Source organism: Microcebus murinus, chromosome 10, assembly GCF_040939455.1.
Source record: "Microcebus murinus isolate Inina chromosome 10, M.murinus_Inina_mat1.0, whole genome shotgun sequence".
NCBI lineage: Eukaryota > Metazoa > Chordata > Mammalia > Primates > Cheirogaleidae > Microcebus > Microcebus murinus.
Genome location: NC_134113.1, coordinates 77,954,521 through 78,056,568, shown reverse-complemented (window position 1 = coordinate 78,056,568; position 102,048 = coordinate 77,954,521). Strand labels below are relative to the sequence as shown.

Here is a 102,048-nt window from a genome sequence, read left to right as displayed (position 1 = left end):
GTAAAAACTAACTTAAGAAGCTATTAATAATAGTCCTTCCTTTTATTTCAAAAGTGAAAGAAAAAATTATTCTTAATGAATCTCTGTATTCCCAGATCTCCTTAAAATGTTAGGTGAGAAAAGGAGAACTAACATTTCAGTACCTACTGCATGCCAGGTGCAATAAAGGATACTTGTTGGGCTGGGCCCGGTGGCTCACCCTTGTAATCCTAGCACTCTGGGAGACTGAAACAGGAGGATTGCTGGAGGTCAGGAGTTCGAAACCAGCCTGAGTAAGAGCGAGACTCCGTCTCTACTATAAATAGAAAGAAATTAATTGGCCAACTGAAAATGTAGAGAAAAAATTAGCCAAGCATGGTGGTGCACACCTGTAGTCCCAGCTACTCGGGAGGCTGAGGCAGGAGGATTGCTTGAGCCCAGGAGTTTGAGGTTGCTGTGAGCTAGGCTGACGCCACGGCACTCTAGCCCGGGCAACAGAGCAAGATTCTGTCTCAAAACAAAAAATAAAAAGGATACTTGTTACACTGTAACAGTCACAACCATCCGGAGAACTCCCCAGTCACGCCGCTAGGAGGTAGCTGACACGGAATTTGAATTTAGATCTTTCAGACCCCAAAGTACTTTCCTGTAGCCTGTGGTACAGCTGCATAAGCTTTACAATGCTCAGTTTTTGCATTTTAATCACTTTTTAAAGTGGCAGTATATAAATTGTCATTTTTATAGGAGTATTTTTATAATATTAGAATATATAGAAGAATTATAATAGAAGTTAGATCTTGATGGAGAAATTAGACATATGAATAATAGTGTTATAAAAGCAAAGATAAAATAAGAAACTTAAAAATAATTCAAAATACCAGTTATTCTATGTCCTAATGTGGGGGAGGTTTAGAATTTTCATTATTCGTGCTGTCCTCCTCTGAAATCATATGTTTTGTTAATGGCAAAGCAAGAAATAGGAACTCCGGGACTTTTCACCTGCTGCCCACTTCACATTTGTGCCATGTCTCTTAGGAGGCCACAGGAGTCCTATAAAATGGGCATAACTATGCTGGACACATTCGTGCTTCCTGTAGACATTTTGTGACTCCCTGTGGTTGGCCCAGCGCTAGACCGAAATTAGCATTTGTTCTCTTCTCCACCTCAAGGAGATTACAGTCCAGTGAGAAAGATCACCATCTCAATACAACAAGTTAAGCGCCATTAAAGGGACAGGTGTCGAGAGCCATGCAAACACATCAGGAGGAAACACATTAGCCCGGCCCCAGCCCAGGGTGTCCGAAGCCCCTGGAGAATGTGGTAGAGACCAGGAAGGGCTATCTGGCACCGGCTGAAGATGGGGACATGAAGAGCGTGTGGAGCTATAGCCAGATAGTGGAGGGCCAGGGGTGGCCAAGAGAGGAGGGAGGGAGGCATCAGATCACCAAGGGCCTTGGTTGCAGTGGAAAGGAATTTGGACTTCATCCTGAGAGCCACATGGGAGTGTGGAACATGGAAATGAAATGATTAGCCTGTTAGGAAGTCCCTTCTTGCTGACACTGTGGAGAACTGACTGGAGATGAGTAAAGACCAGAGGCCAGAGAGACAGCTTAAGATGCTAGTACGAGTCCAGCCAGAGGAGAAAGTAACCTGAACTAAGAAAGCAGCTGTTGGGTTTATGCATATAACACATTTTTATTGAGCACCTGCTTTGAGCCAGGAAATTGAGAGGGCCAAGCAGGTTGTAGACACCTTAAGCAGACAGTAGCAAAAGGACAGTGTTTAAAGTGGAGGTGCAGGATAAAAGATCGAACTCCAAATGCTTACCAGCTATCCACAGCCTTAAATGGCTGGGGGAAATGGTGCAGTGGGTCTCTCGATGGTGAGTATTCACAGGTATTCTGGTTTTTTGTGCTGGTGGGGAGGGATTGGCACAGGAGGAAGGGAGGAGGAAGAATAAAAACATGAAGCATCAAGTATGTATTCACGAGTTGGGCCTTCAAATGAGTTTCCTTCCCCCTCGGAGAGTGCCACTGGGATGCTCTGTGGGAATTGCATGGATTTGGGGAAATGCTCTTCTTCATACTAGATTTAACCATCCAGAGCTCTTCCTCCACTGTGTTGGAATACTGTTTTCCCAGCGTCACACTTGGCAGTGTGTCCTACATCCACCACTTTCACTCCTCTGCCACGTGTAGGTATCCAAGAGAAGGATCTGACATGGTCCAGATGACAAGGAGTGAAGAAGAAGGACAATACAAACTCTGTCTATGCAAAGTCAGTATTTACAGGTTTCCTGCAACCGCTGGTAGTGTGAAAGTCAAATAAAAGGAATTGGAATACTTAGCAACAAAAGATTTTTTTAAGCATGAAGAAAGTCATAGATACTTTAAGCAAAGGATACAATGAGCAACAAAACACCACGCAGAGAGAGGCTGAGGAGGGTGTCACTCAGCCAATGGGGAGGGCTCACCAGACAGGCCACGGTGACAGTCACCGGGCACAGCCATGAGCCACTCCTGCATCACCCCAGCAACACCAACCTACATTGGAGCCCTCCAGGACTACACCTTGCTGGCCCACCCCTGCAAGCTAAAAAGTTCTCCCCTTTGTTTCTTGTAATTTCAACTTTCTTTAAGGCCACGTGGAAGAAACAATTCCTCACCGATTTCACAGCACTTCAGGTATCTGAAAACATCTACGATGCCCCCTCGCCTTCTCTTTCCCAGGATAAGTATTGCAAATGCTTTCAAAGAGTACAGTTTCTAGTCTCTTCTCTCCTGAACATGCTCTAGATTAGTCCTGAATGTGGCAGCCGGGACAGATCACAACACCCCATTTGTGATTTGATCAGGTCAGCGTGGAGCAACCTGATTCACTGTTAACAAATCGGGCTAAAACTAAACTGGCATGGTGGTGGTTGGGTGGTTGGTTTTTTGGGAACCTCTTCTTATTGAATCATTGAGCTGACAGTTCTTTAAAACCCTGTATTTTTCACGTTTTCTGCTGTCAGTGAAATGTTCCCTAACTTGCATGTATATAACTGAGTCTCAGAATGCATGTGCAGAAGCATACCTTATCAAAACACCTCTATCTAAAAACTTTGAAAGTAATAAAGATGGACAATGTGGGCTTTAATGTGAGGTCAGAAGTAAGGTTAATTTTGTTCTGCAGAAGCCCATAATATGTAACTGAGCCAATCCATTGAGGAGGAGGATTAGGCTTTGAAGAGTAAATAGGCTTTCACTCAGTCAAATTTATTGAATGCCTACTATGTGGTCAACACTGGATTCACTATTGCATGGTCACGGAAAATATCCAAGTGCCCGTCAATTCATGAGTGGATAACTAAAATGTGGTATATGCTCACAATGGAATATTACTCAATCCTAAAACATGACAGTGAGCTAGCACCCTTTATGCTATCCTGGATTAAGCTTAAGCCCATAAATACAAAGCGAGACAACACAAGATCTGGAAAAGGGGCTACACATCTACTCACCATCAAATTAGTACTGATTGACTAAAACTACGGTGCTCAAAAAATGGTAGTGTTCACCAGGGAATTGGGGGGAGAGACCCACATCTTAAGGAAGTGGCGAGCATTGTGGGGCGGGGGGAAGGGATTACCTCTATCCCTTTTTAGGGAGAGATAAAGATACACATTGTAGCCAAAATGTCTGAAAAAAAAAAATCTGTAATCGGGAAGTGAGCAGGGGGAAGGGGGGAGGAGGGGAAGGGTGGTGAGGTGTGCACCACCTGGAGGCTGGACACGCTAGAAGCTCTGGCATAGCAGGGGGAGGGGGAGGGGGGCAGGGGCAAGATATGTAACCCTAACAATATCTGTACCCCCATAATATGAAGTAATAAAAAAATTAAAAAAATAAAAAAACAACGAACCAAAAAACCAAAATCCCTGCCCTCCTTTTCCAAGTCGCCAGCCGTGGGTCTCTGCTACAACTGAGCTGTTGGACTGGCGCTGAGATGCTTCAAAACATCATTAAAAAGGTGTGGGTCCCCTTGAAATTTTACCATACCCAAGTTTACCAGGAGACCTGGGGTCAGAGTGGGCTTGACGAGCCTCATTGTTTACAAAATCAGGAGTGCTGGTGAAGAAAGGAAAGCTTCGAAAGGCCCTGCACCTGCTCGTGGTCAGCACTAAGCAGCCTCACCTGGAGTGTGCAAGGGATGGGGCTTCAGTGTGCCTGTGGGTCTAAGCAAGCCGTGTTAGGTGGGAACATGGGACATCCCTGGACACTTGCGTAAGTGCCGTTTCTCCTTCGTGGCATGAATAAACATGTCTGTGACATGCGCCACACGCGGGACTGCTTTCAGTGCATCCCCTCTCAGCCCCCTGCCGTGTGCCGGGCGCACTCTGCGAGGATCATTGGTAATGCAGCAGATGAAACCAGAATCTCACTGAGCCGTTCTTCGTTAGAACCCTGAGAAACTGAGGGTAAATATCTCGATTGCCACCAGAGTTGGAGATCAGGATTTAGACACTTAGATTCTGATGTTCAGTAAATGTTAAGCATGGAAAAAAAAAAAAAAATCCCTGCCTCCGTGGAGCTTACATTCTAGGGAGGAAGACAGATGATGAACAAAGAAGCAAAATGTATAATATCTTCGATTGTGATAAGAACTAAGGAGAAAAAAAGCAGCAACGAGGGATGGCAGGTGCCGAAGTTGGGGGAAAGATTTTGCAATTTTACGTAGATGGGTTGAGAAGGCCTCTCTCAAAAGATGACATCGGAGTTAGGACTTAAAGGAAGTGTGGGAAGGCTGTGCAGAAATGAAGGAGCTATCTGGGCTACGGAACCCACCTCAGGCTTCAGTAAGAGGTTCGAGATGCCCAGGAAGCCTGTGAAGCCCAGCTTTCTGTTTCTAAGCAACTGACACACAGAATATATGGGCCTTTTCCTGGCTGTGAGCCAGCAACCCCTTCTACCAATTGCTCATTTGATCAGTCTTCCCAAATCTAATAGTGAGCAGGAAGAAGGCATTTTAAATATACTAAACAAATGTTTAAAATCTAAATTGAATTATCCTTAATCTTTCCCAAATTAAAATTAAGTTCATAGGTAAAATGTCCTTCTATGAATAGACACAAACTTAGTCTAGTCTGTTTCCCAAAATAGTAGCTAAAGGATAACCTTTAGATCTAAAGATGCTTTATTTTGCTAGATAGCCACCCAAATTTAATGCAGCTTTATAACCTATAGATGTGTATTTTTAAATTCAAGATCTTAAACTGAAACAAGTCATTCAAGTATTGTTTTGTAAAGTTAAATGAATATTTCATGGAGGCCCTAAAAAGTGGTTCCAACCAAAAAGGACAAAGGCCCAGACTATAGAGGTCATGATCATTCATATGTAGAAAAACCAATTTACCAACCTCTTAACTCTTTCTGTTGTTGTTGTATGTTTCCTCTATTTTATCTAGGGATAATCACTCTTTCTGATAAGCAGGAGCATAAAAATTGGAGACCACACCAAAAGCTCAGGCAGCAAAAGCAAAAATAAACAAATAAGACTGCCTCAAACCAAAAAGTTTCTGCACAACCAAGGGAACAATCATCAAAATGAAAAGGCAGACTATGGATTGGGACAAAATGTTTGCCAACTATATATCCAACAAGGGGTTAAATATCCAAAATGCATAAGAAACTCACAGAACTTAACAGAAGAAAACAAATGACCCAATTATAATAAAAAATGGACAAAAGACCGGAATAGATATTTTTTCCAAAGAATACATGAAAATGGCCAACAGGTATATGAAAAAGGGCTTAACATCACTAATCATCAGGAAAGTGCACATCAAAACCACGATGAGATTCCACCTCACACCTGTTAGGTTACATCTGCTATTATCAAAAAGATAAGTGTTGATGAGGGTGTAGAAAAAAGGAAACCCTTATATAAATGTTGGTGGGAATTTAAATTGGTACAGCTCTGTGGAAAACAGGATAGAGAGTCCTCAAAAAATCAAAAATAAAGCTATCATATGATCTAGCAATCCTTCTGCTGGAAGGAAGGAAATAAAATCAGCACCTCAACAAGATATCTGCACTCCCATGTTCATTCACAATAGCCAAGATATGGGATTAATCTAAGTGTCCATCAGTAGGGTGGATGGTAAAGAAATCATGTGTGGGGGGGTGTGTAGTATTATTCAGCCTTAAAAAAGGCAATACTATCATTTGTGAGAACATAGATGAACCTGGGGAACATCATGCTAAGTGAAAAAAGCCAGACACAGAAAGGAAAATACTGCATGATCTAACTTACATGTAGGATCTAAAAAAAATAGTCAAATACATAGAAACAGAGAGTAAATCAGAGGTTACTGGGGCCAGAATGGATATAGGGTTTGGGGGAATGGGGAGATATAGGTCAAAGGGTACAAACTTGTAGTTATGTAGAATGAATAAATCTAGAGATCTAATGTACTGCAGGAGGACTATAGTTAATAATATTTATTGCATATTGAAAAGTTGCTGAGAGTAGACTTTAAGTGATCTTACCCCACACCCAAAAAGATAACTATGGAAGGCGATGGGTATGTTAACTGCTTACCTGTAAGTAATAATTTTACTATGTTTATGTTTATCAAAATGTCATGTAGTTCACCTTAAATATATACAATAAAACATTTTTTTATAAAAGAAGAAACTGTCAAGGCAACCATAAGCCAGTTATGGTGTATTATAATAATTAAATATGAATGAACTGGTTCCTATAAAACAGATTTTCAAGAACTTGCCCAGACTTCCACCTCAAGCTCCATTTACCACACGGCAGAGGCAAGCCCTCCGTGAGTATTTGCTTAGAGAGCACCCTGTGAAGAGTTGATCCACCACCAACAGTTTTCTCTAAATCTTATGAGTGTATTTGGCATCAGAAGTCCTGGCAAGAGGGAAGTGGTCAAATAGCAGTAGCAACATAGCAACCCTAGTGGTTTGCTTGAGACTCGTAGTGGAGAATCTGGTGGTACTCAGTAGAATAAAGGCTGTATTATTTGGCTGCTATTATGTGAATTCTAATCTAAATATTATGCATCTTATATATGTGTGTGTACACACACACACACACACACACACCTGTGATGGTTAATTTTATGTGTCAACTTGACTGGTCCACAGAGTGCCCATAAATTTAGTCAAACATTATACCAGGTGTTTTAGAATGAGATTATCTCTTTTTTCTTTCCCCAGAAAGAATATCTAATTTAATCTTTTGGAAGAAATTATGCCTCTTACATCTTATTCTCAGCCCCTATCCAGAAATTAATCTTTTGGCATTCTTCTGTTATGTACTTTTAATGCTGCTCCACTGTGTATTTTTAAATACAGATTTCCCACACAACCATTTAAGATTCTCCAAAGTATGACATTAAACACCATTTCCACTTTTTATATCAATTTTTATTGTATATATTTAAGGTGTACAACACAATTTGATATATTGATCTTGATATACATAGTGAAGTGATTACTCCAGTCAAGCAGATTAACATACCCTTTATTGCATATGGTTATCTTTCATTTACTTTTTCTTTTCTTTTTTTTTTTTATTTCTGGTAAGAATACCTAAAATCTACTGTCTTGGCAAATTCCTAGCAGACAATACAATATTGTTGACTATAGTCCTCATGTTGTACATTAGACTTCTTAAACTTAATTATCCTATATACTGCAATTTTATACACTTTGACCTATATCTATCTTCCCATCCCCTACCCTGTAATCACCATTTTACTGTTTTCTATGTGTTGGACTTTTTTTTTTTTAAAGATTCCACATACAAATGAGATCATGCAATATACCAATATACCATATACCCAGAAAACAATTAAGAGGTAGTTAGAATGAAGAAATACATCTCACTAGGATGGGGATCCAGGCTCCCCACTGGGCGTGGCTGGGCAGACCTCCTCCCTCCAGCTCGTGCTCCTGCTTGGAGAGACCAGGTGCCTCCAATCCTTACACCTGCCCCACTGCTTTTAGCTAAAAACAACTTTACCCGCCATCCACCCTTCCTTCCCCCCTTCACAGGATAACATCCTTTGCTTTCTATCGCATAGTTATCATAATTATACAGTGATTCGTCTGATCATTTAATATCTATCTTCGCTATGCTGTAAGCACCACAAGGGTAGGATCCATGTCTGTTCTGTTCACCCCTCAATTCCCAGTATCTATCACAGGCCCTGGTACATAATATGCCTTTGATCAATAGAAGTGGAATGAAAAGATGAATGAATGAATCTCATCTTGCATATCAGAAGACGAAGACTCCTTGCCCAAGTCAAACCACTAACAAGGGATATAACGGAAATGTGAATCTGCTCTCACTGGCTCCATAGCCAATCCTCCACTCCAGGCGGCCTCCTCTTCTCTCTCCTAGACTTCAGCCTCCTGGCAGTAGCACTGGTGCTAGAGCAGGCAGTAAGGGAGAAGCAGGCACAGGGACAATGACATAGTGCTATGACCTGGTCCCTTCTAACTTGGCCTCCTCTGCTTGTTTGCCAATGCTCAGTACATACTGCATGGATATGCACTGGCACTACTTGGAAGAACTCCACCTGTTTGCAGAGGGTCTTAACATGTGGCCTGTGGCCTTAGCCTCATAAGTTGGAGAACCAGATACTGAAGCATTTAAAACTGTGACCCCTCACCTCTCCTCCTTCATGGACTCCTCCACCTCTCCACCTTCATGGATGTCATGGACTGTCAGGTTGGAGACATACAGTATTTGTATTTCTCCAGTGGACTCAGTTCATTCGGAATCACCTCCCATTCCCAATGTAGCCACTCCATCTCTGTCCCAGATACCTGGGTTATATAACCCCAGGTCAGCCTCTGATGTGCCCACGCCAAGCTCCGGGTCCATTTCCAAAGCCCAGGTGTCCCTTGCCTCCATTTCCTTTCTCCCACCTGGAGCTGCATCCCTCAGCGTGCTCACTCCATCTGCTGTGTCTGCCCACCTCCCTCTCCTCCCATGCCCACGGCTTCCTCTTATTTAATTACTGCTTCTGAAATCCATTAGGTTTAATATCTCTAATTTAAGCAGAATAAACACATTTTTGCCCAAATGGAAAAGAGTTTAGCTTTCTTCACCTTGCAATGTCATCAAAGTGAATTCTTAAAAGATAGAATGGCTGAAAGTCCTTTTTAATGACTCTTTGACTTATTTGTTCTATTGTCATCACTCAGAGAAAATGCATTCCCAATAGGATTTCAACCTCAACCTCTAATGACCATTTATTTGATTTAGCAAAGGCATAACATTCTTCAGACGGGTCTGCAGCACAGACAATGTGTGTGTCGAAAGAGCTGGAAAGTTTGCGTGGAGAACATCTTTCCTGCTTCTCAAAGGGCTGCGGCATCGTCCGGTTCTGTAATAGAGCAGGATTTAAAAAAGGGTCTCCCCTTCCCGGGCTACACGCTGCACCACGGCGGCACTCTCTCCCTGCTGGTCATCCTATGCCCTCTGCAGGAGGACTGTGTTTTGGCTCTGTTGTCTCGAAATCTCCCTGAGTTAAGCTCCTTCGGTCTATAAAACCAGAGCTTGCTCTTGTGACATTGTGAATATTACCTGCAATCAGCCCACAAATTGCCATCTGTTTAAAGTTTAGGATTTGTTTTCATGCTACTGAATTCCACTAAAAAATGCCTATCAGTACTGAGAAACTCGGGTTGCTTGGAAGACTTTCAAATTTTGGGGGGAAAGGTCTGAGATGGATATTAATATCCTGTTTTTAATTTACCTTCAAGAAAAACCCAGGGTATATACAACCAGTTACCTTCTTGCTGTGCCTTTGTTCTGGATCTTTACCCCAAGTCTGTATTTTTATTTGGCGTCCCACATGGAAGAGAAAACATCTGAAGCAGGCTAAAGGGTAGACAGAGCTGTGATGGAGATAGACCAGCTTGTAGGCCTAGTTTTCTGCTACTTGCCATGGGGCCTTGAAAAGCCATTTCACTCCTCTGGGCTGCAGCATGATTGCCTGTAAAATAAAGGACTGGCCAGGATGGTATTGAAAATTTCTCCCAGCTTTGAAAAGTAGCACCTTATGCTTACTCTGAGGTCACTGTTCTCTGTTAATATTGAATGCTTTTGTTTTCTTATTTAATTTTTATTTCATTTTTTTATTTTAAATTTTAAAATATTTCTTTTTTTTTTCTTTAATCCTCACAGTGTTTTGTCATGGGGGATGCTTTTGTTTTTTTAAAGTCTTATGCATTAGTTTTACTTCCCATCTTGTCTTTTGTGCTTTTTGGTGGTCATAGTTGTGGCTCTGTTGTATTTGCTGTCTTCTCTTAAACAGAGATCGACGTTTTTACATATAGATCTTTTGTGAAAGACAATGACATGGTCATTAAGGTCACGTTTTTAAATTTAAAAAAAAAATTATTTTCTTTCATTGTCACCTTCCAACTTTATTTATAATTTAGATGTTTTTTTTCACTTTGTAGATTTTTTGCATTAATCTCTTAACCAGGAATAATAGCCTATGATATTTATCACCTAACAATAAAAAGCATTTGTCAAGCACTTACTATGTGTCGGGCATTCTGCCAGTTGCTATGAATGCAAAGACAGACAAACCCTGGACCTTGTAAGCCCAGGCTAAGGGGAAACATTCCTGTATGTTCAGAAGGTGATGTGCTGCTAGCTCCTCTTTATTCCTGCTCTATCCCAAACTTACTGAATCTACACTCCCTGCCATGGACAAATAACCTAAGGCAAAGGGACATAATCTTTGCACACAAAATATGGCATCTGTTAGGTACATGCAGCAAATGAGCACAATTCTTCCACGACTGCCTCAGCTTCCTCATCTGTATAATAAGAAAGCTGTATGTGCAGAGGCAGAGCGGGGCTAGGGCTGCACGACTCTAGTATTCTTTCTAACTCTTACAGGTCTGTGCTTTGGCCTTGCAGTTCAGTTACATGGCGCTTTCAATAACTGTCGAGAGGCAGGACTTTATTTCTTCATAACGACCATTAGGCATGAAGCACAATCCACTGAAGATTCCATGGTAGGAAAACCAAGTACATGTCCACCTGCGTCTACTTTGCATCCATGGTGGCAGACTGACCAACTGATTGGTCAAAGGCCACGAGCTCGGTGGAACAAAATCCCACTTCGTCAAAAATGAATCTCACATCTGGCTGGTGGTGCAGATCATCATTACCTTTTGAAAACCTTGGTGAAATAAACAAAGTTGAAAGCATTCATCATCAGAGACCTGAACTATAAGAAATGTTAAAGAAACTTCTGCAGGCAGAAAGAAAATGATACCACTTGGAAATATGGATCTACACAAAGGAATAAAAAGCTCTGGAAGTGGTAACTACACAGACAGAAATTTCATTCACAGATGTTATTAACAGAGCTGAGGCGACAGATGAAGAAATGGAGAGTGGAGGTCTGGGAGGAAGATACTCTGAGTATTCTGAGAAGGACCTGCACCCAGAGAAGAGAACAGGAAAGAGAAAATTTATTGGAGGATGTATTAGTGAAGGTCCTCCTGAGGAATATAATAGAATCAATAGGATGGATGGATGGATGGATGGATGGATGGATGGATGGATGGATTGGATGGATGGATGGATGGATGGATGGATGGATGGATGGATGGATGGATGGATAGAAAGACAGACATAGATAAATATATGTATCTATATCTGTATCTCCAGAGAGAGATCTATTACAATGAATTGGCTCACATGACTATGAATACTGTGAAGTCTCACAATCTGCCGTCTGCAAGCTGGAGCCCCTGGAAAGCTGGGTGCATATTCCCATCTGAGTCCAAAGGTGTGACAACCAGGAGCACTGATGGCGTTAAGTCCCAGGCTGAGCACAGGAGAGGCTCAATGTCTCAGCTCAGGCAGTCAGGCAGAGATCACAAATCCTCTCTTCTTCGCCTTTTTGTTCCATCCAGGCTGTTGACAGCGTGGCTGATGTCCACCACCCACACTGGGGGGCATGTTCTGCTTTGCTCAGCCTACCAAACGCTAATGAGTCTTCGGATGCTAATCTCATCCAGAAACTCCCTGACAGACACACCCAGAAAGTCAAGCTGGCACATAAAACGAACCCCCACACGGGAGGAGGACAAAGGGGAGGAGAAAAGAAGTAATTTTAAAATTCTAACAGGCTAACGCCAATTAGTGTTGGTCACCAAGAAAAGCTCAAACAAGGTTAAGGATTCCCTTTGAGAAGACACGGGAAACTGAGATGTGGCTTTAAACATTTTTGTCTAGCTTTTCAGCCTCTGCAAAGCCTGGGAGGTCCTGGCCTGGCCGAAGACATTGGATCTCATCATCCTACACCCTTCTTTGTTCCTGTCCCCAATTCCTCTCAATAAAGTGGTTTAACTCCCTCCCAATTCTTTTTGTCTACATTGAATAAAACAGAAATTTATTATTAAACCAGTAAAAGAAAATGAAATTGGATCTTCTACTGTTTTCTTATTATTTCATGGATATTGTCCTGATCATCCAAACCAGGTGGGTCCCGGAGGCAGGAACTTCGCCTTCTACCTTTAGACTCCCTCCTCCCCTGTTCACTGAGCGCTCACAGAGCAAATGCATCTTGACTGAATCTTTGGTAAATTAATTTTCAACAAGAAATCAGTCCTCCTAGCAGCCATAGACACCTTTTTCGGAAAGTTAAGCTGAAGGACCCCTAGTACTTGTCTACTCTTAAGTACCAAGTTTTAGAAGTGAACTTAACTTTGCCTCTTGCCATATGTTTCTGCTAAGGAGTCGGAAAACCTTTCTGGTTTCTTCTCAGCAAACATCCTTCAGTTTTCCAGTCGTTTAAAACGTACACACCCCATTTGATGTAATAAACACTTTCACATGATTTCTACATTAACAACCTCTATCCCCACCTCGAAACGATGGCTCTGCTCTCAAACCAGAGTGCGAGTCAGGGTGCTCTTGGAGGCCAAGACACGAGCACAGGGCTCTCCCAACAGAATCCCACCTGAGCCGCCCCTGCCTCTGAGTAACTGCTGACCAGTGGCTGCACACTAAGAAAAGTGCTGCATATTTTTCCAAAGAGCCTGAATTAAATTTCTATTTGGAATTGATGGAAGCCTAAACAAGCAAAACCAGATTTTAGTTGTATTTTTGTGGAATTACATGTACCCTGTGCAGTTATACAGGGCCCTGAACTCAGAAGGGCCGTGGTGCTTGATTGAATACTCTGCTGTCAGCATCATGAAATCCTTAATAATTTCATTTTTGAATTTGTGTTTTATAAGTGAAGTCTGCTAGGACAATGGATCGCCTGTGTGAGTAGAAGAGATGCATATATGTGACATGCATGTCTGCATGCCTTACCTCCCATCTGCATATATTACAGCATTCATGGCATGTCACGAGCACAGAATTCCAGGAGCCCATAGTGCAATGGAGTCCAGTGAGACTCAAAGCACACATGAAGCGAGCAAGTTACATCTACAACTGAGCAAGAGGGAGCATCGAGAACCCAAGAGGCCACTCTTTCCTTTTGAACCAAAACTTGCTTCTAACACAGAAGACAATGCTGTTCTAAGAAATCTATTACCTCCTTTCTTACTCAGGCAACCACTTGTGCTGAACATTTTGACATAGAAAGAAAGGGAAAGATAGGGCACCCCATGGTCCCTTTTCCTTACAGTGCTGCCTTACTCATCAGCAAGCCGAGGGTTGGGAGTGTTGATCGAATGCACACAAATCAAGAAGTGAGATGCCACTGTCCTCATGCCCAGGCAAGAAAAGTGAGAGCCTGTCTCAAAAAAAAAAAAAAAAGAAAAGTGAAATAAAAACAGGTGAAGTAGTTTTGTGCAGCATTTCCACTGTTCTGGTAAGAATGAAATATATATACATATGTGAGCGATAAAATACAATTTATGCAAATTTTGGTAATTCCAAAGCACGAGTTATGTTTGTACCTAATGCAAGTTATAGTTGCTCTTACTGGCATTACACAATATAAAGATGCATGGTAAAATTTATACTAATAATTAAAATTCAACGTTTTTCTTTAGGTTGACATTAAATAGCAAAGTAAAAAAACACCATAACAAGAGAGAAAGACTACAAAAGGAAAGGAAAAGTATTTTAGTACCTTTAATGGCATTTTCCCCGTTTGTTGAACAAAGGGTATCACATTTTCATTTACGGCTGGGTCCTGCAAATTATGTAGCCAGCCCCTCAAGTGGGAAAAGTAGAAAATGATAATGAGAAAGTTAAACTTCAAGTAATGACAGAAAAACAATAAATGACTATTTCTGAAGGAAATTACAAAAGAAGTATTCTAGCTATTCATTCCGAAATAATAATATACTATAACTTTCTCAATTATCTGCATCATTTAAACAAAGCACTTTAATTTGTTTCCCATTCCTTCAGCAGTGCAAGGGGAGGAGGGCCGGTTGTTTCAACCCTATGTCTGCAGTAACAAGGCATCTTACACTAGGGGGCAGCAGCTACCGTCCATCAACCTTCCGGGGCTCCAAAGCCTCAGTGTTAGGGCGAATTACTCCAAGAGACCCTGAGAAAATGAAGAGATACACATTATCTAAGAAGTTTGCTTTATAACTTAAATTAATTTACTTTTCTGCAATGTTTTTGAAAGAGGATGAGCCACTTACTCCAAAGACTTAAGTAAGTTGTTTCTTTGCCAAGAAAGAAACAGCAGTGAACATGTTTTATCTGCTCACACTCCACGGCTCATTTCAGAAGTGACAAAGTAACATAGTCTGAAAGATCTTGTTAAATATAGTTTCTCTGTGCAGTCTAGTAGTACTTAGTCATTTTTATCTACTATAAATTTGATTAAAAGAAAGAACTCATTTCACTGAGGCCACTAAATAGCTGTCAAGTGATAATAATTTTGTAATTCATGAAGAGTGCAGATTTTATTTATTTATCTATTTATTTAAAGGCTGCTCAAGTGAAGCAGTGGGAGTGGAGAAGGAAGAGTGAAGATTTTATGTATTTATTTAAAGGCTGGTCAAGTGAAGTAGTGGGAGTGGAGAAGGAAGAGTGCAGATTTTAGAGGGGAACTGTCAAATCCAGGGATTAATAAACCATCACAGAATCCAAACGTGGTCACTCAAGTCGGCTTGAGTTATTGAAGAATCAGAATGTCCTAAATAGGAACAAGAATCTAGAAGCCTAGACTTCACAAATAGTAATTTGTGAAGATGGCTATTTTTGCAAAGGTATGGAAATTTATTCAGTTAGTGCAAAGATAAATAGCATTGCCCTACAGATGTGTTGGCTCACACATAGCTTGCAATATTATACTCATTTTTTAACACAATTTTCCAAATAAAAATTTTATAACTGGAAGTTCCATGAAAAAATATGCTAAGACACCACTGTTGTAAATGCCAGACTCTCTGGCAAGACTTAATGAAGAAGTTTCTCTTATCTCATCTTACCACAAACCTTCAGGATGGTGATTCTCAACTGAGTCATTTCCATCCACTAGGGGGCATTTGAACATTTGCTGAGGTGTTTTGGGTGGTCTCCGTGATTAGAGGCACTACTTCCATTTAATTTGATGGAGAAACAACTTAACGGCAAGAAAACAAAAACCCCATTAAAAATGGGCAAAGGACCTAAATAGACATTTCTCAATTGCTCTAGCTGAAAAAATTGAAGAGCAGCATAGATTTTACTAGATACAGGCACTGGTGTTTGTTACCTAGCAACAGATTGAAGTTCCCAAAGAAATTTTGAATTATCTCATTAGCAAAGCAACTTCCTGATACATAGCTATTGACTCTGACCACAGCGAACCCAAGACTCATGATCCTCTGACCCAGAAAAAAAAATACAGATAAGAACTGATTAGGTGGCAAGATACCAAGAAAACTAGTTTTACAACCTATCAGGTAAGTGAGTGAGTGATGGCCAAAGGTTGGTGCCATTGTCTGGGGAGAGCAGGAAGATTGGGGCCACTGTATCTCACAGAGATACAGCATAGCCTGGGAACACAGACCTGCAGCCTGAGACCGAACCTGGTGCCACTAGGGCATGCTGACCCATGATGCCAAAGGGATTCTACACCTGTCCTTCTTCCTTCTAGTCTATCCACAGTATTGCATGACCACTGAACTCACCCCAAAAGACATGAAAGAGGTTTTAGACGATGTCATATAATTCTTGTCTCTATGCTACGAGGATACTACGCTCATTAAAATCATCCTCTTTACAGACAAGAAACCACAAATTTAGAGAAGTAACTTGGTTAAGGTCACAAAGCTGATGAGTGAGGCTCAAACCAGGCTGTCCCATTTCAAATTCCATGGTCTGGACCTCTTTGCTAGATTGCCTCCTAGAAACCAGTTACAACAGATTGTTTGTTTAGGGCTTTAACACTCACAAGGCTCTGAACCCCACACACTTTAAGGTGGACCTTATTTCATCACCATCCCCATTATTTAGATAAGGAAACAGATAAAAAGATGTATAAGTGATTTTCCCAAGTTTATGCAATTGGGTGGTGGAGCCAGGATTTGAACTTCAGGTCTTTTGACTCTAAGTAGAATTTACAATAGGAATACTCAAACAGGATGGAGTGATCTGTGCTGAGCTCAAAGCTTAATGGGGCAGAGTCCTGTGGTCAGGACCTTAGCCTATTTTGCCTGTGCTTTGTCTTCCCTGACAATGCTTTTACATGAATACAATTATTTGATGATAATTTGCACCATAATTACTGCATTTGCACAGTCTGGATACATTACCTTTAGAATCTAGACCACATGTAGGATTTGCATAATCTGGGTATGTCTTCTCTGTTGAAGATGAACATTGGAGAGAGTTCATTTGGATGTAAGCAATGTCCTTAAAGTAATATGTCAAGAATACTCAGCTCTACATGGAGATCCCCCCCAGGTTTAATAAGCAAATACCATCTGTCCAAGATGCCAAGGTCCAGAAGATCAAAAGATAAGGATCTTCTATCCTCCCTGTTATGGGCTGAATATTTGTGTCTCCCTAAAATTCATACATTGAAGTACAATGTGATGGTATTTAGACATGAGGCCTTTGGGAGATAATTAGGACATGAGGGTGAGGTGCTCAGGAATGGAATTAGTGCCCTTATAAGAAGAAGCCCCAGAGAGCTGGTTCACCCTCCTTCTGCCATGTGAAGATACAATGAGAAGTCGGCAGTCTACAACCAGAAGAGATCCCTCATGAAGAACCCAACCCTGCTGGGCCCCTAGTTTTGGACCTCCAACCTCCAGAACTGTGAGAAATAAATGTTTGTTGTTTAAGCCACTCAGTTTATGGTATTTTGTTATAGCACCCTGAGCTGACTAAGACACTCCTAGAGGACAAACATCTCTGCTTCTGGGGGGAAATGTCATTTTCAGGCTTATTCCACTAGTTTTATCTAATAACCTGTTGCTTATTATGGATTTTGGAAGGTCTGATGACAGGAGGGCAGCAGAATCTCTAAAGGAAACTGTGCAGTGTAAGAAAGGGAATAACCTGTGTAGATGCCTGTCAGAGTTTGTTTCCCGGAGTTGGTCCTGAGACACTGTGCTGCCCGGTCTCATAAGACTGGCAGATTTCACGGGGAAGTATTAAGAGCTCAGCTGATGTCTGCAATCATACAGAGTACTGAATGTATCCATCTAGAAGACTGGTTTTTGTTTTGTCTTTTTTTTCAGTTATAAAACATGATAAAATGTCTCATCAGTTTCTCCCTTCAGGCTCACTTTTAAAACTTATTTAAGTTTCTGTAGTTAATTTACTATCAGTTTTTAATGAATGGAGAATATATTATTCTCATGAGATAAAACTCCCTCCAAAATATTTTCAACCCATGAAGTGAAAGGTGCAATATTGCTCTCAAGTACATCATAAATGGTGAGCTCCACCAAATTTTACCTGTTTCCTATTTAGAGACATAAAAATTGGCGAAGGGCCATATCACTTTATGAGTGGATGGTTGAGCGAATGAGTTTTAAAAATACTTACTGAATGCCAGACACGGTGCTAGGTACTGGGGATACTCGAAGTAATAATTAACCAGGGCCCTATGACCCACCCTCAACATCGACTTCAAGAACAGGAACAATAAATAACAAGCACATCAGAAGTACTGCAAGTGAGAACTTTTGGGGACATTTCGAAAATGCAAATTAAGCGGCGTTCTTTTTGTCCTATTCTAGTTCGATGACTTTGTTCTCCATGCAAACTGGAGAGCACACACTCCCTCCCATGAGGGAAAAAGCAGAGGGCTCATTCACTCCAAACCAAGCGCATGTGCCTTGGGCAGAAACTGTCAATGTTAAGACAAATCACATCCACTTTATCGTAGACCCAGATAGAACTGTAGGAAAACATTTCCCGAAACGTGGTCTCTGCTGCGTGGTAGCAGTGCTTTGGAGCTTGACAGATGCAGACATGGCCAGCCACCGTTAGATCTGACAAAATATATATTCCCCAACAGCTGGAAAAATAAAATGGCTAAAACCATGCATGTGGCAAGTCGAGTATTGAAAAATCCAGATGTCTTCCAGGCTGACGCTGAATCCTACTAGAAAACCCAGCACATCGGGGCTCTTGCTGGAACCAGCCTTCCAGGAAAGGAATCCTAATTGCCGAAGGGCAGTTCTCCAAAAAGCAGGTATCTGACAGATTACTGGTTACGAAGGATATAGCCATGCATGCTGACCTTCAAAGGGGCCAGAGCCAAGGCAAGCCACCTCATCTGGTCTGATAAGCGGCTCCTGGAAGCTGGGCAGCCTTGGGGATGGCCAGGCAGAGCCCACACATAGGACGGTGGCCTCCCTGGTAAAGCAGCCAAACAACGAGCGTGCTCCCAAACCACCATCCAGGTGAATGGAGTTAGGCACTGGTGGACTGTGGGCTGAGCACCTCATTTCTCAATCAGAAAAAGATCAAGGTGGCTATCTTCCTCCAAGCTTGGGTAGGGAAGTTCAGTCAGTCTGATTTTACTACAGGGAAGGCAAATCTTCTTGTTCTGGTATGGCTGCCTTCAAATCTATCCCTTGCTCACTCTGTATCAGACATACTGGCTCCTCACTGTTCTTCAGCCATGCTCACATGCTCCCAGCACAAGACCTCTGCACTTCCATTCTCTATGCCTGGAATGCTCTTCCCTGATCTCCTCCAGGCTCCCTCTCTCACCTCCTTCAAGTCTTTGCTGCAGCCTGCTGTATTACTTTTCTATTGCAGCCATTGCAAATAATCGCAAACTTAATGGCTTAGTATATATAGGAGGAACTCCCATATCCACTCCATGTGGCATAAAACAATATGGACTCATTACCTTACAATTCTACAGGCCAGAGAGTCAGCGTGGCTCACACCAAACTAGAATCCAGGTGACAGCAGTCTGCATTACTTTCCAAAGGCTCTAAGGGAGGCTTTTTTGTAGGCCTGAGGTCCCTGCTTCCTTGTTGTCAGCTGGAAGCTGCTCCCAGCTTCTAGAAGATTCCTACCTTCATCGGCACTGGCCCCATTCCTCCATCTTCAAAGCCAGGCAGGTTGAATCCCTCTCACACTTCAAGGTTTTCCTCTTCCTTCTTCCTTCCTCAAATGTTATGAACGGCATTCAGTAAGTAACACTGGAGTTTGCATATCAAAACAGGACTACACATAAAAAGAAAAATCACTGTATTAGAAAAATGTCATAAATTTCTCTGGATTATAAAATTAGAATAAAATTGCTAAACACATATCATCTTCATTTCTCTAGAGAGAGATGCTACTTATCTAGGTAGAAATGAAATGGCTAATATTTACCCAATTTGAAAAAGCATTTAAGGAAAGGTATATTAAGGACACCCATTTGTTCTTAATTTGCGTTATAAATTCGAGTGAGAAAACCACAGAGGTGAAGTGCCCTTCTCATCACATAATATCCATGTGGGTACATGACAGCCACATGATGTATCTAACTGGTGATGTGAATCATATCACTCGGTCTGCCAGCTTTTTCCACTCTAACCTTTGGCAGTGAGTCACTAAGCCCAGTCCACACTCAAGAGGATGCTTAGTTTATTCTTTATTTTGAAAAAATTTCAAAATTATAGAAAAGTTACAAAAATCCTACAACCAATCCTCATATACACTTCATCTAGATTCACCACTGATAACATTTTCCATATATGCTTTATCAATATCTCTCTTGCTCCCTTTAGAAATATACATATCCATATTGTTGCTATTCATATTATTTTTTGGACTGAACCATTTGAGAGTGAGTTGCAGACATCATAACCCTTTATCCTAAATACTTCATCATGTATATACTAAGAACAAGCAGTAGTTTCATAACCATAGGACAATGACCAATTTCAGGAAATTTAACAGTAATATAATACTATTATTCAATATGTAGCCCACCACTTCCACTTTTGTCTGTGGTGGAGTATCTGGTACTAGCCTTCTTGCCTTAGTGGTAAAAATGGACAAGATATCAAAGACAAGTGTTTTCAGACACTGGAGAACAAGCAAGGCAGAGTAGGCGACGCAAGACTGCAATCGATCCCTGAAGACAGAGAAATATAAGAAGTAAACCTCATGATAATCTTGGCTCTCTGCCTGGCGAAATTTTCCTGACTGCAGTGCAGCGACCGGAATCCAAGCAGAGCACGACAGTCCCTCTGAGCAGAGGAGGAAGAGATCAGAGGTTGGGCACTGAAGGGCTGGAGTCTGCAAGGCAGGGCCCCGGAGAGACGGGAGCTGTGCAGATTATATCAATGAAATCCCGAGACCATCCATACCGAGCCCTCTAATTCTAATCCAATAGCACTAGGCTTGTCCTAAGCCCTGTTTCTGGCTGTCTTTTAGAAACCCAGTTTGAGAGCAGATTGCCAAGGTAAGTCACAATCTCCCTTGTCAAGTCTCCCAGTTGAGGGGAAGCCTGTCAGGGGTGAAGGGGATAAAAGAAGGAACACGGAGCAAGCATCAGTAGTTTTGAAACCCAGAGAACCAATGATGTAAAACCCAGAAAATAACAGATCTAGCAAGGGTGTGTACCAAACATAAATAGAAATCTAGGAGGTAGACAACAACTTTATGAGGCAAACAAATTTGCCTCCTAAAGCCCCAATCGTATTTTTTAACCAAAATTCCAAGTTATTTAGTGGTAGTTTGTTTTTTATTTTATTATTTTTTTTGAGACAGAGTCTCACTCTTGCCTGGGCTAGAGTGCCATAGCATCAGCCTAGCTCACAGCAACCTCAAACTCCTGGGCTCAAACAATCCTCCTGCCTCAGCCTCCCAAGTAGATGGGACTACAGGTATATGCCACCATGCCCAGCTAATTTTTTATATATATTTTTAGTTGGCCAATTAATTTCTTTCTATTTTTAGTAGAGATGAGGTCTCGCTCTTGCTCAGGCTGGTCTTGAACTCCTGAGCTCAAACAATCCGCCCGGCCTCCCAGAATGCTAGGATTGCAGGCATGAGCCACTGTGCCCAGCCACTGTAGTTTGTTTTTAAATGGATTCATTTGTTACCTCTTACCATAGTTTCTTCATTTCCGACTTCTTAATTTTGATTTATTTCTTTGTTGTCTGGTGTCCATCTTTCAGTAACTTTTTCAAGAAAGGTTCATGGATTTGGTTTCCCTCCATTCCAGGATTCTCAACATTGGCTGCATATTGTGATGGACTTGGGAGCTTGTGAAAAGCTAATGCCTTTGGTTGTCATCCCGGACCAATTCAATCAGGTTCTCTGAGGGTAAAATCCATCTAACAGTGTGTGATTCCTCAAGTGAGTCTAACATGCAAATTAATGTCTTCAATCTCAAAGAAATTACATGAACAGGTTCTCTTAGGAAAAAAATGAAAAAGACCAAAGAAAGTTGTGCGCAAATTTAAAGAGCAGGTTGGGTTGAGAACCACCGCTTTAGTTCTTTCAACTTTGAGAATGTTAATTTGTTGCCTTTATACTAGAGAAACTCCTTGGGTGGGTTTTTAAAAATTGCATCACAGTTTTCTTTCCCTCGGGACTATATGGACTGGTGCTTTTCAAACCTTAATGTGCACAGGAATCATCTGTACATCTGGTCAAAATGAAGATTCTGATTCAATACATCTGGAGTGGCAACTGAGAGTCTGTGTTTCTGACAAGCTCATGCTTGCTGGTTGGTTCACGGACCACATTTGTGAGTATCAACAGCCTCAGCCTTGCTCCTCTGTCTTCTGTAGCAAAAATTGCTATGGAGGGATGTGGGGCTCCCTGCTGGTGTTTCCCTTGTGGGGGGATTGCTTCCTATTCCTGGATGTTCATGTGATTCTCTTCTTATTTTTGAAATCCGCATATAGTTAGGTTACATGTGGCAACAAGGTATAGAATAAAGATTTCCACATTGATACTACATTTGCTTCTGAACTCTTATTTTATTTTATTTTTTTTTTGCTTCTAAGGCCTGTGAGGCTCAACTCCACCACAGCTGCAGCTCTTTCTTCCTGAGGATGTCCCATAGGACTGACAGGATGGCCTACCCAGTGGCTGAGATGCTGGTTTTCTTTATTTGTACATGTTACAATAAAATGTCCATCACTTGCGGTTATTTGAATGAGTTTGTTCCTTGCAACCAAAAGAAGTTAGTGAAAACAATGACAGATTATGGATTTCAAACCATATGATATGAAAATAAAGATTTATAGGATGTTGTGTCAAAAACCAACATTAATGCAAGAAAAAAATGTAGTTATAGTTGGGGCTGGGAGAAAGAAGGCAGGGGCAGAGAAGGTTTCCTGATTTGAACTAGACTGATTGACAGATTCACGAATAAGAGAAAAAATAGAAAAGTAATGGTGTCAAAAAGGAAGAGAGAATAAAAGATTAAAATGTGATGCTAAATGACACTAGAGGACTTTAAACCAAGTTAAAGCTATACATTAAGAAATAAGAACTTAAAAATCTTAAAGGAATAGTAAGCCAGGAGAATTATTTTTTTTTAAAAAACTCAAACAGAAGTACAATATGGGCTATAAGATAAGCTGAATAAAGATTAGAAAATAAGTGTTAGATCATTATCAGGAGACAAATTTAAAAAGAAAACTGGAAGTTTAAAATACCTAAGGTTAAAATTAAAATGAGGTAGACTCAGTTATGAAATAATTTAAAACAGATATTCTAAATAAGTCAACAGGGTAATAAGGTAAGAAATAAAACAGGATATGAGATACTTGTTTAAAACATGAGAGTAGGATTAAAGATAAATATAAACTGATTTACATGGATTTTAAAATAGCATCAAAACACTTTTTTAACGTTTAAAAGTCAGAAGGAAAAAAGAAGAGGAAAAAAATGCCTTGAAATAATACAAGTAACAGGGCTTGGTGCTTATCCGTATTTCCCCAAAAGACAATCTCCTAATGGTGCCTTTATGGGAGAAACAAACCTAAGGGGACAGAGAGCAAAGTGACATGGCCATGGAGGTTCCCTTGCTCCCTTCAGCCAGTACCAGAAGGCCAGTCTCCCCAGAAGTAACCAGAGAGGACAGATCGGAGGTATTCATACAGCAAACTCACAGCTGGATGCCACCGACCTGACCCGGGAGAAACTCCCCAGCCTGCCAGCCACATTCCCTCCTGGATTATCCCCTCCAAATTTAGCCCACACAGAGTCAGGGGAAACCACTCTCTCTAGATCAATAGCCTATGAAGCCTCAGGTTTCAACAGTTGTCTCTCGTCTCTAGAAACTTTTTTAAGCACTGGCATGCCCCTAGATATTAAAAAAAGGCATTTACTCAATAAATGTTTACTGATCCTCTTCTGTGCCCCAGGCAGTGCACTAGACTCCAGGAATGCGGCGATGAATGAACATCAGATCTCCCTTAACAGAGATCCAGACTGACCACATGAAGAGGGCATTGAAGCTTTAGCAGATAGTTTTAATACATTAGTGATGGCACAAATGGCAGCGTTGGCTTGGAGCAGGAAGAGGGGGCCATTTTTCCCTCTGCAGCTGTAGGCGGGGAAGTGAGGGTGTAGGAGGAGGGAGGTAGGAAGAATTGAGAGTTAGGGAGACTTTGCCCCATGGGGCAGAGTAGGGGTCTTTCTGAGAGTGAGGAGTCTGGAGATAAGCCGAAGTCTTGGGGTAAGTGGGGGAGAGCGGTCTGGGAGAGTCATAAAGGAAATTTGAGAAGGAGCTAAAAACAAGTAAACAGTCTGACAGGCAACAACAAGGGCCAAGCACAGGCTGGTGCCAGTCTTCGGGACAGCAGCGTTAGGACGTCCATAGCCGTACCCAATTAATTACAATACAACTGGAAGAGTTTCAACGTGACAGGATAATTTACTGAGACATTAACCTGTGTCTGTTCTTATTGCATTTTTCCCTCCACCTATTTTCGAGAATGGCTCTGGGACTACTTGCTTCAGGGGAGTTTTGATGGAAACCTCCTGCCAGCACCCCTGCCTTTTTTTTTTTTTCTTCCGTCTTTAAAGCAGTGGTCTCAAAGTAGCCTTCTCCAGGCTGAATAATACTTTCATAGACATATTTCATTTACAATGAATAGTGTTTTGAAGTCTTTAAAAATAGTTGCCAACCTTTTGAAAGTAGAGTTCACATAAAATCTAGATTTCAGCTTTTCCTGAAAACTTAGATGATCTCCCAATACTGGGCCTACATTTTCACCGGGCTACTATTGGTTGGAGTTGAGTAACGTCTGTCCCTTTTAAAGGGTCCATGACGTCCAGTTCACCTGGGTCCCTACCATTCTGTATGCCCACATCACTCATTTAGGTTTGCTACCTGGTCCCTGTAACCCTCTCTAACATTGGAAAGGAGAGAGAGAGGTGCAAGGATTAGAAGCAGAAGCAATAAGGCAGTGGGGTCACAGGTGTGCAAAGCCCCAGAGGGGATGGGGACACGGTGTCCCTAGGGCCTTGAGCTCCCACATCGGCAAAGACTCCTACCCAGAAAGTGACAGAGATGGCAAGGAGCAAGCAGCAGGCTTTGACACTGACAATTAGATTCTGAGAACGAAGGGGTCCTACCCCTGCTCTCCTGAAATCCCAGGTTCTTGTGAATATTCTAAAGGAGCCTGGGCGGGGGTGGGGCAGGAAAGACCACAATGACCGAGATTACTTTCCACCAGCACTTGGGGAGGTGGTTTGAAGTCAGTCTTGACGACAGAGAATAATAATAAGTATCACTTCTTGCACATGCACATTTGTGGAATAAGATGTTAAATACCGGCCGGGCCCAGTGCCTCACGCCTGCAATCCTAGCGCTCTGGGAGCCGAGGCGAGGCAGGAGGATTGCTTGAGCTCAGGAGTTCGAGACCAGCCTGAGCAAGAGCGAGACCCCATCTCCACTATAAATAGAAAGAAGTTAGCCAAACAACTAAAAATAGGCTACAACTACAGGCACATGCCTGTAGTCCCCAGCTACTTGGGAGGCTGAGGCAGGAGGATCGCTTGAGCCCAGAAGTTTGAGGTTGCTGTGAGCTAGGCTGATGCCACGGCACTGTAGCCCAAGCAAAAGAGTGAGACTGTCTCAAAAAAAAAAAAAAAAAAAAAAAAAAGATTAGTTAAATATCAAAATGGAGATTTAAAGAAAGGCCTAGAGCAAAGGAGTGGGCGAGGTTGAGTTTTGACTAAGATAGTTATGGAAGTTTTCACAGAGGAGGTGCAGTTTGAACTGAGTTTTGAAGGATGAGTAGGAGGTATCCAAATGGAGGTTAATCTACCTAAAGACAAACATTCAAGAGTGCAAAGCATATTTAGGAACTCACGGTAATTCAGTGCACCTAGGAATTTGTCACCCATCATCTGGTTGGGGGAAATAGGAAAAGGGTGGGAATAGAAGAGGGTGAAACCGGAAGGAAAGGTAAAAGCCTTCATGTGTTCCTCACGACTCCATGAAGGAGTCCCTGGCTGTTCTTTAGTATACTTTTTGTGTTTACAAAGTTAATCTTGCTGGCTGTTTGGTCAATGCTTGGGGAAAGGAAGACTGGACCAAGGCCACTAAGTAGGTTCTTGCAACAGACAAGGTGAGAGACAATAAAGGTTTGAACTAGGACGATAATTGTGGGAACAAAAAGGATTTGGATTTCAACATTTACTGAGTGCTTGTTGTGTGCCAGGCATTATAACAGGTTCTGAGAATACAGTAATAAATAGATACTGAGCCTTGCCTTGAAGAAGCTCACTATGGGACAAACATTACCACACCTGGCAGAGCCAGCCAAGAGCTGAAGCAGCTGGGATTGTCAAGCCTTAGTCACATGTGCATTCTGTCACAGGTTGCATTCAGAGAGTCCCACTCGGGCCTGCACAGGGGTTGGGGCCATCTGAAAGGTGGCCCCAACTCACTTTGTAAGTTTTGAAGCTTCCTTCTTCCTCTAGAGAGCTACTGTAGCTACTCTTGCTGACCAAGGGGACAGACAAATGATCAGAATCTTCTTTCATTTTAAATTTCACAGAAGGAAAATCATTAAGCGAACTTTTTAACATAATAAGTTGTAATCATTTGGGCTAAGGTGAAACTGAATTAACTCTATTGTTAAGGGAACTACTCTCTTAATGCTTCAATATTGCAGCCAAAATGTTATGAAACAATAAAATCCAGCCTCCCAATCATGCTGAATCTTTTCCCATTTGCAGGTACAAATGTTAACTGCTTTTGCCTCCTTACCACTTGTTGACTTCGCCATGTAGTTTATTCTTTGAATCACACCTCCTGGAAAACAGGAGGTGCTCAGTGAAAGTGGAGAAAATGGATTCTTAACATAGAATGCGATATTTTGAGAACTTGTGTGCTGTTGTCTGTGGAGGCGATCAAACTGAAGTGGTTGCCAGAGATGTATACTCATTCTTCAATAAAATATTTATTGAGGATCAATACATATTTATAAAAGGCAAATATTTATTTACTTATTTATTACCAGACACCACTCTTGCATTGAACAAACAGCAATGAACAAAACAAAGTCCCAGCTTATCTTAGGGAGACAAGCAACAAAAAGATTATTTGTGTGTGTGTGTATACATATACGGCACAGTGTCATACACTCATCACATCAGGGGTGGTATCTACTACCAAAATACAAAAACAAAACAATAAAGAATGATGGTGATGGGACGTATTTTATGTACCGCCCACGGGCTGCTCAGGGAAGGCCTCTCTGAAGCACCAGCATTTAAAAAGAAACCTAAAAGGCGGGCTGGGGAGTGGCAGGAAGTGTTATTCAAACTCAACCTATAGGACAACATGCATACACATCATGGATTGGAAAAGAACAAACAAAGGAAGCCTTGTGCTTTGTTAACGTCTGTTAGCTTATAGCAAGTAGTCTGTCTCCAGGGTGGCACTAGCTGTGTGCCCTTTAGACTGGAGAATTTACAGCCATTCTGTGATGTCTTTGCAAATACTGGCACCTGACCCGTCCAGATATTACTGTCAACGCCTGAGATCTTTTTCCATCACATGACCAAAACCACATTTGCAAGGGGCAAGTGACGCGTCCCTACTTTAGCAACACCTCTGGGTATATTCGATTAGCTAAAACGCATTATTACGAAACTCCAAATTCCTCCCAACGACGCATTTTAGCCCATTTATACATATGCATGTTTTGGGAAGCGTTACAAAATCAACGGGGTCACTTTAACAAGCGAGAAACTGTTGAGGCTGGATCATTTCTCCTAACAGAAAGGGTTCGTAAATAACTTTCTAAAATGCAGCTTTAAGAAAAATCCATCCCTCAGCCTCTGGCTACGTCAGTTCCCTTCATTTCACTGCACCACGCAAAATCCATTAGGTGCCATAAAAATCGCTTCTTTCACTTCACACCTTGAACGGAAAGTCCCAATATATTTTACCACAATTAAACAAATCCCCTAGTGCTTAAGTAGTGGAAATTCAATTTGCAGAACTCCACGTGAGACCCATGAGAAGACGCAACGCGCCTGCATCTGCCGGTAGCGCGACAGCTCCTGCGCCAGGAGCTCTGGCCCGGCGCGGCCTCCCCGCCCCCACCCACCGCCCGGGGCTTCCCCCGCAAGTCCCGGGCCGGGCACGAGGCCCGCCGGGGTCCCGCCCGGCCGCGGCCAGCCCGGGCTTGAAGTTCCCGCCCCGAGGCCCTTCCGAGGCGGCTGTCGACCTTCCCGTCACCCGCGCCCAAACAGGGCCGCTCGGAAACTGCTGTGTCAGAACGGCTCGAGGAGTCCCGAGTCAGGAGCCAACTTTAATTCGGGAGAGATGACTACCCAGGGCAGGCCCGCCGAGCTGAGACGCGGCGGGGAAGGGTGTGGCGCAGCTGTCGCGAGGGCGGGCCCTGCCTGCTCCCCGGCAGCCAGCGTCTGGGGAGGGAGCGGCGGGCGCGCCGCCGCAGTGCGCACGCGCGGAGGGCCGCGGGCAGGCGCCGCCCCGCCCCCTCTCACGTGCCGCTCAGCGTGCGCCCCGGCATGTGCGGGCGCACGTGACGGCGCCGCGTCCGGCTGCGGCTCCCTCACCCCGCGCGGCTGTACTTTGAACCCGGGCGTGGGAGACGCGAGCGGGGAAGGGAGGAAGGGAAGCGGGGCGGGGAAGGGCGGAGGGTGGGGAGAGGCCGGGCTCCTCCGGGGGATGATATCATCGGCAGCTTTATCGCTAGGCAACCTAAGAATGCTTCTCTCTTTCCAATCCTAGAGCTCCTTGCAGATCTCAAGGCTGATGACATTATTCCTCCCTCCTTTCGTCCCCCCCACGCGGAGCAGCGCTCCAACCGCGACTTAAGGAGCTAGGGTGGGTTAAAACGAGTGCGGTTCAGACACAGCTCCAGAAATCGATCCATCATCGCACCCACTGTGTGTCTTGCAGAGACCTGCAGGGGTGTGGGCATGTCAGGTTTCTTTTTCTGTTTGGTCACATGCAGTTTATACAGCCACGCTACAGCTAGGCAGATAAGCTTTGTTCAAGATCATATACATATATATATATATATATATACACATATATATATATTCTGCTTAAGGTATCATAGAAAGAATTCGGTGTCTTTATAATGTCTTATTGCAGGGGTTTATCTGGTTGCTTTAAGTAACTGAGGACTCCAGGAGTTGGGTCCAGGCTGAAGGCCCCTGTTAAAGCTAATTTTTGAATCACAGCGAAGAAGCTGCAAAGCTGCGCATGGAAGCAAAATTTATTACAGACCTATCTGGTAAATACTCAATACCTGTGTTGTGCAACACATAATACTCTTTGGAGCTATAATGGAAAAGGCTCCAAAATTGAAACCTTAGCTAAAGTTCACAGCGCCCTAAAAATACCCCGTGTAAAAACTGTAGCACATGGCCCTCTTTCCTGCTTCCTCAGTTCTAGAAGTTGCCTCTGGCCAGTTTCATAGGCTGTTTTGGTCCTAGGTCCCTTCTTTCCTGGAGAACCTCTAGAGCACACAGAAACACACAGGTACAGAAGGGTGGAGGCACGGGTAGAAAACTCAGGAGGTAATGTGAAGACTTCCAAAGCAGAAAAGGCACATTTCTGGGTGTCTCCAAAGTTAGTAGACTGCAGAATAGTATGATCCTTTGTAGCAGACTCTGAAAATTCTTTCTTCAGAATTTCATCTCATAATTATTGCAGGCTGTATTCCATAATTTCTTCAGTCTGTTACCGTGGTCACTTTCTTCTCCACCAACAACTAACTATACTCTGCCCCTTAGGATCTCACATGGACTAGCTGTACTCATTCCATGAGAAAACCTCAGCCGGTCCCTTTCTCATTACTAAAACTATGTTGTAATAGGATGAAGAGAGGTAGACTAAGAACCAAAAATCTGATGCCTATCCTGGTTCCCTGTACCTGTCTATGTGACCTTGGACTAGTTCCTTGCCTCAGCTTCCTCCCAGAGGTTTTTGAAAATCAGGCCTTAGCATGCCATGTTTCCCTCTAGGGCTTTAGCGCTTAGTCTCTCTCTCTCTCTCTCTCTCTCTCTCTCTCTCTCTCTCTCTCTCTCTCTCTCTCTCTCTCTCTCTCTCTCTCTCTCTCTCCACCTCCCCATTACTGGAGGGGAAAAAGGTCACCATTAGTTTCATTAGTAAAACAGATAGAGGAAGGACATTTGACAGAGCTGCTCATGAGGTAGTGCTATTTTTTCCTCTACTGCATAAGACACTATCACGTTGTGAATGCTATCATACCACCTTTTGCAGCAGGAAACATGATGACTCCCTGGTCCCAGGCCATGGTTCAAATCCTCAGCAGATGCTGATGAGACCATAGCAGTCAAGTTCTAAAGAGACTGCAAAGTTAGGAAATCCTTGCCCAGACCTCAAGTCAAATATAACCAGTTAAACTGTCCTGCAGCTTAGCATAGGACCAGGCTCTGCCAGAGCCTTCTGCTTAGATATGTCCACATGCATTCAGTCTCCCATTCATTGCAAAACCCAGCTACTTCTCGAGGCCTTCTTACCTAGATGAAGTTAGGAATCCCCACCTCCACCCCAGCATTTTATCCATCCCTGCATAGCATTTACTATGATGCAATGCAATTTATTTTAGTATGGGTCTGTCACCTCCACTAGACTTAGAGATCTTCAGAGATTAATCTTTGATTCTCTGGCACTTCCCACAGCACTTCCCAGACAGCAGGAGCAGAACAAATGTCTAAATCTAGTACCCACTATTTATTGAATCTATAGGCTCCTAAAGCAGTGTGCTGCAATCAATGAGAAGTCTGAAACCTCTGTATGTTCTCCCATGGGTGTGTCTAAATTCAGAGGCAGCATCCGGGCTACACACCCCGCCCTACCAGTTCCTCAGAATGCTTTTGCTGGACTTGCCACCCAAGATGTCCAAAACCCAGAAGCAGAGGAGGTTACACACCAGAAACAGAGTCCAGGGTCATTCTTAGATCAAAATACTAAATCAGTTTTTACAAGTGGCCCTTGGTCCCCTATTCTTAGCAACCTAAGAGAAATGTTCATCCAATCAAATAATTTATTTCTGACATGGAGATTTGTTTATTTTGTTGTTAGCTGTGGCATGAAACTATTAGCAAGCTGCTTTTATTTTTATGAGATGAAATGTTGGAGAAATATATAAAGTATTTGAAAGCTTTTGCGTAAGTAATCTGATGAGGACCATCCCTGAGAATCTGGAAGTTAAAGGAAGCAAAGGAAAAAAGCTTGGAGGGAAAAACAAGTCAGAGTCTACTAATTCACACAATTTACTTATAAAAAAGCCGCTCAGGTCCTTTGTCAGAGCCTATTTACTCTAATTTTAGACACATTTCAAATGGGTGTGGTTTTGTTTAAATGGTTTCCCAGCCCACAGTAAGTCAGAGGTAGCAAATTAGGTAAGAGTTGGAGGAAGCACTAAAGACATATCAAGAAGTGACAGCTGACAGCCTGGCTGTGAGTAAAGAGACTGAAAACCCTATAAAAAGCAGAGAGAAGAACTCAAAAAGAATTTGATGCAGGTGCAAATACTCCCAGATGACATGCATAGTGCAAACGTGGTGTTTATCATGATGACCCTGAATTATAGAGAAAGGTTAAATATGTACAGGATTTTTTTAAATATACGTAAAAGATATTTTAGGGGATATGTGTAATACACCAAAATTGTTTTAAAAAGCATTGGCACTTGAACCTAGAAGCTTTGGTTTTCTGAGTCATTGTTTCATGGGCACATATTCCCTGAGGCCAAACTACGCATCAGTGAATTTAGAATTTTAAAAGATCACTTTTTAAAAAGTTGTAACTGTTGTATATTTGTTTGGAATTTCCAATATAGAATAGCTCAAAAGTATAAGAAACTGAATTTTAAGACAATGATCAACTCCTAGAATAGTGTATTTTTAAAGTACATGCTGCACATGTTTTTTAGTATAAATCCCATGTTAATCACAGAAACTATGTGATAATTTTCTATGTCAATCCCCTACTTAAATTCTTCTATGAAAAACTGGAACTTCTATTGGACTTTAGCATGCCCTATAAATCCACTTTGAACTAATCTAAAATAACACAGTGAGAGCATAGGTAGGCCTAAATATATAGACCTAAGGGTCCAATAGGTTAAGACATTTTGTTTAATTAAAAATACCAGGTGGCTATCTGAAGTAAAATACCATTATAACAATAGTACAGCCAGCTTTTGGCATTATAATGGTCTCAAGTCATTCATGAGAGCTCTGTTTAGTAAAGCAAAAGGCCTTAGTCTATTTGCTCAGCCCTGTCTTCCCAGGGTCCCCACTGGCCATAACCTCCCATGGAGAGGTTAAGAATTGACCTGTGACATAGATAGAAGCAGGCTGAGGCTCCTTTTACATAATATATGAACAAATCTCGGGTAGCAGGCAATAACCAAAATCACAGCCTATATGGTCAGTATTAGAGAACTAAATGAAAAGCAGTTTCACAATAATAGGAACTAAAAAACTCAAGTCAAATTTTATATAGCTATTATAGTTTCTAGTGCCTTGAAAATGTGCTTCAGTTTAACTCTTTAGGGGGAAAAGGCCATTTATCAATTCTATATAAAGTTTGCTGAGAAATATATGTATGTAAAATTAATCAGTATAATGCTATACTCACAAAAACATTATTGACTCAAAATTCACATTTAAGTTGGAAAATCACATATACTCAAAGCATTTTAGCTGAAATTTCACCACTGCAGGTATAGAAGCCTCCTTAGTGAATTATAATGACTCCAATCTTTATAATTCATTAAAATAAATCAGTGACCAACATAACATTTTGCAGATGCAATGTGCATTTCTATTCTAACTTTATCAAATTATTATCATGTTACTATATAGACATCTGGACTAAATGACCTATAAAATCTGGCCCAGTGCTAAAGTTTTTTATGGCATTATATCAAAATTATACAAATGTGAAAACATTTTATTATCCTCTGAATTACTTTTAATATTTCTTTGGTTATGAAACTAATATTAATGTAATAATGGTATTAAAATGTAGCTTGAAATATTTAAAATGCTGTTTTTCCCATCAGTCTGATTTAGATGGACAGACTATTTTCCTAAAGTTCATTAAATTTACAATGCTCAAAAATCCTACATAGTTTTCTAATGTTTATTTTCTTTGTTCCTGTGGGTTTATTTATGGAGCTTGAGTGCTGCCCAATCGAATTCAGTTTACATGTCAGCTTACATAGTCCAAGATGCGGCAGTGGAAAGTAGTTCACTGACTGTGGGATACACTAGGGCCTGGCCACTAGAGTTAGTGCTGGCTCTAGGTAGCTGTGTGGCTTTGGAAAGATACTTACTATCTCTGGGCTTCATTTTCCTCCTATTACAGAATGCAGAGGACTAGATGAGCTAAGGTTCTTTCTGGCTCTGCATTCTATGACTTGCAGTTCAGTTGTCATAAAGTCAGCAGAGGGAGCACTTTTTCTACATCTTATACATTTTGAATATCATTTAAAACACCTTCCAAAAATGAAGGGGTTTGTGAAGAACACTGCTGACACTAAAACTTGACAATCTGTCACTCAGTTTGTATGAAATCACAGATCTGATTATAAATGTGACAAAAGTCTATAGAAATTATTTCTGATCTTTGAATTCCATGATAAAGTCCCACGACAGTTACTTTTATAAAAATTAAGTAGCCAAAATACTCTCAGAAAGTAAGCCCCCCGAATGTGGTAGTATATTCATACAGGATCTAGTGAAGGAGAAACACCAGATCATATCGAGAGGCTATCTGATGTCATAGACGAAAAATGAAGAACTCATCAATCATAAAAAACACTAGCAAATTGGGTCTAACATAAACAAACCACGCAAGTGATTGGTAGGCTTTTCTTTTGCACTTTTCATTAAGATACATTGGGAACAAGCAAGTAGACATAGCCAGAGCCTGGAGGCTTGCAAGAGATTGGAAACATGTGATATCAAGCCAATGACAAAAAAAGCTGTATATCTGAGAGCCTTAGCGACTTTCATCCCCATAGTCATCAGTATCTTAAAACCAACTGAGCATTCATTATGTCTTTTTAATTACTAGACAATCTCATATCAAATATTAAAGTTTTTATTCCTTAGTAAGAATTTTTAAATCACAAAATAGTGTGGCAATATTTAGGTAATAGAATTTATGGAGTGCTGAAAATACTAGAATATAAAGATAATTTCTAGTTTGTCTTCAAATACTAAACTTTTCTAAACCAGCTGGTTTCTTGCAGACAGTATTTATTTATTTTTAATAATTTAAGACAGCATAAGCTTGTACCAAGCAATAAGCATTGTAACAAAAGTGCAACTTTTCAGCAAATCCTCCCCAAAAGGTATTTTAACTCAAAATATCATTAGCACATATTTTTCTCCCTACAAAAATAGCATGTCAGACATCATTAATTGGATGTATTAACAACTATGTACATAAGAGCCACCTTGTAGGCTAAGAGTTTAACGTTGTTTAAACACAGCGTTTGAGGCAAACAGTAGCGACAGCAGCAGCAAATGCACCAAACTGACTAAAAGACCCAGATATTTTCCTCACTCATAGTCAGACTGTTGTGTCTCACCCCTTACATAACATTCAAGTGAGATTTCTCACAGTGCTACCTTGGCAACAAACTAAAAATATCTAGACAAGGTCTTGGTTTAAGCCTTATTAAAAAAGCTTTCTTTGTGATTATCTGGTATCTGGTTTGGTCTCCAGAAAAATACATAGACTTGGAGATAGGAAGGCCTCACAGGGCTTCATCCACATCTATACAGCATTTCCAATCAAAACTGACCAGTTTACTGCTTTCATCCACTTTTGTCATTTAACAGAATATAGGATAAATCAGTTTGGACTTGTTTTAAATTCAGTGCACTTTTTTTTTAAACAGTAAGATTACAAAACTTTAGGAACGTGATGGATTAATGAGCGTGGGAATAAGATGCACTTGAGAGATATATGTATATATATACACATATATGGACTAAGAAGAAATTAAGATGAGTCCATTGATTCATGGCCAATTTCTCAATAAAGTGCTAGCAAACGTACTAACAATGACTCTGGCCTTCCTCGTCCATCTCCTTCCCTGACTTAGTTCTGACGGTGGCCCAACTCCATGTCTCTGTAGGCAAGTGCAAGTTACTAAGAGATACCATTTAAACCACTCCAGAATAGATTGCAATGTGAGCAAACTGCATCCTCACTTTTGCTCTGAAAAATAGACGCCTTTCAAAAAGCTGAACCTTATAAAATACTGAAGAGTAAATTTAATTCTAAAAGATCCTCAATCTGTCTGCGGGAAGCCTCCCAAAACAGGCAGGGCAGCTTCGAGAAGCAGCTCTGCGTCACAACTACCTGCCGTCCCATGTCGACTCCAGGCAAAGGTGTCTCCCCCTTTCTCCTACCCTGGTTTCCATGAGCTCGCCCACAGAGCAGACCTCTCCCACCTTCTCTAGAAACAGGTCCCACATTGTAAAAAGTAACATGGCCTAAAAGGAGGCAGAACTTATTCTGAGGATTCTTTAAAGAATAAAGAACCAATAGCTATCTATCGCAGAGTATCTTTTACAGCCGGTAGGGGAAAGAAAGGGACGTTAGTGTGTGCAGGGTGGGGCGGTGAGGGAAGAGCAAAAACAGGAACTCCAAATGTACACAAAACACCTGGGGTTTTTTTTTTTTTTTGTTTTGTTTTTTTATGCCTGTCGTGCATCTAGTACACTTCCTCCCTTAAGAACGTTCAGGGTGTTTCCGTTCGTTATTCAGCGGGAACCTCCGTCCTTTCGAAGAAAGGGGCGCGAGGACTCAGGGGCCTTCCTTTCCCGGCTGCGAGGGGTCTTCCTGAGCGGAGCTCTCCGGGTTCCCCGGCTCGCGGGGGCCGGCGAAGGGCAGGTGGGTGCGGCCGTGCGGGTGCGGGGCGTGCAGCGCCGCAGGGGGCGCCACCTCGTGCGGCAGGAGGGTCGCGGCGGCGGCGCCCGCGGCTTTCTCGGGAGGGGGCGACAACACGGAGGACAGGCAGGGGAAGGCGGCGGCGGCGGCGGCGGCCGCGGCGGCGGCGGCGGCGGCGGCCGGGGCGGGGATGCCGGGGTACAGCAGCGGGAACGGGGCGGCGGCGGCCGCCGGGTACAGATACTTCTCCAGGCCGCTCTTGTCCAGGAAGGGCTGCACGTAGGCGGCGGCGGCCGAGGGCGAGAGGAAGTAGAAGGGCAGGCAGAAGGGGGCCGCGGCGGCCGCGGGCTGCGCGAAGGGCGCGCCCCCGCCGCCGCCGAACGCCACCAGCGAGCTGAGCAGGGCGGCGTCGGGTCTCAGCAGCGCGGCGGCCGCGGCCGGGTCTGGCCCCAGGAGCGCGGCCGCCGCCGCCGCCGCGCCGCCCCCCGGGCCGCCGCCGCCGCCGCCGCCGCGGGAATCCAGCCGCATCCTCTTGGGCGCCGGCGAGTCCTCCCCGGGCGGCTCCTGCTTGATGGTGACGCGGCTCGCCCCCGCGCCTTTGCTCTTCCCGCGGTCCGGCCGGGCCTCGGCCTCGCCGCCGTAGCCGCTGTCGGTGTCCGTGTCGTTCTCGGCGGCGAGCTCGGCGCTGGGCTGAGTCCGCTGGATGACCGGCACGCAGTGCGCCAGGGGCTCCAGCTTCTGCCCCGCGCGCTCCAGGCAGGGCGCGGCGGCCGACCCCGCGGGGGCGGCGGCCGAGGCGGCGCCCGCGCCTTTGCTCAGAGGGACCTGTTGAGTCAACAGCTGCGGGGTGGGCAAGAACTGGGTGGCCACGGCGTGCAAGTGGTTGATCAGCTGGACGCACCGCGGCTCCCTGGGTGTCCAGCTCTCAAACCGGGAGAGGTATTGCAAGACTTCTTTGGCGCATGTTTGAAATCCCGAGTGGAACGCATCCAAGTCAGACTGAATGGGCGATTTCAGAGATCGCTCCCCTAGGACGAGGAAGGGGTGGGGGTAGGGGGCAGAGGAGCGGAGGCAAGAAGAGAAATACCGGCGTTAAACATCTGCTTATCACGTGGGCCATGCACTGACTAAAGTGATCTAGGTTTTCCCCTCAGTATTCGAGTGATATAATCCACCGGTTGCCGAGAGAAGCGGGGTGGCGGGGGCGGATAGCGGGTAGGGGGGCGCTCTCCTCCCAGCTGAAAACCCAAGTGGAGAGAGGGTGCAACCGCCACTTTAAAAATCTGATTCCCCCAGCTCTGCTCAAAGCCTCTAGGATGCTTCGGAAAATGGGCACTTACCAATGAAGGGAAAGTACGAGCAATTTAGCAAATGAGAGGGAGCCCGTGAGCCCACAGAGGGAGGTGGGGGTGGGGTGAGGGAGTCCTAACACTGCTCCTCTGTGGGCGGCCCCGCTTCGTCAGGGTAGGTTGGCCTCCCAGAACTGACTTACCATTCTGTAAAGCAATTATCTTCTGATGCTGCTGCTCGGTTAAGGCGGTTAAAGCTTTTAAGTGTTTCAAAGTTAATTCCAAGACAACAGCTTTCTCCAGATGCCCCAGAGTCTGCAGTGGTGCAAAAGAGAGGGGGCCACTTGGTTACTTAAAAACACACACTGGGCTTGGTTGGCTCTCCATTCAACACTGCAACTTAAGCAAACACTTTGAAAGAAGTACTATACTTCTTGAGCTTCTCACAAGGCAGGTTATAAATGATGTCGTGCCTTCAGTTGGGAGCACCTACTCTGAGTTTCTGGGAAACTCTGTATACTATAGCACAAGTTATAAGTCAGGCATCTAATATTTACATTTATTCTTATATTTCTGGGAGTCGTACCAAGCTATTAACACGCCCTTGGAGAGCAGCAAAGAATGAAAATATGCATCTTACTGTCAATTTCAGATGTTCAGGCAGTAAATCTTTCAGCTGAGCAATGCATTCATTAATTCGGTCTCTTCTTTTCTTTTCTATTAATCTGTGCGGTAATTTGTAGGTATCCTTAATATATGAGAGTCGTGAAAGAGAGAAAACAATAAGCTAAACATTCACTTACTGGATATAACCCCCCACCCCCAAATAAAACATACTGTGTGAATAAACTACACCCAAGAAACCTCTTTCCTCTGGACTGCTCTGCAATGCAATTTAAATTCAGGTATGATGTTTAATATCCCCCTGAGAGTATCCTGCAAGCCACTTAAAATTCACAGTTGGGGAAGCTCAGGGGTTGGAATATATTTGCCGGCAGAGCTCGACTGTGAAATCAATGGCCCTAATTAACTATCCAGGCAGGTTATGAGGAACATCGGAAACTTACACTTACCTTGCTGTCGTCTCGTTTCATGCTCCTTTTGGGTTTACACATATACAAAGAGGAATAATCCAGTCTGCAAAACAGAAATCAGCATCAGGCACCCATTCGGGGAGGGGGGGCTCTGCCCTCGCCCGCTCCACACCACTTTCTGGAGAAGAAAAAAATCAAACCGAAGCCCAGACAGAAATTCGCAAGGGTGCGTGCACCTTACCCTATAAAATCTCTATGTTCCAGTAACTGTCTCTCTTGCAAATGAGGAATTCCTTCGTCCATGTTCAACCGCTGTCCGTCTCCTCTGTTTCGATTTTTGGGGCTCTGTTCTATAATCTGTGGGACGGTAGGCTTGGGAGATCTTGGGGGGATCTGTGCGTCTCCAGTCTCTCTCTCTCGCTCTCCCTCTTCAGTGCAGTGTTGAAAGTGTGAAGCAGTTGTCCCCCCCTGCTCCACCGCGCTCGCTCGCTCGCTCACACACACGCGCGCACACACGCACACTCGCGCCGGCCCCACTGCGCTGGTAGTTTGCTCTCACTCCAGGCAGTGTTTGGCCACAGGGCACGCGCGTCGCCGGCCAGACCAGCACCCAGCTCACGTGCGGAACGTACCATCCGCGGTCCAGCCCGGAGGGGGGCGGGGGAGGAGGGACCGGGCCGGGAGGGGGCGTCTGGAGAAGGCGGCGAGGAAAGGCGACCGGCGGGAGGGGGCGGGGACACCTGATCAGGGCCACCGGAAAGGAAAAACAACTTGGGCCAAGCTATTCATCTTCCCAAAGGCGATACAGTCAGCAGGGCGAGGGGGCTGGAGGCTAGGGGCTGGGGGCTGGAGGCTGGGGTTTGGGGGTGCGGGGCAGCCTGGGCTTCCTTGGCTCGGAAATGCGACTCCCTCCGTTAGTCCGTCATTACGGTGCAGGAATGTGAACGTGGCTTTTTGGTTTCCACCGATTGTGCTGTTGGTTTGGACCAGAGAAAGGAAAGAGAAAGAGAATTCGCGGTGGGCAAACTTCAGTCCCAAAGGAAATTTTGGAGACTTGTTTGCTCGCCGCTCGGTGGCCCGGGGGTGGGGGTGGTGAGGGGGACCCTTTGGCGCTGGCTGGAGGTTGCCCCGAAAAAGAGCAACTTGAAATCCTCTCCCTGAAGGATTTCAAATAAATGAAAATGTAGTCACTGGGTTACAATGTCGCAATCCAAGTGTCTTTAAGCGACGCGGTGTCCCTGGGCCACCTAAACTTCCCCGCAGCAGCCGGAATTGCGGTGCCACTAATCACAGCAGCAGATGACGACGTTTGGGGCCTCGTGTGCTCCCAGAGGAACGCGGCGGGAGCGACCTGGGTGTGTGTGTGTGTGTGTGTGTGTATGTGTGTGTGTGTGTCTCGGGGGGGGGGGGGCAGAAGGGGATGGCACGAGAGGGGGGCTACCGCAGAAAAGCAATGCAGCATTTGTCACCCGCCCGCTAAACTCCGCCGCCCCTCTGCGCCTCCGGTGACGCTACGTGCTTTCCCGGTCCCCCCTCCCTCTCCCCCCGTGTGATAAGAGACGCCCTGAGTGTGCAGAGCCCACGTTTACTACCGCTGGCACCTCCAAAGCCTCCCTCCTTAATCCTGTCTCAAACGGGTACCAGCACAGGGCCAGCAACGTGATCCGACCTGCCGCTGCTGCCACATCACTGCGCGGGGAACCCGTGCGCGCGCGCGCTCGCCCTGCAGCCGCGGCGCTCGGCGCGGGGAAGCACAGACCAGCACGAGCCGGGCTGCCTTTTCCCAGAGCCGCCCCGGAGCGTGACTCACTGCCAGTGAGAGTTCCCGGGAGGTGCCCGGAGATGCGCGCTACCCACGGCGCCCTGCGCAGCAGGCGGCAAGGGGCCTTGGAGGCCAGGGGGGGAAGCATGTCCCGAGGGACTCCCAGGTCTCCGGCCCGATGTTGCCGCTACTCGAGTCTGCCGGGGGAGGGATGGAGGGGATAGATATTAATCTTGACATCCATACAGCTATAAAGCCAAGGTTTTTCCTGCCCCGAGAGTAATATTTGCATTCTCCCCGGGTGATCTCCGAAACATTGACTATTGCCAGTGGCGCGTGAGCCCAGGGGAGAAGGAAGCCGAATGTACACGCACCAGGGCGCAGCAGGGACTGGGGCGCTCGCTACGTGTCCCCCGGCCCGCCCCGCCAGGCACGGGTTCCGGGGACGGATCTGGGTCGCGGGAAGCGGCGGCTGGGAGGAGGTCACGTGGCTGCGGGAGCCGCGTCTCCTCCCCGCCTCCAGGAGCAACCCGGGCCGCGGCCGCCGCTCGCGCTGCTGCAGTCTCCCGAGTCCTGGGCGGAGACGCGCACCGCGTCTGGCTTCGTGACTCGGGCGGCGGCGGCCCAGGATCACCCCGGCCTGGGGAGACGCTGCCGTCCGTTCAGTGCGTCTGTTTAGAGGGCCCTTTAAGCTCTCCTGACTTCCTCAAATAGGGGAACGTATTTTGCACCTAACAGGCAATTTAATCAGATAATACTTTAAAAGTATTTTTTTTAATGCTGATTTTATTTTAAACCTCAATCCATTCTCTCTCCAGTTTCCAAGTGGTTAGGTAATTAATTCCTTTTGGTAGGGAGAGCAACTTGGAACCCTACAATCGACATATCCTGCAATATAGTATAGTTTTTTCCTCTTGTTCTCAATTAACCAAAATGGGGAGAGGAGATGCCATTAGGTGAATGATTTAAAAAATTAATATGACAGTTCCCCTTATAGGTTTCTGAATGTTTGGAATAGGAAGGGCATATAAATATTTGCTCCAGAGCTAAATTTCACTTGAAAATGTTGACTATTTAGTGAAAATGAAATAAAGACTGTATCACCGCATATTGGCCTTGTCAGCAGAGGAAAAACACAAGATTGACATCCCACCAGGGCAAACCTTAGGGACTCAGTCTGGGGCAGACACTAAAGCAAGTTAAAATAGAAGGAACAGGGACAGTGAGCCTAGAAGACCAGGGTGTGTTAAGTGAGCATGCAAACTTCCCTTCCCGTAATTTAAAGAGATAGAGGGCTATGGCTGCAAATGACAAAGAAAGCCCTTTCTATCACTTTGAGCTCCTTCTCTCCCCCATCCCTTCAGCACCAAGCTTCCCTACTTCTATATCCAATATTTTTGTTTTCTCTTCCACTCCTTTCCATACCCAGCTCAAGCTGTAAATGGGGTCTTTGACAACTTTTGATCTCCTTTAATATCTTTGGTTCTTCTTTTCCTCTTCTGTCTTTTCATGCCAACTTTTTACTCTTGTTTCCCTTTTTCTTTTCTTCTTTATCTTCTTTTCCCTTATTTTTCTCCCTTGTCTAGCTTTTCCCTGTTAAATGTCTGGTTTTGCCCTTTCACTATAGTTTTTGTTCTATCTCCTTTTACTTTCTGCTTTTTTTCCCTTTAATCTCTCATCTTTGTGACTCTTTTTGCTAATTCACTTCCCTTGAACTTGAATCCTACTCCTTTTCTTTCTCAGACTTACCTTTTGGAACATTGGACATAGTTCGATGCCTCTGAATATCCCTTTGCTGCAAGGAGGATATAGCTAACAACTGTACAGCACTTAGGATTAGAGTACCAGACCTCATTCTAAGGGCTTTTTATGCATTAACTCATTCATTCTTTCCACAACCCTATAAGGTAGATACTATTATTGTCTCCATTCTGTAGGTTAGAAAATGCTTAGTGAAATTACAAAATATGCCCAACATCCTAGAGCCAGGATTTAAGCCCAGAAAGTGGGCTCCAGAATCTGTGCCCTTAACTATTACCCCTTGATGTGAATAGTGAGGAGTAAGGTCTAAATGTTAGCTGGATCTGTGGTTCCCCACCCCCAGCCACTGACCAATACCCCAATACCGGTCCATGGCCTGTTAGGAATGAGCCACACAGCAGGTGGTGAGCGCTGGGCAAGCAAGCAAAGCTTCATCTGTATTTACAGCTGCTCCACATTGCCGCATCACTGCTTAAGCTCAGCCTCCTCTCAGATCAGCTGATACATTAGAGTCTCCTAAGAGCATGAACCCTCTGTAAACCGTGTGTGCTGAGGACTTAAGTTGTGCACGCCTTATTATGGGAATCTAATACCTGATGATCTGAGGTGGTGATGCTAGCAATGGGGAGCAGCTGCAAATACAGATCATCATTAGCAGAGAGGTCTGACTGCACAATGAAGGTAATGCACTTGAATCATTCCAAAACCACCCCTCCACGCCCGACCATGAAAATATTGTCTTCCATGAAACCAGTCCCTGGTACCAAAAAGTTGGGGACCGCTGAACTAGATGCTTCAGGAGTGTTTTCTATTTGTACTTGTGCGTGTGAACGTAGGTGGGGAATTTTGCAAGAGTGATGGGGAAGGGAGAGGTGTTAGCATTGGAGCTGATGGCAGAGAAAAAAAAATAGCTATGACAAAAAGAAGGGAGACAGTCTTTTGCCTTGTCAGTGAGTTATTCCATTGGCATCTATTTCCAAATTTATTGATTTAAATCCAAATATCCTAATTAAGTGTTACAATTTCATACAGATGGACAGATGGAAGTACAGTTTAGAAAAGGCCGACCGTGACTGGCTGTTCACCCGCTCCGCTGAGCAAACCAAGCCAAACTCTAATGCAAAGGCTTTAGGTTAGTAATAGGAAAAGTTCGCCTGTGGTGAGGTTAGAAAGGGAAAAAAATTCCCCCTGTCTAACAAAGGAACAGAAACTGGAATGCCCTCTTTGGATATGTTTAAAAATAGGTTGAGTCTTATCTTTTTAGGAAGGCTTAATGCCATCCTGCTGAAGGCCAAGAAGATGCAAGATGAGCTCAAAGCCTCTTTGAGCTTTATAATTAAAGAATTTTGTGATGCCTTGCTTTCAATTAAAGATGTCTATCTTTCTCCTTTTAATAGGTGAGGGGGAAGCTGCTTCCATTGCTTTTCTTTGGCTAAGTAGGGAAATGACTACCTGTAGAGACTCTAATGAAAGGAAATACTTAGCCCAATTTTTCTCCCTGCCTAAGTATTCTAAGCCCTACACTCATTATATTCACCCAGTGCCTTAAGAAGGTCTTATCCTGTTTGCTTGCAAAGTCTTGGATTTCCAACAGAAAAAGAACTATCCTGAGAGGATTAAAGTTTCCATGAGGAATAGAGGGGTGCCTCTGTAGGGTTCTGCAAGCTCTACCACTCTTCCAGAGAGGTGACTCTGGGATGTTTTGGGACCCCAGGTTTGATCCAAATTAACTGTGCATCTCTGATGGCCTTAAAGTCCCCAGATCTGCCCAGGAGTGTAGAGTCTTCTGCCTGTGATGCTGTGAAAATGGCCCATCAGGTGGGCAGAAACCTTTCTTAATCATCTTTGTTTGGACAGTAGACAACAGTTAACAGCCATTGTATGTGAAAATTAGGCAGCATCCATAAAAATCTAAAAAAGTTTTGGGTTGATGCAAAAATCAAGACTTGGTGGGCAGGGTTGGATCAGGATAGGTAATCCTCAAACTACGGCCAGAGGGCCGCATGCGGGCCGCCTAGCACATTTATCCAGACCTTCAGTGTTTTTGCCAACGCTGCCTGTCCTGCTTAGCAGCCAACTTATCCCAGGCCCACAGTGCGCACTCTCCAACGGTCTGAGGGACAGTGAACTGGTCCTCTGTTTAAAAAGTTTGAGGACCGCTGGGCAAGCGCTTCCTTGGAGATTCCTTCTCTTGGCATGCACACCTGCTCTCAGGAGAGAAGGGTTAACATTGTCAAGCACCCTGCAGAAAGAAGAGTACCTCAGAGAAAGATCTAGGAGGGATGGCAACCCCACTGCTACTCACCAGAAGCCAAATATGACTTTAAAATATTGATGATGTTATTTGCCGAAGGCACCAGATATAAAATCTCAGAATAGAAGGTTAGTTCTCCCAGTTGTATAGTCAGCAAATTAACAGAAGCAGCACAAGTGTCCCCTTTAAATTTGTAAAACAACTTAAGTCCTTATGCTGACTACCAATTAATGTGTCTTTATGGTTGTAAACATACACATGAATCATTTAATATTTATGTAACACTGCTCAAAAAGTATATACACTTGTTCGTCTTTGTATAGCTTCAAGGAGCAAGTAATATTAAGCATAGGAAATAAATTTTATTCTTGCTGAAATAATTTGTATTTTTGTACTTATGTGATTGTCACACACTCATGCAGACTGTCCCGAATTTCATATGTGCTCAACATTCCTGGAGTTCTTAACATACAAAAGACAACCAGGCAAGAACCAAGCCTAAAACCGCTCTAGAAAGATCCCCCTGGCCGTGCTGTCGCTAAGTATCTGCCTGGTTCCTCCTAGTGCCCATGAGCTCTCATGCCGATGGAGGCTGATCCATTCAGTGTGAGACTGGAAAAGTAGACTGAGAAGATAACAAATCCATAGGTAGTATCGCGAAATGATTCCTACCCTTCTTCTGGGTTCTCCTCTACTAGCTAGCTAGCACAACCCAGAGAGGCTGCATGAAGAGGGGGCCTTTTAACCTCTGTGTTTCCCTTGTCACTGCCGATGAAAATTCCTGGAAAGTCTTCAAAGGGAAACATATTTATGAAATGTGAAGCATGCTCACGTAAGAATAAGATGCACTCAACAGCCACTTCTCTCACCCACTCATTATGGGCTTTAGAACATCTTTAAATCAATTATCAGATGGCGTCCATCTGATACAGGATTGCAATAGGATTGGACAATAAGATGTAAGCAAAGTCACTGGGTGGGGCTTATAAGAAAAGCTCCTTAAAGGGAGCTTGCTCAGCTGGTAGACACCCTTTTATACTTCCCTGCAGGAGTTCCAGCAGCCACCTTATGACAATGAGGCAACCTTGAGGATGGAAGCTGGTGGAGAGTGGAAAAGCAGTCTGGGACACAGTCTCTGACACCAGGACAGGACAGAGAGCTATCTACAACAGACAGATGGGTCTACTATCTTCATAGAGATACTTCTGCTTTATGAAGGCAACAAAAAGGCTAGTTAAGGAGGATTTAACCTACATTTAGAATTAGAACCATTGGTATAAAAATTGTGTTCAACAGCTAAAGCAAGAAATCATATGTAATAATTACCCAAACCCCAGATATGGTTCTGATATTAATTTATAATCACCATAAATTTATAATTTATAATCACCATTAATTAGGAAACTGATGGAAATCTGGGCTATATGCATCAGTTAAGAGCTTCATCTGAGGCAGAATAACATCAGCTTAAACAAATTAGGATGTTCTTTTTTGGTCATGTAGAAGAAGTCTGAAGGTAGGCAGTCCAGAGGTAACGTGAAATAGTAAAAGGGCTATCAGTGTCCCAGACTGCTCTTCCTCTCTCCACCAGCTTTCATCCTCACGGTTGCCTCATTGTCATAAGGTGGCTGCCGGAGCTCCTGCAGGGAAGGATGAAAGGGTGTCTACCAGCTGAGCAAGCTCCCCTCAAGGAACTTTTCTTACAAGCCCCGCCCAGTGACTTTGCTCCAATCCTATTGCAAGGGGTTAAAAATATAGTTTTCTAGCTGAGGCTCTCCAACAGTATAGGGGTTCTTTTAGTAAAGAGGAAGTGGGGAACAGATATTGGGTTGGCACCCGCCACATCTGTGGCAGTATGACTCGTTTTCATTAGTGGGTCTTTTTTCCTCTGTTATGCTATATGGGTTGGCAGTGTCTCTTTATGGTATTATGGTATTGAATTCCAAGGTCAGAAAACCTTCAGTCTTTCTAGCTGCAATTGCACAAACTTAACCAACTCCTTAAGCACATGGTCTTTAACATCTGTGTTTTTAAATTCTAATAATTGCAGAAATCTGCTTAGGGAGGAAATTTAACAGAATTTACTCTTCTTCTTGTAGAATGCGAATCGCAGCTGCATGTTTTCTGGGAAATGATTGTCTTTTTTTGTCCACAGTGGACCCGACCTCTGGTGGCTCTGTCTCTGCAGCTCTGCCTTCTGCCCCTGGCAGCTGGGTTGAAGAGAGTGACTTTCAGCAGAAAGGCACCCTCTGATACTTCCCTACATGCAGGCAGGATTTCGCTCTTCGTCCACTTTGAGGCATATTTATGTCCATATTTAGGATCCAATTGCTTTAGGGCCGGAAGACTGGAGCCAAAGCTTCATGATTGAGCCAGGTTCTAGAGTAGATGAGGAAGGAAAGAAGAAGTAGGTGTGTGCAGTAGAAAGGAAGTGGAGAAGCCAGTCTCTAAGGCCAGGTCGGGAGAGGCGTGCTAGAAGAGCATGCATCTTTGGAACACTTAATCATGAACAAATATTAAGGCAGGTGTCCTACAAACATTATTCAGTTCTTTGAACTAAGCATTATTAACTCTAATTTAAAGATGGACAAACTCAGACTGAGAGACTTTAGGTAACTATGCCTCCCATCATGTAGTAAATGGCAAAGCCAGGCGATAGGGAACCTGCCCCCCGTGGTGGGCTGTAACTGGCAAGAGTCTAGAGTTTTAATACTTACCTTCTCCTCTCAGCCCCTGGGAAGATCCCCTGTCCGAGCCTTTCACCTCCCTTGGTGAAGCCTCTACTTCAGGTCATGGAAGCTCCTGCCAGGGGGTTGGTGGTTAGAGGAGTTTTTGAGAGATGTGGAAGATGGTGGGGGAGAGAGGTGCATTCTAGTTATGGAGTGGTGCTCCTGATGTTTGAGTTGGAATTCTGGATGTATTTCCCCACAGACAGACACATGGATAAAGGTTGCAGTTAGCCTACTGGATACAGTTGTCTGTTGTCCAGTGTCGGAATCTGCCATTCAGTCCTTATCCATTGAGCGAATATTTGGTGTGCTTAAACATGCGGTGAACCATGCTGGATACTGGGGATTCAATATGGAACCTTGCCCTCAATGAGCTTACAATCTAATGGATTAAATTTCTCAAAGAGAAGAGATCACTAAGAAAGCGCGGCATTATCCTAAAGCCTTTTTGTGCTCCAAAAAAGCCTCCTCTTTGGTGCATTTGAGATAAACTTACACTTACGCTTCTCTAGTAATGCATGCTAGAAATCATTCCAGAAAGTGTGATCGGTGGCCTCAGTTAGCGGGTAAGCCTTGTCCTCCTGGAAGAACCACAGGCGAGAAAGATGCTGTCTGCCTTGCTCCCCTGAGCTATCTCTGTCTCCGATCCTGCCACTTCCTGTGACAAGTATTACGATCTTCTCTTCTCACGGCTTAGTGTTTGAACTCAACTTTGCAACGTGGATTATCACTTGCTTTGCCTCCTTGGTGCTCCATGCCCTCTGTAGTTTCCGGGAGGACTCTCCTGCTCGTCTCCGGCCCCCCAGCCCCCGCCCTGACAAGTGCTTGGCCATTACCCTAGCAGGTTCCTTTTAGGGGAGATTTGGACAGGGTTGAGCTTAGCTAATTTCATCTGCTCCAGAGCAGGCTGGAATGGTTTCCAGAAAGATGATAACTCATTGTGATGGCTCATAACCACCAGAGCATTGATTGTCACATCCTGCAAAGGGCACGACTTCTTCACCTTCATAGTTCTTTGACTTCAGCAGCTCAATCTGGAAAGTGGTTTGGTGGGGCTGGCAACTTTGGGCAGCCTCAAGTCCACACCCCTTCCAGCTTCACGGACTGGGTGGCAAATTTAGCAAGATTTTCTTACCTTTAAACCAAAAATTTGGTGGTCATTCTTAATCCATTCATTTCCCTTGCTCCTCCCATCTGATTAATAACAATGACCTGTTGATTTACCTCTTAAATATGCATTAAATCTGTCCTCCTCTTTTTATCTTCACTGCCTACACTTCAAACCAAGCCCCCATAATCTCTCACCCACCAAATATTTTAAGAGCTTCTTCACTGCTTTTAACAGCTGGGGTTTAGTGAGGAAAACAGAAACCAGCCTAGATATTTCAAGTAGGAGGAATTTAACAGAGGCGATTTAAGGCACACATAACTTTTGGAAAGATTGGGGTAATCAAAGTTGGGGAAAATTGCTGCTGACTTCCAGGAAATCTTGACAGTCAGTAGGTTTGGGGAAATCCAAATGCCACTGAGCTCAGCTGCCTGCCATGCATGCTGAAGGGGCTGAGATGCTGGAGTTTGCTCAGAAGCTACTGTCAATCTCACATCTGCAGGCAGCTGCCACTGGGGAAACATGCACAAGGGCCTCTCAGTGGCAGAATCTAAGCTAGAACCCTGTGGGCAAGGGATTCTAGAAATGTGGTTCCAAGCTTCTGCCCTGTGATGAGGATAGAGTGTGGAGGGCAGTGCAGCTGGTGTTGACAACAGACATCTCACACCCAGTATCCACTGTGTACACCTACCCTCTCCCTCCACCACACTCAATTACCGTATCATAGCCAGAGCCATTTTTCTGTCCATGTCATTTTCTTGATCAAAAGTCTTTAATAGCTTCCTAGTTCCATTAAGTTAAAATAAAAATTAACACTCTTCAATGGCCTGAATATAATTCAGCTCTTGCCTACATCTTCAGTTTCATCGCTCATTTCTCTTCCTCTCTTTCCACACTCCAGCATACCAGCTTTCTGTCAGTTTTTTTTTTTTTTTCATACACCCTGCTCTTGCTGTCTAGGTCCTGCACTCACACTGTTCCAACTGATTGGAGCCCTTTGTCCCCACTGCCCCGACGTCCTTCAATTCTCTTCTTCCTGCTCATCCATCCAGTGTCACCTGAAACATCACTCTCTCTAAGAAGCCTTCTCCAAGTGCCTGGATCACAGTTTTGTCTCCTTCTATAAGCTCGCGTTGGACCTGTAATTCTCTTCCATTGCACTTCCACTGTTTGAAAGACTCATAAGACTTTTCAATGTCTATCTTTTCCACTAATTCGTAAGCTCCGTGTAGAGAGACACCTGAATTATTTAGTGCTGGATGCCCAAAGCAGGCCTAGGACAGTGGCAAGCACAGGATAGACACACACCTGGTTTTTGAATGACTCCTGGAGGTGCTCCTCCAAATCATCGATGAACAGAAGGTGGTTTTGTTCCACGAAATCACTGAATAACAAGTCATAACCAAGCCACAGAACGTCTGAAGCACCCTCGTACCTGCTGGAGGTGGGGAAATGTAATGTTGACCCCCACCCTCTCACCCCCAGTGGGGACTTCGTATATCAGTGTGGCTCTTATGGGCAGGGACATCCGCACTGTACTTGGGGCACTGGGTATGTCTTGGCCTCATGGGGCATGTGAAGATTAGAAAGTAGATAGCGTGAAGGACCTAAAGTGCTCCTGCTGAGGCAGGAAACCAGTGGCCTGGCAGGGGCTTTAGTGCGGTGGTGGGCACTTCCGTTGTGGGGAAGGGCCTGTGCCCGGCTGGACGTGTTCTGTGCCCAGGAGGCAGTAAGCTCTGCCCCCTAACAGCCTTGAAAAGTCGGTGTTTCTCACTCACAGAATTTTCACTTCCCTCCACAGTGCGCATTAGCAAGGCAGAGAGACTCGAGGGGCTGGGCCGAGTCCAGCTGAATTCCGCAGGTGCTCCGGAGACTGCGGGCTGGTGAGGTAACATCCCAGGCATGGCTCTCAGAGGCCAGAGTGGGGAGGGGGTGCGGAGCCTGGCATGGCAAGCTGTGTTTACAGGTCTGCTGAGCTGAGTGGATCACAGGAGGGGGTCCTGGGGCGAAGCCAAAGAGTTTGGTTACCAGGAGTGCAGAAAGAAACAAGCTCCGTGCCAGGATGTAGGAGTCAAGCCTCAGACTCCGGAACAAAGTGGGAGGGTTGAGAGCCAGCGAAGCCAATCCGTCAGAATGCCACGCCGGGAGGCACGGAGGAGGCAGGGAGCGAGGGGTCTGTACAGACAAAAGCGATTCGGAGCAAGACGCGGGAGGCAGGGCCAGGTCTGGGTGATGCCGTGGACATCGTTGGATTCTGCTTGGGGTGGTCAGTCATGCTCCTGATAGGCTGGAAATAGGGTCAGGCCGGCTTCCATCCCCACCCCCCAAACCAACTTTGCATTTACTCCTGGCACTGGTACTTGCAAAAACACAGAGCTCTCATTTTCCTAATTATGTATTCAGAAAGACAGCCTTGATTTTCCTGATCAAGGGGTCGCAAAATCTGACTACGCTGGCCAAGCACAGCCCGGGTGATGATGAACCATCCTCAGGCCTGGGCCGAGCGCACACCTGCTCCACGGTCCTGCATCACTGGTGACCCAGCCGGGACAATTCTCAGCCTATTTTGTTATTGGATAATGATACTAATAGTTTTTCTGGATCCTAAGCTTTTTATTCTGTTGTAGAAATTCTGCCTCAGACATACTGATGATAATGAAATAGACACATCATGTATTTCTGTCCTTGTTTCATATTATGGTTGGTCCTCCATCTCTGTGGGTTCCACATCCGTGGATTCAACCAACCTCGAATCTAAAATATTTGAAGAAAATATTGCGCCTGTACTGAACAAGTACAGACTTTTTGTATTTTGTCATTATTCCCTATAACAACTATTTACATAGCATTTGCATTGTGTTAGGTATTATAAATAATCTAGAGATGATTTAAAGTATATGGGAGGATGTGTTAGGTTATAGGCAAATTACTACAGCGTTTTATATAAGGGACTTGGGCATCTGAGGATTTGGTATCTGTGGGGGTCCCAGAACCAGTCCCCCACGGATATCAAGGAGTGATTATATTTCATGTTGCTACTTATGGTGGCAGAGTTGTATGGACTTGGGCTTTAAGATCAAGAGGGCCTGGTTCCAATGCTGTTTTCCTCTGAGTAGCTGTGTGACTTTGGGCAAATTATTAACGAGTCTGTTTTCTCAAATGTAACACAGAGAAAGCAGTGCCTTCCCCTGGGTGCTAGCTCTGTGTCTCTGCTATGATGCATGCGAACACCCACAATGTAGCAGGGGAGCAATGAATGGCAGCTGTCATCTTCCCCATTTGAGCTGCCTAGTTAGAATTATGGGTGTCACAGAAAATAGAGGTGTTTGAAAATAATTGACGAATTAAGTAACATTTTAAGTTCAAAAGGTAAGCCTATTGCTTTCAATTATCCTTTCCTTTACTAATAGGTGAATAATAATAAAAGAGAAGGCCACACTTGTCAACGTGATTTCCCATTAATGAGAGCTAGTTAAGAGTCCATGTATTTCATGTGCTAGTTGGAAATAGGCAGTGCCGGTCACAACCTTGTGCTTTGAAATCACACCCTTTAGACAGCTCTTCTGAGAGGTCACACAGCTTCATGTTTGGGCACAAATGGGGGGCAATCCTGTTAGTCCATGTTTTGTCCTAAGTTAAAGCCTTGTTCAGGTCTTCAATGAAGGACATGGCTGAATTAAGTTTCAAACTTTGTTAGCCATGGAGGATATTTTTGACTTCTAATAATAATATTTACATTGTATAGCAGTTACTCTGCACTATGTTCTCTTTTAATGTTTTACAAGTATTAACACATTTAACTGCTCAACCACCCTTTGAGATAGGTAGTGTGATAATGCCATTCAGAAAAAGAGGAAACTGAGGCATAAGGTAAGTAATTTGTCCATGTCGTGCAGCTAGTAAATGGCAGAGCCAGGCAGTGAGAACCAATGCCCATAATCTTGACTGCCTCTATGCCCAGTGGCCTCCCAAATGTCCAGACAAAAATTGAACGTTTGTATTGAAAACTCCATGATTTTTGTTTCGAGAAAAGAAGCCATGGTGCCAGAAGGAACATGGCTTTGGAGTCTGAAACTCTGAGCACAAGTTTAAGCTCTGCCACTACCTGTTTGCTTGACCACAAGGGGCAAGGTGCCGAATTTCTTCACACCTCAATGTCCTCACTTATTTGCACATTATTTGTCCAAAGGATATTATTTGTCTGTTGTGAGGTGACTAGTATTATTTCTGACATATAGGAAATGCCCAATAAATATTAGTCACTACCTTGAATATTTTATTTTAAGACAGAGTCTCACTGTGTTGCCCAGGCTAGAGTGCCTTGGCGTCAGCCTAGCTCACAGCAACCTCAAAGTCCTGGGCTCAAGTGATCTTTCTGCCTTAGCCTCCAGGGTAGCTGGGACTACAGACATGCACCACCATGCCTGGCTAATTTTTTCTATTTTTAGTTGTTTTGGCTAATATCTTTCTGTTTTTAGTAGAGACAGGGTCTGGCTCTTGCTCAGGCTGGTCTCGAACTCCTGAGCTCAAGCAATCCTCCTGCCTCAGCCTCCCAGAGTGCTAGGATTACAGGTGTGAGCCACCATGCCTGGCCTACCTTGAATATTAAATACAGTCGTCCCTTGGTATCCTCGGAGAATTGGTTCCAGGCCACCTCCACCCCCATACCAAAATCTGCAGGTGCTGAAGTTCCTGATATAAAACGGTGTAGTATTTGCATGTAATCTACGTTCATCCTCCTGTACACCTGAAATCATTTCTAGCTTACTTATACTAACTAATGTCAATGCCATGTAAATAGTTGTTATACTGTACTCTTATTAATTTGTATTATTTTTATTGTTGTATTGTTATTTTTTTTTTCTTGTTTGTTTCAAGTATTTTCCATCTGGGGTTGGTTGAGTCTGCAGTTGCAGAACTCATAAATACAGTGGGCCAACTGCATGTAAAGATATCCAAATATGCAATTATTTTGGTGGTTTATTTTCTTCTGAAAAAGAAATTCTTGATTTCATTAAACTTTTCAGCTTAAAAATATAGGATCAAATTTGATCACTGAGTTAATAATTGTACAACATCTTCTATGTGCATGGCATTTTCTAGACCAGTCTTGTCCAACAGAACTTTTTGTGATAATGGAAATATTCTATAATCCGGCCTGTCTGATATGGTAGTTGCTAGCTCCAAGTGGTTATCAAGCACTTAAATGAGCTTAGTTTAACTAAGGTACTGACTTTTAAATTTAATTTTGACTAATTTAAGTTTAATTTTAAATAGCCACATGGTTAATGGCTATTGCATCGCACAGTATAAGTCTAGATCAGGGGTGGGGAATTTTTCATATTGGGAGGCTGCATTAATTTAGCTGTAATTAAATAAGGCCACATTCAAGAAGCTTTAATTAGATATATTTTAAAATGTACATTATTTTATAAAAATCTAATTACTATGTACTTAATAATTTCAAAAAATGAAAACTAATTGTTAATTTTAAAGTTAACTAATGACTTTGTTGTGTCTGCCCTCTGTTGGAAAGCATTTCATGGAGGTCCACAGTTTCAGCTTAACCTCTAGATGGGTATCAGTCATTTGTGACTTTAAGGTTGTCTTGATTTGGGTTAGGTGGCAGAATGTAGATTCAAAGCAATAAGTGGTTGAAAAGCAAAAAAAGAATTTTTCGGGCATGTTGCTGAAAGTGTGGGAATAAATAAAAGTTAACTATCTGTTCTTGCAGAGATAAACTTTTGGCTAACACCTGTCCTTGCAATAGTCAATGCACTTTAGAATGATAGGGCAAATCCACACTGAATACTTCATTGTTCAACTTAAGCATGTTATGAAACTGAGGATGCTGTGTTGCATTTGCTCTACTATAGTTAATAATACTTATAATAGTAATACTTGCTGATGCAAGATACAATAAAAAGAAATGAGAGCATCTGGATCTGTTAATAAATTTTTTAATCTGTGCACTAAACCCTTCATGTTTTCCTGTCATGGAAGGTACACCATCTTATACATACACTCACTAAATTTACCAAATTCAGCCCAACTTGACAACAATTATCTTGAAAGTTGTTGAAGATATTTATCCCCCCACATTCTGTTAATAAGAGTACCCCAAACAAGTAACTTTTTATAGCAAAGAAAATCTTCTGTTATGATCCGAATGAAGTAGAAAACCTGTACTGAGTCCAGTAGTATCATTTGATTCATCCAAAGTGATTAAATAGTATATGTTTTCCTTTTGAAGTGTTGCATGAAGTTGTTATGTCAAGTTGAAGGCTAATTCATGCTGCTGATCAGTTATGGTTCTCCTTGAAAGTGGCAGTTGTTTGTACTTTGCAATGTTATCTGGGTCTAAGCATCCTACAGCTTCAACAATGCATTCTTTCACAATTTCTACATCACTGAATGGCTTCCCTTTTCCCCCAAGTATACAAGCTACTTCATAGGTTGCTTCAGTAGCATTATTTCCAGGTCTTATTGCTGCATGAAAGAATTGCCTTTGCTTTTGCTTTTCATCTTTTAATTTCTGTGATACAACCTTTTGCACCTCTCCCTTTAATTCAAACTATTTGTGCTCCTTATAAGTGTTATAATGCTGATAAGCATTGAATTTCTTTAATGTTGATATTGCAGTATCACAAAGCAAGCAAATCATCTTTTTTTTAGCAGAAACAAGATAATATTGCAATTCCAATCCTTATTTAAAAATGTGTTTTCTTCCTTCAGTGTTGTCTCGGTCTTCTTTGACATGACTGGTTGTTAAATAGACAGAATAAAAAAAATATTGTCGAGCTGTGCAACTACTCACAAATTACACTTCAAACAGAAACACAGTGCACCATTCTCAAAAGGTGATAACAGACTGGTGTACTTGACCCCCATAAACTCTTGCCAACCAGGCTCCTGTAGTAGTGGTGCCAGTCAGGTGGGGGAAGTTAGAACTAAATCATGAGCGTAGCAGCCATCAATTTAGTTCTTATCTCTTGCTAACGTTCTAATTGTGCCGGTCCATCTGGGAGGATTATTTCATTGAAACTTATTTTATTCTTTGGTATTTTAAATATGTTCATTTTAAAAATAAAAATATTAAAGATGAACAAAAATGTATTAATAAAAATAAAAGGATTTGTTCTGTAAAATTTGGATTCAATCAAAAGGCTGCACTGAAGAACCTATAAGAGCACATGTGGCCTTAAGGCTGGAGGTTCTCCATCCCTGGTCTAGATGCTTTAACCAGATCCACACACTGATTGATTGGTAGGTAATTCTTTTAAGAAAGCCAAGAGAGAGTTTCTTAGCCAGTTCTTTTCCTAACTGGTGCTCAGCATCTGTGTAGGAAGAAAAAATATCAATTATCAAGCATAAATTTAGGCCAATAAAGAGAAACTATAGCCATCAGTTTCTCTAGTTTTTATGATATCTGACAGATCCGTTTTAATGTTACTGGAACCCAAATGACATAACTTATCAACATTTTAAAATATTGATCATGAATTTCATATGAATATTATGGTTACTTCCCATAAACAAATAGTAATAAAATAATTTTAATGCTACATATAATACCATATGTACATTAGTTAGATTTAGGTGTAAACAGTGGCATGCTAGTAAATGTTCAACTAACTGGTCTTTGTGAAAAATATATGTGTGTATGTGTGTGGGTGTGTATGGTTTATTGTATACTTTGCTATTATAAGCCATGTGTAGCAAAGCATACATTTACACATAATACTAAAATGTACATTACTCCTGTAAATTCCATATAGCCAATTGATTCTCACTGAATGCTTTTATTCAGTTTTGCTAAACTCTTTTATCTCTTGCCAACTTATAATTGCAATTAATTCACAAGTGTAATTCTGACATGAATGTCAATTTATACTTTTCTTTGTGTCAGTGATTAAGGTGAAAGTCAAACAATGAGGACATTTGTGAGATCCTCTCTCATTCATCAGTGACACGAGCAACTTCTTCACTAACTCAGATAATAATTTTCACATACTGGAAAAATATTTCCCCAACTTTTTTGTGCCATTCACAGTGTGATGACTACAGATATGATGCACTTTTAAGTCCTATCTGCATGATTAACATTTTCTCTATCACTTTCTTGAGTTTACAATACACAACATAATAAATCAATCCATAATTTGTAGCAGTTGCCAACTTCCATGGTGTAAATACTCCCACCACCACTAATGTGACATCGTTGAAAGTGGAGTTGGGACTTTGGATCATACATATCCACTATATACCGTGGATATAACTAACCTCAAGAGCAGAGTTAGTAGTAAGATGTAGTAAAATAACTAGGAAGTGATGGGATTTGTGTACTTATTACCTTTGTTACAACTTACTAGTTGTAAGTTTATATAACTTAATTTCGAATCATGGGTAGTCCCAGAATTGGCCCTGTGTTCTTCAACAATTTAGGGAGGGGCCAATCTTTGCCAAGACTGGGTGCTAGGGCTGTTATATGAACAAGGACTGTCAATATTTGAGGCTCCTGGGATATGCTCTTGCCCTCTTCTATGTACATTTTTCTCCCTGGATCATTTCATCTAGGCTTGTGGATTTAATACTATCTTTATGCCAATGACTCCCAAGTTTAGGTTTTCATATTTGTATTTCTACTGTAAGCATCAGACTCGTAAATCCAACTTCCTACTTGATAACTCCCCTTGGAGTTATTACATAGTTATCTTAAACTTGACATGCCCATTCCAGCCTGACACATGTTAATATCCACCTTCTGCCCCAAACCCATCCACTCTTCCGCCGGTCTTCACCATTCTCAGTCAATGACACAACCAGGCACCAGTTCTGATTGAGCTCCAGTTTCAGGAATCACCCTTGGTCCTTCTCTTTGGTTAATTTTCTAGCATGCAGTTCATCACTGAGTCCTGGTTCTTCTATTCCAAAATACTTCCTGGACCTGGACAGTCCTCACTGTCTTCCCTGATATCATCTGTGTCAAAGACACTATCTTCATTGGAACTACTGGGACACTTCTATTTGTTCTTCCTGCCTCCACTTTTTCCCACAGCATGAAAAAGGAACTCTTAAAATTATAAAGTAGCTCATGCCACTCTTTTGCTTAAAATCTTTCCTGTGGTTATTTATTACCATTAGAATAAAGTGCAATCTGCAGTAGGCAGAATAATGGGACCTCCAAAGATGTCCATGTCTTGATCCCCAGAGCCTGTGAATATAGCTCCTTATATGGCAAGAGGACTTTGCACATGTGACTAACTTAGGGATCTTGGGAAGGGAGAGAGTACCCAGGATTATCCAGGTGGGCACGACGTAATCGCAAGGGTGCTTGTAAGTGGAAGAAGGAGGTGGAAGAGAGCTAGAGGGAGATGTAGCTACAGGATGATCAGGAAGATGCAACATTGTGGTGTTTAAAGACAGAGGAAGGTGGCACAATCCAAGGACTGTGGGTGGCCCCCGCAACTGGAAGAGGTAAGGAAATGGGTTCTTCTCAAGAGCCTCCAGACAGGAATGTGTTCCATCAACACCTTGATTTTAGCGCAATAAGACCCATCTAAGACTTCTAACTTATAGAACTATAAGATAATACATTTGTGCTGTTTAAGCTGCTAAATTTATTGTAATTTGTTAGAGCAGCAATGGAAAACTAATACAATAGCCTGCAAGATCTGCTTCTTGTCAGTCTCTATAATCTCATTTCCTGTCATTTTTCTCCCCTTGTTCACTGTGTTCTGTCCATCTAAGGTTTTGTTTTGTCTGGTTAAGAAGCAGATGCTTACGGCTTTTGTACTAGCTACTCCTTTGCCTGCAGCTTCCTTCCTCAGATCTTCACATGGCTGGCTACCTGTCATTTGGATTTCGAAGATCTCCTCAAAAGGGCACCACCACCACCTAGTCACCTTTCACTCTGTGTTTTATTTTCTGAATAGCTTCTATCAGGATCTGAAACTGTCTTAGTAGTTTGTTTATTGTCTTTATACCCTCCTACCAGTCACACACCAGCAATATGAACTTCACGAAGTCAGGGACCTCGTGTGTCATGTTCATCCGGTAAACGCTCAGTGAATATTTGTTTAAAAAAGGAATGAAAACATGATGTCTTGTCTCAGGATATGCAGAGTCTATGGGAGAGAACATGGATAAAGCAATGGCTACAGAACAGTGTAACTCATATGGGCTATCACAGGCACACTTAAGAAAAGCACCTTGGCAAGCTCTCCAGAGGAATGATTACTGGGGACAATCTTGAAGAGAAAGTGGAAAAGCAAAAGCAAGGTGGAAAGGAGCAGGTGGATTTTCAGGCAGAGGACGGTGGAAGGGCAAGGGAACAAGGGTGTGAAACAGAAATATAAAGGTATTAGGGGAACCAGGTTTTGGTTGCCCCAGAGCCTAAAAGGAAAGGTATGAAGGTGCCTCATCAGAGGGACTTTGCATGACTTACCAAGAGATTTTCAATTTGTCTAGGTGGCAGGGAGGGGTCATTGAAGGGTTTCAAGCAGTGTCAGTCTTGCATTGTAGAAAACGTATTCTGATGGCACTATTTAAAATAGATTGAAGGGGAGTGATGCTGGAGACAGGACACCAGTTGGGAGGATCTGGCCATTGTCAAGGTCAAAGACCCCAGAGCAGTAGCAATGAAGATGGAGAAAGAGGGAGATCTGGGAAATATCTTAGAGGAGGGTTCTATGGGATTGGGACTAATTTATTGTGTGGGGTGAGGGAGAAGCAGTACCAGGACTGACCCTCAGGGTTTGGCTTGGGTGACTAGGCAGAGGATAGCACCACCAATATAAGCACCACCAATAACAGGGAATATGGGAGGAGGGTATGAGACTAACCTCACTATGACAAGTTTGAGTTGTCGTTGGTGGTGGAGACACCTCAGAGGCACTTGGATAATTGAGTCTGAAGCTTGGGAAAGATCAAAGTTAGAGATTCAGATTTCGGAGGAAATGGTGTATGTATGTGTTTATGAGTGGTTGAGCTAGTGCAAGACATGGAGGTCAGAAGAGATTGGGTTGAGGGTGGGATCCTGGTGAACACAGATTTTTGCACATTTGGATGAAGGAATTATGTCTGAGAATGAGACTAAAGAGGAATAATCAGAGAAGAAGGAAAAGAATCAGGAATGTGCTGTCACCCACAGAAATGCCTGGCTCCTGTATTTGCACCTGGAATATAGCAGACATTTCAAATGTTACCTCTTCCAGGTCCTCTCAAATGGATTTGATTGCTTTTCACTGAATCACTACCACACCTTATTGTCTCTATATTATGGTGATTGTCACATTGTGTGTGTGCGTGTACACATTTTTTTTCACTCTGATCTAATTATTCCACTCCTAGGTAGTAAACTTCTCTAAAGCAGGGACTATGGCTTAGTTTTCATTGTAGTTCTCAGTAGAATGTCATGTACATATTACCTTTATGACGAATGAATTTGACCCCTGAATGTAGCAGATATTTTGGAAAGTATCATTTATTCATATTTTAAAAACAACAGTGATCATTTGAATTAGTATAGGTGGTACCAAACAGTGAAGCAAAATATTTCTTTAAGATGACAGTAGCGTATCATCACAATACCCTTACTTGATCAACAAGTTCCTACATAATCATAATAGAGAAATATTTATTGAATGCTTGTTATGTTCCAGACATTCTGTTGAGTGCTTTATACACGATTCCATTTCATCTTCATAAAGACTTGTGGGCTTGGCATCATTTTTCTCGTCTCACAGATGGAAGATAGGAATCTCAGAGAGGTTAAATAACTTGCTCGAGATCACACAGTCAGTAAAGAGGTAAGATTCAAAGCCAGGCGGTCTGCCTAGAGAGCTGGTGTTGTCAGTGCCTCTCTAGGGCTTCGTAGGTGGCATTATGGGAAATCCTGGGCTGAGGCAAGCAGGGCGCAGAAGGGGCTCTTCGGGGACCTGCAGAAGAATTTTGCTAATGTAATTGCACATAATCAGGTATGTATTTTGAACGGTTAGAAAGAAATGCTTGATATATGGGCATGTGAAGCAAATAGCTCCATTTTTGTGATGTGCATTAAAGACTTGCTGATTCGAACAAGTAATTGAGTAAGATCAATTTATTCGGCAAGTGATTTAGAATGCAGAACTTTGCCATGGTTTACAATCACACAAAAATCAAATACTGGCCATCAGTCTCTAGGGCAGGAGCAAGTGAATCTGTAGCATAAAGACCTAAAAGAGTTTTTGGTGCCCAGACTAGGAGAACTTTAAGAGACATTGTCACTGCAGCCTTTGTGGTAATGTTGTTCTTTTCTGGTTCTTTCCTGTTTAGAAACAAAGTGGGGGGATGGTCTTCATTCCCACTGGCCTGTTAATATTGTAACATGTAGCATATAAATTCTGTCTCTCTTGGACTATGAGGTAAGTTTTTCCACTTTTCTGCATCAAATACAAAACAAGAGCAGACAATGAGTGGGATATGACCTGCAGCAATTATTGTGATATAAGACAGATATAAGCTCCAGGACAGTAGGGACTTTGCCTTTTTTGTGTACCACTGATTCTCCAAGACAGATCCTGAGCTCAGTAAATGTTTGTTGATAGAATTGATGGTTTTATGGTAGAGTGCAATGGTCTGACTGGTGGAATGGATTATCTACTAAATCTTTCCATTTCTAAGGTCTGTGATTATATTACTTACAGCCTAAGTTCCTATTAAAAATTATGAGTTGGTCACTTTCTTTCTCTGCCAATGTAGTATAACTGTTTGGGTTTTTTTTGTTTTGTTGTGTTGTGTTTTTTTTGAGACAAAATCTCACTCTGTTGCCCAGTCTAGAGTGAGTGCCGTGGTGTCAGCCTAGCTCACAGCAACTTCAAACTCCTGGGTTCAAGCGATCTTCCTGCCTCAGCCTCCTAAGTAGCTGGGACTACAGGCATGCGCCACCATGCCTGGCTAATTTTTTTATATGTATGTGTATTTTTAGTTGTCCAGCTAATTTCTTTCGATTCTTTTTAGTAGAGACGGGGTCTTGCTCTTGCTCAGGCTGATCTTGAACTGATCTCGAACTCCTGACCTTGAGTGATCCTCATGCCGCGGCCTCCCAGAGTGCTAGGATTACAGCAACTGTTTGTTTTTAAGTGTGCTTTTCCAGATTATTCAACATAATGACACATTGCCAATAGGCAATCATTTCTATAGCAACACATAGTGTGTTTTCAACTATTATTTCAATTAATTTAATAACAGAGCAAATCGAATTCTTGCCATCTTACTATATTATTGGAGAAAGGAGAACTCCAATGTGAGATATCACCCACTCAAATCATATTCCATGAAGTGTATAGAGTCTACTTTCTAATTTGTTAGAAAACACTGGAATTGTCACATCTGTCAAACTCTCGTCGCATCTACATTTGTGTAATTGGAATATCTCAGACTTCACTGACCGGATAGCACCGTTGTATCATTAATTCACCCCATGGCAAGTGGCAGAAACCAAACTCAAATTAGCCGAAGCAGTGAGAGAGATTGTCGGTCTGTGTAACCAACCGAGGGGAGTGCAAGGTGACATTGGAACTACATTAGCTCTGCTCCCCACCTCTCATCTCAAGCTCTCGCTGCAAACGAGCTTTATCCTCTCAAGCCAGTTTCCCCTTCAAGGGTAAAACTGGGGTGGGCCATGGGTCTGCCCCTTGAAGGAGCATCTTCACAGCTTTGCTGATCCTTCCAGTTGCAGTTCAAGAAAGGCTGGGAAAGGACTCCGGGTGGCCCTTCTTGGGGCACTCCATCAGTCACCGTGTCCTGGGAGGGCTCTGATTCATCCGACCTCAGGCACAGGCTGCCCCGTGTTTGGGGCTGGGGAGGAAGGGGTGTGAAAGGAGCGGGCAAGAGAGCAGGGCAGGTGCACACAGTGGCATCGACTACGCCCAGGACAGCATCCGTACCCATAGTAGCCGGCAGGAAGTGCTGTCTCATCCAGAGCCTCCGTCCACTGATACTTCTGGGAATCCTCTAGCTGCTTCAGTACCCAAGACTGCGTCCTGGTTTTCACTCTCTACGGTGGCTCCCACGGTCTTGGACACACTCATGCAGTCCCTCTCAGGAGGCAGGAATGGTGCTACCATCGTAGCCTCGGATTAGGGACCAGTGGAGGTGAACACCCACTCCACGAGGACAAACCTAGGATGCCGCCCCCGGCCCCTCCTGGCAGACCACTCCTCACGCTTGCCCTGAGTGAGCTCCTTCTGACTCTTGCTCTATTAGCAGTGGGGACAGGGACCGCACACCACAGCCCCTGTGCCCCACGAACTCATGGCCTAGCTCATTGCCTGGATGCCGCAGGCGGCCCAATCCTCACTTTGTGGACCCACGCACCCAGGTTCCCCCGTTTGCCTCTCGGAGGCTGAAACCCTGTTCCTGTTCCCGTGCCTGCTGCTGCACTGCCACCTTTGCTGCCCATGGAGCGGGAAGGCAGCCTCTCCCGACGTAGCCTGACTTGAATGGTGGTGCTGTCCCCCAAATCCAGAGAGGCGCTGGCCATCCCCCAAGTGAGAAGTGAGAAAGGGTAGTGCCTTCCCACTTACCGAACCAAGTGGGGCAGGCGTGAGTGGTTCAGCTTTTCCAATCACGCCTGTAATCTCTTCTCCAGAGGGTACAGCCTACCCAGGCGGACAGACTGGGGTGGGAGGGTCTGCATCACCTTCCGGGCTACGTGCAGGTGTGTGCCTGCGCTGGATACCTTCGCTCTCAGCATGAGTTCCTGGAACATCGCGGTCTCACCCTCATTCTGACTTCTACTGGGGCCGTTCTAATTTAAGAGATGCAAGGGACATTTATGTTGTTGTAGTACTTTAGTAATAATGGTAGTACTAATTAGTACTACTTTAGTACTGATGTAGTACTATGTAGTGCTTTAGTACTAATAGGAACCACACACAACTATGGACTTTGTAAACCACGCGGAGTGAGTTAAGGCAAGCTTACTCTTTGCAAGTCTTTTAAATAACAGTTTTATGGAGATATAATAAAATATGATAAAATTCTCCTACTTAAAGTATAGTATTAGTTTTTAGTATATTAGAGTTGTGCAACTTCACCACAATCAATTTTAGAACATCCTTATCACCTGAAAAAGAGACTCTGCAGCCATGAGCGGTCATTCCCCTTCACCCATGCTCCCCTCTCTCCTGCCCCAGGCAACCACGCATTTACTTTCTGCCTCTGTGGATTTGCCTATTCTGGACCTTTCATATAAATGGAATCCTATAATGTGCTGTCCTTTGTGACTGGCTTCTTTCACTTAGCAGAATATTTTCAAGGTTCATTCCTGCTGTGATATGTATCTGTGCAGTATTTTATTTCTTTTTATTGCTAAATAATATCCCACTGAATGTATATACCACATTTTATTTATCCATTCATCAATTGATGGGCATTTCGGTTATTTCCACTTTTGAATATTGTGAATAATGCTTCCGTGAACGTTCATGTACAAGCTTTCATGTAGACGTGTGTTCCCAGTCTACACTGGGTACCTGGGAGTGGGATTGCCGGGTCACGTGGTAGCTGAACAGCCAGTCTGTTTCCAGAGTGTCTGTGCCCTTCTGCATTCCCTTCCCAGGTGGATGAGGGTTCCAATCTCTCCACATCAGAAGGGATGTTTTAAGAGAAGGCATGATACGTGTCAAAGTGAGGTATGGAAAGTCATGATTTCTCTTTAGTTTACCAACAATAAGGTCAATAAGCTTTAAACTTTTAAGACTTGATGGATTCAAGCTAAAAAATATGTATTTACAATGCAAAAAACAAATTTTTTTTTGAGACAGAGTCTCACTCTGTTGCCCAGGCTAGAGTGCCATGGCGTCAGCCTAGTTCACGGCAACCTCAAGTTCCTGGGCTCAAGCGATCCGTCTGCCTCAGCCTTCCAAGTAGCTGGGATTACAGGCATGTGCCACCAAGCCCGGCTAATTTTTTCTATATATTTTTAGTTGGCCAATTAATTTGTTTCCATTTTTAGTAGAGATGGGGTCTCGCTCTTGCTCAGGCTGGTTTCGAACTCTGGACCTCGAGCAATCTGCCCGCCTCGGCCTCCCAGAGTGCTAGGATTACAGGTGTGAGCCACCGCGTCCGGCCTACAATGCATATTTTTTATTCACACTCAGATCTAAGTAATATATCAGAATAAAACGTCGATGTATCATGTAAGTTTATCCCACAGGGTTTAAAACATGACCGATAGCAAGGATTCAGGTACCTGAGCAAAGATGTTGGGGCTGGTAGATTTCGACTCTGCCTCCCAGGATGCTTTTTAACAAGTAAGAAAATGAGTAGATGCAAGTGGGTAGGTGGAGGAAGGAATCTGGCTTGATTCCACTTTCTGGAAGTATCCATATCTGAGCCTTAGTTGTGTCAAGACATCCTGTAGTATATAAAATAAAGCAGTATGCAATGAAGCTAGGATCCGAAAAAATAAAAGCACAATAATATTTACACGTGACAAAAGGGCATAGAGGGACGATTAAGGTACTACTTAATGCAACATCACAAGTTTCTGTGTGAGCAGAAACAACTATAAAAGATGCAGGACTTCTTTTTGCTCCCTACTCTTTCTCTGCAAGCCTGAGGATGGAAGACTTTTAAGGGAGCAAGTGTTGCTTTTCAATGATCCGTCCCTTTCTGTTGACAGATGAATCTTTGCAGAGCCACAGGCCCTGTGGGTAGGTGGTGAGGTTGGTGTAGTTTGGGGGCTACCACAAAGCTCTCAAAATATATCTGTGGGGGCAGGTGTATGTTCATACCTCTGCCTTTGCATGAATAGAATGATTTTTTTTTTAAAAGAGAAACATTGTATTCAAGACAACTTTTTGGAATTTTAGAATGCATCTCGATATTTATTTAATGAAGTGAAATCTTCATACTTCATGAAATAGACATAGCCAAGGGATTTTAAGGCAGTTGGTAAATTTATTCTATGGTTTGGAATTCTGTTATGTGATTTCTGTCAAGGGAGGGACTCGAAGATCTCACCCGGGAGTAGCAGTCCCCAAGTGGACACGGTGCACTTCTTAAAGGCCTCTCTGATCAGGTCTGGTGCTGTCCTCTGCTCCTGCCACTTCTCTTATCACCTGGCCGCGTGCCCGGCTATCTCCGTGGCTGTGTGTATCTCAGACTTTCCTGCAGGCTATTTGGGAGTGAGCAGCTTCTTCCCCAGATTCTAATTAGGCAGCTTGGCCCGGGGTTATGCTACTGTGGAGCAAATAAAGTAAGATGCTACAGAGTTTGTATTTTTGTTCTGAGCACTGATGGGAAGGAGACCCTAAATCGATTTGAATAAAACCTAGACAGTGAATAACCCTGTCGAATGCCTTAGAACGGACTTTTTTTGAGATCAAGATGAACAAGGCAGGCTTGGGGGACGATAAAGAATGGGCCCACGTGATGTGCGGCCTTACAGAGTGGATGTAAGGGAAACACTCAGGGCTTGCAGCAGGATGCAACTCCTCTGCTTGAGGATTTGTGGTTTGGGCATCTTGCATTCTGTAATATCTTGCTCAGTTTCACCTTGTTTCGAGCATAATCTTCCAACCCTGTGTCTACATCAGGTGAAAACATGGACTCAAAAGATTGTGACCTGGTGCATTTTCCCTTTTAAAAAAGCTGACTCCATCATTATGAGCGTCTCCCAGTTGTGCTTCTATGTGACATTTCCCCATTCAGAAAAGTCTGGAAAATAATTGAAGACTTTACAGGAATCACAGCAGACCAAATGCTACGTCTACCCGATCATTACTGGCGAATCCAGTGCAATTACCCTTCTCATCACACAGACTCGCTAGTGCCCCACGCAAATGCCTGCCTTTTTTTTAAATCCAAAATTCTCTTTGTTCCCCATCACGCTTTACTCCTGTTTAAGGTTTTCAATTTGAAAAACTTCAAGCCACCTTGGATTTTTAAGTAATGGCAGGTTTTTCTTCTGGAATATTTATTTGATATGGAGAAGCACTTACTATAAATTGACAAATTCAGGGATTGCCCCCTTTACTTGGTGTGTAAAACTATTTTTAAATTGGCTATAGATATGATGCCGTTCATACATTCCACCTCAAAAGTACTATGTCTACTTGCTTTTGTTGCTGCATTTGTAAACATTCAATAAAAGTTTACTTATTCATAATTCTCATGATTAGAAATCTTAATACCTTGTATTTTTATGCATCTACCAGGTGACCATAAAAAGTGATTCAGGGGTACTGCGAGAGCAAGAATTATTTTAAAAATTGTCAACCAGCCTGAGCAACATAGCAAGACCTCGTCTTTACAAAAAATTTAAAATTTAGCCAGGTGTGGTAGCACATGCCTATAGTCCCAGCTACTCAGGAGGCTGAGGCAGGAGGATCTCTGGAGCCCAAGAGTTGGAGGTTGCAGTGAGCTGTGATGATGCCACTGCACTCTAAGCCAGGCAACAGAGCAAAACCTTTCTCAAAAATAAAAAATTAAAAAAATTTAAGAATTATCAAAGAAAGATCAAATGTTGTCCCTAATGATTTCAGAATTTAACTTATTTTATTTTTGTGTCAAAAATAGGGGGGCCAAAGACCAGACTTGAAATCTACCTTCCCTTTTTTCTAGCCGTGCCTTTGGACAAGTTACTTTACCTCTCTGAGCCTCATTTTCCTAATCTTTCTCTTATCAATAATCGTATCTAGCTGCTAAGGTTTTCAGGAGAATCGGGCAAGTCAATAAATGCACGTGTCTGGCCCATAATTTGTACTCAATACATGTTGCCTGTCAGCAGCAATGACAATAATAACACTTTGGAAATATTATTCTATGTGGAGCATGTGTTATAGTCTTTATTAGCCAAATAATGGGACAACCCATTTTTCAGTTACTATACCCTTTATTACATAGTTAATATATGTAGATTAGCACACATGCGTGCGCATACGTCCATGAACTCTTTAAGAAAAGGTTCTAGAATGTAAATCCTTCTGTACCTGTGTGTGTGTGTGTGTATATATATATATATATTCTCAAGGTCTATACTTCTGCACATCTTCTGAAATGTAGGAAGAAAGAAACATGGGCACATAACTATGCTATATGGAGTACTGTCTCCAACCTGAAGACAATTCTGGCCGACTGAACACCATCCTAACCTCGGGCACCCATGGTTTATAGCTCCTTCTTGATTGTGTCAGGAAGGGCTGAAGGCCATGCTCACATTAGCTGCAGAAGAGGAAGCACTTTGGAGAGAGCAGAAATGGGTTTGACTCCGGGGCAGCTCGAGGTGCTTTGTTTTGCCTACCCAGCTCACACTCGGTACACTTCACACGAAGCTGGTAGCCACGTCATGCAGATGAATATTTTGACACCGAGCAGGATATTTCAGTAAAAGCTTTTGCCAGGGTCTAGGCGACACCCTCCCGAATACAGCACCCTCACATTTTAGTCTCTTACTCAGTTGTAGTTGTGCATACTGATGCTATAAAACTGGTGTAATTATTTTTTTTCCTTTAAGCTAATGATTTTATTTTCTCGGGAATGGCTACATTGTTTCTTTGTCCTATACACACAATTTAAATATCCTTCAAAAAGAAACTTGTTTGCAAAGTGTGCTTTAAAAAAGGAAATCAAATGTAAAGCCATATTTTTAATTTGTTTTGTGCAAATCTTTGTACATGTTTAATTTGGGGAGTCACCTGTATCATTATAATCTATTTGCTTATTAAAAAATGTGTTATCAATAATCAAGGTCTCAAGATCCTTGAGTCCCTACAAACAAAAATAGAATACTTTATAATAAACCAGCATAAGGCCAAATGCTATGAGTGCTAGTGGATTTTGGAAGGAGGCATAAAGCTTTTGATTTTTTTAGACCCTTTTTAAACCTGGAAAGGGACGGTTGTCACTGAGATTTGTGATATATTCTGCATGAGGACAATTTTGCCTCTGGGAAAGTGAGAGCCAGGCCAGAATCACTCCTGGGATTTTGAAGTCTGAAGTCACTTGTTTGGCTCTGCTCACTGAACAACTCAAGAATGCTATTCAGTGACCAGTGTGAGCAGTGGTTGGGAAATGACTTGCTGTAACAATTGTTTCCAGAATTTTTTTTAAGAAAGAGAAATTCTTCCGCATTGTTTTTCAGGCACTGGAATGGCAAATTTCGGTGGGGGTTTTCAGGAGGGTCTTAGGGAAAACGGGGCAAGTATGTCTTTTAAAAATTCTCCATGACTGTTCTTTCTCTCAGAGAATTCTTAAGAGCCCTGTTAGTCTTTTGAACAGGTTTTTTGGAAAAGCAATCATGCTATAATGCCAGCATGAGATCAGCTTTTGTTAAAATACCCAGGCAAAATCATCAAACATTACTAAGCCCTTTTGGAGAGGCTAGAGAGAGTAGGAAGAGACAGTGAAGGCAGATATAGTTCATCCCAGGATATTTAGATTAGGACTGGCATTATTTCCTATTTAGATCTCTTCTCAACTGTGAAAAAAAAAAAAGTCACATACCCTGTGTTTATTTTTCTCTAGCTGTTACTTAGCACAACTGCCTCCTAAAATCCTCAGTTGGGTTTCTAAGTTCCTTTTCCGAGGTACTGTTTCATATAAAGTTTTCATTGCAGTGAAAAAACCCATTTTATTCACTCAGCACTAAATACTTAGTGTGTGTCAGGCACTATTCAAAGTTCTTAGGATACATCAGTGAACAGACAAAGCTCCTGCCCAGTGGAGCTCGCATTTTAGCCCAGGCAGGGGATCTAATTTCCCAGGTGCGACAAGACCCAGCCCCCAGTGTGCTTAGAGGGCCCCTGTGGTTCCAGAAGGTCTAGCACAAATCTCTTTTAACAGGGCTGCAAAATTGACTAACACACTACACTAGATGTGAAATAATAAATGTGTTTTTAAATGTTGTCTGTAACTGATCTAATCTTCCTCATGTACCCTTGCATGGTAGAAAATGAAAACAAAACAAAGCAACTGGATTTTTTCTCATCCAGTACAATAGTTTAACCATTGCTTGTGGATAATGCTTAGTCTCTAGATTGAAAGAGAGAGAGAAAGGGAAGAGGTGCCACATCAGATAATACTTTTGAATACTGAAAGGACATTTTCTTGATATTTCGTGCTATTCATAATTCAGGGATTATAAATACAACTGTAAGTCTAATCTGCATTATTGACACTTCCTCCATCATTTTCTGAACTCTAGACCTAAATAACAAAAACCTAAATCAACAAAACAATAAGTCAAACCCTGATCTGTAGCATCTGCCTAATTCCATGGTGTAAATATTCCCACCATGGCTGATTTCAAGCTACCAGCGTGGAGTCACTGAACGCAGAAAAGATGCGCAGCAGCTCACCATCGTGTAATACTCCCACCAAAAAGATGTGTTGCCATAAATAACCTCAAGATCACAGATAACAGTAAAAATGTAGTCAAATAATTAGAAAATGATAAATTTGGACTATTTGTTATCTTTGCTTTTAATATAATTCCGTTGCAAATTTAGATAATTTAATTTTCAATAATGGCTGTGTTTAACAACCAGCTTGCAAAGTGACTGAAAGTTTAATAATTGGCTCTCACAAGTCACAGTGTCAGGGCAAAACTATCATAATCATACGTCGTGATCTCCCTCATCACTCTCCTTCAGCCCAACAGCAAATGTGGCTGACCCTACCTTCAAAGCAAATCTCGAATAGACCGCTTTCCTGCTATGATCTTGCTTCCCATCACCTTCACCTCTGCCCTTGCAGTAGCCTTCTAATTGCTCCCCCGCCTTCATTCCTAACGTGCGTCATTAGTCCATTCCCCACACAGTAGCCAGAGTCTTTGTTGTTGTTGTTGTTGAGAAAGAGTCTCCCTCTGTCTCCCTGGTTAGGGTGCAGTGGGGTCACCATAGCTCACTGCAGTCTCAAACTCCTGGCCTCAAGCGATCCTCCTGCCTCAGCCTCCTGAGTAGCCGGGACTACGGGTATGCGCCACCACATGGAGCTAAGTTTTTCTATTTTTAGTAGAGATAGAGTCTCTTGCTCAGGCTGCTCTCAAACTCCTGGGTGCAAGAGATCCTGCCACCTTGGCTTCCCAGAGCACGGCTAGGATTACAGGTGTGAGCCACGGCACCCGGCCTCATTACTTCTTAATCTTCTGATGTGGAGACAATATAGAGAGCGTAATAATATGTGTTACGCTCTTACATTTTCTTGAGCCTGTGGTCAATTAGGTACTACCAGGGATAGATTATATAACAGCCATTCCCTTACAATCCTCCCCCCTTGCGTTCCAAAGTGCTGGATTTATAGGCATGAGCCACTGTGCCTGGCCCAGAATCATATTTTTAAAATGTATATCGTATCATATCGTATCGTATCACTTCCCACCTTCAACCCTTCAACGTCTTCCTATTGTACTTGGGAGAAAACCCGTGCTCTTGCCATGCCCGCTAAGGCCCTACCTCACCTGGCTGCGGCCTCCCTCACAACTTCATCTTGCCCGTGGTCTGGTCCACACTACATCCCAGCCCTGCTGGCCTTCTTTCTTTTCCTAAAACACACCTACTGTGTAGCTGCCTCAAGGCCTTGGCACTTGTCCCCTCTGCCAGGAATGTGCTTTCCCCACATCGTTCCAACACTGGCTCCTTCTAATCTCCTAAGAGAAGTTTTCAGTTACCAACACAGAAGGGAGGGCCACACATGGCAGGGATGGGAGTATGTATCTGAAAACAGAAGAGGATGGTATTGTGTCCCGGGCAGAGGGAGAAAAATGAGAAAGCATCAAACCTTCAACGATATAGAAACGACCCTACCTTTATCCTCAAATGGCTATAGCACACAACCTTAAGACCTCCAAAGGAATAAACATATCAATATTTAAGAAAGTGTCCTCTGGCACATCGATAATAGACTGATGGCCCTTGAATGGTTTTGTAATATGTGTGTAGGCAAGAAAGTAATTTGGCAGAAAGAGGAAGAGTTCATCTGAAAGAGGAAATTCGAAGTTAGAAGAACATGAAGGCAAATCATCCATGATGAATGTGAAGGAAGAGCAAGATTTAATAATGAATCAGGGGGACGAGAACTAGGGCTAACATTCGTAACCACTTCCTGCACACGAAGCCCTCTTCACATATACCATTGCGCTGGCTGTCGCAAGACTCTGTGAGCAGAGCCCTACCTATTATTAGCCCCATTTAACAGGGCGGGTCAGTGGCTCGTTTGTGGCCATAGAGCTGGGAGGTAGAAGGTCTGAGTTCTGCACCCAGGCTCCCTCAGACACCAGCTCCTGTGCTCAACTATTCAGTGAAAGTGCCCAGAGGACAGAGAATATGATGAAGATAGGGAGAAGACTGGGAAGAAAAAGTACAAAGAACTTTGATGTTAAAGAATCTTGGAGTGAAAATAGGACATAGAAAAAAAATAAAAGGAAGAAAGCATCTCTAAAGGAGTAAGGAAATTAATATTTGTCGGTCACCTTGGGTGATTCAGACGTACATATATATAATCTCCTTTAATCATACAAGAAGCCCGTGAAGTAGATATGATTTCTGTTTACCCAGATGAGGGGACACAAGTTCAGAGAAGTCACTGTTAATCACATAGCTTATAAATACCAGAGCCAGGATTAGAACCGCTGCCTGCAGCATTAGAAAGCCCACAGTATTTCCATTCGAACAGCTGCCTTGGGAAAGGAAGTGCTAAGGCAGGGTGTGAGAGAGCAGAAATGGCATCTCCTTCGAATGGTGGGGTAAACCATGCAAATAAAGCATGACTAGAAAGACAAAAAAGGGAAATGAGAAAGGGAGGACCGCAGAGTGATAATTAGGCTCACACCACCTGTTTGTCCTTTTGGCCAAAGAGGTCCCTCACCGAGGCTCTGAGTCAAAAACAAAGCAGCCGAGTGGCTCAGAAAGACCAACAGAGACTCTTCCATTGATCATCACATGGAATGTTCAGTGCTGAGGAAATGTGTGATTGGGAGCAACCCCCAAGCTGTGACAAGGAAGATTCCGGGCAGTTGGCACGCTGCAGGCTGTAACACAGGTTTCATAGAAAACAATCATTTTACAAAGGGACAAACACGGAGAGGAGCTCAGGAAGACACACTCTCTAAAGGTGGTTGGCAGGAAGTACGGTTAGTATGCAGGTTGCAGAGAGACATAGCTGGGGATGAAAAACAACCCCGTGAAGCCTGCAGGGTAAGTTTTATCATCACCACTTTGCATAGGAGCAAACTGGCCCTTAGAGTTTTTGAGGACTTGCCTGTGGTCCCTCTGTTTTAGCATCCAGGTGTCTGACTCTAAATCTAGTATGCTTAATACCATCCCATTTTCACTTAAAGAAATGTCTTTATAATGGTAATTTTTTTTTTTTTTAAATTACAATTAGTTAAATTCTCTTGGTACATCACAACAGCAAAATTTTGCTCTTTGCTTCTGGTATAATGGTAATTTTAAGGTATCAGACAATGGGGGAACAATTTCTGAGCAGGGCTCTTTGCCTTGTCCTATACAGATAGTTCTTTTAAGACATTTTTTTTCCCACTTTTAATAAAATGACTCTACTCTCCAGGTGAATGGCATTCAGTTCTGTCCTGTTAGTGCTGTGTTTGGCTGTCGTAGTGTTTTCTGGGTGCAGATTCATATAGAACCTTAACCTTGTTTTGGCTAATAATTAACACTGGTGGCTGCTGACTGCACAAAGTGATTGCAGATTTTACTGCAAGTTCTTTTGTTTGCAACTGCCAGTGATACAATGACCAGGTGGAAGGCAATTCTTTGATGGCCAACACAATATCATTCGTGACTGCTGGGAAATACATTCTCACTCCCAGACCCTGGAGTTTTTGTTTCACCCGTAAGCATTTCTGGGTAAAAAGGAAAGAATTAACTTTGGCTCATTCAGAATAGGATCCATTCATCTTTGGGCCCACAAAAATTCGCTTTGGATATACTCTATCCACAATTATCAATGCCATGCTGACACTCCCAAGCTGTTCGGATGCCTAATTTGGCTTCTTTTAAGGAAATCTGGGAGAATGCCCACACACATCCAGATTTCTGCACAAGGAGGAATAGAAGATACTAAAAATCATGGTCAAGGTGATTTTGAAATCACTGTAGAATGTCTCTAGACACTTCATGGCTACATTCTATACCCCTGCTTCATTCCATTGGGAAACAATAAATATTTCCCAGTTAGTGATAAGATTTAAGTGGTTCAGTGGCAGCATGGCAATCCCAAACCTTGGTACAAAAATCAATGCCTTGACCATTGTCTGGGCTCTTTATGCAAAAAAAAATCAGCTATTTTTTGAGTCCAGATGGGTGATATGCTCATTTCTCCTTTTAACATATTTGATTCAGGATTCAAAGTACTTTTATAAGAAAAACCCCACAAAACTCATTATCTTTCTCCTTATCTGTGCTAAAATCATCTTAAGGGAGCAGTTACTTTGTGTTTCTTCTTTGCACACAATCCCAAATCCAAAGCAACTAGAAATGGAGAAGGGGTTTTGTTTTAGAAGGCAGAAAACAAATTCCTTTTACTATTACAAAAGACACAAGTAGGATATTAATTAGTGTAGCCTGATGTGAGAGAAGATCTCTAGAATCTTAAAAGCTACCTCTTATGCATCATTCTAGCTCTTTCCCTCCCTCCCTCCCTCCCTCCCTCCCTCCCTCCCTCCCTCCCTCCCTCCCTCCCTCCCTCCCTCCCTTCCTTCCTTCCTTCCTTCCTTCCTTCCTTCCTTCCTTCCTTCCTTCCTTCCTTCCTTCCTTCCTTCCTTCCTTTTCTCTCTCTCTTCCTTCCCTCCTTTCTTCATTTATTTCTTCCTCTCTTCCTCCTGTCCTTCCCCTCCTTTCTTTTTTACTTCCTCTGTATTTGTAAATCCTTGCTCACTATGGGCCTTCTCCCAACCATGACGTGCCTGTGTAGGAGCCTACCCTGCCCAGGTTCTGTAGGCAGACTTGTACCCTTCATGGACACATCTGACCCCTCCACAGACAACAGCCTGGTCAAGATCCAGAAGGTTTAGCTGCTTGGTCATGGCACCTTCAGGCTCTGAGTGACAGGGGCTTTCAGGCTGCGTCACAAGATCTGCAGGAAGTCCCTCTGAGTAAGTAGAGTGACTCTGAACACTCTGCAGGGTTTCTTTTCATAACCAGAAGAGGCAGGTGAGGTCCTGACTGGGGCAGGCTGGCTAGAGGGTTGCAGCACACACAGCACTGAGGCACCCCAGAGACCGGGCTGCCCTCATAGGGACAGGGACCCCAGGACTCCTTTCATCTTTTATGTGTAGAGTTCTCTGGTCGGCCCACTGCTCCCTTAAAGCCAAGTGTTGTGAGTTTCAGTTGAATGCTGTTGCAAGGTTGGCCTCATACCATGGTCATGACATTGATCAGCTGGTCTTGCCAACATAATCCACTGTGTGGTCAATCTCTGGGCACAGGGGAAGATCTCTGGGGTTGGGATACCATCCATTTCAACTGACATGAGCAAGACAGTCAGTCGGGAGCTAGGTCGGGCCACACTCTCTTTGCTCTATTGCCTTTAATTTAGACTCCTCATGGGCCCAGCAGCCATGTGACCAGCTCCTGGGTCAGGAAAGGCACCTGTGCCCCAGGGCTAGCACCTGGCTCCACTGGGCCTTGGCCAGACTAGATGGGGAAGGGAGGTGGAGCTGGCTGGACTGCCGAACCAGTGTCGGGCCATGACAGACTGATTGATAAAGGGCAATAGTGCTAAGAGGTCTGTCCCTACTGGGACATGCTCTGAGCTGGGGAAGGGGTCTTCTCAGCAGCAGAGAGGCCCCAGTGCTAATTCTCCAACTGATGAATTAATTTAGTCCTTCAGGCAGGAGTTTCATTAATGCCCTAGAAAGAGTGGGTGGTAAAAATGAGTAACCTGGGATAGGCAGGGCAGAAGCCAGGCAACATGACCAGGCTAGACTGGCCATCAGAGGACCAGCAGGGAAGTCCCTACTGTCCCAGGCGGCTGGAAAGATGGGTAGTGTGCACTAAAGTTGGGGTCCTATGGGGTAGGTAGAGCAGAGCAGGGGCCAATGCCCAACTGAGCCATCACTGGCTTTGTCTTTCTGGATGATTACAGAAGCTGGTCCAGGGTGGCTTGCATTTCAAGAAGTGGGATCCATTCTGCACCCATTCATGAGGATGGTTATCTTTCAAACACAGAAAGAACTGATATGTGGATGCAGGAATGACATGGTCCTCAAGTATTCCTCTTCAGAGGACAGAGTCCCACATGGAGGCAGGACCTACAGAGAGGCAGATGTTGGCTGAATGCAAAAACCCATTTCTACCCTTCCAGCAGCAACAAGTGCTCCCTGCGTGGGAGCCAGCAGCTGTTTGTTGGCTGTGTAAATGAATGGCTGGCCTTTGCTCAGGATCCCTTGTTAGAGAAGGGATCTCCTCTGGAAGGGTCTGGGCCACAAAGGGGATCAGCTGTGACGTCTGTCCACTAATGAGCATTTGTAGATGATTCTGCAGATCTGGGTGAACCTCCTGCCTACAGTGTTATCAGCCACTGAGGGCAAGACTGAGAAATCTCAGCACCGAGGCCTGGGGGGTCCAGAAGGGGTAGGAAGCTGGAACTAGCTCCACACTCAGAGGGAGCAGGCACTGCAGTGTTTGGTCCAGGCTACAGCAGACAGGTAGGATTCTGTAGAGAATCCATTCTGAAAGAGAACACCCAATAGCATAGCATGTCCCAAGTAGTCTATGATATTCAGTAATTGATCAAGATGAAGAAAACAGGAAAACACCCTTGTGTGCAAATGGACACTTATTTCATATTCCTCATTTATCCCTGCCCTGACCCAAAGGATCTTTTACTTTTAGATTAGCTTCCGATTTATTCTTTTTTTTTTTTTTTTTTTTTTTGAGACAGAGTCTCACTTTGTTGCCCGGGCTAGAGTGAGTGCCATGGCGTCAGCCTAGCTCACAGCAACCTCAAACTCCTGGGCTCGAGTGATCCTTCTGCCTCAGCCTCCCGGGTAGCTGGGACTACAGGCATGCGCCACCATGCCCGGCTAATTTTTTTTATATATATATCAGTTGGCCAATTAATTTCTTTCTATTTATAGTAGAGACGGGGTCTCGCTCAGGCTGGTTTTGAACTCCTGACCTTGAGCAATCCGCCCGCCTACGGCCTCCCAAGAGCTAGGATTACAGGCGTGAGCCACAGCGCCCGGCCCCGATTTATTCTTAAAGTCAATTTACATTTTTTATAAGCCCAAGTAATCACTGCACATCAGTATGTTAGGTTGCAAGAGAAATCACTATTTTACAACAACTGCCAGAACAAACCCGTCTTTACATCAAATGCTGCCAGTCACGTTGAGAAATTATGCAAGCAGCAATATGCCATGTGAATGATATCGACATACAGTGGTTTATTTTGTTTCCTTGATGAAAAAGGGAATGTGTGATTTTTTTTCCTTTGTAGATGCAACTGGTCTATGGTAGTTCCTGAACCATTTTTCTTCCCTATTCATGACCGGCTACCACCCTAGTCCCCTTTGTGCATTACCTCTGCTGCTGTCATGTAGTCAGAGCCACTACCATCTCTCGTCTTATTGCAAGAGACTCACAAAGGCTTCTTCCTCTTCTCAGCGTATTCCTAACACGGCAGTGTGAGTGAGCGTTGCAAAATCAAAGTCATATCCTGTCACTCCTCTACTTAAAGCTCATGTGGCTCCCATTTCACTGACATTAAAATTCGCAGTATTAACTGAGGTCTTCATGGCCTTTCACGATCCATTTCCACCCCTCTACCTCCCACCTCCTTTGCTATTTGTCTCCCCTCATTCCATTCCAGCCATGTGGCTCTTTGCTGTTCCTTGAACTCACCGGGTGCCTTGTGCCCTGGGGTTTTGGTGTCAGTTCTGTTCTCTACCTGGAGCAGTCTTCCCGCTGGCAGACTCTGGGCTCACTCCATCTCTCCTTCAAGTCTTTGCTCAAATCTTTGTCCTCAGCGAGGCCTGCCCTGACCACTCTAATTCTGTCCCTTAGCACCCACCCTTACACTCCTGATCCCCCTTAATCGGCTCTACTTTTTTCTTTCTTTCTCATCACTTGCCATTTCTTAACAGACTTTATGATTTACCTATTTATTACATCGATTGTTTATTGTTAGCATCCCTCGAATTAAGTGTAAACTACACAAGGACCGGTGTCTCTGTTTTGTTCAAGTGCCTAGAACAGTATCTGGCATGTCATGGACACCCAGTCCATGTTGTTGGGTGAATGAGTGAATGTTTTTAGTGCATATTCTATTATCTGAACCTCTATTATTCATCTGTGCAACTTATCACACTGGCCAGTCCATTTGGTTACCTCCTGATTTGTTCTTTGGGTACCTGTTGCTATCTTATTTGATCATCTTGTATACAAATAAATCAAAAGCTCCTTTTTTTGTTTAATTTGAGAAAAATCATTACCATATTCACCTATGCAGTATGCTTTTTTTTCTTTTTATACTTCATCCAGCTCAGGAGGGCTTCAAGACAGTGCTTCAGCCAGGTTTTGCTTTTAGGCCAGTGGGAGTCCACACTTTCTGGCGGGTTTGCTATTCTCATCCTTAGTAGACTGTTGGCAGCACAAGTTCCACCTGCTGTTAAATCTGTGGCTACCTTGCTTTAACTTAAGCCCTGAGTTTCTTCTTTATTCTCTCTAGACATAGATAACTGGTAACCAGAGATCTCTTCCCCAAAAGCCCTTCATGTAACTGAAGAAAGTAAAAGTAACTCCAGCATTCTGGTCTATGGATGAAACTGCCTCTACATCATTCTTTCTTTCTCTAGGGAACATAAGTTTTATTTTAAAGCATGTTACTTTAGCAAATAATTCTCAACAGGTGGCACACAAATGGGTACCACAACAATTTAGTGAATGAGATAATTCACTATAGCTCAAATTTAAAGTGTTGAGCAAGGATTGCCTTTATGAGCAAACTACAGTATAAGTTGGATTAGAGAGTTTTGTTTGGTTAAAATAGTAAAGTGTTCATGAAAGAAGGAGAAATCCCATTAAGCTACAACTTAAAAATGATCTGAAGGCTGGGGATGGTAAGTTAAATATGTTGCCTGAAACACACACACACACACACACACACATATATATATATATATATAGAGAGAGAGAGAGAGAGAGAAACACCCAAATGAAGTTGATAAATGGTAGGACGATTTTTAACTAGAGTTGACATGAGAGATTAGAAGAAGGGGATTAGGCAGAATCAAACACTGCCTGCTTCCAGATGTGTGTATGTATGTGTGTGTGTGTGTGTGTGTGTGTGTGTGTATGCATATGTCTGCTAACCAGGAGAACAAGAAAGTACGAGCCCTGGGACCTCAAACTTTGCATGCAAATGGGGCCACAGCATCACAGCATGAAGAAATTGAAATCAGCCTCTTCTTGAGGGAAGGAAGGTTTAGATCTGAATGTACTTGGAGTTAAATGTAGCGTGGGGAGTAAAACACAGGGTGTTCCTAAGAAGGCAATTAATACCTTCTCTATGATAAATTGTAACCAATTGTTAAGGTAATCTGAAACATCTCTGAAGCCCTCAAAATCAGAACAGGTAGAATTGGGTGAATGTCTAACACAAGGATAAATGAGAAAACGTTTTCCATTTGTCTTAGTCTGTTTGTGCTGCTATAAAAGAATACCTGAGACTGGGTAATTTTATAAAGAACAGAAATTTATTTCTCACAATTTTGGAGGCTGGGAAGTCTAAGATCAAGGTGCTAGCATCTGGTATGGGCCTTCTTGCTGCATGCTTACCTGGCAGAAGGCAGCAGGGCAAGTGAGAATGGAAGAGCAAGCTAGCAAGCTAGTCAGGTGTTTCCAGAAGCCTCTTTTAAAAGGGCCTAATCCCATTAATGAGGGAACAGCCCTTATGGCCTAATTACCTCTTAAAGGCCCCACCTCTTAATACTCTCACATTGACAACATCTGAATTTTGGAGGGGATTACATTTCAACACGAATTTTGGAGGGTACAATAACATTCAAATCATAGCACCATTCATAGTGATGAAGCTTAAATATAAGTGGGAACCTCTGTTATCCAGAGGTTTGTATATTTTTAAATATTGATATGTTATATTTCATATATTTTATACTAATAAATCAATAACATTGTGTCTAATATCCAACAATAAAAAATATTATTGAACTCTATTGTGCTGAGCACTAAGGCTACCAGGATGAACCTAGGCAGTCCCTGATCTTGAGAAGTTTAAGACAGAGAAACATTTAAATCACAATGTATATCATCTGAATTGAATAGTTTTTTTAAATAAAGAGTTTTATATATATATCTTTTTTTCTTCTTGGACAGAGTCTCACTCTGTTGCCCAGGCTAGAGTGCCATGGCATCAGCCTGGCTCACAGCAACCTCAAACTCCTGGGCTCAAGTGATCTTCTTGCCTCAGCCTCCCGAGTAGCTGGGACTACAGGAATGGGCCACCATGCCCGGCTAATTTTTTCTATATATATTTTTAGTTGTCCAGCTAATTTTCTTGCTATTTTCAGTAGAAAAGGAGTCTTGCTCTTGCTCAGACTGGTTTCGAACTCCTGAACTCAAATGATCCACCCGTCTCGGCCTCCCAGAGTGCTAGGATTACAGGCGTGAGCCACCATGCCCAGCCAAGTTATATTTTTAAAGAAATAAAAAAAATAGAAGTGAATGGCCTGCACATTAGTGTAGTTAATCTTATTTCTCAGGTCTCTACAAAGCCAAGTTAGCAGGTCACTCAATTATTAATAGAAGTTATAACAGCATCACATCCCAGTGGTAGTTACCAACTGCAGGCAGAGTGACTAAAAAGCATCATTTCTCAAAATGTCCTTCAGAAACCAACTTGCGTATGAATCATGGTGTAGGCTTGCTTAAAATGCAGATGTCTGGGATCCTTCCCAAGAGGTTACCGTATCATATTTGCAGTATTGGGTGCTAGAGTCTTCTTTTATTTAAAGAATCCCACCAGCTGATTCTTAGGCACTGTTTCAGTACCATGCTATTTGAATCTAACACAGAATGACTTTTATACCTCTAAACCTATGACATGATGTCAAACATCAAAACATCCTAAATTTATATCGGCTTATATTCCAGTGACACTCTATTATTGATTTATTAAGTTCATTATCAAATATGAGCTCAAATTCTTTTCTATTGTATTGAGGCCTAGCCAGTCCTTTCTCACAGTTTTGGAGGCTGGGAAGTCCAAGATCAAGGTGCTAGCATCTGGTATGGGCCTTCTTGCTGCATGCTTACCTGGCAGAAGGCAGCAGGGCAAGTGAGAATGGAAGAGCAAGCTAGCAAGCTAGTCAGGTGTTTCCAGAAGCCTCTTTTTAAAGGGTCTAATCCCATTAATGAGGGAACAACCCTTATGGCCTAATTTACCTGTTAATATGTTATTGATTTATTAGTATAAAATATATGAAATATATCAATATTTAAAAATATACAAACCTCTGGATAACACAGGTCCCCACTTATATTTAAGCTTCATCATTATGAATGGTGCTATGATTTGAATGTTATTGTACCCTCCAAAATTCATGTTGAAATGTAATCCTCTCCAAAATTCAGATGTTGTCAATGTGAGAGTATTAAGAGGTGGGGCCTTAATTGTGATATTGCTTTTGAATTCTTGGTTGACTTTTTTTTTTCCTTCTAGTTATATCATTTTACATTTGTACCTATTACATTTCATCCTGTTTTTATAAGACCATTAAAAAATCTGGTCAAAACTATTTTGAACTTACTTCTTTTTTTCTGGAGTATGATTAGAACCAGTCAGTCACACAATTACTAAGCCTATGTTTGATTTCTTCTCCTTTCATTTGTAAAAATAAAGACAAGCAAATCTCCCAGCCCTCCTCCCCAGACTGATCTCTGTGGAATACCACCATTAATGACTCTCAGCCAGGAAGAACATTGGCCTTAGCTTCTAGAACATTCCCATCAAGAGAAGCAACTGTTTTCTTGGTACATAGTTTATTGCCTGGTTTATATTAACGTCCCATTAAAAATGCTGAGAGCATTGTGGGGAGTGGATGGAAAGAAGAACTTTTGAAATAATATTTTTATTTGAAAAATTCTGAACTGCTAGTTGGAATAAGAACAGGAGGTGTACCTTTTTTCATACCTAAGAACTAAGAAATAATTGAGAAAAACTCTGGCAGGTGGCATAAGCCATCTGCGAACCTTGGGTCTCAATTTCCACCTATAGGGAGCTGGGGAAAGGGTTTTCCTCTTTGTAAGGAGTTCACTGCTCTTCCTGGTCTGGCCAAGTCCTCTGGCCTTCAGAACTTCTGGTAAATCTGCTCTTTCCAGATTTTGAGAATGGTAGCTGTAAAGCTGATATGTTAACGCGTTGTGTTTTAACTGCCGCTGCTTTGTTCTATATGTCCTAATTGAATATTTTCAATTTTATACTTATGGCCTAAAGCAATTTCATCATCCAGGATACAATTTAATAAATTGGAAAAAAAAATATTAAAAATATACAATAATGAGCGGGACTAATTGCTGTCGTGCCTCACACAATGGCGTGCAACCAGCAGGTGCTTAACAAATATTAATTTATGACGGTGACAGTTAGCCCTGGAGGCAGAGAACATGAAATCTGGAGTTAGTTTTCCTTTTCTCTGAGTCACCATCCAATCAGAGAAAAGGCACTTTTATACTTTTAGTTTCACAACTCACAAAAGCAAATAGTTCTTGTTCATCATTATCAACCTGGGACAGAGAAAGAAAGGTGGCAGGGCGAACTTAAGAATTGTCTCTGTGTTTGAAGGTGGCAGCTGGCCAGGTATTCTCAGGCTTACAAGCAGAATTAGAATGAAATGTGTTTGGCTGGGAAAGGTGAAGGTTAGATGATGAAATCCTGGAGAGCCCCTTCTGGACAGCTTTTAACTAGGGCTTTTCTGGTTTCAGGTGACCTCTGGCACCGCACTGCCACTCGAAGTCAGTGGCAAGAATACGGTGACTGGCCAGAGGTAATGAACTGCAAGGGTAGTTCTTTTGTACGTTCCCCTTACTAATTATGTGATCTAGTGATCAAAACGCTATATAAATGCCTGCACTCTGAAACTTAGCGACCAAGAACTATGGCTGAAGATAACCATCCAAATCACCAGCAAGGAACTGACCGACTGTGTATCAAAAGCCACAGACCGCTCATAACCTTTGACCCAGTAATCCTTAGACCGGAAAGCAGGGTCAGCAAACTACAGGCCTCTGCCCTGCTGCCTATTTTTGTACAGCTGTGAGCTAAGAGTGGTTTTGACATTTTTAAAGGATTGAAACGAAATAAAAAAAGAGTCGCTTCTCACGACACATCGGAAACTAAATAAATTCAAATTTCATTGCACATACATCAAGTTTTATTGCAAGATAGACATGCCTATTCATTTATGTATTATCTGTGGCTGCTTTCATAAGATACCAGTAGAGCGGAGTAACTGAGACAGGGACCGTATGGCCCGCAAAGCCAAAAATAATTCCTTTCGGGCCCTTTATAGGAAAAGTTTGCTGACCCTTGACCTGTGTATTATCATCTATCCAAAAAAAGTGGCCCCTGAACTGTGGAATAAGCTACCTGAACAAAGTCTGCCATCATAGCGTTATCTATAGCAGAAAAGTTAGAAAACAATTTAAGTATTTTCCAAGTATATAGGTATCATTAAATAGTGGAATAGTCACTCAGTGGAACTTTTCAAAACCATGAATACTGAAAGCAACAACTACTACCTATATTGAAAAATAAAATGGCTATGCTAATTGAAGTGGAAAAAAAAATCAAACTGTATGATTATTGCCTTTAATTAGTCCATTAAGTCAGTTGTCCAACAAACATGCATTGGCAAATGCACCCAAAGGCCCGTGCTGTGTACTTTGAGTCTATTGGGGAGGAAAGCCCCGGAGAGCAAGAGTTGCATGACTGCACGTTGCACCACGTAGTGCCAAGGGTGCAGGGCTTGTTGCTCTGGCTGTTGGCTAAGTGCCTTGCAGAAGGGCTGAGCCTAGGGCTAGAACTTTCTAAACATGGACCTGTTGTTTTTGTTTTAGTATTATAGGTGTCCACTCTGGGATTAGGAACTAGAATATTATTGGGACATTTGCCATATACATGAGAGAGGAAAAAAAGAAAACCCGAGAAAGTGTTTTTTAGTGATTAGGTAAAAGTGATAGATTTCGTTGATTTTTTTTCTCATCTCTATTTCAATGTTTTCCACTCTATGATGTTAATGTTACTTACTATTAAAGACCTTATAAAAAAAGATTGGAAAAAGCATCAGCGTGTATAAAAGGACAATAAGCAGCTCTCCGCAAGACTGAAACTGCCTGGCGGGACTTGCAGAGGGTTCGTGACACTGGGGACGGCAGCTTGTTCTGCTCCAGCGATTTCTGTCTTTATCTCCTCCTTTACCACATTTCTCTTTAAAAAAGAGAAGAGCAGGCTTCCCTTTAAAATCTTCCCTGCTTTCTTCCCCCACCAACCCAGGGAGCCAGCAGGCATGAAAGCCTTTCCCTCCATTCAACAAATATAAACACGCTTGTTTACCGGCAGTTGTACATCTGAGCAAACTGCAACTCTCTCTCTCTCTCTCTCTCTCTCTCTCTCTCTGGAGAGACTCAAATAGTATTTTGTGTCCTTTCTGGTGACTTAGGAACTCACACCTGAGCAAGGCTGAAGTGGGAGTTTTTCTGAAGTAGAACTGGTTCTAGAGCCTGGGTACTGAACACCCTGTTCCTCCCCGCTCCCTAGGCAGGAAAATGCCACCTGTTACGTTGCATTGCAGTCTTCAAAATAAAAGCACAGTCACTCATTAACATTGCTTTTTGAATATGTCAAGGCATAAGAGGATGAAATTAATAACAAAGGGCGATGTATTTGTAAAATTACATGTGTGACTGAGACAGACACTAGAGGTAAGGGCACTAAGACATTATTATGCACATAAAACACCCATAGAAAGAGGAATAAAAGAAGTTAAAAATATGCCAGAATGATCCACTGGGCCATCCACCCAGGCCAGTGTTCTGAGGCTGTGGAGGCAGGGATGACCCAGTGGGGTACGAGGCGAGCATTGATATTCACTCCATGTGGATAAAATAACATTGACTTCGTGGACGGTCCTCTCTCTTCACTTCTGGCTATAGTTCTTAGGCTGTTCAGAGACATCTGTGTGGGGACTGGAGAACTTTAATAAGTATTTATCGAGTACCAACAATGCTGGGGTCAAGAAATGACAGAAGATGTCATATTTTGGGTGGCAGTAAGAGGGTTGTATGAGGTGAGGGATGGGACATTATGCTACCGTGGCTGTGATTCAGACCCAAAGAGACGGTGGCAGTAGAACAAAGGAGCAGGAGGAAAACGTTAGACAACATCTGTAAGACTTAGTGATTGGTGAGATAGAGGACATCATACAGAAATGTTCCTGAGGGCAGAGTGTATGCCCGGGACATGCCACAGTGGCCAACACGGTTTCTACCGTGCACACAGCCAAAGTGGTTTGAAGGAAATTGAGTTGAAGGCCAGGCACGGTGGCTCACACCTGTAATCCTAGCACTCTGGGAGGCTGAGGCGGGCGGATCCTTTGAGCTCAGGAGTTCGAGACCAGCCTGAGCAAGAGCGAGACCCTGGCTCTCCCAAAAATAGAAGAAAAAAAAAATTAGCTGGGCATGGTGGCACATGCCTGTAGCCCCAGCTACTTGGGAGGCTGAGACAGAAGGATGGCTGAGTCCAGGAGTCTGAGGTTGCTGTGAGTTAGGCTGATGCATTGTAGCCCAGGCAACAGAGTAAGACTCTGTCTCAAAAAAAAAAAAAAAAAAAAGAAAGAAAGAAATTGAGTTGCAGATGATTGTCATGCTGTGAGAAATTAACAAGATTAAAAGTAAGAAAGCTAGAGTTTCTTTGTTTTTAAGGAGAAATTATGGGTCTACTTTTGAAAAAATAAGTTAATGTAGTGCTGAGTCATTCAACATCAATTATCTAGTTAGCTGACTGGAAGGAATTCTGGGGAAATGCTTAAAAGGCATTCCCATATTCAGCAAGCATTTCTTTAGTTTTGCAATGCCCAAAGAATGGATTCTGCTTTCTACTAACTTTTTTTTTTTGCTCTATCTTTGATTCACCCTTTCAAAAGCAGTTGGAAGGCTCTTGGTTAATATGCAGATTAATGTTGCCATTAAAATTGCCTGAATTTGGAGTAATGATGACACTCATAATGGGGGAATATTTTTGAAATATATTAATGAGATTTTCTCTGTTATATTCTTCTTATTTTTTCAGAAGCACTCATTTGCCTTGGGAAGATTTAGGAACATTATGGAAAGAATACAAAGGGTTAGGAAGGCTTGGTACTGAGCCTCTGATATCAAATAGGATTTTCAAACAGGCAATGGTCATATAAACCAGATTTTGTCCAGAAAGAGTTTCCTAAATTTCTTTACCATTAACCTATCAAGACTAAACTAGGAGGGTTCAAATCAGAGATTTTCTTTCATAGTGCAGAGAGGATAGTCCTTCCTCTTAAGATAGCCAGGCCATGAGGGTGGCTAATGAAGGAGGGAACAGAATACGATGTAGAGGAGGTAGAAATTCTGAAGCCCCTACTGACTCAAGGGAAGAAAGACAAGGAGTTTGAGGAAGTCACACACACACACACACACACACACACACACACACACACACACACGTTCTCACCCCTCTCTCCCATGTCAGGTTGAACGCTCAGCAAGTGAAATTTTAGACAGACTCAGGACACTCAGCCTCACACCTCGTTTTCTGAGGGTAGTATGGAAGAAGCCATGGCCCTTAAAATAAGCCCCAGCCTTTGAGCAACTGGTTCCTCCTACCACAACTTTGATTTTATTTATATTTATTTATTTATTTATTTAGAGACAGAGTCTCACTCTGTTGCCCAGGCTAGAGTGCCGTGGCAATAGCTTAGCTCACAGCAACCTCAAACTCCTGGGCTCAAGCAATCCTCCTGCCTCAGCCTCCGGAGTAGCTAGGACTACAGGCATGCGCCACCATGGCCGGCTAAATTTTTGTATGTATTTTAGTTGGCCAATTAATTTCTTTCTATTTTTAGTAGAGACAGGGTCTTGCTCTTGCTCAGGCTGGTTTCGAACTCCTGATCTTGAGCGATACTCCTGCCTTGGCCTCCCAGAGTGCTAGGATTACAGGTGTGAACCACCTCGCCCAGCCCACAACTTTGACTTTAAAGAGGACCAGAACTCTCCAAACTCCCCTTTGAGGGCTTCCAGGGGTATAAAGAGAGCTTGTAGAGACAGGTGACTTCTGGATGCCTGAGCATTCATGCAAAAGCTGAGTCACCTGAGGAGACAGTACCAATGATCCGGCAGGGCTAACCTCTGCAGGTGACACAAAATATGCACCCGCTGGCCACCCTGTGAGGACTCATGAGGAAATCTGAAAGGCTTTTGTGAAATAATAAAGCTGCATTTTTTCTGGACATTTAAGTGTATGCAATGTGAGTGAATATTCACCAATACTATTCAGAGTTAAAATTAGGAGTTAAATGAGGATTGACTATAATAAATTATTCTCAGTTTCTCAGTGTAACTATAGATCTAGGGTAAAGCCGAACTGGGAAATTTGTCTTCAAATGTATGGCATTAATTACAATTGCTCTAAATAAGAATTGCCCTAAGCCATTAATAGACCATCTTCCTCCAATGACATTAAAGCTGACTTCAGAATATAATGCTATTTTAAGAGTCTTCATGTATTTACTGAGATCTGAACAAGTGGATTGATTACCACTATTGAAATTCTTTCAAAGTAACAAAGCACTATAAAAAAATCTTTACAAACATTCTTGAATTGTGTGCTTTATCTCTTATTCTTTAATCTTCTATTGTTGTTACTCTAATTTTTCCCTGTGACCTGTGATTTGCTAATTCCAAGTAAGTTAGAGGAAATTTGCTCCAATTCAGAATCTGATATTTTGTGTATTCCATCAAATATATACTTATTGAGCAAGTTCCTCTTCCAACTTAGTTATTTTCCCCCTCCTATCCTATCCTGCTTAGTAGTCTAATGGGGGAGACTGAGAGAGCAGCAGCATTTCCCATTCAATAATAGAAGTAATAATAAATGTGAGTACTCATCATTTGTCAGGAAATGTATGTAATTATAATTCCTCTATGTAAATTATCACATTTCATCATCACACTAACTGTACAAATACGTGTTTTTATCCTTGTTTTACAGATGAGGAGACTCAGACTTAGATTAAGCAACTTTGGTTGAAAATCATACAACTTGTAAGTGACCCTTTGATTTTAACTTACGAGCTCTCTTAATGATGTCACTGTATTCTAGTTTTGGTTGCCCTACTTCTCTGTCAGAGGACTGTGGATCATACTGTTGTCCCTTCGATGCTGTGGTGGGTGTCCGGGCTTGATTCATTCATTTATTGCATATCTATTGAGTGTTTCTAGGTGTCCGCCATTGTATTAGGCAACAGGTGGAGACTAGAACACACATAGGTTTATAGATTAGTAGAGATGGATTTGTCAACAGCTATTGTACAAATAATAAAATTAAGACTAACTTGATGTTCAAGGAATGAACAGTGGGACTGACACTGAAGATGACCGGATTCTCTCTGGGGAGATTGTGGAAAGATTCTTGAAGGAGTAGGGTCCAAGCTGGGCTTTGAATGACAAAAATAGTTTCCAGAGCCAGAGAAGGGAACACAGGAGGGACACAAAGAAAACAAAGAAAGATGTGCTAGCATGGAAGTCCATGGTATCCTCCAGTGAGTGGCCAGTCCAGTGGGTATGAAGGGAGGCAGGACAAGTCGTTTATGGGCACATCATCAAAGGCCCTTATACTGTAAATTTTAGACATTATTCTGTAGGCGAAGGGAAGTCTGTGGAGGTCTGAGGAGGTGAGCAACTGAAGCCAGTCTGTTTTGCTGGTAGTGGTGCCATATAGGAAGGATGGACTGGTTAGCCCAGTGGGGATGGTTTGCTATAGTTCTGCTGAGAGTGATGAAGTCTCTAACTAGGGAAGCTGCAGTGACAACGGGTAGCGGGTGATGCCTTAAATCTACGTAGTTAATGGTTAAAACATCAATCATCAGGTTTGTTTGTTGTTTCCTAGAGCAAATGCCTTGGGAGGGTGTTTCTTCCCTTTAAGATGGATCTCTGCCTTTATTTTCCTGTTATGTTGTAGGCTCCCTGCATGTCCTCAAGAATACAGAGCTCACTTTTAGTCTAAGCTTAGGCTTAGGAAGTATGGTCAAATCAGATGCAGAGGTGAGTCACTCAGTAGATGAATGAATATATATATATAAATATATATGTGGGTATATGTTAATATATTTTTGAATTTGCTATTGGAATAGCCTGATATTTTTCTAATAGTTTCCGTTTATTAAATTTTTAGTTACATCAAGCTTCATTAGGCTGCTGTGTAGTAGAACATCTGTTCTCAAAGTATGTTCTAGAGATCCCTGGAGGTCTCTGACACTCCTTTAGGAGGTTTACAAAGTCCAAACTGTATTCTTAATAATACTCAGATATTATTTGCTCTTTTTAAGGATTGTGCAGTGGAATTTTTTTCCAGACGCTATTTGATATGTTCTATCAAACACAACGAATGCTGAAACAGTTATGAAAATTTAACTATCTTCTATCAATCCAGAGATTTACAAATATTTGAAACAATGCCCCCTGTTTTCTCAATTTTTTTTGTTTGTAACTATAGTTATTTTTCATTAAAATATTTATGTTACTAGCTAGGCATGGTGGTGTGTGCCTATAGTCCCAGCTACTTGGGAAGCTGAGGTGGGAGGAGCACTTGAGCCCAGGAGTTCAAGATCAGCCTAGGCAACACAGAAAAACCCCATCTCTAAAGAAAAAAAAGAAAGAAAGAAAGAAAGAAAGAGAGAGAGAGAGAGAGAGAGAGAGAGAGAGAGAGAGAGAGAGAGAAAGAGAGAAAGAGAGGAGAGAAGGAAAGAAAGAAAGAGAGAGAGAGAGAGAGGGAGAGAGAAAGAAAGAAAGAAAGAAAGAAAGAAAGAAAGAAAGAAAGAAAGAAAGAAAGAAAGAAAGAAAGAAAGAAAGAAAGAAAGAAAGAAAGAAAGAAAGAGAAAATATTTACATTACCATAATGGGTTTACAATTTTGTTTTTAAGTGAATTAATAAATAAATATTTTAAAGACCTCATTTTTAACTTTTAATATGGCAAGTACCAATAGACATAATCCACATAAAAGTCTTTGGGCTCCTTAATAATTTTTAAGAGTTTAAAGATGGCCTGAAACCAAACTTTTGAGGACCACTGGCATCGAAGAAAGAATTCTGGCATTGGTGTCAGAAGACTCTAGCTGGGGTTTCTCCTCTGCTATGCATCACCTATGTGACATGGGAGAAGCCATTTAAACCTCACCAAGCCGTGGTTGTCTCACTGATACAAGGGGATATAGCAGCACCTACCCACCTCCTAGCTGTAGACCAAATGCAGTAAAGTGTGAGAAATTGCCCCGTTCATGAGAGTCTCTCATAATATTTGATGGGTAATAGGTCCCGCTGGGAACTATATACATTCATCTTAGAATTTTTTAAATGTGTAGGAAAATAATTCAAGTACATGGTAAAATTTCAAATATTCCAGAAGGACTTTTTTTGGTGGGAAAGAAGTCTCTTGGCCTTGAGCCTGTCATTTTCCACTCCCCAGAGGTCAATATTCTCTTGCCTACTGCTGTTTTCAGCTCCTAGGGTGGTTACCTCCACAACTCGAAATAATAGGCTCACTCCCCTATTCCTCAGTGAGCATTTTTAGACAGTGTCTAACAGGTCCCTGCTGTGAAAGATGAGGATATAGCCCACCCTATTAGATGCTAATGTATCATTGTAATATGAATAAAATAATTAGATCTCTACTTGTTGCCCCACCGTCTTTTCTTCCCCCATCCCCATTTTTATCCCACTTTTTAGGCAGTCTCTTGACTGCCCTGGGAGAGGAGTGGATACAACCTCTTCAGCCTTCCTCCTACCTTCATGCCTCCTCTTCACTTCCCTCTCTCTCACACAGGGTACCTTCACATTGTCAAGGCTGATGTTATTTATTTTTTATCGTGTTTCCAATTCTTCTTCTTATATTCTATTAATACATTGATTGAATTCTCCATAAGTGGCATTTGCATTGCTATGACTTTGTAAATTCTGTTCAAGGTTATGTTCTCCATAGGCCCAAAGCCAGGTGTGATCCTTGTGCCACTTGAAGAAGAAGGTTTCTGGCCTAGTAGGCAAATGCGTGTTCAGGATATCCTCAAAAACTCCTGCGTTTTAATCATTGTATTACATGGAATCCACTTTCCTTACAGATCTTTCTCTCTCCCTCTGTCCCTGAATCATCTGACCTCTTGTTCCAATCTTCTATCTGAACAGCTTCTAATTTTTATTTTATGGATACAATATCTTCACTGATAGTCCTAAGTATAGTAATTAAAAATTTTAACTAGTTATCTTCTGTTTCCTGAATTCTTCCTATTCCCCTTGAGGGTTGTTCATTTTGATCCTTCTGTTTTGTGCAGTCCATTTTCCTTATACCTTCCGTGACCCCTCGTTGCCTGTTCATACTTAGACAAAGGGACACGAAATAATGACCGGCAGGCTTCTGGGTGATCCCCAACTTCCAGAATAGGGGGAAGTTTACGCGGAGGTCCAAACTGCCATTCTAAGAGTTTCAGTTTATTTCCTTTCCTTAGAAAAGCGCGTGGGGATGACGATCAGGGTGGCGTGTGAGGGTGGTGGTCCCCATTTAAGAGTAGAAGTAGGGACGACACGTGCACCTGTCCTCTGAACAGATCTATAGTGAAGTGCTCAGATTTCAGGTCCACCTCTGAACTTTGCCCTCTCTAAGTGCAGATTCAGGCTTTCTTTGGAATCCTGGCTCAGACCTACTCTGGAACCTTCTTTTGGGGGGTATCCAGTGCTACTTCTCCTGTGGACTTGCTCCCTTTCTTTTTCTACCGTCCAGATATTTGTTGATCTCTTTCATATGCTGATGACATCTTCCCTTTATCTTTACTCCCACAGGTGTGTTTTTCTTCCTTATTTACTTTTTTTTTTTCCAAATAAAAAGTTTAATTTCAGAAACTGAGTTCGCCATTTATAAATACACTAAAACAGTCAATGCAACTTTAGATTAAGCATAGGTACAGTATTTTAACAAAACAGTAACTTTTCTAAAAAGTCGTAGGCAAGTGAGTGATTTGTCTCACCCAGAATATTTAATAGGTTTGAAATGAGAAACTTAACCTTAAGACAGAGCAAAAAATTCTGAAGACATAATTATTAAAAGAATCTGACAACCAATACTTCATTCTGATGTCCATGGGATTCTAAGATATCCCAGCGATGGCTGAATCTTCCCTATCATAAAAAAAAAAAAATCTAAACACCTAAGAATACTCTTACAGCTGTACTATAACCAGCTTCTTCCCTGTTAATAAGCCATCTCTTCTAAAAAGAATTTTACACATAATTTGATCAGTGCACACATTTTAAAAGACAGCTTCCTAGCGCAGAGACACTAAATCAGAGGCGTGGAGATTTAAACAGCAGACCCTCTGCTGTGAACAAGTCACATTATGCGTTGGCTAAACAATGAGCGTGAATGTATAAATTCAGACCAGATTTCAAAGGTGCTCATGATAAACAGTTGAGATCTCTCTGAGTTAACTGACCACGTAAAACCTAAATGCAAAGACCTGAAATGGGAAAGTTCTTGTTACCAAGTAACCACGTAACTGACACTCCAGGATATATTGAAGTTTAGTTCTGTTTTCAAATGCCACGTCTCTGTTGCAGTAAACAGTTACCTTCCAGAATATTCTCTGTACTCCTAGACATACTTATTTACTTTTTTATGGCCATTTCCACAGGGTCTTAGGAAGGAGGGTAGGCACACACACATGCTCAATCATTATCTTGTATCAGAAGCCCGTGGTATTTCTCTTAAAAAGCTGTTTTAAGTATTAATGGACTAGCCATTGTATCTTCAAATTTTATATTTCAAGAAATTTGGAAATAAAATCCCAGTACATTAAAATATATTACCCTTATCATTTTTCTTATTTCCTTTTGTTTCACTGTGTTGACCGTGGCTCATTTATCGTGGGTGATTAAACTTAAATGGTGTCTTCAAGGATGGATGAAGAAATGAAGATTTATTTAAATGATTTCATAAAACTGGTATACAAGGGAAAATGTTTTGGCAGCCGTCTCAAAAACTCACATGAAATCAGCGTGACATGAGATTTCTGTATTACATTTACAAATTTTTTTTCAGTGGAACATCCTAGGACATAAAAGCAGAGCTCCCATGGTGAAAAGCATCGTAGGGAGGAAATGGCCAGCGTTCCATTGGTCGCCAAGAAAATAAATACGCCTTGTTTACGAGCTAGTAAAGGTGAAATAAAAATAAATCAAGAAACTTGTTTGCAGCAGCTGTGAAAAATGTTGGGCATTATTTGAAGGTCGAACTCACATTTTCAGGGCATCATCACTAACTTATTGTACACACCTGATATCTAAATACCACCTTGGTTAGATATTGATTGTGCTTCAAGCTCCACTTCAACTGCAAATACTGACCACATCTACCTGTTTCTTCCATTAACAGCTTTATTGAGGTATGATTGAGATATAATAAACTGTACATATTTAAAGTGTACCATTGGATAAGTTTTGATATCCATCATACTCCAAAATTTTCTTGTGTCCCTTGGTAATCCCTCCCTCCATCTCTCTCCCTGCCTCCCCTATAATCTCTGGCAAACCATTGATCCACTGCCTCTATATCTGCCTCTATGTATTAGTTTGCATTTTCTAGGATTTTATAGAAATGGAATCATGGGATGCACTTATTTGGTCGGGCTTTTTTCTCTCAGAATAATTATTTTGCAATTCGGCCGTGTGTTTGTTTCCACATCAGGGCTATTACAAACAAAGTGGCTATGAACTTTTGCCTACAAGTCCTTGTGTGCAGACATTGGCTTTCATTTCTCTTGGACTGGGTCATGTGATAGGTATCTGTTTAACTTTTTAAGAAACTGCCAAACTCTTTTCCAAAGTGGTTGTTGTTTTGCATGCCTACTGGCAGTGTGTGAGAATTCCAGTTCCTCCACATCCTCACCAACACTTGGAATGCTCAGTCTTTTTAATTTTAGCTATTCTAACACATGTGTAGTGATAACTCATTGTGGCTTTAATTTGCATTTTTCTAATGACTAATGATATTTCACATCTTCTCCAGTGCTTACTTGCCATATATCTTCTTTAGTGAAGTGTCCAAATCTTTTGCCCGTGTTTTAAATTGGGTTATTTGTTTTCTTATTATTGAATTTGAGAGTTTTTTATATATTCTGGGTACATGTCCTTTATCAATATGTGATTTGCAAATATTTTCTCCCAGTCTGTGGCTTGTCTTTCATTTTCCTATCATCTAGCTAATTTTTTTGTGTGTGGTTTTTATAGAAATTATTTTCAAACAATGGTGATAATCACATTTATTTATAAGTAGCACATCCAAGAATTTAATTGTCTTAGCTGCATAGCAAATCTGAGGTGATGCCAAAATTTTAGCTTAATAAACCTACATTTTAATTTAAAAAGGCAGTTTACATGAACTGTTAGATATAACTAACAGTTCATGTAAACTGCCTTTTTAAATTAACTCTATAATGGGAAATTGACTCTATAATGGGACTCTATATTTAAATTGACTCTATAATGGGAAATATGATTCTATGTAATTCACAGAGCTTGTATCTTAAAATTAAAAAATTACAAAAACTATAATGTTAATGGGTTTTAAAAAGTGAATTATATTCTGAGTATAAAAATTTATTTTGAGTTTCTTAAATTGAAAAAAATATTTCAGATGTAATCCTTTTAGTTCTGTCTTTATCTTCCCCCCTCTTTTCATGTAGATATTTTGACTTGAATTATTCTAATGAAATAATTTATTCAGTCTTTCTTTGAAACTTTTGTAGATAGAAGATTCATAATCATTAGATTGCCATAGAATATTTGATTATGTGACTCACATTTGGTAATAAATGAAAGAGAAGACTATGAGAGATGGCCCTAACCCGTTTACAAGGCTCTCTAAATTCTTACAGTAGTATCAAAGTTGTGCTAAATTTAATCCTGGAATTCAGACCAACTCTAGATAAAGATGTTCAATTCAAGCAGTATTCAAGCAGTTAAAGCCAGCACCATAGGCTTGGTTATGCCCTTTTCTGCATGCAATGGGAAGCTGAGTGTCCTTGCACAACTTGGTAACTTCATTATCAAAAATCTTCTCCTTTATTTCTCCTATTCTTGTATTCTCAAAGGCTTGCACCAATTAAAAGTAGTTATTCTTCCAAAAATAGTTGAGGTTGCATGGTGTAGATAATCTTTGGAAGTAGCTCCCTTATCTTCTATCATGGAAACGCCATTCCCCCAGTTGCTGAAGTTAGATACTTGGGCACTATTTAATTTCTTCTCTCATTCCCAGTGCTTGTGCACTGTCCAAGCCACCATCACATCTCTGCTGGGCTATCACGGCCGTCTCCCTAACAATGTCTCTGCCTCTAATCTTTCCCTCCATCGGTCCATTATTCACACTTCAGCCAGCTGACATTTTCAAAATATAGATCCAAACACATTACTTTCCTGCACAAATATTTGCAATAGCTTTTTATTACCTTAAGAATAAAGTCCTAATTTTTTTTTTTTAGTGTGACTTTGTCTCTCCTTGTGGGATGTTATTTTTAAGGTAAGAAGAATACAAGAAGAAAGGGAAATAGAACCCAAAAGAGTTCAGAATGTAAAATTAGCAAAGCTCAGTGACTGGATGGATATAGGGCGATGGAGAGGAATTGTCCAATGAGACAATTTTAATAAAAGGGCTTTGTGAGACACGAAACATTATTTGAATGCTATTATCATATTATTATTTCCACCTGTCTCTCAGTGAATCTCTGAGAATAACTGAATGCCAGAATTTCACTTCTAAGTGGCTTGATATTCCAGCCTATGCTTATGAAACCCTGGGATGTGGGTTGGTTGATTAGACACTGAGATAAATGTGGGAGCGCTGGGCACCTTTGTCTGTGTCCCCAAGACTTAGAGGTGCAACCTTTAACAGTCATGCTGCCTGGTGGCCAGTCAGTCAGGGTCACCCTAGGGAGGAACGAGGAAGGTGACGGAAGCTCCTCAGGCCTCACATGGGATGCAGATCCACTCAGCACCCCCCTGTGGCTTCCCCTCCCTTCAAGGAGCTACCTGTTTTCTCCTCTTCTTCTCGGACTCATCTGGAAGGGCTGAGCAGGGCCCTTGAAGACCAGAAGACTTGAGGCAATGGAATCTAGTCATGAATTCTTGGGTTGCAAGGAACAGAAATCTCAGAAACTGGGAACTAGAAAAACAGCCACTGGAGCTTGTCTCTCCAGATCACAGTTGCTATGTGGTCCCACCATGGCCCCCCGCGAGTTGTCTCTCTCTCATGCATATCATGACTGGTCATCTCCAACATGCACTAATGGCAAGTCTAGTTGCTCGTTTCCCAGTTCCAGATTTTCCAATATGATTGGTCCAAATTGTCATTTGAGCAAGACCCCAAGTCTTAGCTCACTGGCTGGCCTATGGATCAGGTCTCTTGAATCAGGTACTCATCAGTTAGTTGCCTAGTTACTTGAGGCCATAAAATACAAGGTCACATGCTTTGATGCTCACTTAGTAGGCACAAAGAGCAAGGATTCTTCCAGAAGGCAATGTGATTAGGGCAACAATAAGTGGCATCCCTAATAAGTGAGGAGCAATAGGGAGTATTACTTAAGAGCATAGACTCTGGAGCCAGCCCCCTTGGGTTTAAATCTTGACTCTACCTGGTAATATCGGGCAAGTTACTTACCTCCTTTGTGTGCTTCAGTTTCCTCACCTGTCAAATGCAAATAATGATAGCACCTGCCCCATAGTATTTTTGCAAGGACTAAGTGTGTGTGTGTGTGTGTGTGTGTGTGTGTGTGTGTGTAAGCACCTGCATGTTTGTTATAAGTTATGTAAGTGCTAGCAATCATTACAAGGATGGAAATCTGAAACACAGAATTGGGTAAATTACGAAGGGCTATGGATGACTGGTTGCATGATAACTACCCAGATAAAGGATGAAACCCAGCTTAAGTAGAGAAGGGTAGGGGATAAAAGCAAATTAATGAGCACACTAAGAATAGATTCAGAATTCCCTCAATTGAAATTTTGGGGACAGAAATATGGAAGGGGTTAGGGACACAGGAGGGCTTGGGTGCGGCACATGCCTCAGTAGCACAGGGACAAGAAGCCTGGATCTGCCCTTGTGGCCACCACATCTTCCACATGGGTCCTCAGCAACCCCCTAGCCCTGGTTTGTTCTCGCTGTAAGAGCAGCTGATCTGGGGTAAAAACCTGAGAGCCTCCTGAGACATTTAAAGATATTATATTCTCTAAAGATAATGCTACCAGTGTAGATATCTGGGCTAGATCAATTCATTAAATCATTTGCTCATCAAAAATTCATTTGGCACTCACTGCGGGCCAGGCTCTGTGCCGGGGAGGCAGCAGTAAAGACATCTGTCATTAGAGCTAGAACTCGCAGCTTACAGCCTACAGGTCCCACGAAGGACTACCAGTGACAGGAAGACTTGCAAAGGAGAAGCCCCAGGGAGAGGGCTGGAGAGCAGAGCTGACCTGGGGGTCAAGGCAGGCTTTCTCGGGGAGACCACCAAGGCTGAGCTTGCTAAGGGGAGAGGGGAGGAGAGTGTTCCAGATATGGAGAACCAGGTGTTCAAAGGCCCCGCAGCAAGAAAGAGAGCAGTGCTTGAAGAATGAAAGGACCTGAGTGTGGCTGGGGAGGAGAAGGTGAGGGTGGAGGGGCCAGCTGGGGGCCAGGCCGAGAGGCTGGGTGGTGGGGATCAGTGGACGAGATTGAGCTCGTCACCTGTGGACTGGAGCTCACTCACACTGATGGGCTGCTCTCTTCTATTCTGCTGGGGACAGGAGCCTGGCAGGTGCTCCGCAGGGTGTAGAGGCCACAGAACCATCAGGCAGAGGAAGATTCAAGAGCAAGGTGGTGCTGTGTCAAGAGCAACCTCATCTATTAATACTTCACAGTTGTGCTCAGGGGCCCTGCATTCCTTAAACCATCACCAGGAAGCAAAAGCTCTGTGTGGGTGTGTTTGCAGTTTCTCACGACTGCTCCCCATGCGGCATCGGAAATACTCTTTTTGCTGTTTTTCTCCTGATGCAGCAAATGCCTCTTAAGAGGCCTACAGAAGGATGCCAGTGGACTATATGAAAGTCATTACAAACAGACAGAATTTCATGCCTCTTGGTTTCAGACTACCTGTTCAAGGAGGCAACAGACCCCATTCCTCGGTTTCTCCACAACGCTCACACATAGGGGTTGCAGGATCTCCGAGGATGTTCATCCCTTGGGTAATTGAAACCCTCAGACAATGGGATTCCTATTCCAGCCAGGCATTTTTCTTTTTTTGCAGTGCCATAGTCAATTATTTACTTGGGCTGCCGTCTTTTTGTGTGAACAGGATACAGCTTGTCCCGAGCCGAGGATGTGCCTTGCGTCGTGTTTGCTGATGGCACTGCAGAAACCTGTTCCCCTGGGCCTGCCCTGTTTTCCCACAACCCATCTCGGAACCGGAGAACCGGCAGGACTAAGGATGGATTTGAAAAAAGTTGATGAATTTATGTTTCATCTTCCTTCTTCACATCTTCTCCCGGAGGTGCGAACAAATCCCGAAACTGCTAAGGAGGAAGGCAGCGTGAGAGGAGGAGGCTGCGCACTTGGCCCTTGAAACTTCAGCGTCTGGATCTTGGCCACGAATCTGAGACGGAGGTGCTGAATATTCATTCACACGATCGTGCATGTAGCGGCGAGATTTCTTTTCTTGACGCAACGAACAGAGTGTCCTGACACCTTTAGACATTAGGGCGCTTGCAGAACCTAGTCAGAGGCAACAAGGGAAGGGACTTTTATTGCACCTCCCACGCCACCCCCTGAAAGCCCTGCCATGCTGCAAAATGACAGGCACAATCTCATGCTGCAAATTATAAACCAACCCCTACATTTAAGCTATGGGATTTCTTCCCCCTTAACCGTCCCCAAACTGTGAGTACAGAGCATATTTTTCCCTCCATCTAAAATTTAGCTTTAAAGTTCGCTGTTTAGTAACTAAGCGATCTTAGTCATGAGATACATTCTGGGGCATTAGAAATATTAAGGTACACAAAAGCGTGAAAGGTACTTGAGATCTTTTGAGAGGGATGAGGAAAAAAATCAGATATTTGCCTTTCCATTTTCAATGGAGTCATACAGCATCTCCAACAATGGTAGGGACTCAATGAGTGTTGAAGTGCTCCCGTCTAAAATACCCGTCAAATGTTGTTGGCATGAATGCAGCATACTGAGGAGAAGCAAAAAATCGGGGAGATACCCAGCAGTGTTTATAGCTCTGAAAGGAAAGAAATAACAATTTCCAAGGGGGAAACAGCCCTTTCTGTCTGCCGGTCTGTTCAGAAGGAGGCACTGGCTTATCCACCATAATTCTGCACAGCTCCTCTGGGCTCCGGGGAAGACATTGCTAGAGAACAAGAAGGCTTGAGGGAATGCAGAATGATTCAACTGTGCAGACTCTCAAACCAGTTTTGCTTTTGTGCTGTCTGTTTAAAGGAGATCTATTTTCTTTCCCACTTGGGTCATATTGGTACAGAAACCATGATCTCTGTGAAAATCTTTCCCCCCTTTTAAAGTTCAGTACTCATTTTTTCCTTTTATCTAAAGCTGCTGTTCTGAATAAAGTTACTCAGTATCGTTGGAAAAACTTTTATGTGATCCACTTCTTTGCTTACCAGAATTCTGTGTCACCTTCCATGTGAACAGCAAAAATACCGTTGTAAAACAAAATGATCATTTAAGACCAAAGTTGGTGAACTTTCTGATTGTTGAAGTGAGATTGGTCAACAATGGTGGCCCTCTTCCACTGCCTTGTTTTTAAGAACATGATATATTGTAGTTGTTTTCTCAATGGTAGCTTAAAAAGAGGTGTGTGGTGAGAATGTATTTGAAAGCCACCATTCCTCCTGGTGCTACAGGTCAGTTTATAAAAGCCAATTAGGTAGGCAATGTTATCTTATCTAAAAACACAGGATTGTGAAAACAGAGACACCAATTATGGATCAAAGTTTAGTTACTTTTTTTTTTTTTTTTTTTGCTTTGTAGGATGATCTGAGCCAAAGTTGTCCAGTAAGATAACTGCCCGACAGAAACCAGTGAACTAATCCTGGCGCAGGGATGCCCTTTACTGGGGCATCTCTAAGTGGAGAATAACGCTGTGCAACTTAGAGATGGAAAATCAAAGACTGCCTTTTAAGGAACCAGAGCTTATATGTGGAAATAAACGTTATCTTGCTCAAAGTGGTTGCTTAGGAGGGCTTTCCACTCATGCAGTGTTGCTGTCGCTCAAAGTATTTTTGCTAATTATTTTTTGAGGATTGCTTCTGAATTGCTGTGTGACACATTATTTTTAATACTCTACGGGAGCCAGTAGTATTCTTGAAGGATGGGTTTAAGCCTTTGGAACAATGGACAGTTATTTGGAGGTGAGTGAAGCGTGTGGCAGGGTGATAGGCTTGAGCACCGCGAATGGGCTCACCAGGGTTTGAGTCCTGTGCTGCCTGCCATCTGCTAGTAGTGAGAACATGGGTGAGTCCAACAACCAGTGTGAGCCTCATCTGAAGCAGAATCGTTCGGTCATTCAGGCAGTCAGTCAGCCACATATAAGCACTCACTGTGGGGCGGGGATAACAGAAGATGAGGGATGAAGTGATTATCTCTGACTCAAAATTTCTGTCCTAGGTTGGTGGTCCATCTTTAAAAGAATAAACAAAAATAACAGCCTAGGTTTACACTAGCATTACATAATAAGGATGATTATCTTAGATGGGTCTTAAATCATCTTTAATGAAAGTTCTCCCCCGCCAAAATTCTGAATATTTTGAGCAAACTTATACTAAGTAAAAGTTTCACTTTTTTTTAATTGACAAAGGTGAGGACCAAGCTCATTTCAGGTGCGTTAGTTTAGTACCTGGATCTATCTTCCTTCCTTCCTCTTCCTTCCTTCCTTCCTTCCTTCCTTCCTTCCTTCCTTCCTTCCTTCCTTCCTTCCTTCCTTTTCTTCTTCTTCTTCTTCTTCTTCTTCTTCTTCTTCTTCTTCTTCTTCTTCTTCTTCTTCTTCTTCTTCTTCTTCTTCTTCTTCTTCTTCTTCTTCTTCTTCTTCCTCTCTCTCTCTCTCTCTTTCTCCTTCTCTCTCTTTTACTCTATCCCCTCACCCCTTCTTTCTTTTTCTTTTAAATTTGGGACCATGGCTTGCAATCCTAGCTGTGCATCAAAATCATCTATGGAAACTTTGAAAAGTACTGAAAAATCGGTCCTTTGAAAAACACAGATGCTGTATGCCAACCGCCTTCCAGAATTAGAATCTCTAGAGGAAGGTCTGGGTCACAAGCATTTAAAAAGAGCATCACACCGGGCAAGGTGGCTCACACCTGTAATCCTAGCACTCTGGGAGGCCGAGGCGGGAGGATCACTTGAGCTCAGGAGTTCAAGACCAGCCTGGGCAAGAGTGAGACCCTGTCTCTTAAAAAAAATAAAAAACATAAATAAAAAGACAATCATGGCTGATTTGGACACACAGGGATAAGAAATACTGGCTTATATTAAATTATAACCCCTTGTAGTTTTAGAAATTTCTACCTTTATATTAGTATATTATACCTATGTCTTCTCACAAAACTTTCTTTTAAAAAATATCACCATTTTACATCTTCAATTAAAACATGATATGATCCAGAGAGAATTTCTCCATCTATCAAGTGGCAATATCTTTTCAAGTGATCATCCATTATGTGCCTCATTCTGTGTTTGTTGTTTAGGTGACTATAAAAGAAATTTAAGATTCATCCTTTATACTGAAAATGGTCAATGTTAGAAATTAGGGAAGATACTGATAGAATTATGAAAGGGACATGCAAAATACTCAGGTGTGCCTCAAGCGGTAGCCACCGTTCCGTGTGTGTGAATTTCCTGAGGATACAAACGGGTAGTAAGTGTTGCAAGTTGCTAGCTGGACTTTGTGCCCTGACACCACTGCAGATTGCAGCGTGGCTCTGAGCCGGGTCACAAAGGCTGGGCCAGACACCCATGGCGAGCCCTGTCACAATTCCTGGTCATCTCCCCACATCATGCTGCACCTTACGTGGCAACATGAAAGGAAAAAACTGTGAAGAAAGAACCGGTCAGCCAATGAGAGCATCAGAGAGCCATAAGCCCTCTAAAGAAGCAGCCCCTGACTCAGCCTGCATCTGGGTGGAAGCTGGGGGAGAGAAGCAGCAGGCGAGCTTGCCCAGCTTCCGACCACTGTGCACAGAGCCCAGCAAGCTCACGGTAGCTTCTGAGGGGTGGCGGTCAAGGTGTGTGGTGGAGTTTGGGAAGATTATGTCACCAAAACCTGCAGATGACAATCTGAATGGGCAAAGAATAAGGTACTGCCTTTCTGGATTTGCAAAGGTATATTTATCAATTGAAGTTATTTACTACATTATATTCTAAGCATTGCCTGCAATCCACACTGCTTATTTTCCCTATTGCTAACACAATTCCTAGCACACAGTAGGTGACCATAATGCTTTATAAATGAATGAAGACTATTATCTAAAACAATCATAGAATACAATACTATATAAATAATGACAGTGTCACACATACAATGCTATGGAAATTCAAGAAATAGTTCAATGGCCTGGATAGTTAGAAAAATCTTGATGGAGAAGGTAGGCTTTGGGATAAGCCCTTACACAGGCTAAGCTTTATATTTACGCAGAAGATGTCTGACCTGTGACCAGGGCTGTGGACTCTTTGGATGTTGGAAGGAGAGTGACAAATCAGCTAATGCTTTGAAAGGCAGCATAAACTGGAAATCTGTCCAAAGACCATTCTTGGTCAATATAGACCATTTAGTGACATAATTAAGTTCTCTTCTAAATGAGCATCCGTGGAGGAAAGACTATTACAGAAAACAATAAATAAAATGGAAACATTTTCTCCCATAAAAAGGAATGGAGTAAAAATGCAACCTGTACAACGACTGAAGGGAGTTTCTTTTGAAAACAAAGGGTTTCTTTTTTTTTTTCTTCCACATGTAATG

At 42.7% G+C, this 102,048-nt stretch overlaps 1 protein-coding gene and 2 long non-coding RNA genes across 5 annotated transcripts; 2 read left to right on the top strand and 1 right to left on the bottom strand.

Annotated features, from left to right (window-relative positions):
* Positions 1-20,574: 20,574 nt before the first annotated feature.
* On the top strand, positions 20,575-22,558 carry LOC105857280 (uncharacterized). The gene is made up of 4 exons (XR_012921471.1): positions 20,575-20,857; positions 21,623-21,756; positions 22,034-22,150; positions 22,413-22,558. It is a non-coding gene; the product is annotated as an uncharacterized LOC105857280 (long non-coding RNA).
* An 11,420-nt stretch (positions 22,559-33,978) lies between these two features.
* Positions 33,979-38,788, bottom strand: BHLHE41 (basic helix-loop-helix family member e41). Its single transcript, XM_012739537.3, has 5 exons — positions 38,362-38,788; positions 38,160-38,223; positions 37,727-37,834; positions 37,290-37,401; positions 33,979-36,825 (listed from the first exon to the last, which is right to left on the bottom strand). The coding sequence occupies exons 1-5, from the start codon at positions 38,421-38,423 to the stop codon at positions 35,714-35,716; spliced, it is 1,458 nt and encodes a 485-aa protein (XP_012594991.2). The 5' UTR covers positions 38,424-38,788; the 3' UTR covers positions 33,979-35,713.
* On the top strand, positions 35,711-99,260 carry LOC142873406 (uncharacterized). 3 transcript variants are annotated; one of them, XR_012921469.1, is made up of 5 exons: positions 35,711-35,800; positions 87,002-87,054; positions 87,971-88,053; positions 97,375-97,682; positions 99,066-99,260. It is a non-coding gene; the product is annotated as an uncharacterized LOC142873406 (long non-coding RNA). The 3 variants fall into 3 exon arrangements; XR_012921470.1 differs by lacking the exon at positions 35,711-35,800 and adding an exon at positions 49,454-49,622; XR_012921468.1 differs by lacking the exons at positions 87,002-87,054; positions 87,971-88,053.
* Positions 99,261-102,048: the final 2,788 nt, after the last annotated feature.

What these genes read in the sequence shown, in the direction of transcription:
- BHLHE41 (XM_012739537.3), bottom strand. Translation starts at nt 38,423, where the DNA reads ATGGACGAAGGAATTCCTCATTTGCAAGAGAGACAGTTACTGGAACAT. An exon ending in TGAAACGAGACGACAGCAAG is followed by an intron (nt 37,835 to 38,159) that starts GTAAGTGTAAGT and finishes TCATATATTAAG; the next exon opens with GATACCTACAAATTACCGCA. An exon ending in CTGAACATCTGAAATTGACA is followed by an intron (nt 37,402 to 37,726) that starts GTAAGATGCATA and finishes GCACCACTGCAG; the next exon opens with ACTCTGGGGCATCTGGAGAA.